The following is a 112,103-nucleotide window of genomic DNA, read 5'->3' as shown; positions in this document are numbered from 1 at the left end:
TCTGGGGTGAATAATAGAGACAATGTTGTAATATTCCAAGTATTGTCAGAATTCATGAGTTGAAAGACCCAGGTGTGTCTAGAGGTGGAAGAATTAAGACCAAGTTCTTTCATTCCTAGGATCCACCTATCCAATCAAATGTGAACCTTGGTACCATCTCCAATTTCCCATATGATATGATTATTAACTTTCTGTCGGTTTTTCTTAATAGACTTCCACAACCCAGAGAAATTTGAGGGATAACCTACAGAAGACAAGGAGTATTTATCTTCTATTCGTTGAACCCAAAGTAGAGTGTTTGTTTTGTATCTCCCAATTGAGCTTGCTTCTGAGAGCTAGGTTGTCTTTCTTAATCTTTCTGATGCCCAGTCGTCCTATAGATTTTGGAGTGCAAATTGAAGTAAATTTTCTTCTTGTTGTTGGTTGGTCCCCACCAAAATTTTCTTTGAAGAGAAGTTATGGAGTTCTTAATCTTACAAGGAAGGTCAAAAACTGCCATTTGGTATCTAGGGGCAGCAGCTAGAGAAGATTTGATTAGGTCTCCTCTACCCGCCTGAGATAGAAGGTTCTTTTTTCAGGAACTGAGCTTTTGATGTAGTCTATCAAGTATGCGCATGAAAGTTTTTATTCTGGATCTGCCAATGAAGATATTGATACCTAGATAAGGTTCTTCTTTGTTTATTGGTCTGACTTTGAGGATTCTAGCAACTATTCTGCAATGCTTATTATGAGCATTTGCACTAAAGAATATCCCACTCTTATTGAAGTTTATCATTTGCCCAAATGCCTGACTGAATTGATGTAAGATGGAAAGAAGATTGTGAACAGAAGAAATGTCCATTTTTAGGAACAGAAGGCGGTCATCAGCAAAGAATAGATGTGTAATAATGGAGGTTGAGTCTGGGAATTTGAAACCCTGTAAAAGTCCATCTGATTGAGATTTATCTAAAAGTCTCCTAAGAGCCTCCATACAGATGATGAAGATGTAAGGGGAGAGGAGATCACCCTGCATGAGTCCTCTAGATGGTGAGAAGTATTCTCCAAGAGATCCTTTGAGAAGAACAGAGGAGGTGGTAGTGGATATGCATTGGTGAACCATGTTGCAAAAAGTGTTGGAGAAGCCCAATTTATTTAAAATTTGAAGCAAGAAATCTCACTCAACTATGTCAAAGGCTTTAGCCATGTCTAGTTTAAGACCCAGGTACTTTTGATTACCTTTTTTAATTTTCATGGAGTGCAGAATTTCAGAGGCTAGAATAATGTTGTTTGTACCATGCCTACCAGGGACAAAAGAATTTTGGTAAGGACTAATGAAACTGTCAAGATGAGGTTTCAATCTATTAGCAATAATCTTAGAAATGATCTTATAGGTGGTGTTACAAAGACTGATTGGTCTAAAGTCAGAAGGAGTGGTAGGTGCTCTGGATTTAGGGATTAGGGCTATGTGTGTTTGGTTTATAGGAGGAGGGAGTAACTGGGTTTGAAAGAAGTGTTGGACCATGTTGACAATATCATCTGCCACCAGAGACCAATTTTGGTGCAAGAAAGATGGGGAGTATCCATCAGGTCCAGGAGATTTATCAGCCTTCAGATAGTGTACCACTTCGGTGATTTCATCTACTGAGGGTATAGAGGTAAGTCTGGAATTTGTTTCCTTAGTAATAATGGTGCGGAACAAGTCCTCTATGAGAGAGTGGTTGGTAGGGGAGTTTGAAGAGAGAAGTTTGTTGAAATGAGAGCTTAACAAAGTTTATATTTTTTTTATGATCTATGGTCCATATGCCTTCTGGGTTTTGCATTCATTTCATTCTGTTTGTTCTTTTTCTTGAGGAAGCAAGAGCACAAAAGAATTTTGTATTCTTGTGGCCTAGGGAGATGATGTTATCTTTATACTTCAGTTTCCAATAAGTTTCTTGTTCATTGAGTAAAGTATTTAAGTTTGTCAACAAGGTAGTATAATACTGTGGGTTCTTGGAGTTCTCTATGAGATATGAAGCTCTGTTAATTTTCTTGTCTAGGATGTTGTAGTGATTGAGGTTCCAATCAGATAAGAGTGGTTGCAAATCCATGAGTTTCCTGTGAAGAAAGGTGGAAGGGTGATCTGCTCTATATCTCTGTCATTTTTTCTCAATGATACGGGTGCATTCAGGGTCTTTAAACCAGGCAGGGTTGAATCTGAAAGGTTTTTTGGCATGCTCAGAGTAGGGAGAGGTGGTAACCAATATAGGATTGTGATCAGAACCCATTCTGGGAAGATGGGTGGTGATAGTATGGGGGAACTCCTCCATCCAAGAAAGAGAGACTAGAGCTCTGTCAAGGAGTTGTTGGACATTTTTTGGTTGAGCTTTATTGTTTGTCCAAGTAAATGGGGATCCCTGAAAGGGAACATCAATCAGTCCCAAGTTACTAAAGTTGTCTCTCCATCTTTGGAGTTGAGTCTTACTAGGTTGAGAGCCTCCCATTTTCTCAGAGGGATGAAGAATGATGTTTAGGTCCCCAATTAGCATGTAAGAGTCATGAGTTCCCAAGTTAAGAGTACAATAGGTGGCAAAATTATCCCAGAATTCAGTTCTTTTGCCTCCCTAAGGTTCTCCATACATGAAGATGATGGAAAAGGAAACTTCCCCATTAAAAGCTGAGAACCATACGTGAATCCAAGATGGACATTTGTGAACTTTTAGAACCTTGAAAGAAGTGTTATATCCGACTACTAAACCCCCACTAATACCAATTGGACTTTGGATGATGAAGGAGTTGAATTGAAGTTTATGCATGATGCTGTTAACTGTCATATCTTGTTGTTTAATTTCATCCAAGAAACAAATGTCTGGCTTTTGTGATCTAATTAGTTTTTGGAGATAGTATTTAGTGACCTTAGTTCCCAGGCCTTGACAATTCCAACTTAAAGTAGACAAGGGAAAGTTCGGAATCATTATATGAAGAGAGAGTAAAAAAAGAAACAGAAGAAAAGAAATAGAAACTTTAACTATAGAAAGGGTAGACGAGATTACCTTGGTGGTGGATGTAGGTGAGGTGCTAGCTTTCCCTTTGGTAGTTGGTACTTGATGAGTAACATTATGCATTCCCGTGTGTGTTATCTGTTGCCCATTAGAGTTTTGCATTTGAGGAGTAACCTGGGATATGTTGTGTATCATGGAACCAGTGGCATTGATATCCTGAATAGATGCTTTTGGCTTAGTAGACCTAAATTTCCTCTTTTTCTTTGATTCTTTGTTACCATCTCCAATTTTTCGATTGAGATCAAACATCTGGTCAAAGTTTAAATCTTCTGTGAAGGTAGTAGGAATATTTGGGTGAACCTTCAGTGTCTTGTTCAGTACTAAACCCTTGATCATTATCCTTATCCCATAAAGGGATATGGTCAATCTGTTTGTTTTCCTTATATCGTTTCCAAAAGTGTTCTAGTCCTATGACAAAGGAGTCAGTATCATCGAAATTTGTATCTTTAACTAGGCTCTCATCTGAGAACTGTTTCCTTTTTTCCCTGATAGAAGAAGAAGAATAGGTAGGGTTTGGAATCGAGATAAGGTTAGTAGGAGCTTGGATTTGGCTAGTTGCTGGGGTTTGGTCAAAAGGTGCTTTCCCTTTGTCCTTAGGGTCAATATTGGGCTTGACTAGAGATTGGTTCAAGAGTATTTGAATGCATGAAGTGGGTGACTGTAAGGTATCTTGACTGGAAGCTTTCTTCAGAAACTGTTTGGTCTAGCTAGGAGTTGAAACTTTTTCTTTCCTGAGTTGAGTATTGGCTCTGGTAGAATGAACAATGGGTGGATGAGAACTTCCAAGCACAGGTTTTAAAATTCCCTCTTTCGTAACTTCACTGATAGAGACAATAGCATGAGACAGGGATTTCCCTGGTTTGTCTACTACCATTCGGTTAGAACTAGGAGGTTGTAATCCCAGGATAGATTCAAGAGTGCAGGGTAATGGTGTTGGATGAGTTACTTGGAGAGTTGCTCTAGGAGTATGTTGCTGGTGTTCTTGATTTTGGCATGGATGAGGTGAGTGGTCTATGATTCTACAATACAGACAGGTGGATTTAGGGAAAGGGAAGAATCTGTATTCAATCCTGATAAGATCTCCTTCGAGTTGGACTGAAGTACCCGTAGGACAGGGTTTAGTGACATCCCAGACAACATCAATTTTGATTTTATTTTCAGAGAGAGTAGTCCATTGAGCAGGTATAAATCGAAGAACATGACCTAGGGGACTGGCTATGACTCGAAGATCCGATTCAAACTGAAGACAGGGGGGATGTGGGACATTACCACTTAGAAAACGTCAAAGTGAAGGGGTATGGAGGCGGGATTAGTGTCCACATCATAGTTGTGTAAGATTAGGAGGTAATCCAGGACAATGTATGGTTTATTAATGAGAACTCTGGTTTTATCCTTTTCCACTTGAAATTCAAAGATAAAGAAGTTTAACCTGTTTGGAATTGGCTTTATAGTGAATGGGAAAGAGACTTCCCACTTCCTTTTCCGTTGATTTTGGATCTTATACAGAGGAATGAAATGATGACTACAGATTCGTCCAATCAGCTTTCTGTGTAAGTTAAGAGTGTATACCGATTGATTGAGTTTCTTAGGTAGGAAAACTATGGGTTCTTTACTAACAGAGATGGTTAACTTGTTCTCCATTTGAGTTGCTAATTATGTTGCAGAGAGCAGGGAGATGTTTTCTTGAGATTTAGTGGAGTTAACCATTTTGTTTAACTGAGTTATTGTGATGGGAGATGAAACGGTAGAGTACTCAGGAGAGTTAGCGTGTGTAGTTATGAGAATTAGGGTTTTAGAGGAGTCATTATTGCATGCAATCCACACATTAGTGGATACGTGTTGGGTATTGAGAATGGAGCCCAAATAATCAGAGAATGTGGGTTTGAGTCTTGTTGTTCCAATAAAACCACTAAAAGTCCACCCTGGTTGCATGGCTAATGGAATCCCATTTTATTATAAAACCGGTTTTAGAAATCAGATTGTGGTGAATCCCAACACCCCACAAGTGATTATAAGCTGACGTCAAAGAATTATCAAAATGATCATTTCGAGAGAGATTATCAGGAAATGAAGGTTGCCATTTGGAGTGAATATTATGTTGCCACTTGTTGTTTTTGTACTTTGTCTTCCCAACTATCGCCGGAGCTTACACCTCACCTGAATAGATTAACAGAAGAAGATAGGCGTAGAAATAATTAGAGGAGTAGAGACACAAGAGAGATTTAAACAATATTATGGTAGATAGAAGATAAATAAAGCTAGTTTGGATGAGAAATAAGATTATTTAAAACTACTCCCTGCAGGATTGAGCTCAGGGGTTCCCTTGCCTCTGATTATCTGATAACCAGTAATCAAGGCCAGTTGATGCTCTGTCTCTATAACCAGTAATCAAGGCCAGTTGTTTATACCTTCCACTGGATTTAGACAGTGACAAGTTGAAGAGAGTAAAATAAAGAGGAGAGCAAATATTGCTTTGCCTCCCTCAATGTACATTTCTCTTTGTAATTTCCTACCACTAATCATAGTGGTTCCTTATAGGCTATAGCCCTCAGAAAGAACAACCATAGGGCTTTATGTTGGGCTTAGTAATTTTACTACTCTAGTGGATACCATATTTTTCTGCTGTGATCTTACACCAATACACCAAAGTTGGTTTTCCTTCACTTGGAACCTCCAAATCTAGTTAAGGGTTAACACTTGGTTGATATGTTTTATTTCCCTATTTCCAGCTTCCCTCTTTAATTTGATTGTATGTACAGTGTGCCTAAACACCCTATGGATTCTCTTTATGTTTTCATCATTAATCCGGAAGAAATTCATCAATTTTTTTTATCCCAAGCATGGAGAGATAGTGGACAGGTTAGGCGGCTAGGACTTATGCGTAACATTTGCCTTTCTAGGCCGCCAATTTTTGTCAATTCTTTTTAAGATAGGATTCCAAAATTCTTTGCACATGTAAAAAATATAATATGTAATATCATTTTTAAACGTAAAACACTAAAAGGAAAATTCCACTTTGATTACATATTTTTTTTTGGTTATATTTTGGATGAATGTGAATGAGCATAATAGTTATTTCGGTATTTGGTGCTTCAAAGTACTTATGAAAAAAATACTTATTAATCGAATTACATTCTTTCCCGAGAAAATATTAAAATCTAGTTTTATACAACCACATTTAAGAATCATCATCTAAAACAACAACAATTATTGAATTTCAAATTCGTAAATGGAATTTGAAATTCATTATCTATACAAACATATTTAAGGAGATAGCAATGAACTCGTGACCTCTTGCTTCTAAAACAAGGTGTCTACCTAATCAGCTAAAAACTATTTTTTGTCATTAGAGTGTGTCACGTAGGATTTTTTAGAGTTCCTTTAGAACATCTCCAATGCAACATTCAAACTCTAAAACTTAGAGTGCCACATAGGATTTTTAAGAGTTTCTTTTTTAAAATAAGCATGTTTTGGGGAAATAAAAAAAGTTTCCAGGGAAAAAGGTGAAAAACCCAAAAATCTTTCTCCAAACGCATCTTGCAAGCTGCCCCCTGAAAGTAGTCGATTAGAGTTGGCTGACGACCAGCGACTTCATCTTCTCTCTATCTCTTATGTCTTTCCTCTTTTCCTTTCCCTTCCTCTCCCCTTCTTTGAAGCTAATGGTCCCTTCTAATTCTCATTTCTCATTCACCTTCTATCCTCTTTCTCATTCTTCGTCGTCAAATCTCACTACCAAGCCTATCATCATCATTCCAAAATCTTAGTGATTGTTGTTGTTGTTACAAGTTAGTACATTCTTTGTACTTTGATTTGGTCTCAATTAGTTTGTTATCCATTATGTTATTGAACTAGTCTTTAGCCACTTATACTACTGTTATGTTAGTGGAGAAATAATAGGAGATAAGTATGAGTGGCAGTAATAAATTTTGGCTATAAATTACCTAGGTAGAAATCAATAATAGCATAACAACCAATTGTAATTGTGTCTATCTTCTTCTGAGCAATAAAAAAAAATTAATTTCAATTTCACTTGTTCTTGCATCTTCTTATTTGTTTCATGGTACCAGAGCTTGAGTTTTCTGCATAACAAGTGTTTGGTTTTATTACTCAGTGAAGAAGTATTATTGATTATCACTACTTTCAATCATGAATGGAAGTAATTCAGTTTCTCCTATGTCTACAGAGAAACTTGTTGGAACCAATTATCAATATTGACGGTTATGTATGGAGGCGTTTCTTCAAGGACAAGATCTATGAGATCTTGTTTCTGGTACCGATACACTTCCCGGTGATACTCCCGAAAACGTTAAGTTAAGGAGGAAATGGAAAGTAAGGTGCGGAAAGGCTTTATTCGCATTGAGAACTTCGATCGGTAAGGAATTTATTGATCATGTTCGTGCATTGGATTCTCCAAAGGACATCTAGGATACTCTTGAAAGCTTATTTAGCCAGAAAAATACTATGCGGCAACAATACCTTGAGAATGAGCTAGCTTCTTTAACTCAAGATAATATGTCAATTTCTGATTACTTTCTTAAAGTTAAGAATGTATGTTCAGAAATTTCAGGTTTGGATAGTGAAGAACTTATTAGTGATGCAAGGCTACGACGTTATTTGATTCGTGGATTACGACCTGACTTCATGATGTTCATTTCATCAATACAAGGATGGGTTTCGCAACCATCAATTGTTGAGTTAGATAACCTACTTTCTAATCAAGAAGCATTGGTTAAACAAATGCTCGGTAAGTCATCTGTTGATGTTGAAGATGCACTCTTCACTAAAGACAAGTCAAAATCGAAAAATGTAAAGAATCATTCTCCAAATGGTGGTAAGCAGAAAATGATTGAGGGAGAGTCAGCAAACCACACTAAGTTGATATGCTTCGGATGTGGGAGGAATGGACACATGTAGTCGGATTGCCGTGCAAAGCTTGTATGTAAAAAGTGTGGCAAACCAGGTCACATTAAGCCAAATTGTTATGCAAAAGTCGTCAAATCAGATGCAAATGTTGTACATGATGTTGAAGATAGCGATGAGCTACAGTGGGAAAATTGTTTCTCAATTGAGGTTATTAATCAACCGGACAACATGGCTTCGGTTACACATCGGAACGAAAAGAAATCAGAGGCTAATAACAATTGCATTGACTACAAGAATGATTGGATTATTGATTCGGGCTGCTCACATCATGCTACGGGTGATGCTGCAATACTTGTCGACGTACGTCCTCATTTAAACAAGAGAGTTATTGTAACAGCTGACAATTCATTACACCCGGCAGTGAAAGAAGGTGATTATAATGTGAAGGCTACTGATGGGTCATGAAAATGTCCCATCTAAGTCGTTTAATTTAGTCGAGTTAGTTCGTTTCGAGTCTTTATTATAATAAAATGGTTAGTTTTCTTGATTAGGTGTCTTTTGCAGAGTTAGGTGTGAAAAACGGTTAAAAACGAGGAAAAGATGCATGAAGGGTATTTTGGTCATTTGGAGTCAAGGAAATTCTGGTAATTTTTCCAAGGTCAGTGCGTGGTTGAAAAGTAGAGGTTGAGACGAGTCCGTAGGAGAAAACGGAAGTCAAATCGGAGTCCGGACGAAGGAGTAAATCAAGGTCAAAGTTGAGTCAAAGGATGTTGACTGGTGGGCCACTTTCGAGTATGGTTCTGGCACGCGGTATACAATACGACACGTGGCGCGCTCTGGAGGCCGGTGTATCCAGTTCCCGTGTTAACGCGAAGCATCGAAACTTCCCAAACTGCTTGATCCAGTGTATCCGAAGCAATTTAGTCTAATAGTCCCAGAAGCAACGTTTTAATCTTGTTCGTCCGTTGCCGCGTATCCAATATCTGACGGCTGCTGACCGTCCCGTCATTTATTAATTATTCCGTGTCGCCCGAAGCAGCATATTAGAGTAGTCCAGGACGCGTGTCGCTCTCCCGTACCTCCAAATCCGCGCGCCCCAAGATCTGACGGATGTTACTGCTGCCGGTCACTTCTTCATCCGCCGCGAAGCACTGGATCGCGTGTATTTGCAACCCCAACGGCCAGGTGCTTTTATCCTTCTCCAGCCGACACATGTCCCAGTTCCAAACCCTATTTTGTAATGTTAACCCTCATTTTTCCCAAATAGCCCTCCAATTTACCCTTTTTACCATTTTAACCATACCAAACCCTAACCCTAAATAAAAAAAACTCTTGATCCTCCATTAAAGCTAGACTTGAAAGCCCTCTCAACCTCCTCTTACCTATCCTCTCTTACCTATTTCTTTCTCCAACCTAATCCATCTTTTTCATTCTTTTTCTATCTTTCTCTACTATTACTACTACTACTTCTTCTCTACCACTATTATTCTTCCATTAATAGTCTTCTCCTTCTTCCTTCCATATTCTTCTATCATCTTTACCCCCTTTCATCTTTTCTTTCCAACTTCTTTCTACATCTAATTTCTTCTTTCTCTTTCTTTTTTTTTTATTTGGGTGGCAATAAAATAGCTATTACTTGGATTTCTTGGAGTAAAATTCTTGAACACAAATGGAGCAAATCTTGGATAAAATGGAGATACATGGGAATATGGATTTTGAACATTCTTGGTGATTTCTTTCCATTAATTTCTTAGTATTTTCATTTATTTTTACAATGTCAATGAATGTTACTCTAGATTCCATGTATAGTTAATTTAGCAATCTAAGGTTGTAGATGAAACCCATTTTGGATCTTTGTAATACTTGTTCTTGATTAATTCAATCCTTTGATGTGCTTTAATGTCTATTGATTGTGTATCTATATGGATTGGATTTTCTTTCCATTACTCATGCCTCATAATTAGATATTTCATACTTTCGTTAAGTTGTTAGATGGAGTATGCTTTTTAGATGATGAATAATAGTTAAGTGATCTGAATCTTTATAAGGAAGACAACTAAAATTAGTAATTATAAAATTGTTTTATCTAGAACATCATCCGGAATCCAAATAGTTCATTATATTGGATCCCGAGTAAATACAAAAGAGATTTAAGTAATTAAGTGCTCGTTTATAAAGTGAAATTATGCGGTGGATTTTATAACCTTAGATATCTTCTCACCTCTTTCTTAGATAGTTTAGTTAGTTTTATTTTTTTTCTTATTTCTTACCAATCAATCATCAAACTTATAAAGTGGGGTGTGTGTGTTTGTCTAAGTTAGCTATTGACATTTTGATTATTGAGCTAAACTCGCCGTCAATATCCGAAGTTACCTACCTATTCCTTGGGACGATTTCCTGATTTACAAATTATACTATAACTTGACCCCGTATACTTGCGGGAATAGACCTATTTTGGGCCTATCAGCTACAAATTCTGTTGTTGATAGTCTCACTCTTGAAGATGTGTACCAAGTTCCTGGTTTAAAGAAAAATCTTGTGTCCGTTTCTCAAATCACCGACTCGGGTAAGTATGTGTTATTTGGTCCGAATGATGTTCAAATACTTGATACTTTTAAGGGTGTTGATGCTAATGTCTTACTCACCGGAAGAAAGGCGAATTCGTTATATGTTTTATCTGCAAGTGAGGCATATGTTGAGAAGACAAGTCAAAATACAACTGCATCACTTTAGCATGCTCGACTCGGGCACGTTGGCAATCAGTTATTACAGCAAATATCAACTAATAGGTTACTGGAAGGTGTTCCTTTCTTTAAATCAACACATCTAGACGTTGTTTGTGATGGTTGTCAATATGGTAAGTCACATCGTCTTCTGTTTCAGAAATCAACAAATCGAGCATCTTTAATGTTTCAGTTGGTGCATTCTGATCTCATGGGACCAACTAGAACACCAAGTTTTAGTGGTTTCCGCTATGTGATGGTTATTGTTGATGATTTCTCTCGCTATAGTTGGGTGTATCTCTTGAAAAACAAAGGTGAAGCTTTCACACACTTTGTACAATTCAAAGAAATGGTAGAGAAGGAATTCGGGCCTGTTTTGAAGTGTTTACGCACTGATAATGGGGGTGAATTTCAGCCACATGAGTTTGCTGAATTTTGTCAAAAAATGGTATTCATCGACAACTAACATGCCCGGATACCCCGCAACAGAATGGAGTCGTTGAACGTAACTTAGCACATCTTACAACAATGACTTTGTCTTGGTTGCACGATAAGAACCTTCCTCGAGAGTTATGGGCAACAGCTATGCAGTGTGCATGTCACGTGATAAACCGACTGCCTCCATGGCCAGGTACATCAAAATCTCCTTTTGAGCTGCTATATACTGTCAAACCTAATGTGAGTTACTTTAAAGTTTTTGGGTCTCTTTGCTACGTTCATATACCTAAGCATAATCGAACTAAGCTTGATTCAAAAGCAAGGAAGTGCATTTTTGTTAGTTATGATGCAAACAGGAAAGGATGGAGATGTATGGATCCTATTACTAAGAAGACTGTGACTTCTCGTGATGTTGTTTTCGACGAGGTTTCTAATTTTTACCCAACTGCTGGCCCGGAAGAAACTTCTGTCTTTATGCTTTTCGTTGAAGCTGATCCTGAACCAATCTCTACGCAAGACGATCTCAGCGATAGGGGGAGTTCAGAATCTTCTTGTCATAATGATTCACCATATAGTGAAATTGTATTGCGAAGAAGTGCAAGACAAAAGAAGACACTACTCATTTAACAGATTATGAAGTTCGAGCTAACCAATGCACTATTACTTCTTGTTTTATGTTGGAAGACACTTTGGAAAATGAGCCTTCATCCTCTATTGAAGCTCAAGGGAGGCCAGAATAGGAGAATGCAATGAAAGATGAAATTGCAGCCTTGGACAGAAATTCTACTTGGGTTCTTCTACAGAGACCGAATGACGTTGAACTTGTAACATGTAAGTGGGTTTATAAGTTAAAGAAGGCAGCTGATGGAAGCGTTTATAGACACAAAGCTCGTCTGGTCGCTCGTGGGTTCTCTCAACAATATGGTTTTGATTATGAAGAAACTTTCAGTCCCGTTGCGAAAATGGTAACGATTCGTACTATTATTTCTTTGGCAGCAAGTAGAGGATGGACTCTTTGGCAATTCGATGTAAAGAATGCTTTCCTTTACGGCGAATTGGATCGTGACATTTATATGGAACAACCACTTGGTTTTATTTCAGAAGATTTTCCAGAATATGTTTGCTGAATACTTCCTATTTTGTGGTTATTATCCTTCTGATTCAGATCCAAGTCTTTTTGTGAAAGTTGATGAAACTTTATATACTATGATTCTTCTTTACGTTGATGATATGATTATTACGGATAACAATTCAGCTGAAACTAAACGTTTGAATGATGATTTATCTATTCGTTTTGAAATGAAAATCTTGGGTAAAGCTCATTGTTTTCTTGGTTTAGAAGTTGAAGAATCGAATGGTTACTTTCTGTCACAAAGAAGTTATGCTACTAAGCTTTTATCTCAGTTTGGTATGGAAAATGCAAACTATACAACTACTCCAATGAATCCAGGTCTTAAATTACACAATGTCGAAGGTGAGTTATTAGATGATGTGACTGAGTATCGCAAACTTGTAGGTTGTCTTTTATACTTAACTGTCACTCGTCCTGATATAACTTTTTCTGTGGGAATAGTATCTCAATTTATGAATCAACCATGTGTTGGTCATATGGCTGCTGCAAAATGAATCCTTCGATATGTGAAAGAAACTTTACAGTATGGATTGATGTATCAAAAGAATAAAAAAGTTCTTTTATGCGGTTTTGTAGATGCTGATTGGGCCGGCAATGTGAATGATCGACGATCTACTTCAAGCTATTGTTTGAATATTGGTTCAGCAGCTATCTCTTGGTGCAGCAAGAAGCAAGACACAGTAGCATTATCAACCGCTGAAGTTGAATATGTTGCAGCCACATTAGCTTCCCAGGAGTGTATTTGGCTTACAAGACTTCTTGGAGATGTTAATCAGGTGCTCCACTTTCCTATTTCCATCTTTTGTGACAATGAAAGTGCTATTAAAATTGTTGGAAACCCTGTTCTTCATGCTCGCACAAAGCACATTGATACTCGACATCATTTTGTTCGAGAGAAGGTACATAATCAAGAAATTACGTTGAAATCTATACGGACAAACGAGCAGGTCGCTGATGGTCATACTAAGGCACTTTCTAAATCAAAGTTTGAAGAATTTAGAACAGTTCTTGGTCTTGTTGATCGAGAGAATGCACTAAGGGGGAGTGTTACAAGTTAGTACATTCTTTGTACTTTGATTTGGTCTCAATTAGTTTGTTATCCATTATGTTATTGAACTAGTCTTTAGCCACTTATACTACTGTCATGTTAGTGGGGAAATAATAGGAGATAAGTATGAGTGGCAGTAATAAATTTTGGCTATAAATAAGCTCGGTAGAAATCAACAATAGCATAACAACCAATTGTAATTGTGTCTATCTTCTTTTGAGAAATAAAAAAAAAAATAGTTTCAATTTCACTTGTTCTTGCATCTTCTTTTTTGTTTCAGTTGTTGTTTAATATGAATCATGTCAAGTTTCATATATAATACAAGATCACATATTTGTGCCTTCCACTAAACTGAAGAAATATCATTTATTTCTAATTTCCCACTTCTCCTCCCTCTCTCTTGTTTACTTCTGTCTAGCGATTCCGTTTGTGGAGCAAACAATAGGTACAGTCTCCCTCTACTCTTTCCTCTCTCTAAGTTTGCTCAACAGTACAAGATCTTTTCTATTGATAACCAAATTATTCCTCTTAGATCCAATTTCGTGAAGTTCTCGTACTCAGATCTCGCTGGAGAAAAAAACGCTAGTCTTGTTATGCATTTCAACTCGATTTTCTAGATTTTGATTGTCATGGCTGATTGGTTGTAATGTGTTGTTTTCTCGATTTCGCTAGAATTGAAATTTACTTTGATAGGTTTTAAGTATATTCATGGAGTTCTTTGTTGCATTTAAATCTAGTGTTTAGTTTGTGCAGGATCCACGAGTGATTTGCTTTTGAGTTTTGAATATCCTACTCAACTTTATCATTTGTCTTTATGTAATTTTAACATCTATATTACAAAAGGTTATTTCCCAAATAGGCCCCAACTTTATGACTGGTTTCTTGCCTAGCCCCCTACTTTATCAAAATACTCAGATGGCCTCCTTTTTCAGTTACCATTATAACTTCGTTAATTAGTCATCATCTCTCTCTTCTCCATCTCTCTCTGCCACCTTATCTTCTCGCCACCTCATCGTCTTCACCGGCGAGGGTCGCCGGCCGGCGACCTTCAAACATTAAAAAAAAAAAAATTATTTCTCCTCTCTCTCTCTATAAAAAAATATTTTTTTTATTTCCTCTCTCCTCTCTCTATCTAAACTCCGGCGAAGGGGGTTTCTCTTCGCCGGAGGTCTGTCGAACAGACCATTCATTGTCTGTTCTACCAGCCTATGAAAGTCTGCGAACAAACCATTGAAGATCTGTTAGCAGACCTTCATAGGTTTGTCGAACGTACCTTCAATGGTCTGGTCGAAAGACCTCCGGCGAAGGGGAACTCCCTTCGCCGGAGTTTAGAGAGAGAGAGGAGAGATAAAAAAAAATTTAATGTTTGAAGGTCGTCGAACAAAAAATTTGTCGGTCGGCGACCTTCGCCAGTGAAGATGATGAGGTGGCGAAAAGATGAGGTGGCAGAGAGAGATGATGAGATGGACGAGAGAGAGATGATGACTAATTAAAGGAGTTATAATCGTAACTGAAAAAGGGGGGTCATCTGGGTATTTTTGATAAAGTAGGGGCTAGGCAGGAAACCGGTCATAAAGTTGGAGGCTATTTGGGAAATACCCCTATTACAAAACAACTTGGTTTTGACTAGGATAAGCTGGCTAGGACAAGAAAAAGAGAAAAATTGCCAACTAGATTGGAAGATGATACCATGTATATAACCCTCAAACTTCACTTTGTATTTAACCCTCCATAATTGCTTAGATGTAATGACACTTCATAACCCTCCCAACTAATGGCACTCCTTAACTCATTCCATATAATGGAATTCCAATCAACAACTTCTCCTCGATAAACCCCCATAAGTGCTCTCACAAAATTCTAATGGTTTTTCAAAACCTCCTCTAGGAATAAGTTATAAAGTGGCATTAAGTTTTCTTTTTTTGAAGCATATTACAAAGTGGGAAAATTCCACTTTGTGCACAAACAAAACAAACGTTTGAAGTTAATTCATGTTTGTATGTGTGATTTTATATTTAAATGAGTAATTTTATAGTCTTCCCTCCCTTAGATTTTTGTACTCCAGATAAATGTTCTTTTATTGTTTTGTTTAAATCAAACTAGATGCATTTCTATATTTATTTAATTTGTAATGATCAGACTGGTATTAAATTTAATTATTATTTTAATCTCTCTTACTTTAATCGTCCCCTAACCATGTCTCTTTCTAAGTTCTTCAATTTTGACAAATTTAATAAGACTAATTTGAGAAATTTATTAAGACTATACTTTTACTTTCTAAAAATAAGATTTTATTTGTTCAAAACAAATTAAGGTTTATTTGTGTAATTAAAATTCATGAAAAAATAACATCAAAATATATTCTACTGTCACGCAAATGAATTACATGTTTAATGGATTTCATCGTGCCGGAGGCACGGGCCATACCTTGTAAGTTTACATATACACATACGTAATTGTGAAAGTCGGGAAGTAGATAGAGGGATGAAGAGAGAGAGAGAGAGAGAGAGAGAGAGAGAGAGAGAAAGAGGAAGAGAGAAATGAGAGCTGGAATTATTAGTGTCGGAGTTCATAGTGGTCGTTGTTGATGGTGGTGTGAAAGAAGATGGAGGAAGAAGAATTAAAAAAAATTGGTAGTGTTTGGAGGAAACAAAAAGAATTTGTTTCTACCCAAAACATTCTTCCCCGAAAATTTTTCTTATTTCCCAAAGCATCGACCTTTGAAAACCATCTACAGTGCAAAACTCTACTTAAATCTCTAAAGTGATGTGGCAAGATTTACTTTAGAGATCCTTAAGAGGACACTCTAAATTTAAGTGTCCTCTTGAGGATCTCTAAGTGTCACATAAGATTTTTTAGAGTTTCTTTTCAAAAACCATCTCCAATGCAAGACTGTACTTGAATCTCTAAAGTGATGTGGCAAGATTTACTTTAGAGATCCTTAGAGCATCTCCAATGCAAAACTCAATCTTAGAATCTGAGTGCCACTTTTAGAGTTTTTTCTTAAAACTCATCTCCAATGCAACACTCTATTTGGATCTCTAAGATGATGTGTCAAGGGTGGAATAGAAATATTTCAAGATGACACTCTATTTCTAGAGTGTCCTGTTGAGATATCTCTAATTGTCCAACTCATCAATATTTGATTTTCAACCAATAGAAATTGAGTCTTCTATATTTTCTAAAATAACTAATTATTTATTTACAAAAATAACTAAGCCACATAAGTAAATAAGATAAGTTTAGAGTTTTGCATTGGAGACAAAAAAAAATTGAGAATCTCTACTAACGCCACCCAGGAGTGAGAATCTCAAATGGAAATTGACACATAAGATGAATAGAAATTTTTTTGAGTTTTGCATTGGAGATGCTCTTAAGAGGACACTCTTTAGAGCATCTCCAATGCCACACTCAAACTCTAAATCTTAGAGTGCTACATAGGATTTTTTTGAGTTTTTCTCTAAAATCCATCTCCAATGCAAAACTCAACATGAATCTCTAAAGTGATGTGTCAAGATTCATTTTAGAGATCCTTAAGAGGACACTCTAAGTTTAGAGGGTCCTCTTGAGTTTCTCTAAGTGCCACATAAGCAAATCAATTAGTTTTAAACTAAAATAAAGGTTTTTAGAGTTTCTCTTGAGTGTTGCATTGGAAATGGTTTTGAAATAGAGTGTCTCTAAATGGCCAAATAGGAAAGAGACCATTTAGAGATCAATTTTTCACACTTGACACATAGGATTTTTAGAGTTTTTCTTGAGTCTTGCATTGGAGATGCTCTTAGAGTGTCCTCTTGAAGATCTCTAAGTGTCAAATAAGCAAATCAATTAATTTTATACCAAAGATAGATTTTTAGAGTTTCTGAGTGTTGCATTGGAAAAGACTTTCCAATGAAGTATCTCTAAATGACCAAATAGGAAACAGACTATTTAGAGATCCACTTTTCACACTTATAGTCATAGCCATTCGTTTGTCTCTCTCATCTTCTATCATCTGTTTCATTTTCTACAATCTTGTTCTAGGGTATGACAATTCAAAGTAGTATTACGAGTCTTTTGATTGGATTTGTAATTGGGGTTTTTGTGAGAGTTTTGGTTGACTTTTTAGAAGAAATCTATTGTAAGTAATAGATTATCAAATGGAATTATTTGGATTTGTGATAGGGTTTCCAAATGGATTTGATTTTGATTGAAAACATTTTGGAATCTAAATGGAATTGATTATTTACTAGGAAATTAATTTTGCACGAACGATTTTGAAATTTGGGTGCAACTGAATTTGAGTGAATTTGATTTTAGGGTCCGTGGGTATAAGGTCCAAAATAATCTTCTAATAAGATTTATGATCCAATCTTCTCAAAATATGGATATTTAGTCCTTTTGCTTAATGGACGAAATTATCCATACTTTACAAAATACATACCGTCCATGTCCCTCGTTCAAAACACGCGGGTGTTAATGAAGTCGGGGGTTAAAGCGTATTTTCCATCTTTTTCCAGCGTGATTTATGGGATTTAAAACAAGCAACGAATCAATCCTTTCTCTCTCTTCTCAACCGTTTCGGAATCAAAATCCAGATTCAAATCTTTTCAAAACCGAAACCCTAAACAATCGTACGCACATCGAATTTGAATCAAAACGATGAAATACTATCCTTTGTCTCCATCTTTTATTGAATCTGTGTATATGAATCAATCATTTCTCTCTTTTCTCAACCGTTTCGGAATCAAAATCCAGATTCAAATCTTTTCAAAACCGAAACCCTAAATAATCGAATTTGAATAGATCAGAAAACAATGTATTTCATCGTTTTGGTAATTATTTCATCGTTTTGGTAATGATTACTCACAAAAAATATTAGGGTTTGATTCGAAAATCTTGATTTTGGTAATGGTTTATAATCGGTAAAAACCTATTTTTTATTTGAAAATCTTACTTTTGTTTGAGATTTAGACAAATTTCAGTAACAAAGTATGCATACTTTATTAAACATGTAATGTAATTTTTGGGGTTTAGGGTTTTATTTGAAAATCTTACTTTTTGTAATTTATGATAAAGTATGTATAATTTATGTATAATGTTATATATATTATATCTAAGTGTTTATGCTTTATGCAACATTTATATTTATTACAGGTCGGAGCAAGCTCAACCACCAAGAAAGGGAAAACAAAAGAAAACACTTGACTAATTTAGAATAAATTATGCAAACTTTACGAAACATAATGATACATTTATCAAAAATAATAAAATTTTATTCATTAGATTGTCAAAAATAGAACCGGAAGTACATAGTAGATGCGGTAACCGAAGAAATAAAATCAGTTATGAACATAGATTCGCATTTCAATGGTGCCCACATGCACGCTTCATTTGCTATCTTCAACATGACACACATCAGTAACACGGTTCAAATAATTTTTTAAGAATTTGAAATCATGCCCTGTGTTGATTCTATATTGCCTGAAACTCCATCTGTAAATATCTTATCCAACCCCTCTGATTTCAGTGTGATTTGCTTTTTTTGATTTGATGATTCTACTTGAAACTCCATCTGTGATAACAAATGGAGAGAGATTAATACATATAAATTTTATAGAAAAGCATATTTTTTACAATAAATGACATGAACGTTTATGTAAATTATATATAATTTATTTCAAAGTACACTAGATTTGCATAAATAAAGCGAAGTTGTTCTAATAATGAAACGAGTACTGTTTTGAGATTAAAACATACGTAATGTTCTATAAATTACGCATAATTTATGGACAATAATATAATTTTCATGATATTCCTGATAAAGTATATATAATTTGTTAGAAAATACATATATCATGTTCTCATTTTGAAAAACCTCGTACGGGAGATGTTTGCATAGTTTACTGTAAAGTATGATAATTTATGGTAAAGTACATGTAATGTTAATTCTGTTATGAGGAACCGTACGAAAAACGCACGTTTCATAAATCCGTACAGATTGAAAACCAGATCTGAAGAAAAAGTGTGAAAATCATTTGGCTTAAATTGCAAATCTAAAGTTATCTGATATGATGATTGATTGCAACAATAAGTATACTCGATTTGTAGGAATCAGTAATGAAGGATTATCTCATCAATATCAAAAACATTAATGAAACTTTAAGAGAGAAAGAAAGACAATAATAACATACTCGATTTGAAACAGAATCAGTAAAGAAGAATTTTGTTTACCTGATTAACAATTAAGAAGATGATTTTCAGAAGCTCCAATGAATATGAAACAAGTTTTCTGTTTTAATGGAAGATTTTCAGTCGATTAAGATGTAGAGAGAGAGAGAGAATCAACTATAATAAACTGAAACAGGATCAGAAAACTTTTAAATTGATTTTTGTTTTACCTGATTAACAATGATGAAGATGATTTCAGCAACTCAAATGAATATGAAACAAAGTTTCTGATTTAATGGAGGATTTTTCGATTAAGATGTAGAGAGAGAGAGAGAGAGAGAGAAAAAAAAAACAGAAGGTTTCGGTTAAGATGTAGAGAGAGAGACAAAACCAGAAGGTTTCGGTTATAGAAAGCTAATGAAGATCACGGTTTCTTAATATAAAAACGTGATTGGAGAGTGAAACAGGGAGATAAAAATAGAAAATATATTTGGTGATTTTGATCTTATAACTGTTTTTATATTTAAGAAAGGTTAGTCTAGGTATTAATATTTAATAGTTATTCTCGGGATTTGTGTTTTCTCTCTAGATTGAACCAAATGGACCAGATATCTATTTGTAATATTATTTCGGTTTTTATACCCTTTATGGGATTAGAGAGGACTAAAAGTCCTATTAGGGCCTATTTTTTGGGCCATACACCCAAAAATTCTTGATTTTATTGCCCAACTACAGGCTTTCTTTATTCCATTCTAATAGTCCTTCACCCCTTAGTACTCTACCTCTTTCTCATCTTCTGAAGCTTCACCCTGTTAAGCTTAATGTTTATCCCTATCTTTATGTCCGAAGTTATGGAAGTTTGAACATCACATCTTTTTGTTTGTAAAATCTCCAATAAGTTTCTTATGATGTATGTAACTATGGAAGTTTGAGCAGTTGACTAGAGTTTAGTAATACTTTGTCTTTCAGCTTTGGTTTTTTAGGTCTTCTTCATTATTTTTTGAACTTAGTCTATTGCTAGCCCAATTAATATCGAGTCATAATACATATTTAACATGAGCCACGTATGTCTGACTATGCATATCACGTTTGACATAGCTATTTGTGCCCACAACAATGTAAAACGCGTCAGACAGAATTTTCCGTACCTGGAGGGCGCGGGTCGTATTTATAAATGTGTACACGGTTTTAAAGTGTCCATTCCGATAAGAAAGTGTTACGTTTTAGGTCCAAAATTGAAGGATCAATGGGTTTAGAGCCCAAAGATAATATGAAACAGAAAATAAATCTATTAGGAGTAATTTACACGTCAAACCTCTCTTTTCTATACTACTTCCTAACCTATCCCAGGTTAAAAAAAAGTAACCCTAGTAAGAAGTTTCAATCCATTTAAAAACTTTTCATTTTCGTTTAAAGGAATGTTTCTATGTTCTAATCCAAAGAATATTGACTCAGTTTTCAATATATGTTATCATTGGTTTTAGACTTAGAGGTTTGAGTTCATCATGCCTTTGCTATTTTACGAAATAAACTGGAAAAATGTTGATAGCGTCGGAGAAATTTTGTCAACATCTTTATGGTATCTATAAACCAGTTGAACGCATTATAAAACATAATTTTGGTATTCTAGCAAATTTCAATACAATCCCATAACTTTTCTAGATGTTCTTAAGTTTAAAATGTCAACATGTCTGCTTTGTTTTATCACTTAGCCCGTTACAAAAACTAACAAATTATTAACTTCGCAATCTCTCTCTTTTCAGTTGGGTCTTCTATCAAAACACCCATGTTAAGCGTCCTCGACGAGTTGCTTTGCTACAAACACAACATATACAATATCAAAATTGTAAAAATCCTAAAAACTTAAAAGAAGGTTACAAAGTTATTGCAAAGCGATTGTAAAAAATTTCAAATGCTGAATTATATTACTAGGTTTTCTAATAAACTATTAAATGTATACCATACACCATCTTCTCTTATTTTCCTCTTATTTGATGGAGATTCTACCATAAGCAGTCGTGTGTTTTCTAAGACTTATTCGCACCATCGGTGTGTGCGAAGCACGATCCTTCGTTGCAATCGAAGATCGACCATCTACTTTCATTTAGGTGGAAAATTTTAATCTAACCATTTTTATCAGAATCTGAAAAATAATAGTGAAAACACTTACATAGAGTTTTAAATCTTCTATATTCTATAGCTAATAACCAAAGGGTATGCAAAAAGTTAGAAATCAGAGTTAACCAAAATAACATAAAAGCAGAATTGGATAGTAAACATTGAATAAGTTTTAGCAGAATTTTCAAAATGCTAGACAAAAAATTGAAAAAGTGTATTAAAGTCGATTTATTATGTAACTAAAATTCATATAAAAATAATTTGATTATTTGGATTTAAACAAAATAACACATATACGAGAGATGGTTTTTAACCAAATTGATGGTGATCCAATGAAAAAGAAGCCAGTTTTACAGCTGTAAACAACATTGAGTAATGAAAATTCAAATCACATACCTTTTGAACTACATTGCACTTATTGTAAAATCTAGGACATTGATGCCTATGAAATTGTATTCACAAATCAGTTTCAATGCTTTTCGTTTACATGCATAAACATAGCTAACATGTGTGGTGTTAAAACATAGCAAACATGTTGTTAGAATCGATTTAGAAGTATTTTTTAGTGTAAGTATATAACTGTGTTTTTAAAATCAATAAATTGCTAGAAAAATTTTGAAAATTCTTTTATATCTAAAAACGTTGTTAGAATCAATAAGATGCTACTTATATAATCAAACTTTTATTCACCGTATCTAAGTAATTCATAACATGTGCCACACATATTGTGCTAATAGAATCAAGAAAATGTTAGAAAAATACTGAAAAATGTCAGAAAAATAAATATCGATTTACATCATGTTTTTTTATGAAAACAATATTGTAGTGATGCAAAATTCAATAATTTATTACTATTTGGATAGGTTTTAGGTCCAAAATCCCAGAGTCAATGGGTTTAGAACCCATAGATAATATTAAGTAATAAATAAATCCATTAGGAGTAATTTACATGCCTAACCTCTCTTTTCTCTATTACTACCTAACATATCCCGGGTTAAATAAAATTACCCATATTAGAAGATATAAATAGTCTTTTCAGTTTCATGAAAATAGTTCCTGAATAAGAACTTTTTCATCCTTACAAAAAGTTGTTTTTTCCTTTTGAGGGAATGTTTCCCTAATCTTTTGAGTCAATGAAAATCGATCATAACTCTCTCTTCTTCAGTTCACCGAGAGAAAACCTAAAAAAATCATAGAGAAAATCCATCCACGATTTTTAGTCTTCACCTGGAGAAAATCTAGAAGAATGTGATGCTCAATAGATTAAATTTCTCCTTTTACCATATTTTCGTTTTTTTTCAATGATAGATTATTGCACCTTGCATGGTTTTGTTGTTCTTATTCTTAAAGCTACGATATCAATTTTTTTCTTTAAAAAAATGCTTCAGATCTTGTCCCATTATTTCTCTCTGTAATATTGTTTTTTGCAGAAAATTTGGATGAAAGTAATTATAAATTTTGCGAATTTTTGTATATTCTCATAGCATTTTCTTGATTCTAACAGCACATTTACGTTTTATAATTTTCTGGCTTACCCAAAAAGTCATTTACGTTTTGTAACTTCGAATGAGCGAGTTTGTTTTGCAGTAGGCAACTTCCACAAATTTCTTGTAGGACTTTATTGATTTTGCATAAATTGTGGAAATTTTACTAACATTTTCTAAACTGACTGAAAATAATATATTTTACAAACATAACAGCGTTACTCTCAAAATGACTTTATCGACAACTGTACAGATTTTCTTGTTAGCCAAAGATTTAATAGTACAAGCGCAAAGAAAATGGATTGCTTGGTTGTTACTGGATGAATTGAAGGATAAATGGGAAAAAAATCTTGAAGTTATCAGTTCATGTAATGTATTATATTGTAATTGATTATGTGTAATGAATTTCTCTTAATTTTAATACTCTAAGTTTTAGTACAGATATCGTGAATTAAAATTGTTAAGAGTTGATAGAAAATGCTAGAAGATATTACAGAAATGCTAGAAATACCACAACGATGTCGACAATATTTTTTAATTATCTTTGAGTATATCCATACAATGCTTGCCTACATGGGTGAAGATAAGATAACATGAGCATTTCTTAGTTATTTCCCACTTCATATGAGAGGCAGTAGAATTTTGTCCGCTTACATCTATTTCATGATCGGGCAACATATGCATTTACATAATAATTAAACATTGAATGATACAAAAGCGTCAATGTAAAACTTTGCGGAAAATCTATATACTTATATTGTAGTTAAATCCATCTTATTTATGTATGTAAAAATATGATGGATTTTTCAGTGTATAGAAGATGTTGGTAGAGTTGCCAAAATTTATACAAAAATTAAAGAAATGCTACACGAAAATTTTTGCGAAAATAATCATATAATGTTGTTCGAATCAATAAAATGCTACAAAAATAATGAAAATGTAAGCAAAATATGTATCAGTTTACATGCATATTTTAGATGAAAGCAAGATTGAATTTTTTTTTCTAAGATATAATTGTGTTGGAATCAATAAAATGCTAGAAAAAATTGAGAATTGTTTTAATTTAATTTAAGCAACTCAAAAAATATGTTATATATAAATATGTTGTTGAAATCAATTAAATATTAGTAGATAAATAATCAAACTTTTGTTCACATACTCTAACTAAAATCACAACAAATGTCACACATATAATGCTATTAAAATCAATAAAATGCTAGAAAAACATTGAAAATATCAGCAAAATACATATCAGTTTACAGACATAAACAAGATTGTAGTGATTAAAAATTCAACTTTGTTTTTACCAAGCTAGTGAGAAAACGTGTTACATTTAAATTTATTGTTAAAATTGAAAAAAAAAAAATGCTATAAGAAGTTTCCATATGTTATCAACATCTATAAAATTTCAAGATAAAATAGGTATAGAAACACTTGGAACATATTATTGGAGGACTTCTTTGATAGTAAACGAATTAATGAACATGTTATATTTTGTAGAAGAACAATAAAACAATTAAAATTTTTAAAGATCTATCTATAAAACATAAAACTTTGAAAGATTTTGAGATGAAAGTACCTTAATGGTGAATTTTGGCCATAAATTTACTCTCTTATGATTTATAGAAACAATATCTTAATTAACTCAACCTTAAGAAACCTTCGTTTACTAATAATTTAAATATATTTGTAGAAGGGCAATATTGAGATAAAAAAAGTTGTTTGAGGCTTAGGGCCTACCATAAAGTACACTTATGGACTTATTTTACATTTCATGTATTATTTTGGTCTTATAATCTTTATTTATTTAGGAACGGATATATGGTTAAATTACCCCCTTATTTTTGGAGTCAGACTCTAATTTTTTTTTTTTTTTGGTTTATCTGTTTTGATTTGTTTATTTAGATAATTGAACAGATAAATATAAATGTTTAGAGAAAGGACAATTTAGGAGACAAAAATATCAGGTGTTAAAGTTAACTGACGTTTTTTTTTTAAAAGATTACCATTTTTAATTTATGAAAATTAGAGAACCGAAAAGGAAGCTGGTCACACAAACTAGGGAGCTAAAAAAGAAATAACTCAATATTATTTTCCTATCAGGAAATTGGATTGAGGGCTCAATTTCATGTGTTTTTTTTGTTAAAAGAACATTTTATCTTTTTATCCTTCTGGGCACCAAATAAAGTTTGGAAATGCACTTGAAGAACAATTTTAATAGCACCCCTATTTTTAATACCGGAATTGCCCTTTCTTTAACCAATAATTTCCAAAAAAAATATGTTTTTGAATCTTAACGAGTTCAGAGAAAGCGAAAGGGAAGTGGGAACCGCAAGCTGAATCAAAGGGCAAGGTTTTCAATTAACTTTTTCCTACCAAATCATCAATTTATTTTAGGTTTAGTTGTTTGAATCTCTGTATTGGTTGTTTGTAGTTGATTTTGATGGTTTTCATTAATTTTTGAGAAAGAACTTTAGAGAGAGAAAGTACGAATTTCCCACTAATGGTGCAACTTTGCTAGGGTTTATATATAGCTTTTTTCATAATTAGACTCATAGACAATAATGGAAGGAGAATCTGTTAATTTTTCGAGGTATAATCTTACTTCTTAGTTACTTATTTTTCTAGGGTTTATGTTGAGTTTGCGAAGCTCTGCAAACTGGTTTGCACTGCTTTGCAATCTAGGTTGCCTTGCAAAGCTTTGCAATCTGGTTTGCAGAGTTTTGCGACCTAGTTTGTAGAGCTTTGCAATCTGGTTTGCAAAACTTTGCAATCCGATTTGCCTCGCAATGCAAAGCTTTGTACACACTTTGCAATCTGGTTTGCAGAGCTTTGCCAACTGGTTTGCACTACTTTGCAATCTGGTAATTTGCACTGCTTTGCAGAGTTTTGCAAATTGGTTTGCACTGCTTCGCAATTTGGTTTGCACTACTTTGCAATAACTTCGCAATCTGGTTTGCACTACTTTGCAATAAGGTCAAAATCGTCTTTTCTCTATATTAGATAATTTACAAAATGCTACAGGGAGATGAAGCCTATAAAAAATTGATAAATCTTTTTTGACGAAAGGTCAAATTTTTTAGGGAGTTTTTGCCAAATTTGCCTTTCCCTATGCTACGTATTAATGTTGATTAATTTGTGATTTGAAATGCAATAACATTGTCTAGATGGTTGTTGCATAAAACCATTGTATGTTATTGCAAGTCATGTGTAATCGTTTGACATAGAACTGATTGGTCACAAATGAAATGAGAGGAATATATAGGATTTTTTTCCCTTGGTGGGGTAAAGCTAAAGGTATATGCACCAAAGCGTGGTCATATATTTGCCTCCCAAAAAGTCAGGGAGGCTTAGGTATCCATCTCCCGGAGATAGATAATATTGCGCTGATAGCTAAAATGGCCTGGCGCCTCAGGACTGAGCCGGATTCGATTTGGGCAAAGCTTATCAAAGCGAAATACTTCCACAACAGGAGTACTCCAGGTCCAGCCAAGAGTCATCATTCGTGGAACTGGAAAACCATTAGGAAGTATTATGACATGGTTAAGGAGTTATCTACATGGGAAGTAAATTCGGGTAAAGATGTGAATATCTGGACTGACAGTTGGATCCCGGATCTTAATACTCCTATCACTAATGTCAACAACTCCCCCCTTACCACAGTTGCACAGCTGATAAACAATAATGAATGGAATGACGATATTCTTCGTCACACTTTTGACACCCATACGCTTAATCTGATCAAAACGTTACCCATCAATCAGGAAGGAAAAGATCAATTGAAATGGAATCTCACTAAGACTGGAAGATTTACAGTAGCCTCGATGTACAAATATCTTACCAGCAACAATACTATGAACCTCCCGATTACGCGCAACTGGAAATTCATTTGGAACCTCCCAATCATCCCTCGTATAAAAAATTTTATTTGGAAGGTCTGCAACGATGCTCTCCCAGTGAGAGGTAGAATTGGTAAGTATATAGGAAACATATATAACTGCCCCAATTGCAATTTTAATGAATCTATTGAACATGCTCTTTTACACTGTGCCCTAGCTAAAAACATCTGGTTCTATTTCGGCATAATCTCGGAGAATATCTCATCCATTTCGGACTGGATCTTCTCTTGGGAAGCGAATAGGAATCTTTGCTACACCAAAGGGAACATCCATCTAACTACAGTTCTCTGGGTTATTTGGAAAGTTAGGTGTGACCACTGCTTTCAGCATGAGATAAATGAACCGCATAAAATTATTAAAATGATTGAAAACTACCCGAACTTAAACAAAAATTATAGTAAAACGGATACGAAAATTATTTCTTCAACTGATGAAAAATGGCAACCGCCGCCAAGCAATATGATAAAAATTAACGTTGACGCCTCTTTCACTGATAGTTCTTCTATCATGGGCATTAGCATGGTTGCACATAATGATAAATCGAAATTCATCGGCGCTAAAGTTAAATCTAGCAGATCGAGAAACAGTGAAGAAAGTGAAGCTAAGGCTATACTGCTCGGAATTGAATGGGCCAAGGAGATGAATCTCAAGTCCATAATCATAGAAAGTGATAATATCAACCTTATAAATCATCTTTGTAATGATAAAAATGCAGTTCAATGGCAATCTATCCTTCATATAAAGAAAATCAAGTCTTACATGCACCAGTTCCAGGATATCAAATTTCAGTTTACGGTGAGAAAGCTGAATCACAATGCAGACATACTCGCAAAATGGGCAAGGAAGAACCAGAGAGATAAAGTGTGGAGGAATGTACCGTGTATTTTAGTTGATAAGTATTGTAATAACATTTTGACTTAATCTATGGTTACCTTCAACAAAAAAAAAAATAAATAAATAAAAAGGAAGCATTTGTCATTTTATCATCTTTGTGAGAATCATGGGTACCATTTCAACAACAACAAAAAAAGAGAGAGAATCATGTGTACCATGAAACTGACAAGAAATCAGCCATCAAAAAGAAATTGACAACAACTGATCAAGAAGACTATGGAAGATGGCCTCTTAATGATTCACACATGACCCACTTATATCAACCTCCTCTCCCTCTCACTCTATATCTCTCTCTCTCTCTCTCTCTCTCTCTCTTCCTTCCTAAAGGTGAATTGAAGCCTTAATATTAGCTCACACAAACAGTCAAATTTCCCTTTCAAACACATGAGTGAGCAAGTAGGAAAAAAAACTTTAGTTTTAGAGTAAATGCAATTTGATATCATAAATGAATGAAACTTTGATAAGTCAACATTACAACTTTATGTACATGATAACTTCATTTCTAGTAGTATTTAGTTTATATCATTACCAGCAATTGTACTTTGAACTTTCAAAATAATATCATTTTATATCATTAACACAATATTTTACAAACCATCTTCCTTGTAGGCTAGCATCTTAATTTGCAAACAGGAAGTTGGAAACAAATAAGTTACCGAATCAAGTGGATTACAAAAATAAAACAAATGCTTGATTATTTGTTAGGTAGTCTATGTATGCTCTGCTAGGAGCTAGTGCACGCATAGAAAATAAAAAATTATGTATTTAGGGATTAGATTATCACCGAATGTAATTGTTTTGTAATTTAGATATACTTCGCATTTACAGAAATGCTAGGTTCGCAAAAGTTACTACAAATTTTATGCCGGAATAATGTATCAAATTCCTTTGAAAGACTAGATTAAACGTCCGCATATTAACAAGTGTGTATAATTGGGATTAAAGCTAGTTGATTATTCGCTTTCTATCTTAACCTTTTTATGTGATATATATTAGTTTAGTTTGTTAACAACTATAGAATCAACATACTCAACTACAAAATCAAATAAAAAGTTTTAGACTTTTTTTTCTTTCCCATCATCAATCTTAAGTAAGGATGTGGTCTAACTTTTAATCTTTTCTTTTTCTATCGTATTAATTGTTCTATTATTTTCTCATATTTTGGATGGTCCAAAATGGGAATGGGCGACCACAAAACTATAGTTATGTAACGTCTAGCTAGCTCATAAAATATATGTATATACTTATTATTTTATGGATTGTTTTCAACAATTTGGGCAAGAATTTAGGAAGTTGACTAAAGATAATTTGATTAAAATATTCTTACAATTATAACCAACCTCATCCACCATAACTAAAATAAAATAAACAATCAACCAACTTTTTTTTTTTTGATGAGATAATCAACCAACTTGATAGCTTCTTAGTTTGCAAGTTGGATATTGAAAAATAAAAGGAAATTACACAAAAAAGAAGAAGAAATAAATAGAAAAAAATACCACCATTACCGCGCCCCACCTCCACCGTCATCTTTTACATTGAAGCCGTTGCAACAACAGCAAGCTTTTGAAGATTCAACTTCACGACGGTATCAGTGAACATCTTCGTATCTTCTTCGGTGTTCCCTTCGGGTATATCAACAATATAAGATTCTAAAACTATACTGTAAACTTCCCCTTCCTTCGATACGAACTCCTTAACAGACGTGACAGAACGATAATTGTTTAACCTATGTTCACCTCCTACAACCCTAAAACTCAAAATATGCTTCTCATCATCCAATATCTCAAGTCTTTCGGTGCTTGTTGAAGCGGGTAAACCCGATATGACAGTAACTTCTCGTATACTTCCTACACCTCCATTACCAGCTTTCATATTACAACTCTTAATGAAGTGTTTGTATTTTTGAGGGCTGTCAAAACTTCTAACAAGAGGCCATACAATACTAACCGGAGCATTGATATGTTGTGTTATTAAAGATGTACATGTATTTGGAGGGTGATCTTCAAGTTTATGGTATGCTTGAATGTGAGGGTTGAGCTCTTTGAGTTCTTCATCTGTGAGCCCATATGAAGGTGGGTTAGAGTCCATTGGTGTGTTTGTGATTTGAAAATATGGTTTATGAAGAGGTGGTTGTACTTTAGATGAAAGGAAGAGTTGGGGATAGAAGAACAAGAAAAGAGAAAGGAAGAGGGTATATTTATAAGAGAGAGAGAGAGATAGAGTACTACCCATCCTTTCTCATATGGGTATAAGAGGAATTTTTCAATGACCTAAAGTCAAAAACTTGTTCCATCCCTGTATAAAACTCCTTCCCATTTCTTTTTACCCTGCTAAAATTGTGTGAGTGGTCAAATTTAATTTTAGATCAATTAAAAGTCTTTTTTGTTCAACAAAAAAAAATTAAAAGTCTTTTTTTTCGACTATTTTTTTCTATTAAATGTTAGTATAACATGTATAACTATTAAAAATTTTCTAAGTGTGGCATCGGAGAAAGACTTGAATTAACACAATCAACTTAGTCGCACAGAAAAAAAAAAAATCTCAATTAAAACTTGACAAATAGATTAATCATAATTTTTTTTTGAGTTTTGCATTGGAGATATGGTAAGAATTATGGTTTTTAATATATCTTATTAAGTTTCCAATTTGAACCATTTGCTAAATTTGTTTGAATAGATATGCCCTTCTGATTTTGTTTTTTATAACAAACTAATAGGTGTCAAATTTGTCATTTTCCTAAAAGTAGTAGTTGGGCGATTAAGTAATCAATGAGGGAGAGTTGGATATGAACTAAAGAAGAAAGTGTTTTTTGCGTCATATGAGTAGGATGTCCTTATCATTATTGTAAATAACAAATACATCAACAATTTTATAAAAATATTAAAGTTGCAACTGTGATCTCACTTAGAAATAAGTAATACTTGTAATATTCTTAAAGTGACTTAATCAAATCAAGTGATTATTTTAATTAGTGGCTATTAGCTTAAGCTAGAGTGTTCCATAAGCTTATTTTAATTGGTGGTCCTTGAATGAGGTTCCTTTGAGGCTCCATCCTGCATTATTGAGAATAGATTAGGAGTCTAAGGTAAATTGTTTATTTTTAATATAGTTGGATCTTAATCTCATATTTATGGGTGTTTTTATCTATTTGACATAATTTGATATACATATTTTTTACACTCTAATATGTGTAAAAGTGTTCATGTAAAATTATTTCTTAAAAACAAATGATTTATAAAATAGGGATAATTATAATTACAATGTCGCTTCTCACTCTTTGAGTTAACGCGTTAAGCAAGAAATTTTTTGTACTCAGATGTTGACTAGTGACCTCTATCCCCAATATTAGAGCAGTTCCAAAGCAAAACTAAGAAGTAACTCCATTAGTCGTATGTGTAAAATCTCAATTAAGATTTTCATTCTTATATGGCAAAATAGAAATGTTCCATTTCTGTGTCCCCAACACAAATTTTTAAAATTTGTTTGTTTAGTTATTTGACATGATTATTTTGTAAAATATGTTGAGTTATTCACTTATTTTGAAGATATATGAAGACTTCATTTCTATTAGCTTAAATTTAAAAACAATGAGTTTCCTACTAGAGAAGTCTTTTCTTTTCACAAAAGCTCAAAATTTCAACAACAAAAAGCAAAAGCTCTAAATAATAAGTGACACTAGTTATAGAATTTGAGTGTCTCATTGGAAATGCTCTAAGAGCATCTCTTCAATGCAAAATTTAATTTGGATCTCCAAGACGAGACTCATTTTGGAAAGCTTTAAGTGCCACTACGATTTTTAAAGTTAAATAGATTTCTTCATTCTAAAATTAATTTAGATCTTAAAGATGATGTGACAACATATAATACTTAGATGTCTCAAGAAAATGAGACCTGACTACCTAAGGAACTTTTAAATGGTTAAAATGTTGCATTAGAAATATATTTTAAACTGAAAAAGCAATAGCTCTATATAGGAAAAAAATCTCGATTTAGACTAGATTAAAATTAGAACTTTTTTCGAATTTTGGATTGGAGATGATCTAAGTTCTATTTTGAGTTACATATTGGAAAGGATTTATTATTTGAGGTATTTGATTTTTATGGCATCACTCTATAGATTAGCAAGAATCTTTGTGGATCTTTTGGTATTATTCTCACCTAAAATGATTTTAATTTTGAAAAATGAGATTTATTTCAAATTATAGTTAATTTGGTCATCCACCACTAAATCCATTAGAAGTGTTTTTAGTCCAGAAAACAAGGGGATGGGAAACTATTATTCACTATATTATATAGGATGTCATTGGATACCACTTAGACCAGAGAATTTAATCAAGTATGGAAGAATTATATTTAGGACCACAATTCCATAGTTATGAAACTTCGAGATGAATTACTTCTTTAACTTGCTGGCGTTTTGTTCTTATTTCATTGTTTTAATAAATAATTTTGGAGATTCCAAAAAAATAAATAATTTTGGTATTTGTGCTTTAATATATATTAGTTCTGCAAATGTCTTATATAAATAGGTTATAAGATCTATTAGGACCACCTAATTTTCCAGTAAGTTCTAATTCAATCTAATCAAGTGGGTCTCCATACATTGTCTTGTGTCTGTGAGGAGGTGTAGCCGTGTAGTGGATGAGGATTCTTATTGACTCTAATGGAATTCAAGTTTATGGAAATTTTTCAAGATTTCTTTTGAAAGCAGAGAATCTTGGACATCTCATTGACTCTCATCGACTTCAAGTCTATGGAAATTTTTCAAGCTTTTTGTTGACATTAAAATCTTAGACATTTTTAGTTGATTTTGAATTCATATACATGCAAAATGTCCATTCCCAATTTGAGCGACATGATCAGTGACATTTAAGAAAACATTTTATACACTCTCATAGATTATATGTTTATTGAGATTTTAAACAAAATAATATATTCGTTTATGTTTAAGCAGATAAATAATAATAATAATAATAATATATATAACATTTATTATTATTGAATATTATGAAAATATACAATATGTGAATAATATATAGTATTATATGACGTTCGATTTTCTAGCAATAAAACAACTTGAACACCAAAAAATTATGTTGTTTCGCAAATTATATGACATGTTATAATTACATGTAAGCATAATGTACTATATATTGTGTATGTAATAGAATACGTACATATATATTATCGTAATACTTTGTAATTAGGATTACATATTTGGATTATATATGTATCTAAATTCAGGTGTGCCGTAACATAAATTTTAAAAATTATCGGAAATTTTCCACGAGCCTGACAAGTCTGCATATAGGCCTCTACATGCCCGAAGCCTTAGGACAGGTTAGGCCCAAATCAGGGTCGTGACTATTTTGGAGCCCTGTACCAAACTTTAATCGGGGCTCATTTATACAAATTCGAGGTAAAAAATAAATTACATGTGACGTAATGAGCACAAATTTGAAATAATTTAACTGTAAAACGTTATAATAAATCATTGATGAACCCAAATGAATGGTGTTAATCTGTGATTGTCCTAACCAAATAAAAATCTCCTAATTTGTATTTTACAAAAATTAGATTTTCGGTTTTTCTTTTCCACACAATCTGAAATGAAGGTTTGGGAAGATAGATTAAAAGAGAAAAACTGTAAAAAAAAAAATACATAGAGATTTGAAAGTGGAGAGTTCTGGAGAGAGTTGGTTGTTACAACTTACAAAATAATGAAATGATGAACAAAAAATGAAAAAATGTTTTACCTCGGAGTAGAACCCAAGACCTATTATGCACAAACCAAGCAACTTACCAAGTGAGCTAGTACCCATCTAATATACCGATATTACTCTTCTTTCACTAAAGCCTGAAATTAGATGAAAGCTAAAGAACCAAATGGGCCTCTTGTGGTGGAGGGCCCACTGTGGGGGCCTGTCCGCACTGGCCCATCCACGACCCTAGTCAAAACGGTCTAGCATGATGAAAATTTAGTCAAGCATAGAACTGTCACGGGTCATGGGTATGATTGACCCTTAAAATTATTAGTCGGTCTAGGTCCACTCGACCCGGAATACGCAATACTACATGCTTGTCATCTCTCCAAGTGGGAAGTGAGAAGTGTTTGTAGTCTCTTGTCACCTCTCACTGAAAGTTGTTAGTAGAATTCAGTCGAGTTTATGTGCGAGTACTTACCCATTTGTGAAATTCCAGAGGCCTCCACTATTTGGAAAACTTCCCTACACTCAAGATTTATATCCTCATACTATATTTATTCAACACTCGTGTACTTCATGTCAAAGTGCACCCACTTGCACCCTACATGCATGATTGTGAAGACCCTAGGGCCGGCCCTGGGGCCGAAGCGAGCAAAGCCTCGCTTCGGACCCCAGGGTCAAAGGGCTTCCCGAGAAGATAAAAGATGCAAGTAAAGGGATCTCCGATTTTATTTATACATTTAGATAAAAATTCAAGAAGTAATAAGTAGTTTACTTTAGCTCAATTGGTTAATGATTTGGTAAGGAGACCAAACATCTCAGGGTTAATCCCCATCCAATGCATCTTTTTATTTACATTATATTTTTTTATCTCACTTTGGTTGGTACAACTTAGGCGTCTTTTAGCAACAAAAATGAGTAAGTCTTTTACCTATTTAGTAACGCCAATACTATCAACTTCATTTAAACCAAAATATTAACTTTCTTTTAAAGTTTTAATTTTTTTCAACCTAAAGTTTTGTCTTTTTATTTGACTATTATCAAATCTCTCTTACCACCATCACCCATCCCCCTCCCTGTCACTATAACTAAAACCACCACTACCCCCACCGTCACGAAAACCAAACATACATCACCACTACCCCTATATCTTCAGTAACACAACCATAAACATTATCACTACACATCTACCTCCAGAACCATCATTGTCATACCGCAATTAGCATTATCAGCATCAGACTACTGCACCACCAAAACGAAATAAAGAAGGCTGAAAACTTTTGTCTCTCACTTCAATCTTCTTTATGAATCATTGTTTCTTAGTTCTTTTATTTTCTAATTTCTGATATTTTTTTTGTTTAAAAGAAAAAGGGAACCAACCAAGCTATTAACTTCCCCAAACTCACTGAGTAGCTCACTTGCTCGTGCAACCACTGAATTGGGAATTCGACTAAAGACCGACTAGTACTTGCTTCCAGTGGCGAAGCCAGAAAATTTCTCTTGTGGGGGCATCTTTTAATTATGAAAAACCAAAATATCATAAATAAATTAAACAATATCCATTTATTCACCATGTTGTGATTTAACATATTAAATGCCTTCGATCGACTCAACGGAAAAAAATGGTCCTATACAACAATATTATATTTGGAAAACGGCAATTTTAGACGCAATTTCATTCAAATATTATATTTTATTTCATATTATTTGAATGATCTTAAGAAATACATATGTAAATTTCATTATGTTCTGAATTACATTTTAAAGTAATTTGATTTTAAATTTCGAACAACAAAAGAAGAATTACACGATTCCAAATAGAAATATAAAAGAATACTTATTTTTTAGAGGACAAAATGTATCAATTTATGTAGAGTGGATCAATATTAAAGTCGATAGAATAAGATGGTTTGTCTTGTTTAATTGTTAAGGTAACTGACTATCTAATACTTAGTTTTAAGTCTAAGAAGTTCCACAGTTTATTTTTTATATTATTTTGGTTGCGTTGATAAATGATTAAGCAAAAGAATTAAGTTAATAAACTCAATATATTACAAAAAGAAATTGCAATTGTTATGTAAAGAAAAAGACAAGAACCATACTTCAAAGAATAGTCGATCGAAAAAATATAATCACTCAACAAATTAGGTTTACAAAGAAATTAGACTATAACACGTGTTATAATTTCACTCATGAAGAAGAGTAATACGATGTAAATTATGTTTGATTGTTTAAGATTGATAATTGGTTCTCTCAACAAAAAAAAAAAAGATTGATAATTGGGACCTTTGGAAAGAAAAAAATCCCTTTAATAAGTGTGTGGGTGGGCTTCAACTAGGAGTGGGAAACGGGCCGGGCTCGGGTACCCGTGGATACCCCTGTCTCGGGTTCGGGCGTTCCGGGTACCCACACTAATTGGCTACATGGTTTAACGGGCGGGCTCGGGCCGGGTAGATTCAAAAGATCTCTGCACAAAGCCCGCCATGGGCACTAGCCCGTTAGTTCCCTGACGGGCTTCGGGCGGATCGGGCTCGGGCACCATCACTAACAAAAAATCATAAACAGAGAAAAGATCTCTAAAACCCTAACCCATAATTTCAAATAATAGCTTCAATTCATAAAACAGGAAAGATATCTAAAATCATAACCAAGAAAGATCAAAATCATAATTAATGCACAGATTTTCTTTAACATTTTTCTTGATCATCATCAACTTTTATACATAGATATAGGGTGAGAGAGATTCAAACAGAAAAATACTGAAAACTATACAAACAATTACAAAGATAGATAGAGTGAAAGATGTTTCAGATCCTAAACTAAACAAAAAAAAAATTATATTATCATCTTCATCATATGAAATGAGAAGTTACATATCTGAAAAAATATAGATATTATTAACCTTTCAGAAAGAAGAAATACAAGAAGAATATACAAGGTAAAAAGATCGTTACAGATCTGAAAAAAAAAACTACCTTCACTTAAAGATCTAAAACGAAACTAAAAACCCCACCATCATTTCTTCATCGTGATTTCTTGACCCTTGTTTCTTCATCTCTGTCCCTCTCTGTCCCTCTCTCTCTCTCTCTCGGCTCTCTCTTAGATGGTAGAAGAGATTTCTGACTGGAGGCAAAAGAATGACTATGTTAAAAACTAAGACCGTTATAAAGTAAAACCCTAAAATAGTGGTGCCTATAGTCGGGTAGTTATAGCGGGCCTAATGCTCGGGTGATAAGATCGGGTAAGGGATTCTTGCATGATGCCCAAGCCCGCCCATTATTTAGAGGCGGGCCGGGCGGGCGCTACCCACTTCGGGCTTCGGGCGGGCTTTTTTCCCATCAGACTCGGGCGTTCCGGGCCGGGTTTCGGGCTCTCGGGTCAAATTCCCAGCCTTAGCTTCAACAATAAAAAAGGGAAGTGGGCCTCTCGGGAAAAAATATCCCAAATAGGTATATAAGGAGTAGTACTAAGGGGAAGTCACTTGGAGCTTGTGGGGGCATGCGCCCCCACATGTCCCTTACTGGCCACGCCCCTGCTTGCTTCGAATCTGAGCCAATTGTCGAGTCACTCAATCAGATTGTCCGAGCATAAATGCATAGTTATGAACAGAAGTTCACGATTAAACCCCACAATAGGTGTAAGAAAATGTAGAGTATTCTGATATAAGAAAAGAATGGGCCACATTCTAAAACACTCGCTTCGGGCCTCTGAAATCTCAGAACAGCCCCTGGAAGTCCCAATACTAGTCTCTCATGTTAGAAGTGTGGAAGTTTTGTGTTTAAAGAACGAAAAAAAGATAGAATCATCAAATATTAGTTATACAAACGCACTACCCACGTACCTCGATGTTTCATATTTTATATGCACTGTGTTTCTCATAATTCAATAGAATAGATCTGTCAATAGGCCCTCCTAAATCCTTAAGACCCATTGTTGTTGCAGTGGATGTGCCACTCGTAGCTATCTATGAATCCCACACTTCACATGTCGCGGAATCATGCCTCATTTTCTTCCTTCCTCCCTCACCTTGCTTTCTCTCACTCTCTGTAGAAAGAACACGGTCAGTCATAAATTCGATCCATTTTTGTGCACAAATTTCGGCTCGACCCTACCGAATTAAGTTCTAGTAGCTTGACCAAATTTGTTGGAGTCGAATTTGGTTGGGAATAACTAAATATCTGAATTAAAAGTGGCATGACTCCGCTGATTGCAGCTCCAGTAACTGAAGACAAGCTATTGAAGCTGAACTCCGTGGGAGCAAGGCGAATTTGTGAACAACAAACGACACGACCCGACCGTTTTAAACTTCATTGAGTTAAGTGAAGTTTCTTATGACGAAAATGGGAAACTCAAAACGAATATGATTCAATAGTTCAAACTCTCTTTTGAGTTACTGAAGTTTAAATCAATATGTTACTGAAGTTTCTTTTCAGTTACTGGAGTTTAAATCAATCTGGTTCAAACATTCTACATTACGAAATTTTTACCCTAAATGCATCCAAATCTTTGCAAAATTCCATCATAAAGGGTAAGAAAACATTCTTAACATAAATCGAAATTTAAAAACACCACATTCAAGATAATAGAAGCATAAATAAGATCTCAATTTTTCAGGGAAAATTAATTATTCAGAAATATTTTCATATTTCGTACTTTGGTTCGCCATAAAAAATTGTTAGCTTTATCAAATTTTCTGTTTTTCAAGTTTTAGTGTTAAAATCATTTTCCTAGTAATTTTATATCATAATTGAAGTATTTCTTGCATGTTCGTCTTTTAATAAGCTTCTGGTACATTTTTCAAATTCCAAGATTACAACCACGAAATTAACAACTATCTTGATCCAACAAACTTATAATATAAAAAATAATATATCTCTTATTCAACTTATCATATATAAAAATAACAAACTTTTTACATTAGATGTGGTGGAGAAAGACATGAAGAACAGAAGATAAACAAGCATAAAGGAATAGCTAATAGCCGAATAGTAGTGAACGAGAAAAAGATGGAAGAAACAAAGGTTTTATTTTAAGAAGCATCACAATTTTTTCCCTGTTTTTAGTGAATTAGGAAAACCTGGAAAATGTTTTTTTTTCTTTTATTTTTTATTTTTTATTTTTTATTTTTTCCGGATAAATGACAATCAAACACAATCGTAGTCTCTGAGGAAAAAGAAAAGAAATTCACATCTAAATATTTCCACAAGACCCAAACACAAATCACTCAAAAACAAATTAAACCATTATTTGAAAATTCAAATAATGAAATTGTAATAAACCAATATAAAAAGTTGTTACAGAAGGGCAATAATTTAAAACAAAATCCCATACAAACAAATTTCCTATCATCCCTGTAGTATACCTATAAATGGGTAGTTCGTCGGTACATACACACCTTACACATGAGAAATGGGCTCCAAGCTCGCCCGTAAACCAGCACGCTCATGTGAGACGTAATTGTACAGACGTAATTGGACAGATGAGTCACAACTCCCAAGTATCAATTACATTTTTTGAATCCAAATACAAAGAGAACCTTTCACTTATCTTTCTCACTTTTAGTCTTATCCCATATTAATCAAGGGTTAAGAGCACTTTACTTAGTACTAATCAACTCAGTAAGTCACTGCAATCACCCTTTTCCCTTTATGTAATTCACATCTCTTCCTTCTATGAGCAGGAAGTTCCATACAAACAGAGCCATCTCCTAAATCCACCCCACAAATTAATGTCCCTTCTGATTTTGACTTCAATTTCAACTCATTTACCCTCTGACCTTTATGTTCATCACATCTTTTCCTTCCTTGAACAGGACTCTTTTTACAAACAAACCCATCTTTTAAAACAACCCCACATATTTTGATTTCTTCTTCAAACTGTGATTTTCTTTCAGGCATAAAATTTGACTTCTTTACCCTCATTCCTGTGTGTTTTTCACATCTCTTCCTTCCTAGAATTGGAATTTCCTTACAAATATTTCCATCTTCCATACCCACCCCACAAACAGTTGAAGTTTCTTGTTTAATCGATGTTGATATGAACCCATTAATTCTCTTTCCTTTATGTTCTTCACATCTTTTCCTTCCTTGAACTGGCTTCTTTTCACAGAAAGAACCATCGCCTAATGAAACTCCACAAACCATGATGTTTTCTTCCTGTAAACCGCATTTTTCTGAGACTAATTTTGGCTGAGCTCTGCCGAACTTGAAAATTCGAAAAGGAAAATCATTTTTCTCTTGATCATTACTTGCATCGGATTTGATCGGATAAATTGTTTTGATAGGAATCCCAGACTGCTTTTGAGCAAATGCTTGTTCAGACAGCCATCGTTGGAGCTTTCTCGCAATATTGCTCGAAGTGAGTTTATCGAGCTTAAGGAGAATGTCATTGGGACGACGAACACCATTTCCGCCTTTATTCCAGGCATAATCGAAGACACTGAGTAATTGGGCTTCTGTTTTTTCAGCTTCTTTCTTGTTTTCCATCTGTACAATATTCAAGAATGACAGTCAAACAGAAAAATAGTTCTCAGAGCATAACTAATCCTACGGTTGGTAGATGTCAAGTGAACTACAAATGGTGATTTTCGAGTATACAAGTTCGTTTAACTATCTATCTACCAGCTAAAAATAAATCAAATAAGAGCATGAATTATAGTCTTCAAGTGGATATCCAAATTACCCTTGTTTTCTAACATTTGGTTATGATCAACTCAATAAGAAACTTAATGAGATCTGAAAATTTCTTAAATACCAATCAAGTTTAACTCAATCAACCCCTAGTTTATAAGCTACATAAGTACATATTAGTCGCTACAATTATTCAGTTATAAAAATAAAAACCAAGGCGAAGAGAAGGAGAAACTTACCGCTGCCCATCGAAACACAATAGGAAATCCCCTGGAAAAGATCTCCTTGAATAATCCAGGACCTCTTTGGGAAGCAAAGCTGCCGTCCACATTTAGATGAATAACCGATTTTCCAAGTTCCAAATGAGAGCCTGCTCGACCATAATGCTGAAGTCTTGTCCTAACATTATCAGCTTGTCCAAGGTAAACTACAACAATACGATCTTGATCAAGCTTACGAATATCCCGGCCTGAGTTGGTCACGGATGCAGCTACTCCAAGCTCATATAACCCAGGACATGAACACTTAAGTGGGAGGTTATGGATTTTGTATCTTTCTATACCTTCCTTTCCCAATAAATAGTTATCCCAATCAGAAGCTCCAATCAAAACCTGAATAATGTAAGTAGTAAAAGTTAAAGTAGAGAACCTTATTTTAGACTGAAATGTAACACTAGAATTCCAATTCTTGAACTTTTACCATGCATCCATGCCTAGTTAACATGGAAAACTGTACATCATTAAGGGCAAGAACAACTATAGGAGGTGGTAAGTTAATGCCCTCAGGGTTCGGGAACTCAGTTTATCCATCTCTGCCTTTTTCATCTCTTTGTCTGTTTCTTACAAATGGAGCATCGGAAAGTAAAAGAGTCATGGACACGAGCTCATAGATCAACATGTTAGCCTGAGCCAATCTGCTGTAGATTTTCAACAATATGGTAGAAAGCTACAACTTCTAACTGTATCACAGGAAGATCTATGGTCACTAATTCAACATCAAATATCACAGTTCGATGTCGAGCTCATTATATCTTTTTCTCAATGCAGAAAAGTTTACTTATCATTCTTTCTTATAAGAAATATTACATTTATGTTTATTACTTAATTTATGTATGTTAAAGGAACGAAAATCAAATTGCTCTTGTGGTAAAGGAAAGATATTGTTAAATTCACGATTATATGATAATCGGAGAGACAAATTGAAATACTTGACAAGATCATGGTTCAGTCGAAGATCTTCCTCCATAATTTCGACCTCCATCCACGGAGAAACCAATACTGGATTTATTAATAATCACCACGATTGTGGGTTTGATTCATTACACTGGCCAGACATAACTGAATGAATAATCTCTAAGACCGAACTCATATTTATAGAGTAAATTAAGGTTTCCTAGTTTCCTAACTAGTCTATGAAACTAAATAATATCTATCTTAGGGTTTCTCGTGGTGGTGAAGGGTTTGAATGGAAGCGATGGCGGTATGATTAGCGTCGTATGGTGGTTGCGGGGGTTTTGTACAGAAGTGCTGGTGGTGGGTTGTGTTGTTGTATTTGGTGGTGGTGGTGGTGGCATTGAAAAGAAGATATGGTGGTGGCTAGAGGTAGTGTTTTTGGTGGTTTTCAGTGGTTTTAATGGGGATGGTGGGAGTCTGTTTTGTGTTACGAAATGGTGGTGGTTTTGTGGATTGGGTCATGGTGGTTTCCTGATAGTGATGGTGGTTTTCCTCGTAATGGCGGCGACTTTCAGTGGTGACGGCGATTTACCTTCATCGGCGACGGTAGTTATCTTAGTTGGTGGCAATTTTAGTACTAGTTCTTTTATTTTGTCGACCTTTAGGGTCTTTTCATTCTCGATTTTAAGGATCCTTTTCTCTTTGTCGACCTTTAGGGTCTTTTGTTTTAAGTCTGTGTCTTGTCAATTCCTTTCCCTTCATGAGGCACTTTGCATTCGAAGTTCTGTGTAGAACTACTTATGTAACTCTCATGTAGTTCTCAGAGGAATAAAATCTCTCATGTAATGTTGTGGTTCAATTAATGAATGTATTTATGAGTTTCCTCAAAAAAAAAAATTAAATTATTACAAGAGATTTTTAAATATATGAATCTCGATCTTCTGAATCTTCAAATATCTTGGAATATCTTCAACGCTTCTTGATCGCCGGATCCCGTCATCTCGATCCGTCACGTACATACACGTGTTACACACGTATCTCAATAGATATTGATTTTCTCTTCTCACAATTCAAAAAATTATTTATGTGTATTTGTTATTTATGTATGTAAATGCGACAAGGGAAAAGCATAGAGTTTCCCCAAAAAAACTGTCAATATTTCCATACCTGGAAAGATAGTTGTATATTTATATCATATTTTGCCTAATGAATCTTGCACTATATTACCCTTTCAAAAGTATTAAGTAATCATTACTTACAATATAAGTATACTAAACAAAGTGAAACCCGTTCTTGTTGGGTGGTAACATGTGTCTCTCGACTATCTCCAATGTTGAGAGCTTTTATTCTGGCAGTTTATGGGGTTCTAATCAACTATGTTGTTTCAAATGAACTTATATAATAGAAGGAAAAAGAAACATAATTAAGTTAGAAGGTGTTTGATTTTCGCACTTATTAAGTGATTTTCACTTATTAAGTGCGGGTCGGTGATGTTTGGTCGTTTGTTTTTTCACTTAATAAGTGAAACTCACTTGTAAGTGGTGCCAAGGTAAGTGCAAAAAAGTAAGCTCCAACTTGAAGCTTAGTTTTGGCCTAAACTCATAGAAAGCTTCCCTTTTAACTAATAACACAAGCGAGTGTTGGAACTCTGCACTAAGGTCATGTTTGGTGCGCGGAAAGGGAATGCAATTACCAAGAAAGCGACCCTATAATAAGATTCTTAGTAATACATCACTTTCATTTTTGGCTTGGTCAGGCTTACAATTTATAGAGATCTTTGATTGGCAATTAGAGCATCTCCAGTGCAAAACTCAAAAAAAACTTTAATTGGCTGATGTGTTGAGTCTCAATTGAAATTCTCTTTCCTATGTGGCTAACTTGAGTGTCTCTAATTCAAGTCCTTCTCAAATGCAACACTCTAAAAAACTCTAATAGAGACACATGTCACACATACATTTAATAGGAAAAAGTGGTTGAGAAAGAAAAACTTTTTATTGGTCCAAAAATTAAATTTGATGACTAGGACACTTAAGACTCTCAAAAGAGATTTCAAAAACTGAGTTTCTAGTTGAAACATCTTAAAACTTAATGCTTCCACATCATTTTAAGATCTCAATTGGGTTTTGCATTGGAGAGGTTTTTTCTCAAAAAAAAACTCTAAAGTCCTAGGTGGTACTTAAGATTTTAAGATTGACTCTTGCATTGCAGATGCTCTTACAAGGAAAGGGAATCACATACCCACTCACTCTCTGGGTTAGAATTCCCCCTACAATAAAGAAACTTATTTCGTGGGAGGCATTCCCACGCACCAAACACCACTACATAATGTGATTCCTAGTAAGCCCAGTCTATTCCATAGTACACCAAACATGGCCTAATTATTTATACTAATTGAGACATAAACACTGTGTGGCTGCCTTAATTGAAATTGTGTAGGCAATAATTAGAGGTTATAAAAAGGGTATATAATTAGATCTCATGAATTAAAACAGATCCAACAATTTCTTCATCTTGTGACAGTAACTTAGTTTGTTCTCGGGTTATGATACACAATCCGGAGCTACAATTTAGAGAGAGAGAGAGAGAGAGATGAGAACCTTCCAATCAGAAAAAGCAGAATCGTGTTTAGTGCGCTTGCAATCTTCCCTCTTCAACCTGATGGTGGTGGTGGACAAATCGCCCGCTCCCATATTCCAGTTAACCTAGAAATTGAATTCTTGAACGTTGAACTTGTTTCAAACTTCCACTCATTTGAACAAGATAATACCCCTCCTAAAAGTCACAAATGACTCATATAGTGGGCCTTCAAGTATTAGAGCCCATGGACAAAATTTGGGTTTTTATTGTGGACACCCCATTTGTTTCTTATAATCCCCCGCCATTAAAAACTCTATATACCTATCTAGTGAGAAATAGGTATTGATAGCATATGTTAACATTTGGTAGCCCAAGTGGTCAATAATGTTGACATAAACTCGTAAATTGTGGAGGTCCCAAGTTCAATTCCCGAACAGTGGATAGAGTCATTGAATTTCTACCCGTGTGTTATTTGTTAAGGAGATCTGAAATGTACTCCAAATATATATAGTTTGATCTACATCAATATCCATTTTGTATAAAACTAACTAAATAATTTGATATCTATTTGTAAATGAATATTTAATTGATATTATCTATTTGTAAATGAATATTTAATTGATATGGTCATTGTTGTATTTTCAAAGGAAGACTTCATAATACTTTATTCAACTCGAATACCCTAGAGATTCTTCAACAAAAAAAAAAAGAATACCCTAGAGATTGTTGGATTTGGTATGATCATAAATTTATGCCCCCAAAATACAAAGACAACTTGATCCCATAGCTCAAAAAAAACTCTTCCTTGTAAAATTCATAGGGAAGAATTAGCGGCCAAAAAATTGATGATTTGTCCACTATTTGTCTATTTCAAACAAAAAAAAGACTCATAATTAACGTGAGTTCCTTTCACACACATGTACCCTTCATAAACTTATTTATATTTTTTTTTGATGAAAATAAGCTCAGCCTAACTTTATTTAATCTCAAATCATAGAAATGTTGGATTTATCTGTCTCCAACTGACTTACAATACTCTCAGGAACCGTAATCAATACACTTGGTGTGTCAGAATTGTTCCTAGTATAGGAATTAGCTAGCAAATGTGCGACTTTATTCGCATTTCTCGGACAATAAGCAAAATTACACTTATTGAGAAGTGTTGTATTATTTTTAATATCAAGCACAATAGATCGAATCTTCCATGGTATATCGTCTTCTAGGTTTGAGGAAGCCGTTATCACATTCAAGGCGTCCCCTTCGATAATAAAATCATATTGAGGTAAGTCTGCAGCTAACATTGAGGCTAAAAATGTTGCTTTAGCTTCAGCTTCAAGTGCCGATGTAGCGCTTGTTTCGTGAGCCAAGGCCATCACAAAGTCACCGGTTGAGGTTCTGCAAACAGCTGCAAGCTTTGCTTGCCCTTCCTTGTAACCCGCATCAAAGTTTACTTTAAGTTCCTCCGTCAAAGGGGGCTTCCAAACCTCTGAATTAATTAACTTATTCTCCTCACTTGAAAACCTAATAGGTGCCCTGAATTCATAAACTCATCATTCAATTTCATTGCTGCATTTATAATTTGTCTCCCTCCTTGCAAGGATTTATCGAAAACCAATTTATTTCTCGCTTTCCATAGATACCAAGCAACACAAAACCGTAATGTTACTATCTTCTCTTAAACTTACTTATATGAATGTTAAGAATGTATTTTGAACGATCATAATGCATTGTGACAAAAGCATTTCTTATTCTTTAACTTCAAATGCAAATTGTTTTTCTTCCTAAACTAATTTTTTTTTTCTCTCAAGAAAGATATTATCTTTATTGTACGTGAATAGGGGGGGATCAATATGCATTTTGACAAAAGACTTTCTTATTCTTTAATTTCGAATGCAAAATCGTTTTTCTTCCTTCACTAAAATTTTTTTCTCTCAAGAAAGAGTGTATCTTTTATAATACGTTATGAATAGGAATACGCTATGAACAAGCATGATATAATATGGTTGTTCGTTATGCGTTACGCTCAGAAAATAAATTCAAAATTGTCAATACGAATTTTAATCAAGCTGATTAGAGAGAAGATTAATAAAGTTTCGTGATTAATCGAGACGTATAATTAGTGAGAGACTATGAAAACGAAAACAATCTTTGAGACTTGAGAGCAAGGGAGAAGACATGCATGTCAACTGAAAAAGTAAGAGGGCAGAAACATCATTCACGGCTTTGGGACCTCCAGCCTATTTTTGAGGTCATGCCTGGATAATGCTCTCCTTTTTGTGTCCCAGATGGCTTAGGCCCTTGCTCTTCCCCGAAGTAGTAGTAATTGGATCTCGGATAATATCGAACCTAATATTGTCATACCCGTATTGGGTTCGGACTCTTCAAAAGTTCATTTACTTTTATGCTTATTGAATTCGGATACGGATCAAATTTTAAATATTCAATGACGATGTACCTTATAAAACAAAAGAATCACTTACATTTTTCATATGATATCTTATAGATTGGGTTGACAGAATTAAACAGTGTTCATTTTGTTTCTTTTAACGTGTGGACTCTGGACACACACTCGCAAGGTAGCAAAGTTGGATAATGGACCAGACATATAGTGAATAGTTTTCTTGTTTTCAGACTCACTACTTGTTAGTTTTACATGTGGAAATAATTTGGGAGACCCCACTTAATAAGATCAGAGACTTCAGAGGGCAAGACTTTCAGCATTGTCCTAAGGTTGGTGCATTATTGAGTTTTGGAAGATTTTTGTCTTTAGGGTTTCTACAACTTTAGTACTGTACATCATTTGTTGCAACAAAAAAAAGTTGCAACAAAAAAAAATAGTACACTACATCATTTTATTTATTGAATTTGAGAGGTACATTGTGGAGAAATATTTGTAAATGAGAATGAATTCGAAAAACAATCTTAACTACTTAAAATTGTGACATGTACTACTATTTGTGAAGTGGGAAATACCTCTTGAATAATAATAGCTTGAACACAGAGAGAGAAGACAAGAAAGAGAGAGAGATATGTGAGAAGATTTCTCTGTGTGTTTTATTCATTGATTTACACAAGTATTTATAGGTTTACAAGGGATTTACATATAGAAGTAATTTAGGAATAATGGGAAACTTCCCTATTCATGAATATTGGGAAACTTGGGAAACTTCCATATTCATGAATATTACAATAATTAACAACTTTACATAATAGCAAAACTGCTATATTCTAACACTCCCCCTCAAGTTGGAGCCGAAAGGGACGTGAGGCCCAACTTGCCAATAATCGTCTTGAATGCATCAGCTCCTAGTGGTTTGGTAAAGATATCCGCTAGTTGTTCAGAAGTTGGTGTGAAACGAGGAGCGATGACATTTGCTTTGATCTTTTCCCGAACGAAGTGACAATCAATCTCAATATGCTTTGTTCGTTCATGGAAGACTGGGTAATGGCGATATGGAGAGCAGCTTTGTTATCACAGTGAACCGTCATGGGTGAAGAATGTGTGATGCCAAGATCTTTGAGAAGGTACTTCAGCCATTGAAGCTCACTAGTGAGATGTGCTAGCGCACGATACTCTGCTTCAGCAGAAGATTTAGCAATCGTTGGTTGTTTCTTGGATTTCCAAGAGAGAGGGCTAGAACCCAACATAGTGAAGTAACCCGTGGTAGAACGAAAAGTGGAGGGGCATCCAGCCCAGTCAGAGTCACAGTATCCAGTGATGTGCAGAGAACTGGAAGAAGAGAGAAGAAGGCCATGGCCAATGGATCCTTTGACATAACGAAGGACCCGATGAGCAGCATCAAGGTGAGTAGTGTTGGGTTTTTGTAGAAATTGACTAAGATTATTGACCGCATAACAGATATCAGGACGTGTTACGGTGAGATAGAGAAGACGACCAATCAGCCGTCTGTAAACGATGGGATCCGGAAGAGGATCACCATCAGAAGGACTGAGGCGAAGTTTCTGTTCTATTGGGAAAGGAGAAGGACGACATGCCGAAAGACCAGAGTCTTTAATGATGTCAAGGGCATATTTGCGTTGACAAAGGAATATGCCTTTGGAGGATCGGGAGACCTCGATCCCTAAAAAATATTTAAGAGGATCCAAATCCTTGAGAGAGAAAGTGGCGTGGAGAAAGGATTTAAGTTTGGAAATGGCGGATTCATCATTTCCAGTGATGACAATATCATCTACGTAAACTAGAACGTATAGATGTACGGAAGATGTGCAGAGAGAAAATAATGAATAGTCAGAGAGGGATTGAGTGAAACCTTTCTTGATAAGGACGGATGAAAATTTTGAGAACCATTGACGAGATGCCTGTTTAAGGCCATAGAGAGATTTCTGAAGGCGACAGACTTTGGACTCCCCTTGTTTGGAGAAACCGGGAGGCAATTTCATGAAGACCTCTTCATCGAGGTCGCCTTGGAGAAAGGCATTATTTACATCTAGTTGGTGGAGAGACCAACCTTTAATAGACGCGATTGATAGAAGAACGCGTACAGTAACTAACTTTGCGACGGGGGCAAAGGTGTCATGAAAATCGAGACCCTCGATTTGTGTGTATCCTTTTGCTACAAGACGGGCTTTGTAGAGTTCAATGGAACCATCGGCTTTGAATTTGATTTTGTAGACCCATTTACATCCGATGGCCCTTTTTCCAGAAGGGAGGTCTGTAATGGTCCATGTGTTATTTGATTCTAAAGCGGCAATTTCTTTAGACATTGCCTCACGCCAATGAGGTGATTTGACGGCTTGAGAAAAAGAAGTGGGTTCAACGGTTGTGATTACCGAATTGAGAAAGACTTGATGAGAACCCGAGAATTGTTCAAAATTTAGATATTGAGTAAGAGGGTAGACCACATCAGAATCCGGGTAAGAGTGACAGATGTAGTCATTGAGATGAGTGGGTGGTCGGCGGTTGCGGGATGGCCGTGAAGGATGAATTGGACCATCGGGAGGAGGCGTCCCTAGAGATGTGGGTGCGTGATCGATGGATAAGGGAGTCGGGCTCTGGCTTTGGTCCGTGAGGAGCCCAGGAGTGCCCGAAGAGGAGTCACTGTCGGGCTGACTCGAAGCGGAAGGGACAGAGCCGAAAAGCTGTGAGGGAGTGCCTATAGGCACATCAGACGCTTGATGAGATGCTTGACGAGGAGTCGATGGTGATGTCCTCGGAAAATTAAAGGAACCATCATCGTGGATGGAGACCATCGGTCGGTAAGGAGGACGAGAAGAGATCGGATGTTTAGACAACACCGGAAATTTGTCTTCGTAAAAAAGGACATCACGAGAGGTGATTATTTTACGAGAATTCAAGTCGAAAACGCGATATCCTTTTTTATTGTGGGGATAGCCAACGAAAATACGTGGAGATGCTCGGGAATCTAACTTTGTTTTTACCAAAGGACGTCTAGTAAAGCACAGACATCCAAAGACCCGAAGATGGTCAAATTTGGGAGGAGAACCCAAGAGTTTTTCATGAGGAGAAATGTCTTGTAATGTTGGTGTTGGCAATTTGTTGATGAGATATACTGCCGTTAGAACACATTCACCCCAAAAGGAAATTGGGAGATGGGCTTGAAGACGTAAGGAGCGTGCTACTTCCAGAATGTGTCGATGTTTTCTTTCGACGATGCCATTCTGTTGAGGAGTATGAGGGCAACTAGTTTGATGAATAATGCCCTTCTTACGGAACCATGATTGAAGTTTATGATTCATAAATTCCATACCATTATCAGATCGGATTGATTGAACTTTCGGAATAGGAAACGTTCCTTGTCCGGATTGTAAATTGGAGATGGAAGAATCAAATTGAGTTGATATATAATTAGAAAAATTCTTGAGAAATTGAGTAGTGTCGGATTTATTTAACATTAAAAAAATCCAAGTGCAACGAGTAAAATCGTCCACTAAAGTTAAGAAATAACGACAACCAGAGTTTGAGGGGACGGAGAAAGGTCCCCATAAATCCGCATGAATTAATTCAAAGGGACGAGAAGAAGTAGAATTGCTTAACGGAAAAGATAAACGTGTAAATTTGGACAAGGGACAAATTTCGCACGGATTTTTATTGAATGAAACTGATTTCATACATTGAGTTCTTGAAATTAAAGACTTAAAAATAGAAGAAGAAGGATGTCCGAGGCGCCAATGCCAAATATCGGAAACATCTTTATTATATAGACTATTACTAGAAATTGAAAAGGAACAAATCCTAATATCCGTGCGGAGAAAGTATAGTCCTTCATGGAGATCACCAAGTTCAATTCTCGTTTTCGTCATTGGGTCCTGAAAGACACATGAAGAAAAATCGAATGTTACTAAACATCGAAGAGAATTGGTGAGTTGGGAGACAGAAATTAAATTGATTTTAAATTCCGGAACATATAAAACGTTTTTGAGAATTAAATTTGAATTGAAAACAATCGTTCCAATGTGACGTACTTGAATACGTTTACCGTCCGGTAAACGGACAAAACATTGAGGTGGAGCATCAACATAATGTGAGAAACGAGATAAAGAACTACATATATGTTTGGCGGCACCGGAATCAATAACCCAAGGAGAAGAGAGGAATTGAATACCTGTAAAGTTAATACCTGCGTCGGTAGATCCTTGAGTAGGATTGGAAGTGCCGTTAGAATGGCTTTGGTGATCGAGAAGTGAAAGAAGACCTTGATATTCCTCTTGAGTTAATGAGGTGGCTAGAGGTGCTCCCGTTGGAGGATCAACCGTCTCGGTTACGGTGGCGGCAAGTGGACCGGTCAGTCGTGGTGGGCGATTTGGCCGAGCACCCGAGTTGGAACGGTTTGGATAACCGTTTAATTGATAACATGTAGCCCGGACGTGGCCATGTTGTTGACAATAGTCACAAAAGGGACGAGCTCGTTTAGGACGTTGAGCGTTTAGGATTTCTTCTTGTTTGACAAGAGAATGAATCTTTAGGATTGAAGGAAAAGGATCCATTAACAAAATTTGACTTCGAATTGCCAAAAAACGGTCATGAAGCCCTTGAAGAAATTCCATAGCACGTTCTTGATTAGTACGATCAAGTAATGATTTCCCTTGACCACAAATACATGGATCGATTACCATGAGGGATTGTAACTCATCTTGTAGAGTTTTGAGTTGAGTAAAATAGGAGGAGACATCATGTCCTTCTTGTTTGAAGGATGAAATTGCCCGTTTCAATTGATAAATTTTGGGGGCATTGGTTTGAAAAAACCTTTCATAAAGATTACGTCAAATATCGGCGGCACTTTCATCGTATAAAACGGAAGACCGAATATCCGGAGCAATGGAATTGATAATCCAACTACTAACAAGATCATTACACCTTCCCCATGAGTGTAATTGATTTGGAGAAGTGGGTTTGGGAATAGAACCATCTACAAACCCGAATTTATCTTTTGCCCGAAGAGTCATCTTCATGGCTCTTGACCAAGAGGCATAGTTATCTCCGGTTAATAATGGATTGATGAGAATAGTAGTTGGTGAGTCAGAGTGATGAACATCAAACACCGGTGTAGGTGGAGAATGAGGAGTATAGTCTCCAGAATCGACTTCAGTAGTAGTCATGATAGAAGAAATTGATTATTAAAAAAAAACTGAATTGGCTCTTATACCATGTGAAGAGGGGAATACCTCTTGAATAATAATAGCTTGAACACAGAGAGAGAAGACAAGAAAGAGAGAGAGATATGTGAGAAGATTTCTCTGTGTGTTTTATTCATTGATTTACACAAGTATTTATAGGTTTACAAGGGATTTACATATAGAAGTAATTTAGGAATAATGGGAAACTTCCCTGTTCATGAATATTGGGAAACTTGGGAAACTTCCCTATTCATGAATATTACAATAATTAACAACTTTACATAATAGCAAAACTGCTATATTCTAACACTATTTGCTATTGTACTAAGCTTATATTCGTTAATAGATTATGAAGATAGAGTGGGTCCTAAAACTCTTTTCCAATCTGACTTAATAAGATTGTTGGATGCATAGATGTAATTAAATTTTAGATGGGTATATGTAATTAAAAGTGATTTGGTAGATGTAATAAAAAATTGAATTGAGATTAAAATCCAACTTTTTAAAAAAAAACTATGAATGTCAAAGTTCACAAACGTGTTTCACATATGCACAAGATAACACACGTTTTCCATACACCAACAAAATACCACAATGTGTCTTGCGCATACAGAAATATTTTAAGCCTAAAACTCTCATGTTTGGAGTTGATTTTTGAGGTAGAACCCCTTTATAGTTAAACTTGCTCTACGGAAGAAAAAGTTTTAAACCATGCTTTAAGTCTGAAAATATGAGCGCCTTTAATTTGAATAGACCTCATAAGAAGATAATTTTAGGGCTTCTACCTATTTGAATCAAAATAACATTCAAAATAGGTAAAAGAGAATGCGAAAATTTCATAACGATTATTCAGGTCAAAATATTTTTAAAGACTAAAATGTCCTTTGTAACTATTCTGTAATTTTTTTTCTTTAGACTTCCAATACATATAACTTTTGCGTCAAACCTCGGAATTTGGGAAAAAAATATATATCTAGTAAGGATTTTAAATCATCTTTCTAACAAGATGCACTTTCAATATTTTATCTATTGGACCTCATATACAAGTACAACAGTGTGTATAAGGTCTAATGTGAAGTGAAATTGGCTTGTGAAGAGGAAGACATTTGTGTTTGCCTAGTTGACAAAAGACTTTCTCAAACTCGGAGAGCTAAGATGGATCTTATCTTCAGATCACTTCAACTGCAAGATTGTTGATTTAACTAGATGGCCCAACCTTTGGTGCCATAAAAATGGATCTTGAATTTTAAATGTTAACTTCATTCGTTCCATCTTACTTGATCAGATGGAAAATGTGCCCAAAGTAATGATTTTCTGGCTGTTAATTGTTCGACTCAGTGCTTTGAATCTTCTTGTTCGCAGAACTTGGAGTAGCGATCTGAGTCCATCAAAGATTGTAACTTGCTTTCTCCTGAATTACCCATTTCTACCTTCATGATCTATCCCTTCTCGTATGGATTTTCATTAACCTGAATCAATTATATTACATGAATAACTAGTTAAAACATTTGTTCAAATTCCTGAAATATAACAGCGAAACTACAAAAATAGCACAATGTTATTCGATTTCCAAGAGCTCAAGTACCCCAACCAACCATTGTCCCAACCCTAGATAAGCAGATGGGGAAGCAAATACTGGACTCTTAATTCAAAAAAAATGTTTATCTTCTTCTAGTTTTAAGAATTTGTGGTTACTTACAGAAATTAGAATTGTAGCACTGTTCATGTAGAAACATAAATTAAAGGCAGTAAAAATCTCTCACCAGAAATTACTGATTAGAGAGAAAAAAATGAGAGATAGGGAAAAAAGATCTACAGGAAAAGAAGGATTTGAGGGAGCGAGAGAGAGAGAAATTAATCCCAGAAAGATTAGAGAGAGCAAAAAAACGGTTGTTTCATATATTTGAGGTGTCGCCAGTAAGTCTTGGCGTCGGGGATTGAAAATGTTTTGGAAAGGAAGGTTGTATACGGAGGTCAACTTTATAGAGAGCTTGGGTCAGTGACCAATGACCTAAGTCAAGAAAATGTTTTACCCGCTTGTAGCATTTTGGATGGGTGCTTTTAGCAGAACCCTCTAAGCAGTTAACATCTAAATAATTTAAAATAAATTTAAGAATAATTTATAAGAATTTGTAACGTTTTTTTTCTTCTTTATTATGTACTGTATTTAATAAAATCCATCTATACTTTTGTACTGTATTTGCACATTATTTCGTTAGTTTGCAAATTTGAGCCGAAAAAACTCATTCTTTTACCTTGTGTATAAGAAAATAAAAATAAATTTAAGAATCCTCGTACAAAAAGATTACTCTATTAAATTAACTTGTATTGTATCTTGGTAGTTAATGTACGTTAAACAATTGTTTACTTTTAAGTCGCTTTGAGCTAACTTCTCTATAACATGTAATCCTGGTCGTGCCTATGCATCCACCGAAGGACTTGAGTCATTTGGTGGAATATTTTTTCTCGGAAGCAAAAATTTTATGTGCAAGCTACTTTTTTTTGTTGAATATGTGCAAGCTACTTGTTTCTACATTTATTAGGAAAAACTTCAAGAGTTGAGTTTTACCGGTAAACCTTACACCACACATCGATTAAGTTTTTAGGTGGACGTTTTATGAGAATTATGTCACTTCATTTAAAGTATTGTTTCACTAAATTAGTTCTCGACATGACTTTTCTTCTTATAACAAGTACCGAGGTCTAGATAATCAAATTTTATAACACTGTTTCATACATATTGAAATGCTAGCATCTGATCTAAGGTTTATGATGTAGAAACGCAGCGGAATTAAAGAAGATGAATAAACTAAATAAGAACGATAAAATAAAGGCTAAATAACTCTAAAATACTCAACTTTATTAAAACTTCAAAGGGGTTTCTCTTCAATCTTGAGCATAATGGACAAACTAGACATCCTGTTATAGGATTTTGGACTTTCCTAGATAGACTTGAATTAGACTTTCCTAAATAATTAAAAGACTGCAACTTCCTAAATAACTAGACTCAAATCTGGACCTTTCCAATTATTGGAAATACTAAAATAACATAAATTCCTAAACCTAAATTCTCTAATAATCATACTAAAATTGGGACTTCCTAAAAACTACTCTTCATGGCCAGATGGCCTAGGGTCCGGTTTGGCCATTGAAAAAGTCTCCACGCCGGGTGCCCCTGCATCAGCATCCCCTTCTCCCAAGAGGTTCGTCTTGAACCGTTGTTGAAGAGAATGTAGTTCCTCCGATCCATTTTCAATTGGTAACAATGTCACAATCTTCTTTTTCCACGGAAATTCATAAACATTCAAACGACCACGGTAAGTAGCATCGACATCAGATTTCCATGGTCGTCCCAATATGATGTGGCATAAATCCATATCTGTGACATCACAAGTAACTGTAGACAAATAAGAAGAACCAATAGAAAGATTAATAGAACACATTCGATCAACCCGTGTAGTAGTACCCGACTGACTCCAAGCTGTTTTATACGGATTTGATTTAATCATTGTCGAAATACCCAAGAAATTGACAAGCTTAGTAGAAATTAAATTCTTTACACAACCATTGTTAATCACAATAGTACATACTTTATTCAGTACTGTTCCCCGTGTAACGAACAAGTTCTTTCGTTGAGATAAAGTCTTCTCTAAAGGTGTAAAAATAACTCTCCGAGTTAGTAACATAACTCGATCACCGTTGTCTGGAATAATGTGAATACGTTCCAATTGATCTTCATCTGAATCGGAATCTGATTTCTTTTCTACAATATTTGCTTTACCGCGAGAGGGGCAAGCATTAGAATAGTGTCCCGTTTCATAACAACGATAACACTTTACTGGTGGAGGTTTTTTATAAGGATTATCGGTTACCTTTTTAGTACCCTCCTCCGATTGTTTTGTCTGATCTAATTCATCCGGTAAAGTTCTAACTGCTTGACTTCTAGTACTGTGTCCCCGGAAGATGGAACGTGAATCTGATTCAAAAGACCGAGCTACACTGATACATTCAGAGACTGAATTGAAAGACCTTAAATTAACCAAATCTTTAATATCATTCCGAAGTCCGTCTTTGAATTTTTCCACTTTCATTGATTCTGAATCTGGGAGATTAAGCCTTGTAATTAGTCGTTGGAATTCTGAAGCATATTCCTCAACTGAACGTCTTCCTTGACGGCAACGTAAATAATCAACACACAATTGGTTCTCATAATCGGGAGGGAGGAATCGTGAGAACATTAATGGTTTCAACTCTAACCAAGAAGAAATAGGAGGCAGGTGTAATAAACGACGATTTTTGGATTCCTGTTTCCACCAAGTAAGAGCAGTTTTAGATAAGTAACCAGTAACACAACGTACCTGTTCAGGACCTTCCACTTGCATAACATCAAAGAAGATCTCGAGTCGTGAGACGTAATCCAAGAAATCTTCAATATTTATCGAACCATTATATGATGGTACTTCCATTCGAATACGGTAAGAGGAATTGGGGTTGTGACACTCGGTTTCAGTTGGTTGAGTGTTATGTTCGAGGTTGGTTTGAGGGTTTCGGGAAACTAATGGTGGACGTTGGGGTAGGGTGATTGGATGGTCGGTAGGTGTATTGGGTTCTCGGGTTTGGATAATGGTGAGGTTGGGTTCTCGGTTTCGGGTTATTGGTTGGAATGGTTCTCGGTTACGTGGGAGTGGTATGTGGTCGGATTGTTGATGAAAGGTAAGGGTCGTCTCGGTGTCATGGTTGCCTAACTGGTGTAGGGTTTCATGTGGACGGCGGTGGTGGATAGGTGGTGTAACCGGGTCACGAACGGAGGTGGTGTATCTTGGTTCGGTTTGGAGGTGGTGGTGGGTGTGATGAGGTTGATATTGTGATTGGTTCTCGGTTTGGTTGATAGGGTTTGGTGTGTATCAGGTGTAAGGGTAAAGAAGACGAGGGTCTTGGTAGGTTGGGGTGGTTCCCAAAGGGACGATCGGTTGGTGGTGGTTTGCATTGTTTCGGTTGTTGGTTTGGGCGTTGGTGAGGAGAAGGTGTTCGGCTGAGAAGGGGGATTCGTGTTGTGGTCGATGTGGTGTTGTAGTTGGCTCGGAGAAGGAGAACGATGGTGGTGTTGGTGTGTGGGTATAGGAGGGGTACGTAGGTGGTTGTAAAGGAGTGTTTTGTGAGTAAGATGTGATGAAGGGTGGAGTAATAACCGGAGGGGGGTTGCTAATGGTGTGACCGAAGAGTGGTGTAGTGGGTTCGGGAGGAAAACCGAGAGGTGGAAGTCGGGTGGTGTTGGTGGTAGTCGGTAGTTGTGAGGGTTGTTGAGTTGTGATAGTGGTGGGAGGTGGAGTTTGGTTTTTACAATACCTTCGAGTTGTTTGGAGATGATGTTGATGGAGTCGTTGAGTTGATCGAAACGTTGATCGATTTTATCGAATTTTTCTGTTGTTTCCTTTTTGTACTCATTGAAACCTTCTTCCAACTTTTTACCTGCAGATAGTCGTTCTTTAATGTTGTCCCATTCTGATGAAAAGGTTGGTGTTTTCTCCCTAGCTGGTGTAGCGGTGGTAGTAGTATTAACCATGGTGATAAAAGTGAAAAAAAAATTTATGGCTCTGAATACCACTTGATGTAGAAACGCAGCGGAATTAAAGAAGATGAATAAACTAAATAAGAACGATAAAATAAAGGCTAAATAACTCTAAAATACTCAACTTTATTAAAACTTCAAAGAGGTTTCTCTTCAATCTGAGCATAATGGACAAACTAGACATCTTTTTATAAGATTTTGGACTTTCCTAGATAGACTTGAATTAGACTTTCCTAAATAATTAAAAGACTGCAACTTCCTAAATAACTAGACTCAAATCTGGACCCTTCCAATTATTGGAAATACTAAAATAACATAAATTCCTAAACCTAAATTCTCTAATAATCATACTAAAATTGGGACTTCCTAAAAACTATTCTTCATGGCCAGATGGCCTACGGCCCGATTTGGCCATGGAAAAAGTCTCCACGCCGGATGCCCCTGCATCAGTTTAGCTTGAGTCTTTAGACTTTGTAGTTCTCTGTAAATTTTGAATTGGATAGACCTAGCAGGAAGGACTGTCGATAATCGTCATGATTGAATTGGTAGTAATAATTTTATTATAAAAAGTTCTTACTATATCTTATTGGTACAATAATCAATCCCTAACTTTACTTACACCTTTTGATTAGGATTAATCAAATAATTATATGAATGTACATTCTTGCAATCACATGCAATCTATCTTGATCTTGTAGTTAATCTGCAATTTTGAATTAAATTACAATACTTTACTCCATCTTCAAATCTTAATATCACTTTCTCTAATAAATTAGTTTCTTCATTAACATATTAAACTTTTTTAGGGTTATGGAATTCAGGGTCTTTGGCTCTTCTGATCTTTAATATTTTTTAACCACAACAAAACAAACACCTCTTTATAAACGTGCATAAATTATTACAATTATGAACTTACTACTTTAACATCAATAAACTATCATAAATTTGAATCATAACTATATACATTTGAATGTCTTGGTTGACATAAACAAATAGAGTCCAACCAAAATTTGAAAAGAGACAACTTTGTAGTCTTCTGTTAAAAATTGGTTGGAGTTATCACCATTAGATTTGAGATGTTGATAGAGTAACCAGAAAGTAGTAAATAGAGAAAGAAATAAGAAGAAAAATCATAAAAGATACAAAAACTTAATTAGTAAAAAACAATATTTAATTACCAAACTTGTATTTAGTTACCCAAGATACAAAACTTAATTCCTACATTCATAACGGTAGAAAGTGAAGTAGTATATTTCTTAGAATTTTTGCAAGGGCTAGTCCGCTTGAGCTCCAAAGATGTGACAAACTTATTGGTTTGGCCTAACATATAGCAACTTCAGTTTTGATTTCTTTTTAACTGTGTTTGTTAAATAAATATTCATTTTTGATTTAGCATTTTTATTTTATTGTCTTCTTTTATCTCTATTTTCGTTCGGACAGAAAATTAGTTCAATGTCAATCTTTTGTTATTTTAGTTTTGCTTCAAATGGAATCACATACAGTATATGTGAAAAAACAATGCTTATATAGTTACGAGTAAAATACATAAAGCCACGTTTCATGTCGTTCCTGAAGTCATCGAAAAACTAACATAAACAAACTTTGTTAAATGCATAATCGAAAGTTCATCAACAGAGGAACAAGTAGAATGTTCAATTGCATCACTCACTCGACATTTGTACGAACTAGACAAGGTACTCAAATGTAAGTGTAGTTAAAAGTAAAATTGGATTAAATTCTTATAAAACACGAAGATTAACTTTCATATTATTGATGCTTCTAAAAAAAAAACATGAATAAGATTACAAAATTAATCTTCAAATATCAAATAATGGGTTAATTTTACTTTGACCGCCCGTATATGACGAACAAACCAATTTGGCCCCTAGATTGTCCAACACATGATTTTCGCCTTTAGCTAACTATTACGTTAAGGGAAAGTTAAGTAAAAACAATTATGTTCCAATTTTACCCTTCTTTATGATAAATTTTTCACTCATTCTTTTAATCTCCTTTTTTTGTTGATCACCTATCTGATTTTTCAAATGAAGACCAAAGAAGTCTCCCCGTTTTTACAAGATTTTTGATTGATGAAGTTTCACTTGTTAACTAAAAAAAGAGAGAGAGAGAGAGAATAGATTTTTGATTGATGAAGTTTCACTTGTTAACTAAAAAAAGCGAGAGAGAGAGAGAGAGAAGATTTTTTATTGATGAAGTTTCACTTGTTAACTAAAAAAAACGAGAGAGAGAGAGAAAGAGAGTGAGTGGGAGTGAGAGGGGAGGGGGAAGGGGGTTTGCAAATCCTACTTGAATAATTGAGGATTGGGGGAAACTCTTGTCTCATTTCGGCTGGTTTATAGGCGAAGGAAGAGGGGTGCCCCTCTATCCTTCATTTAGTTTAAATTCAAAGGAAAGATAAGGGTTTTCTTTTGCCCACTTCTGTGCGGGTTTATGAAAAGAGACAAACAAAGTACTTCCCCTTTGTTTTCATTGTGATAGCAGATGAGAAGAGCAGGGAATAAATGTTTTATAAAAGAAGGAAAATTTTGGAACAAAAATCTAAACTCGTACTTTCGTTATTAAAACATGCTTGTTAGGAGAAGAATAATCGTATAATGATTTAGGGAATCAAAACGGTCAGTTTGTCACATCTGAGGGGCTAAAATGGAACAAAATGCTTCAATAATTCTAAGGTTTTTTATCGTTTACTCTAAAGTTCATGTTAAGCCGTAACTTTTTGATCAAAATTAAAATTATAGACATGGTGGAACCTGTTCAAAGTATCTTGAATATGAGTTGATATCTAACTCGGTGTGCGACCCACTAAACCGCTTTCAGGACGGCCTCGGCATGAAATTTTGGACCTGTTTTGCATGATTGATCTCTGAAGCAGTGTTGATCTTCGAGGCAGGGTTTTTTAAGGCGGTGGAGGGTACCCATGTGTATTTCGAGAATCAGAAATAGAGAGTCAGTGAGTCAGTGGGATTAGGGTTTCTTGTGGCTATATAAACATAAATCCTAGAAATATCTTATTCATACTCACGAATCTCATATATAACTTGTTATTCCTACCATAGTAGAAATCATCGCGTCATTGTTTGTCGTGGAGTAGGTACAACTGAAGTATGTAAATCTCTTTGTGTTCAGTTTGATTGTTTACTTTTCTATTGTTTTTCTTGATTACTTGTTCTTCATCATAATAAAACCAATTAGTGAATTCAAACTGTCTTCATAAAAAAAAAAAATCACACTGTGACTCGTTAAAGTAAAAATAATTTATGCTTACCACGTGTCTTTAAAATACTTGCTAGAATGAGCGTGACATTGAAAACAACTGAAAATATCAAATGTCTATGAAAGATTGATTGCAAAAGGTGAAATAATTTGACAAAATTTTAAAAGACCAAGAAGGACACCACCATCTAATTAGAAATGTGGCGCAACTCCCAAAGTCAAATTTAAAAGTAAAAAAACTTAACTCAAGAGGTTAAAATTTAAAAATGTTAGTTTAGTTATGTTTATTTTTTTTTTGTTGAAAGTTAGTTTATTTTAGTTGAACTCCAATATATATAATGCCACGGGTACAATGTCATTCTGCATTGTATTTTGCTAAATATAGTACTCTACAAATTGCACTTCGTAATATACAAATTGCAATTTGTGTATTACATTTACCAAAATCCAACATGTCATGTAATCTTTTATTTTGTTATACAAATGCGTCTGTATAAAAATAGAAAAGTTGGCGATGAAGTAATTATATACACTGATATTTTTACTTTTCAACCACTCTAAAGCTCCGATTCTCTTTAGATTGACAACGATAGTCATTATAAGACAATGATACATCATGAAGAGATAACACATAAGTATATCATGATTCATGAATTAAATAAGTACTATGACTGCCTGAATTAAGCCTCTTATAGACCATCCTAAAAAGGTTAAAGTCCATCCTAGAGAGTTTAAAGCACAACTAAATTACATATTTATATCAAAGTTCAATAAATCTTAAATCTGGGATTTCTATATTACGAAGTGAGTATCTAATCACTACACCAACAGGGTGGACTCTCCGACATTATTTTTTAGATTACACTAATTTCATATTTTTTTTGAGTTATTTCCTATTTAGCCCTTACTTTGTGACTAGTTTTTTTGCCCCCTATTTTTCATAAATTCAAATTTGCCCCTCTATTTTCATGTAAATGGCGTAACTACCCTTCCTAATTTCAAATAAAAATATTAAAAAAATTTAATTTCAAAATCGAAACAAGCTAAATAAACAACCCAAAAAGAGATAGAGAGGTGAGGTGGAGAGAGACAACCCAAAAAGAGAGAGAGAGGTGAGGTGGAAATATTTTATTTTTAATATTTTTATTTTGGAATTAGGAAGGATAGTTACGTCATTTACATGAAAATAGAGGGGGCAAATTTAAATTTATAAAAAATAGGGGGTCAGAAAAGAAGCTGGTCACAAAGTAGGGGACCAAATAGAAAATAACTCTTTTTAAAAAAAAAAATTTAATTTTGTAACCCCTCTTTATTGGCATTAGATTTTTAGATTTTAAACAATTTGACTTTAAAAATAACTATTGAAGAGAAAAAAACAGTTTGAGGAATTGGAGGAAGAAGAGGGTGTTGGAATAAGGTTGAGGAGAGGGATGGGGCCAAGCCAACTAGCTAGCTAGGTGTTCTTCTCGAAAAGAAAATGTTGCCCACTGTTTTTATAATCAGATTTCGAATCACGTAAACAATTATTTCGATGGTTCCAACCCTGCGACACCGATCCGAAGATACCGCCAAAACTGACCTTGTCAGCCGTCAACTTAAACTTTTCTCCGTTAAGTCATCGTCAAATCCCATTCTCAGGTGTAATTAATCAGTAACGTTAATATGGGTAAACCCAACGCCGTTAAATTTGGATCTCATATATTGGTCTTTGCGTACGTCGGGAGTTGGGTAAAATAACATTTGAGTTATTCATCTGAAGATATTTAATTGGGGTATTGAGATGAGGTGGCACTTGATAGTTGGAGTTGAATAGGGGGGGAGAGAGAGATGAATGCTAACCTAACTATACGATTAATGTCACAGATTTCATACATTTCAAATTTTGAGTAAGGGCTTCTTGAAATTTGCCCACTTTTGGGCTTATATTTACAAGGTTAGTGTTTCTGCCATACAAAAGAAAATCGAGAAGAAGTGGGAAAATAAAATACGAATTACCAAACACACCTTAAAGTAGTTGGTGGGAGATGGTCGGCGACGCCATCTCTATCTCTCTTCTCTCTCTCTTTTCTTTCTTCTCATTTTCTCTCTTATCTCTCTAAGTTCTGAAAAAATTAGAAAGAGAGGAAGAGGGAGTGATCAAGAGAGACAGATGAAAAGACGGAGAGAGATGATCCAAGTTGTTGTCGTCAAAATTAATGGTCGTCGGAGTTGATGGAGGTGAGAATGAAGACGGAGGAAGAAAAAAATAAAACATAAAAAGTGGGTAGTGTTTGGAGGAAACAAAAAAATTGTTTTCACCCAAAATTTTCTTACCTGGAACATATTTTTATTTCCCCAAAAAGGCACCTATTTACAATTGATATTATTTCTTTGATGTATTTTTTTTAATACAGAGAGTGAATTTAATCATCCCCAAAGAGGATTGTATAACGTAGTCGCAAAATTTTTTAACACTCCTATGTTCAAAAGGAGACAAGTGTGTGAGTTGCCATATTATACACGCGATTACATTACACAAATTTAACACTATTTTTCTCATGCTTGATGAAAGATGTCCTCAACACATTCACAAGTTTAGGCCCAAACCCTCTTGGGTTGGAGTTGATTTTTGAGGCTGAACCCTTTGATCTTTTTTTGGGTAGGAGTTGATTTTTCAGACTGAACCCGTTGATCTTTTTTTTTTTGGATTGAAAAAGTGGTTTTTTAGGCCTAAGCCCCTCTAGGGTTGAAGTTGCTCTTAGTCTAAGCTGAGGCTCAGCCCCAAGGGGAAGGTGGGGTGCGGTGCTCAGTCGACTCTACATTAACACCATCCCACACATGACCGTTGGGCTCCAAACGGTCATGTAGGGGATGCTCCCCGTCGTTGGATTGCCCCCGCCAAGCAATAATTGGATGGGAATAAGGTACCAACCCATCCTCCATTCTCACACTCAAATTCTCTCTATACTTTCCCTCATAGCTGCTAGAGATGCTTATATAGCTGGTCTTCCACGAGACCCAAGAAACTCCTTTTAGTTATCTTCGGGGCATTTGTGTTCGGTTGAACAAATTTGAACCAAATTCTATAGGGTTTCTTTACTTCCCCCTCAACCCTAATTGGTAATTAAGCTTACCCCTTAATAATTGACAATTGAATTTATCCTTTTAGATTTACTATATTTAGCAAAATACTATAATTATGTTTGGCGTAAGAATTAAAATCATAATTTAAATAATCTACAGATAAAATAAGTCATTACGAATCACATTCTTGACCAAACCCAACAATAAAGTAAAGTATTAAAATTACTAAAATCACGTTACCGGTCATTTTTCTTGTCATATTCTTTTTCAACAAGTCAAACATTGCTTTAGAGTTCTTAACAAAAAACAATAAACCTAGGAGCGTAAACTCAACTACCCATTATCGAAGGAGTAAACTCAATTAAGAATTAGTATCGAGGGGCTAAACTCTAAAAACCCCATATTGCAATATAGTTTCAGACAAAGGGTATTTTCGTCACATAGTATTTCCAGCGGCCATTTGCAGAAAATCTGCCAGTGCAATAGAACAGCCAAAGAGATTGAGTAGTGCAGACTGTTTTGAATGAGATTACGAGAGAGAGAGAGAGAGGACAGAAGAGAGAGAAAGTGTTTTAGAGAGAGAAAGTGTTTTAGAGAGAGAAAGAGAGAGTTTGATAATTCACTGCTACCGGTTTGTTTGAGTTTTATTTTGTTTCTCTTGCAGTAAGTAGGTGAAGAAGTAGTTGAAGACCAGGGGAAGTTAAAAAACCCTAGATTTATGCATTTTATCTTTTCTTCCAAACTCATCTATACCATCCCACTTTTTCTTTTTTTCTCTATCTGTCTGTTTTCGTGATTTCGCTGGTTTGATGTTGAAATGAGATGAAATAGTAACTGCTAAGAAAACGACTTGATTTCAAATCAAGCTGGTTATCATGATTTTCTGAATCCTTTTATCTTTACCTGAACAACCTTTATTTCATGATCATCAAACTCCATTGAAACTCTCTTCTCTTAACAACTTCAGGCGAAATTTGTTCTGAATCAAACTGATAATCTTTTTACCAGCTAGAACTTGTTCTTTTCCTGGTTGATTTTGAGGTCAGGAGGTGTGGTTTTTATCATAGAATTGAGTTATTCAGTTGTTCTGGTTTTGATTTTGAGATAAACAGAAGCAGATACTTGTACGAAGTTTTAGGTTATTTCAATTGGATCTTGTTGATGATTTGATTTGGTGTTTCCGGACTGGAATATAGAGTTTTGTTTGAAGAATAGATTCCAAAAGTTGAATCAAAAGAGAAAGAAGAACAATAATCTCTGTCATTTCTGTGGTTTCATCACAATCTCAATACAAAATTAGTTCGTTTTAACTGTGAAGAGGAAGGTTGAAGATCTGTTCCGTTTTCTGAAAATTATTACTATCTTTAGAATATACATCCAAGATTTTTCTGCAAAAGTTGGATCTACAAAGAAAGGGGGAAAGAAAACAGAGGGGTTTTTAAAAGTACAGTTAGGAACGATTTGAAAAATCTTACCGCTCAGTGTTTGAAAGGTTTATCTTTGGAATTAGGTTTTTCTTTCTCTTCTAGTGTAGGTTAATTTTTTAAGCTGTTCATTTAGGACAGACAGGCTAAAAAGTGTCTTGTCTTCCTTGATTGCTATTTTATTCTATAAATAAGCCAGCAAGTCTAGAGGGGGGTTATATCACATTTGGTAGGGACTGAGAATTATTAAAGCAGTTCATCTTCGTCTCTTTCTTCTTCATCTTCATTGTATATCTATCTATCTTTGTGGATGGGGATTTGAGAGACTTGGGTTTCAGTAAATCCTGAAAATTTCTTTGGGGTTGATCCAATGAGTCTTCAGCAGAAACGTGGAAAACTTAAAGGTTCAGATGTTGCTGAAAAAGTTGTTGTTGCAGTTAAGGAGTCTAAAGAAATTCCGAGAACTGCTCTTGTTTGGGCTTTGACTCATGTTGTTCAACCTGGGGATTGTATAACTTTGCTTGTTGTAGTCCCTGCTCACAGTTCAGGTAACCCCTTTCTTTTCTTTGCTAGATTGAGATCATCTACCTTGTAATTTTGATTCTTGTGAATTAGAACATAATGGGTTTGATTTCAGTGCTTTGTTGTTTTTTTGAGCCCCTTCCACCTTTTAAATTGGGGTTCTGAATTTCCAGCCAATATCTGTCTGGATTTCTTTTCGGCTGATTAGTGTTCTTGTTAGAGTATTTTCTGTATACATGTCAGGTTGCAACATAGTGATTGACTTGTAAAGTTGCTAATATTAGTAGTAAGAAGAGAAGAAACCAATAGCAACAGAAGCCATACCAAGAACTGTCAAGACCTTAGAACTGTCTAAATTGGGGGCTAGATTCCCCCAATTAAAAATCACTTGCTGAATGAAACCCTTTTCGTGCACAGAATGCTCCCTAATTTCATTTTGGGTGTATTGTTGATAGATTGATATAAGTATATAGTAACTCCCGAATTTGATTTAAGTACAAAGAAAATAACCTAGAGCATCACACATTCTTTCCAGTTGCTCTCTTCGATATCTGGCTTGTCAACTTTGAAATCAGAGAATTACTAGGTTGGCCAGTTTGGACATTCGAGCCGTCGAAATTGTAAGGGGTTTCCCCTTTTTTTACACATTGTGCAACTTTTCTAGTTGTTGGACTTGGATAACAAGGACCAATGATAAATTCTTGTTTCATGTTTAGGGAGAAAATGGGGTTTCCCACGATTTGCTGGTGACTGTGCCAGTGGACACCGGAGATCTTATGCAGGGACCAGTACAGAGCAGAAGTGCGACATTTCTGATTCATGCTCCCAGATGATGCTTCAGCTCCATGACGTTTATGATCCGAACAAAGTTAGTACCTCATCTGTTTATCACATCTATGCTTTAGTCCTCTTGATTGCTTCTTAGTGTTTCCAGTGCTTAAATCTTGTTTTAGATAAATGTCAAGATAAAGATTGTTACTGGATCACCAAGTGGAGCAGTGGCTGCGGAAGCTAAGAGAATTCAAGCTAACTGGGTTGTATTGGATAGGTAATGATAGTAATGTCTCAGAACCTGTCTGTTTTAAATTTAAAACTTGGCAGTGTGTAGTAAAGTGGCACAGATTCTGGATGCTGAGTTTGTTAGCTCTTGTGAAGTTATCGCGTTTTCAGGAATTAAGTCATTGTTAATCGCATCTTTATTTACTTTACTGGTTTATGTCTACAGACAGCTCAAAAATGAAGAGAAACGCTGCATGGAAGAATTGCAATGTAATATTGTAGTTATGAAACGTTCCCAAGCCAAAGTTCTTCGTTTAAATTTGGTTGGATCACCTAAAACGGAGCCTGAAGTAGCTGGAGTGTTGCCCACTGAACTAGACGAGTTACTTGACGGGCATCCAGAAAACAAAAGCGATAAATTGAACTCCATTCGAGGGCCAGTGGTGACACCATCTAGTAGTCCAGAGCTTGAGACTTCATTTACTGCAACTGAAGCTGGAACATCATCAGTATCAAGCTCGGATCCTGGAACTTCACCATTTTTCATTTCTGAAACAAATTGTGACCTGAAGAAAGAGGGTTTATCAGTCTCAAAAGAAAATTGTAATGTGGACGATACTAACTCAGACACCGATAGCGAGAATCTAAGTCCTCCCTCAACAAGTTTGGGCTTCCAGCCATGGATGACAGAAGTTCTTAGTTGTGGACGTCAATCATCAAAACATCTGGAGGAGAGTTCACGAAAAATGAAAGATAAGCCCCAAACTTCCACAGCCCAAGCCTTCGTGGAGAAGTTCTCCAAGCTTGACCGTGAAGCTGGGATTGGAACGCTGAACTTTAGGTCAGATATCGATTTCACTGGGAATGTCAGAGAAGCTGTTTCACTCTCAAGAAATGCACCTTTAGGCCCGCCTCCTCTTTGTTCAATATGTCAACACAAGGGACCTGTATTTGGGAAACCGCCAAGGTGGTTCAGCTATTCTGAGCTGGAACTTGCTACAGGTGGATTTTCACAAGCAAACTTCTTGGCTGAAGGTGGGTTTGGATCTGTTCACAGGGGAGTTTTGCCAGATGGCCAGGTTGTTGCTGTCAAGCAGCACAAACTAGCTAGCTCCCAAGGTGATCATGAGTTTTGCTCGGAAGTGGAGGTTCTTAGCTGTGCTCAGCACCGAAATGTCGTGATGCTGATTGGATTTTGCGTAGAGGACAAGAGGAGGTTGCTAGTTTATGAATTTATCTGCAATGGCTCATTGGATACTCATCTTTACGGTAATTATCACGGGACAAACTTCTTTTGATCAATTTGTAGTGAACTTATTCAGGGTAGAATTGTGTATTCTTTGGATGGTCTCAGCAATATTAGAAGATCTTCTTTAGGTTTTTCTATTTTGAATTGGATTGCATTGAGTAGACCGATTGGCGAAAAGTATTTCTTGTTATTATTTATTTATTCTTATAGTTTTTTGTTGAGAAATAAGATTATCAGTGACGGGGTTCCACTTTTTAGTTTTTACCTAGAGACATATTTGGTGCTTAACAAAAACTACGTCAACCTGTAGGACGTAATCGAGTACCATTAGAATGGTCTCCCCGGCAAAAGATTGCAGTTGGAGCTGCTCGAGGATTACGGTACCTTCACGAAGAGTGTAGAGTGGGTTGCATTGTTCATCGTGATATGAGACCGAATAATATACTCATTACCCATGATTTTGAACCGATGGTATGATTTCTTCCCCTTTTCTTTTTACCAGAATTTGAAGGTCTTATTATATGTGGATGGGTGTTCTTTTCTTCATCACATCTCTGGAGTACTTCTACATGATGCCATATCTTTTGGCAAACGTCATGAACATAATTTAATAATGGTTTATGTATACTCTCTACTTCGACGAGATATAGGGAAATAGTAATTTACTTAGCAGTTAGCACCTCAGCTATCAAGAGAAACTTCAGAAGGAGGATTTTTTGCTGAAAATAGTGAAATGACTAGTAGAGAGGACATACTATTTTTGGACTTGTTAAAATAGCTGGATATCTAATCTCAAGTTCGTTTTTTCTGACTAAGATGTGGGCATAGTGTAAGACAACTGAAGGTTCAAAAGCTAAAGTCAGCTGGTGCCTGATCTTTGTCAAGTGAAAAATACTATTTACCACTAAAATCATTGTCATATTAGACAGCAGATATTGATCCATGTTAAACTAATTATATACTGAAGAGTATTGATATATTGATTTACTACTCGAAAAACAAAAAAGATATCTATTTACTGGATATAGGAAGGACAATGAAACTTGTAGAATACAATGAACCATTGAACGCTATACAAGTGGACATGAAGAATGATTGGGAGCTGACATCTTTTCCTGATTTGTACAGGTAGGAGATTTTGGTCTTGCAAGATGGCAGCCAGATGGAGACTTGGGTGTAGAAACCAGAGTCATCGGTACATTCGGGTAAAACATTGAAATGTGATACTCATTTTGAAGTTGTTAATTCCGACCTCTCGAAAGTTTTAATACTTTCTTCTGCGTCTGTGTAGGTACTTGGCACCAGAATATGCACAAAGTGGTCAAATTACAGAAAAAGCTGACGTCTATTCTTTTGGGGTGGTTTTAGTCGAGCTTGTTACAGGAAGAAAAGCTGTAGACATTAACCGACCCAAGGGTCAGCAGTGCCTTACTGAATGGGTATGTAATAAAAATCCCTATTTCCCCCCAAAGTGATATCTATTTGCTCACTTCTGATGTGGGTGAATGACACCCCACCACCATCTTGAGGACTCTAACAGTCCATAACTGTCAACCATTCTGCAATAAGAGAAATGCTTCTTTGCCTTAGATTTTTTTACTTTGTTTGACTCAGAAGTTGATGTGGTGTCTTCCTGACAACATACTTCTTTTTATAAACTATAATTGTTTCTTGAAAATCACAATGATTCAAATTAGAAGGTACAGACTGTCATCAATGCATTCTGTAAGACTAAGTAAAAGAAAATAAAATGTTTCATTCCTCCGAAGTGATATTCTGTAAGTAACTATAGCACTGCCGGTCGGGCTTCCTTCTCAAATTGTTGTAAAAGGAAAATAAGCATCGAATGACTCAGATTAGTTTCTTGCTCTCTTAAGTAAGCTCATTTGTGTTGTTATTATCTTCGACATCTTATGTTACAACATCTGGTACAGGCACGCCCTTTATTAGAAGAATATGCTATCGACGAATTGATAGATCCACGTTTGGCTAATCGTTATTCAGAACAAGAGGTCTATTGCATGCTACATGCTGCATCTCTGTGCATTCGTCGAGATCCCCATGCAAGACCTCGTATGTCTCAGGTAAGAAACTACATTTAGTATATAACATATATATGAAGTATGTATTTTAAACATTTTTAGATTTATTGGGTTAACTATTCTCAATTTTCTTAACATGTAATATGATTTTTTGCCTAAAAGGTGCTAAGAATTTTGGAGGGTGACATGTTGATGGAGTCCAGTTTTATGTCAACACCTGGACACGAGGCTGGGAACAGGAGCGGAAGGCTTCTATGGCAAGAGCAACAACAACATCAGCAACATTATAGTGGTCCAATCATGAATGAGGTAACAGAGAGTTTAAGTGGAAAATTCTCTTACGATGCATTAAGATCGGCTTATCTAGAGAGAGAAAAAGCGAGAAGAACCTCTTACGACGACGATCTTTGAATAGTTCCACGTAATATAAATACATTTCCAGGTTCTTTTTTCTATATCAATTGCCTTGATCTTGGTTTTCTTTTGTGTAAAGGAATAGGAAGTATGAGGTCTATGTAGAGTGAAGAAGGAATCTTCTATAAATGGCAATGCAAAATAGACTTGGTTTAAATTTTTGGGTATTACAGGTTGACAGATTCTAGCTCAAGCTCTCTACTTATAAATAAAATTCTTATAACGATTTAATGCTAGTTGTTTCAGAATGTTCGAAACTTAAAAAGCTCTCCCATCTATGAACTATATGCCTTTCCAATATATTAAGCTAGTAAGTTTCTGCACTTCTCGTTTTGAGTGATCAAAGAAATCCGGCATCTACTTATCTTCAGCAGTAACCACTCGTTCAAAGCATCGTGGGATGGTATCTAGATTTCTGAAAGTTCATCCACCTAATAGGTCTGATACATATGACATATATAGGCACAAATATTTTCATTGGTAAATCCAATATATGTAATTTCAAGCCAATCTTCCCTAACCCATAGGGTTTCTCAAAACTTAAGTCACAGGAAAAGCAAACTACTCTTGCAGGCATGGAACGGTGCCGCATAGGGATTTTTGGTGGGAAAAGCATAGAAAATGATATTTAGAAGCAAGAAGGTCATTTAGGAGGCTTGAGCATTATCCATGATAATACTCTTTTTAGAAGCAAACTCAATTGGATCTTTAGAACTCAACCTGATTTTGGATGGGTAAGGTGCTCTTAGGAGCAACCGAAACAAACTTCTCATGGCTATGGAAAGGTCTTGTAAAGAAGCCGATAGATACACAATACACTCAATAGAAGATAGTCATGGAACTAAAGTGGAACATTTGGAAACACTCTTGAATATCGGACACCTCCTAGCTCTTGCGGATTTATATAAGAAAAATGTTATTTACTGTAGCATACGATCATAATTAACACGCAAGTCACCACAATCCAACTTCAACTTCACAATCGGACAGGAGCACCTACGTGGAAGCATATATGTGGGGGTGTGTTTGAGGGGTGCAACTGGTGCGGTCGCACTGGACACCCTCAAACCACCCAAGTTTCTCAAAGAGCTAGGGGCTCCTAAAATACCAAATTAAATCTAATTTAACAGTCTAAAATGAATTAGAAAAAGAAAGAGAGCTTAGTTGGTAAACATCTTGTACAACAAGCATGAAGTCACAATTTCACTACCCTCCCTCGTCAACTTTTTGTTTATTTTCTCGACTCGTTGTTATCTGAAATGTTTCCACCTAATATTTTGTATCTCGAAATATTTTCTTGTTTCCACATAATGGTGGCCTACCAAAATGAAAGTTTTAAAGGGCGTTCTGATAGTGATTCTTTGACTGCATATAGTGAGAGACTGGCCTCTGAATCGATGGGACTCAAACCGAAATTTGTTACTATATTTGACTCAAGGTCCACCTAATTGAACTCCAATGTTCTGAGTTGAAATTGATGGACTAGGGGCAAATTTTTATCAACTTGGCTCAAGGTCCGCCGAATGAACTCTAATGTTAGGAGTTGAATCGGTGGACTTGATCTAACGTTTTAACAAAATTGGGTCCAAGTCCACCTATTTGAGTTGTATTCAGTAGCGGCGGTAGGGTTTAGAGAGGGACGCTTTTAGCCGTTGTCTATAATACGTCGGGAGGCGCCAATAGGACTATCTGCAATTAAAATGATCACACGGAATACTCCAGTCAAATTTATTCTCGAAGTATTTTTTTCAACCTTCCTTTCTTTTGAGTTTTGAAACCCTCCGCCATGGTTTGGTTCCTCAAGAAACCCTTATTCACATCTCTACAACGCCATAAGCTTATCCTTCAACTACCCACCCGTACCTTTAGTTGTAACAATCACTCTCTCTCTACTTCATCTCAATCTTCTCATTCCAATTATGAAGATTTTTCAGACGCTAGGAAGATTGAATCTTCATCTCAACCAAAATCTACTTTCATCCACCCCACTTCCATAGTTCATCCAAATGCTGTGATCGGCCAGGTAACCTAATCCATTCTTGAGTAAATGTGTAATATTGTTCATTTATTTTTTGAATTATGTTCTTCTTCAAGTACTGAATTTGAAGTGTGAAAATTGCTCATGAACTCACTGTAATAGTGTAATTGTTCACTCTTTCACTAATTTTGGGCGATCATTTCTTATCGATATTTTTTTTAGTAATTAAGAATTCTGTTGAGATTCTAAGATCATTAGTTAGAAACCCCTTAAGTTTGCGTACTTCTGCACGCGTATTGATTGAAGTTAGTCCCACATTGGTTGTGGGAGGGGGTGGTGGTCAGTTCATAAGTGTAAGATAAAGCCTCGCCTCTTGAACTAGTCAACTAGCTTTTGGGATGAGAGATCCCGGGGATCACTTGGGAGCAAGCCCTTCCCACAAATGGTAATAGAGTCCATCCAGGTTTACGAAATGTTTTCTGTCCCATTGTGGCGGGGAGAGTAGTCTTCCAGCTCTCTCTATGTGTGAATGGAAAACTGTTAAGTTGTTTGAATTAGTCCCACATTGGTTGTGAGAGGGGTGGTGGTCATTAGATAATTGCGAGGGACAATCTTACCGCTTGAGCTAGCAAGGAGGGCCCGCGACCACACCGGCACATATTACATGTGCTCCTTACCCAAGTTTGTTCCAAGAAATTCACACAGCATATATGTCGCGATCCAAATTTTCTTAATTATTACTATCCTCCATTTAAACGAGATATAGGCTGATTTGACTCTTTCCCGAGGAAGCTTTCCGCACAAGACATAAGCTCTTGCATCACCTACATGTTTAGCTGCATGCAGGTGTAGTCCGAGTATAAGGCGGACAAAACATTTAAGTTGGGGCTTTTCTAGGTTGTGCAAGAGTCACATAGACATTTATTCACTCGGGGCTCGGGTTTAAACTTTAAAGCCTCTGCTTTTCACTTTCTTCTCGAGTTTTTGAATAGGAGGGAACGTAGAACGTCAGTGTCATAGTAGAGATTTAAAGCAACATTGTGTTTTTGTACTAGGGATCTCTTTAGAAAGTCTTCCTGTGGTAAATTTAACGTATATCAACATATGAACTCTTTCTCATGTTCAAAAGAGAAATAATGTTAGTCTAGTACAGATGTGCACAGTTAGTGCCCGTGCAAGTCACGGGGTTATTGTCTAATGCTGCCCCTTCACTTGCAGTAAACTTTTACTCTACCCAGCGATGGAAATGGATTAGTTGTGTTTCACCTTCTGATTTTCATCATCCTCCATCCAACTCATACATAATGATGTCTGGTTTCCTCTTAATACCTTTATTAGCTTAGAAATGTAAGGTGCTAAACTATTGCGGGGAAGACTGATTTTTTTTTGGCGTATTTTAATATTCTGGCCTTACTTGCAGGGTGTTTTTGTTGGTCCTTTCTGTACAGTGGGCTCTTCGGCAAAAATTGGTCATTCTTGTCGTTTATATCCTGGAAGCCATATTTTTGGAAATACAGAGATAGGGGAACATTGCACTGTTATGACGTGAGCAATCTTTCTAACATACATTGTTACTCTAGCAAATGTTTTTCGATTTGATTGACTTTTTCCTTATATTAGCATTGACCTTACGTATGCTTCTCTTACTATTGTCGTACTCGTTTCACTTCTTTCTTTGTTCTTGAAGTAGTATTTGCTCATGCGAAAACTCTGTCAGGCAGTGGTGCCATTGTCGGCGAAGATATTCCCGGGCGTACAACCATTGGATGCAATAATGTTATAGGACATCATGCTGTGGTTGGGGTGAAGTGCCAAGATATGAAATACAAGGTCAGTGCGCACAAGCACACACACACACACGCAGACACACGCACACACACACACACACACACATGCGCGCACACACACACCCACACTCACACACTTTTGGACTCAAAAACATGTAAGCTTGTCACACACACACACATACACAGACTTTTGGACTCAAAACCAAGTAAGCTTGTCATAAACTACAAAACCATTTTTTTCACACACACTTTTCGACTCAAAACCATTTAAGCTTGTCATAAACTACAAACCATTTTTTTTCTTAACATTGCATGATTGGCTTCCTTTACAAGTCCATTCAAAATAAAGTTCATCGGGGGAATAAACCCCAAGACAAGTACTACCATAAACATCGTCATTTTCCCTGTGGAAATTTGTGTCATTTTAAGTGCTAATTATGTGTCTCCTAAATCCTAATAAATAGTCAATACTCTACATTTTGGGGTTTATTCCATCGGGGGAATAAACCCCAAGACAAGTACTACCTAAAAGGAAGATTTTAAGTGCTAATTATGTGTCTCCTAAATCCTAATAAATAGTAAATACTCTACATTAACTTTGTTGTGTTTCTATTTCTGGTTTGATTTTTTGGTAATTTCTTTCTTCTTTTAGTCAGGAGATGACTGTTTTCTTGATGTTGGTGACAACAATGAGATCAGAGAATATACTTCAATTCATCGATCTTCAAAATCAAGTGATAGAACGGTATGGGGATGACAGGTTGAATTAAGTATAACAATTGAATTATTTTCGTGCAAGACTTTTCTTTTTCTAATTTCTGTAAAATTTTAGGTTATTGGTGACAACAATCTTATTATGGGGTCTTGTCATATTGCCCATGACTGCAAACTCGGAAACAACATTATTCTCGCAAATAATACACTTTTAGCAGGGCATGTTGTGGTCGAAGTAAGGTTATTAACTTAGTGTATTCAATTACTTTACTTGATCAACTCGAAAACTACATGAGAAAATAAATTGAATCAAAATTCTTTTGCACAGAACTATGCTCACACTGCAGGCGGCATTGTTGTTCATCAATTTTGTCACATTGGTGCCTTTTCTTTTGTTGGTGGTGGTTCCGTGGTAAGCATTGTTGTTAATTGTAACCATAATATATTAACCAAGAGTTATATTTTATGGCTCTGACATGATGGTTTGATGTATACAAGAATTACATACAGATCTCAAATTTTTGTGACAGAGTATCTGATGCATCAAAATGTACCAAAAAGTAAAAAAAACAGTATCTATGTTAGATAAACTGAAATATTTACAATTTTTTAATAGCGCATTTGGGTCTTGACCAGTTTGTTTATTTGGAAACCGTGACTTTCAAACTCTGGTCTCTCTAGTGGAGACACATACATGTTATCACTCGACCAGAGTGAGCTTCGCAGTCTTGATAAGTTATATTTCTCGAGATTTCTTTGTTCTTAGGTTGCACAAGATGTTCCAAACTATATGATGGTTACTGGCGATAGAGCAGAGCTCCGTGGATTAAATTTGGAGGGTCTTCGACGCTGTGGATTCTCGAGTGAAGAGGTTAGCATTATTTATTTTCTTACAAATATTAAGGCAGCAAGAATGACAGCTTTCCTATTTCTTTTGCTATATATCTTGCTTATCCTTCTTATATCTATTGTGTATCTATTATTGGGAGATTGTTCTTGTCTGTTGCTTCACTTAAATGTTACAAACTGCTGATACATATTTTCATGGCAAGAATTCAAGATCAAAGGCATGAGGAAGGCTTATCAAAAGATATTCATGGCCACAGATTCAAAGTCAGGGGGAATCGAAGATCGCCTCACCGAAGTGGTAATATAGATAATTAAATGTCTTTTATTGCTCAAAGATTAAAAATTTATCTTTTTTCGTAATAACTAATGGACTTTGTAGGGGCAGAGTGAGGAGTTAGCGAACTTGGATGTGGTATGCTCAATGGTGCAATCTATTCGGGATTCTTTTGAGCAAAATCGTCGTGGAATTTGCAAGTACAGACATTGGAACAGTTCTTGAAGCCCCATTTCCTGTAAGGTCCTCCAACTTCCCTCTATGAATTACTCTGAAAATACTACTGTCGTTAGTGATAAGACCAAAATATTTTGACTAAAAATGTGTAAAATCTAAAATGAGATATTACAACTACTGAGATAGAAGTGCAAAAGGATACACCAAGAAAGCAACGGAAAAAATGGAAGTCGTATAAAATCTATAGTTTCCGTCATTATGGTCCTGAAACTAACTGCTTATAGTTTTTTGCTTACAAAAGATCACAAGGATTCCGAAAATTCATAATTTCGATACAAAACTTGGAAGCTTCCTTGTAAATTTCTCATGAACTTAATGCCTCGCGGTTCATTTTTTTTAAAAAAATTCAGATATATTTTATAGCTTAGAATCTATGCATCTGAGATAGAGACTTGTTCTTAAGACCTAATTCAATTAGACAGATAAAACACATTACATGGTTTTTCATACAAAACCAGTTAAGATTTCAGTTTTCGAAATTTAGAAAGATAAACACTATATATCATTTCGATCAAATTAAAATCAGTACTGTGTTTTCAGTTCTGTGCAGGATATAACTCTCAGAAAAAAACTTCAACAGATACAGGAACCAAGCATATCCGTGACAACTTACACCCAAAGTGATACTGAAGGTTGGGTTATTGCCCCATAATTTCGGCTAATTATTCCATCCTTCAATATTGTTGATTGTTCTGGTTATACTGTGCTTGGGATTATTTGATAGATTATGTCAATGCGCACATTTTTGACAATCATAGTACTAAAGAAAATAACTTCAAAATAAATATTGTATCGAGTTAATCAATTGAAAATAATTTTATTATTTTATAATTTGTGAATGTGGGATTTGTTACTTATTACCTAATTTTATAGTCAAATTTTTTAAAGAACAACAACTGGACGGGAGCTTCTCTCTCTAAAAGTAGATCTAGCCTTCTTCCATCAAAACATAGCAAATCTTGGTCGATTTTCTCGTTTTCTTTGAAGATTGTTAGAGATCTCTACCTATTATTCCATCTTTTGAACTCAAGAACACCAGATCTTCGTTTTCTTCTTGGATTCCTTCAACGAGCTTCGTTATGTCGGGAGCAATGGCTAGTCATGCCTTTGAATGACTTTACATCTCAAGAACATCAGATCTATTGTTTACTTTTCATTTTCTATCATTTAGATCTAATAAAATCTGCTTATTTTGTTTTTAGTTTAACTTAGCTTCATGTATTAGGGTTTTATTTGTTACTTTGTTTGTTTAGCTCCTTAGTTGTAGATCTGTTTTCTTTTCTTTTGATTTAGGTTGCCTGTTTAAAGTGTTGTAACCCTAGGGAGATCTGGGTTTAAACACTTAAATTTTTTCTTGATTTCTCAGGAGACTTCAAACTCTAATATGGATCAAACATATTATCTTCACCTGTTTGATTTTGTCTTCCATGGCTTGATGGTGGCCGAACTCAGTTCCGGCTCCGGAACCAATAGTTGCTTGGTAGATGAAGATAGTGCACGTGGCACTTGCAACGCAATTACTAACATAGAGGGTTACACGTGTGATGTCTGTGCACAACCGAGTACAGTTGTTGGGTTAAAAAATTTTGTGGGCCTTGTGATAGTTAGGTGGCCCAAAATCATCTTTTATAGCTGGACTTGTTTCTATCACTATTTGGGCCAGTCGTTTGATCCAAGAATATTCCGTCGGGTCCGGGTTGCTTATATGTTTGGAAAGCCATTTGACCCGGGTAAATGGTCAAGGTTTAGTTCTGATCTACTGCTTGGACTATCAGATGTCTCGGACACCACTATCTATATAGGTCTATCATCGGTCTTGTTATGGTTCCGAGCCTCTCCTACCTTGATTAACAATACAACGGTGGACTCAATTATGATCATATTTCTCATCAGTTATGGTTCCCTACTTCACCTTTCACCCATTGCAGCTCCTCTGCATGATTTTGCTGGCTTTGTTGAGTCTTTCGACTCATACTTAGTAAGCGACCCTTGTTTCCAGGTGTTCGATCGCGATCTTTCCGGATTGGGGTGGGACATGACTTCTCTATCGAGAGAATACTGGAGGGTAATCATGGAATCGTTTGATTCCGCCTTTAAGAAATTGTGTAGCTTTTTTGAAGCTATGAATTTCTTTCTCCATTTAGTTCTTCGGGTGTGGTATGAGCTATATCTAGCTTTGAAGTGGCGGTCATGGTTCGCAGGGGCCCCTATTTGGCATTTTAGTTGGGAGATGGTTGAACGTCGTTGGCTATGGTCCTACACAATAGTCTTTGGAGTACCTCGCTTTTCCACTTTTATCGCGGAGAAGGATGCTAGCTTTCGAAGACACGGAATGAAGAAAACTGTTCTCTTACAGAATGTAATTCTTATTTTCTTCATGTCCGTATCTCTCTTTTCTGTGTTGTAACGTTCTAGTTGAATAAATAAGACAACGTTACCATTCTCTTAACAAAAAAAAAATTTAACTTTACTTGATGATTGTATGCCATCGTAGCCTCATTAGATGGGGTATGCTAATGGGATATGTGAAGTACTTGAAACAACACAACTAATCCATAATTCTATATGAGGTTATTAGAATATACCATCTCTTCAATGGCTGGGATTACATCTCCGAAACTTCTCTTGGTTGAAATTATCTCTCAAATTTATCTTGAAACTCTTTTAATGGTTAAGATCACAATTTCCAACTTATCATTCTCAAATAAAAATTTCCAACTCATAGAGTTAAAATTATGCCTCCCAAACTAATCTGAAATCCTCTTTAATGGGTAAAATGATAGCCAACGCATCGACGTCTGCCCTCTTTCCTCTCTTAGACACTACTTCTACTAGATCTCCATCTACGGACATGGTGACGATGGACTCGAGTGCTTCTGAATATTTTTGAAGATTGTTTCATTCGTGGCAACGAATGTCTAGGGTTGTTGAAGGGAGTCAGGGACAACCCCATTTTGTAGCCCCAAAATGATGATGCCGGAAAGTGGCTTCTCAGAATCTTCCAGAAAAGTCGCTTTATAGTCTTTCGTGCAACCTTCATTCCTCTTAGTCGGAGTAGAGTTCAGGTGACAAGCTTATTTATGCAAACCTCCCGGTCTTGGGCTCAGTAGCAGAGCTGACTCCGATCCACCGATTTGCTAGCCTTTAAGTTGTGACGAAGTTTAAGGTGCGCTTACGAGACTTGTCCCGACCTCCCGTTCCAGGGTTCGAGTGGCAGAGTTCTTTAGGGTCTTTAATCTGTTGGCCCAATCAAAAGTCCATTCGTATGTCATCCGAGAATCCAACACGTGCCGCCTAAGTCAATCTCTAGACTTCTCGACTGGTCAAGGCTGACCAATGTTTGACTCAACAATGGTGTGGCGGATTGGAGGTGGCGTTTGTGGTGTTGATGCTGGTAAAGTTCTGGTGGTGGTGGAATGATATTAGTAGAGATGAAGTGACTGAGACAAGGCAGTGGAGTTGTGGTCGGAACGATGGTGGTGGAATGGTGGAGTTGATGGTTTTGATGGTAGAGTTGTGGCGGTGGCGGCGGACGGGTGATAGTGGTGTGGTTATAGTGATATAGGTGATGATCGTGTGGGATAGAATTGTTGAGGAGGTGGTGGGGAGGTTGTGGATGTGGTGGAGTTGCTACAACAGTGTTGAGGTGATTGTCAAGGTGATGAATGTTCAGTGATGGTGACAAAAGAAGCAAAATTGTTTTTCTATTTTCTTAATCAAAATTTTAAAACACTAATTATGCAAAACTATGAAATTGTGGCACCTTCTTTTTAAAAAATTAGTTTCTTCTTTTAGTTTTAAGGGTAGTTTTCGGAACGAAAGGCTTTAACTATTCAATAAGCATTTAAAATAAGCTGGCTGTTAGTTTATTTTAAGGGCAACCAAATGGGTCTCATAATTTTCATTAACAATTAATTATGAGTAGTATTTATAAGGTTAATTTTCAATTCAAAATAATTAAATTTGGTCAATATTGGAGTAGGATCTACTGAGGAAGTGATGAATCAAAGGTCAAGGCTAAGTGGCAAACAATTAGAACCGAACTTCCTAAACAATCCCCAATTTGTCTTTCTAAAATTGTTTATTTTTGGGATTCAAAAGAAGATTCCCCTCCCTCCATGATTACTTATGCCAAGTGGGTGTGATTGGGTGAAGAATGTTAATTATAGGGTTAATTCTATTTTGGCCCCTTAAAGATGACCAACTGACCAAAATGGCCCCCTAAAGATGACCAGCTTCCAATATGGCCCCCTTTTTCATCTTTCCGTCATTTTCACCGTTAGGCGTTAATGAGTTGGCAATTTACTGCCACAAAAGCCCCTACCCGTATCTACCCCAAATCTTGGCTGACGCGCGCGAATATTTAGGCTCCCTAGGTTGTCCCATCAATTCAACCCACCATTAATACCCCTTCAACTCACCATAAATTATCAATTTAAATCCAACATAAACCCCCATACTCTTGTCATTCTTCATCTCCATGAAACCTGCTATGGGTCGTTCTTCATCTCCACCACTTCACCGTGTCAAATATGTGAAGACTCGGATCCAAACCACCTAAGGGAAGCTGGTCATCTTTCTCTAAATTAAGAAGTAAGAAGTGAAGAATAAGAAATTGGGGAAAGTGGATAAGAATGAAGATAAAAGAAGGGGAAATAGTGCTACTCAGAGGTACCTACCTGCTAATGGGTAGTAGTGAACAAGAACCCTAGATAGTGAATATTTTAGGTCATCTATTGATACAGCTTTTTTAAACACATAAAGATATTTAATGGAGAATCTAAGAAATTTTTGGTCATCAAGGTTAGAGAGATAAAGTGAGTGTTTTGGGGTTGGCGTGGTTGGGTTGATTAAGATTGGTGAGTTTGTATAAAAACAATCTGGAAGTTCATAAGACCTAAACATCTTCTTTTCGCTTAAAGAGAGAAAGAGAGCTGGAGAGAGAAAGAGAAGGAGAGTGTAGTAGAGAGTTGTTATTGATATAGTTATCCAAATTAATAAAGGAAGGAATATGTCATAAATCAAGAGTTTGTTTTAGCTCTAATTGGTCAGATCGAATAGTATTTCTTGATTTTACTTTGGACTGTATTTTCTAGTTTGTGTTTTTTCCTTCATTTATCTATTTCGGCCTATTTCAAGTTTAGAACATTTATCTAGAGGACAAGATTATAGCTTGATTATCAATTTATCACTTTCAACGTGGAGGAAGAATTCGATGCCCTGAAACATCGCCCAATTGATTCCAATCTGCTGTAGCCATAATTTCACCTTCTTCCCCACTTCTCGGAGACGATGAGTGAGGTGTGGCCATGTAAAAATTCTACCATATTGTTATGAAATTTGGTGCTAATAAATAAATGATCCCAATCATCAATCCATTGGAAAACAAATGCACATCTCATCAATTAAGAAACTCTTCTCTCATTTTCAGACCAGGATCTTCACGCATCTTCCCCTACAAAGCAATGTGTTGGCTGATTCTTCACCGGCAACAACAATTATCATCAATTCATCATCACCGTCAATCACCATTAATCTCATCAGGTCAGTTCTACTTATAATTCCAATTCAGTTGAAATTTGAATCAAATTCTTGGTAGGTACCTCTGAGTAGCACTATTTCCCCTTCTTTTATCTTCATTCTTATCCACTTTCCCCAATTTCTTATTCTTCACTTCTTACTTCTTAATTTAGAGAAAGATGACCAGCTTCCCTTAGGTGGTTTAGATCCGAGTCTTCACATATTTGACACGGTGAAGTGGTGGAGGTGAAGAATGACCCATAGCAGGTTTCATGGAGATGAAGAATGACAAGAGTATGGGGGTTTCTGTTGGATTTAAATTGATAATTTATGGTGAGTTGAAGGTGTATTAATGGTGGGTTGAATTGATGGGACAACCTAGGGAGCCTAAATATTCTCGCGCGTCAGCCAAGATTTGGGGTAGATACGGGCTGGGGCTTTTGTGGCAGTAAATTGCCAGCTCATTAACGCCTAACGGTGAAAATGACGGAAAGATGAAAAAGGGGGTCATATTGGAAGCTGGTCATCTTTAGGGGGCCATTTTGGTCAGTTGGTCATCTTTAGGGGGCCAAAATAGAATTAACCCTTAATTATAAGCAAATTGATAATTCTATAATCTAATCTTCACCACGTCAATTAATTAATCTCAACTTGTCATCATCAAGATATATTAAAATATCACTAAAACTCTATGAATCAAACACTTACTAATCAAGCTGGTCCAACTATAATACTTCCTCTAGTTAAAAAGACAAGAAAGTTGGAAAGTGGTACTGGTGGAAGATATCTATCTTCCAAGAAATAATTTTGGAATAAATATACTATTTTTGAATTAACATCTATATATTAGTTTATATTATAAGCTTCTAAATAGGGTTAATTCCGTTTTGGCCCCCAATTGTTGACCAACTCACCGTTTTGGCCCCCAATTGTGTCCGGCAGTTCGTTTTGGCCCCAAAAAATTCCTAAATGGCCCCAAATTTTTTCAACCTCCCAATTCTACCCCCATGGCATTTCTGTAATTATTTTTTTTTTCCTTTTCTTTGTCCACCTCATCTAACAATTGACACATCACTCTGTCCACCTCACCCTTCTTCTCCGGCGAAAGGTTGCCGGCCGGAATAAAAAATTCCGGCCGGCCACCTTTACCAAAATAATTTTTTTTTTTTTTTATTTCTCTCTCTCTTCTTCATCTCCTTCTTTCTCTCTCTTCTTCATCTCCTTCTTTCTCTCTCTTCTTCATCTCTTTCTTTCTCTCTTCTTCTTTCTTTACCTCTCTCTCTCTAACCCCTCTCTTTCTCTTTCTCCAACCCCTCTCTCTCTCTATCTTTAAAACTCCGGCGAAGGGGCGGAGCCCCTTCGCCGGAGAACCAGACCTTGAAGGTCTGGTGCGAAACCAGATCCGGTCTGGTTTCAAACCAGACCGAGATCTGGTTTCTACAACCAGATCCCGGTCTGGTTTGAAACCAGATCGGAATCTGGTTTGAAACCAGACCGGATCTGGTTTCGCACCAGACCTTGAAGGTCTGGTTTCCAACCAGACCTTCAAGGTCTGGTTCTCCGGCGAAGGGGCTCCGCCCCTTCGCCGGAGTTTTAAAGATAGAGAGAGAGAGGGGTTGGAGAAAGAGAAAGAGAGGGGTTAGAGAGAGAGAGAGGTAAAGAAAGAAGAAGAGAGAAAGAAAGAGATGAAGAAGAGAGAGAAAGAAGGAGATGAAGAAGAGAGAGAAAGAAGGAGATGAAGAAGAGAGAGAGAAATAAAAAAAAAAAAAAATTATTTTGGTAAAGGTGGCCGGCCGGAATTTTTTATTCCGGCCGGCAACCTTTCGCCGGAGAAGAAGGGTGAGGTGGACAGAGTGATGTGTCAATTGTTAGATGAGGTGGACAAAGAAAAGGAAAAAAAAAATAATTACAGAAATGCCATGGGGGTAGAATTGGGAGGTTGAAAAAATTTGGGGCCATTTAGGAATTTTTTGGGGCCAAAACGAACTGCCGGACACAATTGGGGGCTAAAACGGTGAGTTGGTCAACAATTGGGGGCCAAAACGGAATTAACCCCTTCTAAATAGGAATAAGAATATCCGTATCGCTTTTCATTAATCAAGTCATGTATTTATGTATATTAAGGTCTTACCGCGTCTTACGGGTACAGTAGATCATCTTTATTGACCAACGCCTTACAATTATGAACATGTGGATCGTTAACATAACTGTGTCGATGAACAAAATTAATGCTACTCATTGAATCAAGATCAAGGTAAGTAAATATTCTTATGAGTAAGATCAAAATAACTAAATAATAGTGGAAAAGAAAGCAATATATATATCTTTTTGGCTTCCGCTGCATCTTGCGGACGAGACAAATCCCTCTTGGTTAACGCCGGTAGATAGATAAAACTTGCAATTCCAAAAAAATCTAAACTGCATTTGTTTTTTTTTTCTTTTGGGTGAAGAAAAATAGAAAACTATATAGAAAGGTCTTTAGTATAGGGACCCAACTAAATGGCATCGAGAAATAGTCAAAATGTTATCATTTTAGGTTCCAAAATGTTATGGGATCCCTTTTCTGACATGATGAAGACCACATGACGTGATTGTTATGGAATCTTTCTGATTATGATCACATCTTCTTACATAAAAAACGAATATTCGGTGCTATATAACCTTCTGCATGATCGTCATTTCTTTCGACATTACTTTTGCAAACCTTCCGTCCGGGGTTCCGGTAGCAAAGCTTAATCGAATCCACCTTTTTGCTTGCCTTTAAGTTGTGATAGAGTTCTCAGTGCCTAGAAGATCACTTGTTCTGACCTCATGTTTCAGGACTCAGGTGGCTGAGCTCTTTTGGATCCACCCCTCTATTGACCCTATCAAAGGTTTGTTCGTAAGACCCATGGGAATCAGACACGTGCGGTCCGAGTCAGTCTATAGACTTCTTGACTGGCCAATATGTGGCTAAACAATCACTAAAAGAGCTTACATGCCTAACAAGCCTGCTACACTTTTAGTAAATTGAGTGGAGGAAATAAATAAGTTTATTTCATTCATAACATCTAAAGTCTTACATAGTAGTAACATGTCTACCTTGTTTCAACAAAAAAAAAAAAAACATGTGTACCTGCTCATGTATGTGGATGATATATACCTTATTAATTCTAAGAGTATTATTATAGTAAACCAAGTGGGAAAATATCCAACCAATATAACAGACTATATCCAATCAAAATGAATCTCACATTCTTCACAATGTATAAGACCAAATCATATTTATATATCTTAAACAAGTGAAAACATCTCTGGCTCTCTCTCTCTCTCTCTCTCTCTCTCTCTCTCTCTCTCTCTCTCTCTCTCTCTCTCTCTCTCTCTCTCTCTCTCTCTCTCTCTCTCTCTCTCTCTCTATCTCACACTTGTGTCTAGTGAAGTTTGAATTGTGGGTGAAGTTTGGGGTTTTGTCTATTTGAAGAAGATGGGGAGGAAATGTTCACATTGTGGAAACATGGGTCATAATTCAAGGACTTGTAACAATTTCAAAGGGAGTGTTAGTATTGGACTTAAACTATTTGGAGTTCAACTCGATATACCTTCATCTTCTACTGCTTCTTCTCCTTCACTTTTCATGAAGAAGAGTTTTAGTGTGGATTGCTTATCATCTTCCTCATTAGCACCAGCCTCTTCTTCATCACCATCTCCATCATCATCTAGCTTTGATAAACTCTCTCATGGGTATCTCTCTGATGGTCTCCTTGCTAGAACTCAAGAAAGAAAGAAAGGTATTTTTGGTACTTACCTAACTATAGTTTTTGTTATATTCATTTTTGGTAGAAACCCATGTTCTGTTTTCATCTCTGTCTCTCCAATTTACCCCTGAATTAGTATTTTGGTTTGGGTATTCAAAAGTTTTAATAAATTTTGGTGGATGATTGATTAGGAGTACCATGGACAGAAGAGGAACATAGAACATTTTTAGCTGGTCTAGAAAAGCTTGGTAAAGGTGATTGGAGAGGAATTTCAAGAAACTTCGTAACTACAAGAACTCCAACCCAAGTTGCAAGTCATGCTCAAAAATATTTCCTTAGGCAAACTAGCCTTAACACAAGAAAACGTAGGTCGAGCCTTTTCGATGTGGTAAGTAACAACACATTCTCCATTAGTTTCTTGATTTACTAATTCTTATTTGCATCACCTTGACCAATTGATGAACTCTCAAATTGAATTTGAACTTGAATATTTTGTGTTTGTTATTATACTCTATGTCTAAGGTTGGAAGCTTGAAGAAGTCTCATGATCTTAATTCGGACACACCTAAATCCACTTTATGTTTCAATATGAAAACTAATCAAGATGAAGTTCAACAAGGAACATCGACTCTGTCTCTGGTAGAACAAGAAGCTACTAAAATAAATGATCAAGAAACTCATTTGCCTCCAATAATTTCATCATCGCCTTTTCGGGTGAATTTATTATTTGAGTTTGAGACTAAATCATCATCCATTTTGAAGATGCCCGGCAATGTTGGAACTTCGGCAACACCAAGTCTAGACCTTACACTTGCTGCACCAATGTTATTGCCTTATTGGATCCAAGTAAAGAATCCACAGGGTCTCTCTTAATTGAAGCAATAAGTGTTCTCTAGAAATATTTTGCAAAATCTATATATCTTTTTTTAGGCAAAGAGGGGGTAATGAAATGGGTCGTTTAATCAAATACTAAGTTCTTTTTGTACCCATGGATGTCTTTGCTCAAAATAAGGCTGTCTTGTTATATATAAACTTAGATTAGTGCTAATTTTGAGTTTCAATATTATAGAACAATTGGTAGTTTGGTTACCTTTTTGGTATTTTGATTATTTGCTTACTTTTCTTTCTCATGTAATTATGTGCGAGTCCTAGGGGTACCCAAGTAATTTACCGGAAGATATTTTATTTCACCAAACTTCCTAAAATCGCACAACAATCGATTATCTACTTTTTTCGATTGCAGAATATATGATATTTAAAGAGTAATTCCACATCTAGACCACCATCTAGAGGGCGAAAGATGTCCAAAGATTCTGGAAGCTTTTATTCCTAAAACCCCTTTCCTAATTTCTATTTGCATTTTTGAAACGAATAATACTTTTCCTCAATAACTTAATCCATTAGAAGTCTTGTGAATACAATTGTTATGTTCAATTAAAAATGTATGTGAATTTAAGATTAGAAAAACTTGATTAAAAATTCAATTTTATTACAAGGAAAAAAAACATTAAACAACACAAGTAAAATATGTAACTATTTGCAGATGAGAACAAATATATGTAAGTTAGATTCCAACACCAAAATAAAGAGACAACCCTTAGTAACTAGGACCAAGTGGGAGAGTGTACTTGTGCTTGTGACAAAAATAGTTATGTTTGTGCTTAATTGAAAGAGGATAAGAGACTAAAAAAATATCAAAGCTTGTCTACATGTGGGGAAGCAACAATAAGTTTCTTTATATTTGACACCTTCCATTTTTTCCATCCAACTAGATTCATGCAATTAGTTCAACAAAAAAAAAAAAAAATAGATTCATGCAATAAGATTTTGCAAAAGGTAAATTTACTCTAGCTAGTAGCTACCAATATGTTTTATATGGGGACACCTTAATTTATTACTACACTTAGTTTACACTAGAAATACTATACCTATAGCAAAACCTTCTGTGCCAGTGGCAACATATCAATCCAACTACCTTGTCTTTGTAGTTATCCACATTTCCACAAAGAGCAATCCACTATATTAGGTTATTGAGGTAAAAGGTACAATAATGGTGAATAAAGATAAGAGTTTTAGTATCTAAATCCATTTGATATGGATTATGAACCATATATTCCTAGTTTCTAGGCTCTTCCTATTTAATGCACAAAAAACTATTGAGAGGGAAAGGTTTTGTCATATAGTATAATCACTTTTTAGCTGCAAGGACATTTCAACTAAATATCAATTTTTTTCTGAGGGGTTGGGCAAAACGCCCAAAATTGGGCCAACAATAAGCCCCAGGCCCAAGGCAGATGGGTTATAAGAAGCAGGTCCAAACGCGTCAGACCAAGTCAGAAGGGAGAGGGAAATTACCAATTTGGATATTGCTTTTTCTGAAATTACGAAAAATGCCCCTCCCACAAAATTCTTTCTCTCTCACGTTCTCTCCTTTATTACGTGACATGTGTACTTTCTCTCTCTAATTTTTCTCTGTTTCTAACTACTTCACGTCTTTTCACCTTATTTCTCTCTCCCTTATTTATCTCTCATAAATTCTTTCTCTAACTACTTTTATCTCTCTATCTCTCTCCATTATTTTGTTTTTTCAAATCTTAACTACTTTATTTTGTTTTTTCAAATTCGTGAATTAATTTTTTTATCCGACCAAACCTCCAAATCTTAACACTCTATAAGAAATTTTAACAGTTCATAAGAAATTTGTGAATCAATTTTGTTATCCGATCAAACCTTAACACTCCATAAGAAATTTGTGAGTTAACTATTTCCTTTTTGGAGTTAACTATTACTAAAACTGAAAATTCGTGAATTAATTTGTTTTTTCTCATAAATTCCTTCTCTCTCTATTATTTTGTTATCCGATTAAACCTCCAAAAAGGTAAAAGTTTTAAGAAATTTCTCATTTTTGTCATTTTTCTCTCTAACTTTCCAGATTTATTTATTTAACCGATTCCTAATTTCTCTCAAATTTTTAACCAATTTCTAACCAATTTCGAATTTTTCTTTTCAACTTTTCACTTAAAATTCACAAAACATTTTGTTATGTACTGGACATTTTTTATGTGCTGGGCATTTTGTTGTGTACTAGACATTTGATCAGAGACCATCGGGTTTCCCTTCAGCCTGCTGATTAATGCAAAAAAAAAAAAAAAAAAAAAAAAAGACATTTGATCAGAGACCATCGGGGTAATGTTAGAGGTGCAGTTGCGGGAGTGGTAACTCCGGGGACGATCACGTTGCATGAGCTGCAAGGCATTGAAGCAGGGCTAAAATTAGCATGCTCGATGAATGAACGACGAATTCAGGTGAGATCGGACTCAAAGACGATAGTTTCGTACTTCAACTCTACTAATTCTCACCCTCCATGGCACTGTTGGAGAATATGGAGAAGTATTTCTCAACTCAAGGAGTCTTTTGAATACTTTAACATCGAACATACTTATAGAGAGGCGAATAGGGCGGCTGATTATCTAGCTAGTTGGCAGACTGATCTACCTTTGCTAGAAATTTCTTTATCGGAGTTTCCATCAGAACTAATGAATATCATTGAAGATGATAGATCGGGTAGATCATATTTAAGAAGTTAGAGTTTTTGTATTCTTTCTCTTTGTGTTTCGAGTCTGAGCTCCCTCTCAGTGTACCGTTTCAAAAAAAAAAAAAAACATTTTCTTATGTACCGGGAATTTTTTATGTACTGACCATTTGGTTATGTACTAGATACTTTTGTACTGAGAATTTTCTTGTGTACCAGGAATTGTTTTATGTACTAGCCATTTGGTTATGTACTAGCCATTTGGTTATGTACTGGACACTTTTATACTAGTTATTTTCTTATGTATCGGGAATTGTTTTACGTACTAGCCGCATTTGGCATATACTAGACACTTTTGTACTGAGAATTTTCTTGTGTACAGTGACTTTTCTTGTGTATCGGGGATTGTTTTATGTACTGAATACTTTTGTACTGAGAATTTTCTTATGTACCAGGAATTGTTTTATGTACTAGCCATTTGGTTATGAACTAGACAGTTTTGTACTGGAAATATTCTTGTGTACCGGCAATTGTTTTATGTACTAGTCAGTACTAGTCATTTGGTTATGTACTTGACACTTTTGTACTGGGAATTTTCTTGTGTACCGGAAATTGTTTTATACTAGCCATTTGGTTATGGACTAGACAGTTTTGTACTGAGAATTTTCTTGTGTACCGGGATTTGTTTTATGTTCTAGCCATTTAGTTATGTACTGGACACTTTTGTACTAGGAATTTTCTTGTGTATCGGGAATTGTTTTATGTACTAGCCATTTGGTTATATAATAGACACTTTTGTGCTGTGAATTTTCTTGTGTACCGGAAATTATTTTATGTACTACCTATTTGGTTATGTAATAGACACTTTTGACCTAGGAATTTTCTTGTGTACCGGGAATGGTTTTATGTACTGCCCATTTGGTTATGTACTGTATATTTTTCAATGTTGAATTTTCCTCATTTTGGTTGTATTTCATTGATTTGTTTCCATAAATTTTTTTGGTAGTTTGCAATTGATTTGATCCTCTCTGGCCATTTGGTTATGTACTAGACACTTTTGTACCGGAAATTGTTTTATGTGTTGGCCATTTGGTTATGTACTAGACACTTTTGTACTGGGAATTTTCTTGTGTACCGGGAATTATTCTATATACTAGCCATTTAGTTATGTACGAGACACTTGTGTACCCGAAATTGTTTTATGTACCAATCATTTAGTTGTGTACTAGATACTTTTTGTACTGGGAATTTTCTTATATACCGAGAATTGTTTTACGTACTGTACATTATGTTATGTACAATATATAATAAAATGTGGTATACGTTTCTTCTCTCAAATATTATTCTTTCTTTTCCAATTTGAAATTTCTCTCCGGATTTTTCCTACTTTAGCTCTATCTAAAAATTTATTCCTTTTTCATATTTCCTCTCCAAATTTTTCTCTTTCCATATTTTTCGTTTTATAAGCATATCTTCTCTCTCTAATATTAACTACTTTCCTTCTCTCAAACATTCTTGCCTTATATGTTGGAAGATTTTCCTAAAGATTTTTAATGAAGTTTCGGTAAACAAAAATCTAAAAACGCACGTAAATCTGGTTGTTATAATGTATCAAATTTAGACGCCACCAAAGACTTTTATGCGTTCTCTTTCTAAACTTTCCTTCCGTAGAACAGATCAAGATATTTTTTTCTCTATAAAAGTATTAGATACTTCCGATTTTCGTACTAGATTTTTCATTCAACAATCTTTCGGACTAGATTTTTCATTCAACAATATTCAAAGGAAACTTTCACGTTGCAACATTCACTGAATAAGAAAAAAGATAGAAATATAAGAAGAAAGAAACTAAAACATGTACAGTAGACTTCCACATAACAAGGAAACGTGGGAACTGATTGGGAACGATAAAATGTAGTGGGAACTGAGGAATGTACAATACATTTCCTCGAAAACTTAACATTTATCATCATCATCTTCAACAAAAAAACACAAATTTGTACGTAAAAAAACATTCTCAATATCATAATCAAATGTAACAGAAAAATTCAGAAAACTTCATTTACATATATGAAACAATTTTGATTCACACATGTAAAGAATTTCAATCCTACAAATGAATTAATAAGAATGAAATTAGGGTCTTGAATTTAGATCTAAACCTCTTTGGTCTTCACCCAAAAGAAAAATATCAGATCTAAACTTGGTAATGAATCTCCTCTAAAACTAATGAATTCCTCTCCATGATCATAATCTAAATTGGTTGGTGATCAATCTTTATAAAAAAATGAAACGAATCTCTCTTCAATGTAGCGCTGTTTCTGAATCCAAATCTGATATTTCTCCAAAACCCATGAATCTATGTTGAATAAAAAAGTTTTCTTCCCCATTAAACTTTCACTAAATCATCATTCTTCACCATATTCACTATATCACAATCATTGTTAAAGAAAAAAATTGGCACCAGAAAGATAAAGAAGAAGATCTTAACAAAAAATTTAGAGAGAGAAAGTAAGATTTCTGCAAAAAAATTACAGAGAGAGAAATAAGAAATTACTAATAAAGATGGTGATGAAAATATAGTGAGAGATATAAGAAATGAAATTTAAAATAAGAAAGAAAATATCTCCATAGATTTTCTTTTCAGAAAATCTCTCCATAGATTTTCTTTTCAGAAGAAAAAGGAAGGAAAATTGTATTATGTACGGTACAAGGGTATTCCAGGAAGGAAAAAAGAAAAAGAAAAAAGGAAGTTGACACTGACCGTCCTTTTTCTGGCTTGAGGACCTGCGGCTAATTGACATGCTGCAGTGGGTCTGGGTCTTATTGGGAGGACTTTTTTTGGTCCGGAAGCTAAAAAATCCTTTTTTTCTTTACTACCTGTTGCCATCAATGGGTTGTCAAACTGTTTTTTCCTTGTCACAAATTTGATGCCATTCATCAACAAGTTCTCTCACATAGTCACATTGATATCTTTAGGATCACATGTTTTCTAAGGGAACAACTCTATGGAAAATACCCCTTTACTGGTCCTGTTCAGTCTTTTTTTTATTCTTATAGATGTACCGTTACAGAGTAATATATATATATATATATATGATCCTTAAATCTAAAGTTGCGAAGATGAAAAATGAAATAAGTCATCATAAGAAGTGTTCAACCGATTTCGCCGATGATTTAACCAATTTTTGGGACATTTATAGTCCCAACTAGATGAAAGATAAACCACAAAAAGTATTGGGACATTCTTAGAAAGTGGTGCACACTACTCGCCATCGCCATAATCGGTAATCAGGTTGAGGGCTAATAGGTTGCGGGCTTTTTGTGGATTTCTATTGCAACAATAAAAAAAAAATTAATTTGAACATTCATCTATAACTTTTGTATGTATGCAATAAGATTATCCATTTAACAAATGTATTAGACAGATTTGCGGTTCAATAATCATGTTGTCAAAGAAAAACAAAAGAAATGAATACAAAAAAAAAGAGGATGATAGAAATAAGAGACTGCAGATCTACTTCCCCATTGCTCTGTCTGCTCTCCCCACTGTCTGCTCATCTCTAATCTCTTCCTTTCCCCCTCCTTTGCACATATCTCTAATTCTCGTTCACTCATTTCGAAAGGAATAACAACTGATGGTAATTAGGATGAAAGATTATATAAACCAACCGTCATTTCAAACCTACTTTAATCTAATGGATGTACATGAAACCTCATGGGTAGTTTCGGTTGGGCTTTAACTAATATTGGGCCAGGGACTCGGGTGAGACTTGCTGTATCTGCCTGTCTTCAAGCCCGGGTATGCCCAATCCGGGGTATCAGGCGCCGATAGACCACTTTTGTGATGGGCAGGCCTGCGCAGGCCACGGCTTGTGGGCCGCTTTCCCACCCCTACAGACTGCTAGACTCCATATACACATTTGCAATGGACAAAGGAGCATGGCTGAAGAGTAAGATAGACAAGAAGCTCAAAGTGTTTGTATTCCCACAACTTGTATAGATGAACCAGAAGAATACACAACAATGTTGAATAATTAAGGGTTAGAAAATAGAAAAGACGGATGAACATCCTCTGCTACTCCTGATACGATGTAATTTGAATAAGATTCAAGATCTTTAAGATGTTCCATAAACTTCAAGATCCAAAATAGAAGCTGCTTACAGCTTACTAACCTGTCAAAGATCTGCCATTTTATACAACTCCGTTACTGTCCTCTAAGGTTTCCTCATTTTGGACCTTGCAAACCTGAAAAGCCCAGTCAAGGATTTAAAACATGTGCATTCAAACAAAGGTATTTGAGCTCAAGGATATCTCGCAAGTTGCTTTTGAGCCTGCTCGGGCTCCGATTCGGCTTCGGGCTCAGGGTAGAATTTTGAGAACTCCAGGGAGTTCCCAACCCCACTACTTGGAATCAAACACATAATCGACTGAATATTTTTCGAAGACTAATTATAGAAAAGGATACTCTAAGTGCAAGCCACCGCGGTCAGAAGACGGCAACATGCTCCCTTGGAGATTCTTCATTGCTTCATTGGCATGTTCAACACTCTACAAACAAGAAAAGTTAGTGGTAATTGTAGGATCACTGAAATTTTTGTTTGTCAATTAGCCGTAGTCTCAAGTTTTGACGAGATAACATTCTAGTGTTAAACTTTTGTACCTCAAAATCAGCAAAAGCAACAGGCATTCCACGTTTTGCACGTATTTTGACTAGATGGAATCCGGTATATCTGTACAATTATAAAAATTAAGATATGCTACAATAGTGAGCAAAAAGGGGAATAGCGAAACCACTACATAATCAAGGTGTGTAAATAGTACAAAAGGACTATGTAACATGGACATGGTTACAAGTATATCAAACACCAGATCGAGGTACAAAATACGACGAGTTGAAGAAAAGCGCGTACTGGGATATTGTCTTGTAATTGGATTCTTTATTTTTAATTACAAATTTTATGTTTGAGTCGACCATTAATACATCATAGACAAAGATGTTCACTTAGAATGATATTTTATAGACTACTGGTATCTACATAATTGAGTGTGTGCAAGTCCACAAAAAATGTACAGGTAAAGGAATTGACAACTTGACATGGCAAAAAGTATTGGTTAAACAGAAATATTCACACACAAGAAATTAAAGAAACATAACCCAGAAACATAGGTTAGCAACTTACTGAGACAGAGCTTCCTTTAGTTCTTCTTCGGTGCAATTTGGACCCAGGTTTGCAATAAACAAAGTTGAACATGGTTGGAGTTCCCCTGCTAAGACATTTTCCTGTTCTCCAATAAATTTTTTGCTTAAGAAGTTACCATTACGAAGTTGGAGAGAGAACTATAAAAACTTAAAAAACATTTAAACATGGATCACAAAATCCCTCATATAACAAGAATCAATGATTAAACCTCGGTTGAGGTGCACGCCTTGAGGTGTTAGCCTGTTAGGTTGTTTTTCGCCTCAAGGCATGGACATCTGAAGACTCCAAGAATGCGTACCAATGTACCATTTAAGTTGTTTCATTTCCTTAGCTATTGGAATTTTCCCCCACCCTTCCAAAAGACATTTGATATCTTTTGTACTAACTCGAGATACTCACTTTGCTTCGAGTAATGTGTTCCATATTCTCCATGTGATATGACAATTTATAAAATAATACATTTTCAGAAAATATTTGTGTTTTTTGTAAGAGCACAATATGAATGTCGTAGAACCTACAAGCATACCATGTTTGGTTGAGAGGCTAAATGGATATCAAGGAATATCCAACATGTTCCAAACCCAAGCCAAACCGCAGTTACTTGCTTACCATAAATTACAACAATAATTATAATAATAATGATTTGTACTTACACCAGCTGGATCTCCAGTATTGTCAGGACGATTAGTTGTATCAGCACTGAACAATCAAAAAGATAAAGGTTAGAGTTATGCAGATGGTATATACCAAGATCTGCAAATTATCAGCGTCCTAATAAGATATTAAGTTGACCAAACGATTTAACAGTCTTAAGTGCTTAGAGTGCATTAAACCTCTGTGCAGTAGGTAAACCACTCCTGTTGCTGGAATCAGGATTATCAGTGCCGGATGGTTCATCAGATCCATCATCTCCTGAACGTGCAAAATGTGCGAAAAAATGTGCAAGTGAGTCATATAATCAAGTTCTTGTGGAAGTGTCTATCTCTATGTGAAATCTAAACTGAACATTCTCCGTTTAAAGACATGTAGGTTGTATAAACTATAAAGGTAAAAACAAAAAAACCACAACCACCACAATGAAACACTACCCACAGACCCATAATCTATAATAAATAAAAAGCTAATAAACATATGAGATTGCTTTTCATTACCGTCAATACTTGAAGTTTCTTGCCCATCTCTTGAAACTTTCGTTCTTTTGTCAATAACAAAATAGGCTTCAGTTCCTGCAAGAAAGAGCTTCATTTTGACTACTTTTAAAGATGTTAATATGTTGTAAGCCGAACATAAGCTTTCTTAACATATGACTTCTAAAACTAACTTCTGTAATGCATATTTTTGTCGATAAGAATTTTGCATATTTGATTTAGATGGAGAAATGGTACAAAAAAAGAAAGAAATCGTTGAAGAGTTCAGAAATAAGATTGAGATGCATCACAGTACCACGTAAACGTTTTGGGCGTGAATTTGTCCTAGCCAGCTCAATATGTAGGGTAGCTCCTGTCTCAGGGTCAAAGGTTGTGCCCTAAAAGTTTCATATAAAGGACGAAAATTAGGATAAAATAGCAAACTATAAATGAATTAGACTGCTTTCATGATCATTAGATACAAATATACAAATCACACTGATGATAATATCTTTATCAACTTTTGTTATTGTATTTGGGAAAAGATGCAAAGGAGAGCATGATGGGAAAAAGTCTTACGTTTAATGAAATTAGAGCTGACATTGCCGCATGATGGTTAAAAAAGGTAGCAAATGCTACAACCTGCAAAAATAACATCACAAATAAAAGCAAATAAGTAAGGAAGCAATATTTTCTTGCCGAAATAAATAAAAGAAAAGGAATGCTTTTGGATAAACAAAATTTACAATATAAAGCAAAATTGAAGACATCAAAGCCATGACTCCTTCAATTAATTCTTTTGAAATTCTAAATGAAAGACTAAAACACAGATCTGTACAAATTCTAGGCTTCTTAAAATCTTGAGTCGAGCTTCGCCGAGGCCGGTGACCATGCGTACCAGCCTCACCCCCAGAAAACAGATTACGTTGTAATAATCAATCCCATCTACGTACGGAATTGGTGTACTTTTTCCTGGCACACCCCTGGTCCCTACTCCAATGGTAGATTTCGATTTTACTGCTTATAATGTCGTCTGACACCGTTTTTCCTTGAAAATCACGTAATTTCTATTTTCCAGTGTGCATCAAATGTTTTCCACGACAAATAATTGGTCAATAGCATGCTCCAAGTTTCTCTGAGTACACCAGCAGCACGTAAACTAGTTCAAGACATAATCACAGACCCTTCCAGACACACAACAGTGAATTATAAGATGGTCGACTTACTCCAAGCTTTCCTTGCACATGCAGCACATATTGGCCCAAACAATTCCCCTTCCACTTATTACGAAAACTTCATTTTATATGAAACGCCAATTGAGCGGACCACTAACATTTGCGGTGAGTACTAAATAGTATGGGTCTTGGGGTCCGTCATATTGGCAGCAGCACAACACATTAATGGTTCAAAAAACTTGGTAAGTTCTACAATCTTAACTTATTTAATGTATTTACTTTTCCATGATCTTAAGAGAAGTGATGCAGGACAAGAAAGGAAAAGGGAATTGAAGAAGAAAATAACTTGATTATAAGATAAATAACCACTAGCATCGTACTAGTAAGAGCTAGGAATCACTCCAAGAGCCCTTAGGCATCACAGCTAGGGATATATTTGCATCACACAAATACAGATAGCTTGAATAGCTGCTGAAAAAAACTGTCTCCCCCAAACAGCAGGAATGATCTGGCCCATAACATCCCATACTACCTTTACTTCTGACTTCTAAACTTCTAGACTTTGAAACTTCTAAACTGCTAGGGCACTAAAAAGACATCGTAAAAGACATTAAACACATTCAATACACTTGACCATCAGAATTAATACTTAGAAACTAGTAGCATTTATACAAAGGCCCATGTGGATCAGGCCCACATCATTCATGGTTCTAAGTGGGTCATTCATGTAAGACATCCAAATCAGAATTTGGGCCTTGGAATCTTTTTTTTTTTTGACGCCTCCTATATGCATTTAACAGTTTCTCCCATTCATTTCTATCAATTCTCTTGGGATTGAGAAAACTCGACCCGGGCGTTAAATGCATAAGGTCTTGGTCAAGTATCGAACTCATCATCTCTAATCCATGTATAATCTGTAAGTGCACGTCAACCTCCATTTAATCCAATATCTTTGATGGCGACCCCTGTCGATAGAAACACTTTGATGCTCAACAATGTCTTCAGTCTCTTCTTTTTCCCCTTTTAGAGATGTGTTAATGAGTCTAACAACAGATAAATGAGAACTACTTTCTTCATTATCTTCTACGTCAGAGTCATAGACTCCATAATCAAATAAATACCGATTTTCTTGAGCTTTCTCTTCATTATTTTCAGCTTGCTTATCTCTTCTCGCAGGTTCAGAACATTTAGCAAGATGGTGTGTTCGAGTTTTCCATCTCAGCTAGTCTAGTTTGTATGTGATTGAGTTGTTCTATAATTCCGAAAATGATATGGCCACGTTCATTGTCAGTTAATCTTCTTCTAAAACTTATTCTGGATCTAGCTGTCATTACGTAACCTCGCCTGAGACCAAACTGATTCAGGACAAGAAAGGAAAAGGGAATTGGAGAAGAAAATAACTTGATTAAAAGATAAATAACCACTAGTATCACACTAGTAAAGCTAGGAATCACTCCTAGAGCCTTTAAGCATCACACCTAGGGAAATATTTGCATCAGACAAATATAGATAGCTCGAATAGCTGCTGGAAAAAGCTATGTCTCCCCCACACAATACGAATACAACCCTTATATAGGCGTAAAACTGACCCATAACACCCCATACTCCCTTTACTTCTCGACTTTTAACTTCTAAACTGCTAGGACACAAAACAAACATCATAAAAAACATAAAACGCATTACAGACATTAAAGACACTTGACCATCCTAATTACTACTTTGAAACTAGTAGAGTTTCCACAAAGACCCATGTGGGACAGGCCCACATTATTCAAGGTTCTAAGAGGGCCATTCAACATGCCAAATCAGAATTTGGGGATTGAAATATTTCTTTTGACGTCTCCCATATGCCTTTAAAAGTTGTTGGCATTCATCTCTATCAAGAAACATTCCTTTTTAGTGAGATACGATGTGCTCAAACCTAGCAGCAAAATTTACTTTAAAACTTCCTATAGTGCCTAAAAATTGCAAAAAATGCCCTCAACAACTAGGATAGGAACTAGAAGTTACATGAAAAGACTCCACGATAACATACTAGGGTTTTTGTAGTGATCAATCACAATCCCGGAGACTCCTAACGACAATTCATCAGAAATTTACGAAGACAACTTTTAAGGGTCAATAGTATTTTAGGATTTGGGTGGGGGTTGGTATATTGAAATATTGAATCATACTCGATTATGTCACCTCTCTTACTAATTCTTCCAATCCAACCATCCTTTCCTTGGGGATAAAATTTGTACAAACTTATATTAGCGTTTTAGTTCTTTTAGAATGAATGGTTGTGTTCTAATACTAATTTTACCGCTTCCCTAGTATCGTAGCCTGATTAGTTAGTTCACACACCCGATCACCCAACTACAATTTATAACTATGTTAGACAAGGGGGCTATCATCGAGACCAAATTCATTACATACTTCAAAATATTCAAAGGCAGATAGTATGCCCCTAGCAGGCTATGGAATCATAACTCAGGCATGTCCAAAAAAAAAAAAAATCGAACAGATCGAATAACGATCATAAGTCACATAACAACAGCTAGTTTCTCTGATTCAATCACTAAACTAACCAAATTTCCAAGAAACATAGATTCCAATCAATGCCATGAATTAAAGATTATTACAACAAGAAAATAATAGTTCCTTTTATCATGAGTTAAACAAGAATCCAATATACTTATTTAGTATCTTCAGAATTAATATGGTATACCTATATGATACTGATTGAAAAACACACAGAACAACAAAACCCTAGAAAAAAGAAAGAAAGAAGCAAACCATGATTTAAAAGAATGAATCAAATTCAAAAACAAAATGAAGTCTTGAATCAAATAAGAAACCTGATTTCCGCGGCCGGTGTACTTAAGCTGACAAAAATCAAAACCCTGACGTCTAGAAAAGAGGTTATGAATTTCCCTTGGTTTGACATCATCAGGAAGGCCAGAAACAAAGATAGTATTGATATTAGTCTTGTCGTTGTCATACCCATAATTCTGATGTTGATGAAGATGACTGGGATCGTAAGGTTGGTGGTGATGATGATGATGAATGGGTGCAGGGGGGATTACTGAATCAGCCATGGGTGGTGGAGGATAAGAGGGAAATGAGGAGTGAGGTTGAGGAGGAGGTGGATGAAGGGGGTGGTTTTGGTAGTTAGGTCGGATTAAGGGATTGATGTCGTGATGATGAATAGGAGGAGGAGGAGGAGGAGGTGGAGTAAGAGCTGCCATTGGCATGGGGTGAGCATTGTTGGTCTCCATATATCTGAGATTGCTCAGAGAAACCTAGAGACAAGTTAAACGTTTCTCTTCACTGGGGCGTCCAACTCGATGGCACTCATACAGTGTTGCTTACCAGGGCGGCCCGGGCTGGTCGACCTCGATGGCGGTATGGCACTCAGATAGTGTAGCTTATCAGTCCCGCCTAGGGGTGGGATTTTAGCCCGGAACCGCCCACGACCCTCCAAGTCCGAAGGGTCGCCGATGCCCGAATTGATCCGTACCCGCCCGACTAAAAGAGCTTAAGCGGACGGACGCGAGCATAGGTCCTTACTCGGTGATCGAACCGAGTCTGTCCGACCGAACCCGTCCATACCCGTCCGTTTATCCTACCCGTTATACTAGCTCGCCTATATGATTGATTTTAAGTCTTTAGATTTGTAGGGTTAGCTACAACCGTTAGATTTCAAGAGTAAAAATATATAACCTTAGAAATCATTTTTCTTAGGGGGGGGTAGTGGAGCGGGACTTTCACAGACTTTCATAGACAAAATGTCCCGTAGACATTTCAAGACATTTCGGATGAGTTATTATAGACAACATGTGTTCATAGACATTTTCAAGACATTGAGAGTTTGTAGACAAAATGTCTTTATAGACATTTCAAGACATTTGATCCATAGACAAAATGTCCTGGGGACATTTTAAGATCTTGAGTCCATTGACAAAAATATATTTTTCGACTTTTGTAGACATCTGTGAATATTTGTGGACATTGATGGACATTTGGTAGACATTTATTATTTTAATATTATTATTATTATTTAATCACATGAAATAATATATTAATACTAACATTTCAAAAATATATTTTTCGACTTTCGTAAACATCTGTGAATATTTGTGGACATTGATGGACATTTGGTAGATATTTATTATTTTAATATTATTATTATTTTTTAATTACATGAAATAATATATTTATACTAACATTTCAAAAATATATTTTTCGACTTTTGTAGACATCTGTAAATATTGTGGACATTGATGGACATTTGGTAGACATTTACTATTTTAATATTATTATTATTGTTTAATCACATGAAATAATATGTTTATTTCAAAAATATATTTTTCGACTTTCGTAAACATCTGTGAATATTTGTGGGCATTGATGGACATTTGGTAGATATTTATTATTTTAATATTATTATTATTTTTTAATTACATGAAATAATATATTTATACTAACATTTCAAAAATATATTTTTCGACTTTCGTAGACATCTGTAAATATTGTGGACATTGATGGACATTTGGTAGACATTTACTATTTTAATATTATTATTATTGTTTAATCACATGAAATAATATGTTTATTTCAAAAATATATTTTTCGACTTTCGTAGACATCTGTGAATATTTGTGGACATTGATGGACATTTGGTAGACATTTATTATTTTAATATTATTATTATTGTTTAATCACATGAAATAATATATTTATACTAACATTTCAAAAATATATTTTTCGACTTTCGTAAACATCTGTGAATATTTGTGGACATTGATGGACATTTGGTAGACATTTATTATTTTAATATTATTATTGTTGTTTGATCACATGATGGACTTCAAATGTCTCTTGTTTTTTGAAAGACATTTTGGCTTCCAAATTTGTCCCAAATCCTTCACAAATTCATCAAACTATGAAGTCCACCAAAGTCTGGGACATATTTTGTCTACAATCGAATGCCTCGGACTTTCATAGACTCTCAAATGTCTGGATTTGAATGCCTCAGACTTTCGTGGACTCTCAAATGTCTGGATTCGAATGCCTCAGACTTTCGTGGACTCTCAAATGTCTGGATTTGAATGCCTCAGACTTTCGCGGACTCTCAAGAGTCCGCGAAAGTCTTGCTCCACTACCCCCCCCCCCTTAATCTTGTCATCGCCTCTCTACTTCTCTAGTCTCTCTCTCCTCCAAAATCTCAATATCTCATAAGTAACTCTAGAATTCACAATACACCGATCGTAATCCATGAGAAGAAGAATGAAACCGATTGTAATCCATGAGAGATCTCAATGATTATTTTTTAATTTTATATTTATTTACTTTTTGGAATTGTAAAGTGGGAGTTTAGAAAGTTGTATTTAGCTACTAAATAGTTTTAATTTCGAATAAAAATTTCTTTATTTGTTCATTAGTGACCGGTGCCCGACCGACCGATACCCGATTTGTCTGACTATCAAAACGGTCATGGACGGACACTTTGTTGGAGAAAAATTCGAAATGTCCTCCCATTTTGTCCGGATGTCGAGTGGAGACTTAAGACTTGTATCCGTTCCGCACAGACCGGTTGAGTTAGTGTCTGTTTCCCGCCCGTCTGAACCAATTCCCGCCCCTCGTTTTAGGGTGGTCCCGACCCGACCACATTCAGATACTGTTGATTATCAGTCCTGGAACCTGTTTTAGGGCGGCTCAACTCGTATAATAGTCGGGTTGGGGCCAAGCCAACCGGTTAGTCCCCCTAGTCGTCTATTTTTTTTTTCTTTTCTCAGACATTTATAAGTATCTATATTTTTTTGTTTTTCATGGACATAGATGATTTACGCACTTATAAATATTTCATGTCTCTTTGTTTTTCCCAGAAACTGATGATTTACGCACAAGTATTCAGGTCTATTTGTTTTTCACGGACCGATCAGATAAGCATCATTATAAGTATTCATGTCTTTTTCTATTTTACTCAATTTGAATGAGATGTTTTTGACGAGTTTTAGTGGTTTCTGGAAACAAACTTTTCTTGTGAATAATTGTACTCTTTTCAGGAACACACTTTTTGATCATATTTATTACTATCACAAAATTGAGAGAAGAAATTTAAAGTTTTAAAGAAGAAATTAAAAATTCCTAATTTTTCTGTTTTAAAATGTTACTGACTGACTACCCAATGCCCCGACTCGAATAGGTCAGGCCTGATCTGGGGCCAGTCTGAGATTTAAGGTTGAACGCGTCCCTAAACCAGATTAGATATATATGGGAATGCGGGTAACGAGCCACACGTTTAGGTGAAAGCGAAGTTAGTGTTAGAGGCACAATAGTCATATTTTCCACTTCTATTTGATTCGATCTGATTGCACCAAAAAAAAGGGGCCATGGGTTGGAAGACCAAAAGTTTGAGAAAATTCGGTTCAAGATCCACCCATAAAGATCTATAGGTTTTTAAATCTTTGTCTAAAATGTCCAAAATACACTCAGTCAACAGATTTGATAGATCTCGTAGTCTATTGATTTAGGTTCTTAGCATCTGAAAAATGAGGTTACGAACTATGCATAAATGACTTTGTATGAATCTTAGATGTAATGCATTTCTAATTCAATGTTTGTACGTATATTGTATCTGGTAGTTTGTACAATGCGTTTTTAAGTGTGTAATTGTATCTGGTATATTGTATGAAGTTTAAAGAACATACATTGTATGTAATGTAGGGTACAACTTATACAATGCAACAATAATGGTTAAAAAATAAAAGAAGCTTGAGAAACATACATTGTATTATTGATCATTAGAAATTCTGAAAAATGTATAAACTTTATATCATTAGACAATTGGACTGTACATCCTGAAAAATGTAGAAACTATGTGAATGATATACAATAATTCTGAAAAATGCATGGAGAATTATAAGTAATGCTTGAAACACATGGTAAGTAATGTAAGGTACAACTTATAGAATGTAACAGTAATGGTTAAATTATAAAATACAAATGAAATAAACATTGTATGTAATGTATGGTACAACTAATACAATGCGACAATAATGGTTAAAATATAATAGATGCTTGAAGAGAATACATTTTATTATCATTCCTTAGACATTCTCAAAAATGTACATGTTGTAAATCATTAGACAATTAGAACATACATTTTGAAAAATGTACAAATTATTTGAATAATGTACCATAATTCTGAAAAATGTATGTAGAATTATATATATAGAGGGGTAAAGTTGGAAGAAGCATTTTTTTCTTAAAGATGGGATTTGATGCATTGGGATCCGTTTTTGGACTACATGCAGGTTTAAAATTCGTTTTTAGACTTTTAATTCATTTTGGGAGATGGGTGGACTATTAGTACTATTAAGGCCTTGTTTTTGGACCTCTGACCCATTTTTCTTTTCAAATCATACAAAAGAAAATGAATGGCTGCCGGGAGGGAATTTTTCTATGGTATTACTTATCTCTCTACATATATAGCAATGCCTATTGTTATTTTGTTATATTCCTATGTCTTAAATCCTAATTAATTTCCATCTTTATTTCTCAATGCTCATAACCAAATATTTATCAAGAAGATTTTTTATCTTTAGTGGTTGTTTATAAATCCGACCTCTCCTAACTAGCAGTACGGGCATGTGGCTAGTTTCGGGTCCCCACTGTTTATTATTGTCTTTAACCTTTTTCTTATCGTGATTTTTTTTTAATTTCATTTTATTTATTTACTTGTTTAAAATCTTTTTAAAATTTCCTTCCTTGAAAATCAAATCAAACTTTAAATTGGACATACAATTTATAGTTGAAATATGAAATTAACATTCCACACACTTACATCACACACGTATGAAACAAATTAAATCTGGATTGAGATGCCCTCGTTTGGGAGAATATTTTGGAATTGAAAATTCAGGAGGCTCCCAAAAATTTAGATGCTACTAAAATGAGATGTGAGCCTCTATTGGGTTTGCTCTAAAGTAAATCGATTGAGAGAGATGGTGTAGGTGCTCATCGACAAGATTTTGGGAAGAAGATGGTCTGCATGTACACGTAGTGTGTGTGTTGTAAACATGATCTTTCATGTTGTGCCTTTAGCCGAGTTGGCCAGTCAATCTTAATTTCCGGTGTACCTCTTGCACTTTCCATATTGCAAATGGTTAGTTGTTCACTAGCTCACATACCTCTTAAGGTCTTCAGGTTTTTGGTTTGAGTCGTGCTTGTCAAGCAAAATATTGGTCAACCTTGACTATATATTTAAGAAGTTTAGAGATAGACTTGGACGACATATGCCAAATTCCACACAATTTACGAACGAACCTTTAGTAAGGCCAACAAAGGAATGGACCTGAAAGAGCTCTGCTACCTAATTCCTGGAAAAGGATGTCGTTACAAGTCTCTTAGGCACCTAGAATTCTGTCATTATTTAAAGACAAGCAGAAGGAAAGATTGGAGTAAGCTCGACCACATGAGCCCTGGAATGGAAAATCTGCACAAATGAGCTCGACACCTTGAGCTATGCTATACTTGAAAAAACGACGATTGCACGAAAGGACAGATAACACCAAATATTCATCTTCCAAATCAGAAGCTATGATCATACAATCATGATCAGAAAGACTCCATCAATGAGCCTGCCAAGTGATTGACTACCATCATGTAAACCTATATAAGCGAACAAATTTGCTATGGAAATGGATGTTTTACTTTTGAGATTTCAAAACTCTTAACCTATCCAATGAACTGATTTTAGTGTCGGAGTGTCTTTGTTGATACCCCATCAACAACACGAATGAGGTAATTGTATTGAAGGTAACAATGACAACTTATCCTCACAATTTATCATAAGAAATTAAAGACACTAGATAATAAAGTAAGAGTATTGTCATATATAGGACTTTAGAACCCCTTAGGGTGAACTTGAAGGGTTTTTATATGACCTTTAAATTTGAAATTATCAATTAAAGCATCTCCAATGCAAGACTCAGTGTGAGAAACTCCTAGTGCCGTCTAAAAATTTTAAAATTAAAAAAATCTCTTCTAAAACGCAATTTAGAACTTAAAGTGATGTGGCGATATTTAATTTTAAGATGTCCCAAAAGAAATTCACTGTTCGAGGTTCTTCTAGAGGATGTCAATTGTCCATGTCGACATTTTCTACATGAAAAAGAAAACTACCCATCTAGGAAGCCGCACATAAATAATTTTTAACTTTTTAGAGAATTACATGGAGATGGCTTTTGAATAGAAGATCTCAATAGTGATATCTAGGAAAAAATCTCAATTGAGGTCCGACACACAGGAGAATTGGAATATTATTAATTGAAGATGCTCTCATGGCAATGTACGTACTTATCCAGTCCTGAATTTCTATTATCATATCTTCATAATGGAATCAGTACCATTTATAATGTGATGTCTCTTAATGTATTGGCCCCTTAGTTCTTTTAGAATGAGCACCCATACATGAGCATTGAAAGATCAAAATTACAACAAAAATATTAAATCAACATTTTAAATAAATGGTATATTAAAAATTATGGAAAAACTTATTTTAACCGATTGAACCAACAATCAACTCGAATAAGAGAATCATAAGCGTGTAATGTGACGGTGGAACAGAGACACAAGTTGAATTCGCTTTCCTAAAGAATGAGAACATGATGCTTAGCAGTGTTGGACGTAATATCCTACCATTCAACTGTTTTTAACACGAACAAAAGAAGCAATCCTCAATTAGAACTTGACACATTGGATGAATAGAGATTTTTTTGAGTTTTGCGTTGGAAATGCTCAGATACCCGAGTTGAAGTTTACAATAAGTTCTCCTTGTGGATAGCGAAATACCCTAACAGCAAATGACTTGTGACCCCCTAATCATATCCCAATTCCATCACAGTCCATTGCTTCTCACTAGACAATTTGCAAAGAATGGAAAGTGACCCTCTCTCTCTCCCTTCAATAGAGTAAACAACAAACAACCAGCAACACTTTCACATTTCTCAAATTTACCACCAATCAATTCATCATCAAAATCACAAACCCCTCAAACCTTAGATCCCCAATTCTCTCTCTAAATTCCCACCCCTTCTCTCTCTAAAATCCACCCACCCTCTCAATAGTTCATCAAAAGATGGGAGTAAGCAACAACTTAACATCACTCCTCAACTTCATAGCCTTACTTTGTTCAATTCCAATAATTGGTTCTGGAATTTGGCTAGCCTCAAAACCAGACAACCAATGTATTCATCTTTTCCGATGGCCAATTGTTTTCATAGGAATTCTAATTCTTCTTGTTTCTTTAGTTGGATTTGTTGGTTCATACTGGAACCGACCAGGTCTTCTAGCAATTTATCTTTTCTGCATGGCTGTATTAATTACAATCCTGCTCTTTGTTCTGGTTTTCTCATTCATTGTTACAAAACCAGATGGACATAATTATCAAATTACAGGAAGAGGGTATAAAGAATATAGACTTGATGCTAGGTTTTCGAATTGGCTTCGAAAATATGTGAATAATGAAGGACATTGGAAGAAAATTAAGACTTGTCTTGCTTCTACTGATTTTTGTGCTAAGATGAGTCTAAATTATATCACTCCTGATCAGTTTTTCTTGGCTCGTATTTCTCCTATTCAGGTTTGTTGTAACTTTTAACTATTTACTTTACTTTCTAAATCTTGTCCATCCACTTAAACTATTAGAATTCAGATTAAAATGAAACAAAATATCATCGTTGCCAGTCTTTTTACGATTTGGATTTATCTCAATTACTGAAAATGTTAAAATAAGAGAACTTTCTTTTAAACAGAAAAAGAAATTCTTATGTACAAAAATCATTCAAAAGTGTGAGTTCTTTTATTCCTTTTTGTTCTTTCTCTACTTTTAAAATTTGACTAAGCACTGTCATGGGTCAATGAGTTAGGTCCACTTGTTTGTGTTTAGTTTGTTTCTTTAGATTTTTCAATCTTTGCCATGGACTAGACTGAAAATTAGAATGATGAAAAAGTAGAGGACAAGCCATTCATCTTGTGGATAGATGGGGTAATTCTTTTCTACTATGTTGGATCTTAGTAGAACTTTCCATCCATAGTTTCTCAATGTAATCTAATTTTACGAATTCTAAGGGAAAAAGAGCACCACATGGATAGGGAGGATTCAAGATTTTAGAAAGTAAATGCCCTAATTTAGTTTTAATTCACATTAAATATTGAATAATGTTAGGGAATGAGTAAAATTAGGCAGATTTTGTATAGAAATCCGATGTGGCTTGTTGTGATTTGGAATTCAGTAAATCTCAATCATCAAAAATACAAATCACAACAAATCACATAAAATTTCGATCTATAATCTGTCTGATTTTTCTTGTGCTCCAGACATTTTTCTTAAATGTTACTAGTGAACTCCCTCAACACCAGGACACTGGAACCCGCTTATAAAATTCACATAACCATAATACTCCTCCATGTGACATTTGGTTAAATTTTTAATAATATAAAAACAGTGACGCGGCAAAGTCCACTAAGTCATTATAATATCATTAAAAAATGGAAATGAATTTTGAATCATACATTTCAGGCAAAGATATGTTACCCATGCTTAAAAAGGTTTTAATATAATAAGTTGGAAAAAATGTCTCTATCAAAATTGCCCATGCTTAATAATCTAAGTTTCCATCAATTTGTTTCAAGTTCTTTAACATATATATACTTTTTGAAAGAGGTACGCGAGTTGAACGGAGTCACGCTTGACTAATACAATCAATTCTATGCGAGTATCGGAGGTAATTCATGTCGTAGATGATCTCTGATTTTAGATAGCCGATGAATATTCCAACTACTCCATAAAAGAAAAAAAGATATAGATAATAAGAACATGTATAAAAAAATAGAAATAAGACAAAAAAAAAGGAGTAGAAGGAGGCTAAAAGGACACTAGAGAATGGGTCTCAATTATAGGACCCATTATTAAGTTAAAAGAATGTAAAACAAAACTATACCAATAATGCTTGCCAACTTGCATTATATATTTGTTCAACAAAAAAAAAAAAACTTGCATTATATATATTTTTTTGTTGAAATGCATTATATATATTTCAACAAAAAAAACTTGCATTATATATATTATATAATTATTATTGCCTTCAATAATAATTTTTTGTGTTTTTTTTTCAAACAAAATGGGTAATCAGGCAGGATGTTGTAAGCCACCATCAATTTGCGGGTATGGATATGTAAATCCAACTTTATGGGTCAACCCGACAAACCCAACATCAGATTTAGATTGCTATAAATGGAGTAATGACCAGTCAGAATTGTGTTATGGTTGTAATTCTTGCAAGGCTGGGATTTTGGGGAACTTGAGGATGGAGTGGAGGAAAGTCAATGTAATTTTACTTGTTTGTTTGGTTGTATTAATATGGATTTATGTAATTGGATGTTGTGCTTTTAAGAATGCACAAACTGAAGACCTATTCAACAGATATAAACAGGGTTGGGTTTAATGTAATTAATACATACTTTGTTGATTAATTACCATCTTTATAACATGTTTTTTTAGCTTATTGATCATTTTTTATAGCCATAATGTTTTTTTTGTTGAAAGAGTTCATTACATTAAAACTTTAAAGTGTTATTACAATACAAGTCTACTAAAAGATAAGGAACACTTTTCCATGTATTGGATCTGTTCTTCTTTCGAGCCCATTTCGCTAACTTGTCCGCTGGTGAATTTAGCTCTCTTTTTGTATGCTTGAATTGGACGCTATCAAGTCTGCTTGTAATTTCTCAGATGCTTCGGATGTGTATCAAGGATTGTCATTGAACTGAATGTCTTTTGTTTTGAATATGCTTGATGATGTTAACATTGTCACTTTCTATGATTATAGTCCTATAATTATGTTCATCTACCCACGAGAGGCCTTTGAGAATGGCCATTGCTTCGCTTTCTTCACTATTTCGTGCCTTGGTGGAAAAGACTTGTGCTTCTAGGAATTTAGATTCTGCATTATGTACAATTAGACTTAAAGCAGAAGTAGATTCAACCGAGGTAAAAGACGCATCTACATTAATTTTGAGGTAAGGTTCCACCGGCAGTTGTCATTTGTCCTTTGTGATTTGTTTGTTTTTCACTTTCTGTTTACTATTTTTCGGAAAGGCGTGAATCATATCCATCACAGTGCTGACTTTATTAATGGAATGACAGTGATCACATCTCGTTCTCCAGATGTTCCATAATATGGTAGCATAGTGAATGTCATTAGTAGAGTAACAATGTTGTGTGGGGTCTTGCCCATGAAAAAATCCATTCCTCTAAAGAGGTGATGTTCTCCGAGATAATATTGATGTAAAACCGCACGTTTTTCGCAATAGGGCAGTGTAACAGTGCATGTTCGATGGATTCTATGTTGTTACAATTCGGACAAATGATGTTATTATCAATATACCTACCAATTCGGTCTCTCACCGGTAGAGCTTTAGTGCAGATCTTCCATATGAATAGTTGAATTCTGGGGACGGTAGGGAGGGGCCAGATAAAATTCTAGTTAGGCTGAGCTGGGTCTGGAGTAAAGTTGTTCATGCAGAGATGTTGATACATCGAGTTAACCGTAAACTCGCCCGTATCAGTGAGATTCCACTTAAGTTGATCCTTGCCTTCGTTGGTTAGCGGAATAGCTTTGATAAGGTTTTTTGCCGAGGCGTTGAAGGTGGCATTGAGGATATCCTCGTTCCAATTATTATTCGTGAGGAGCTGAGCGACTGTAACCAGGTTAGAATTGGTGTGGTTCTTCAGAGGGTTGTTCAGAGTGGGAATCCAACTATCCTGCCAAATGTTGATATCCTCTCCTGTATGAACCTCGCAGGTAGTGAGACCGTCGATCTGAGTGAAATGCAGAAGAATATAGAATAGTAGAGGATCCAGCATGCGGAACACGGCGATCATTAGAAATTCACGAATTAGAGATGCTGTAATATACTCTTTCCCATAACTTCTCATACCAGACCAACCCACTGAAATGCAAATAGGGATCAGAAATGTGGTCAATATCACGAAGAATAAAGAGATACCGTCTATACCCATATACAAATTGATGTTTTCATAAGGAAGCCATCGAAGGCTTTCCACAAATTAAGATTTGGCCGTAGAAGGATCGAATTGTATCCGAGGAACAGGGGGATACAAAAAAGTAATAAGCGAAGCGCACAGACCAATCAATCGTATCGGTCTTGAGGGTTTTCCAGTTCCAAGAATGGTGGGATTTGGCTGGACCAGGATGCTCAGAGTGAGGATAGTACTTAGCTTTAAGGAATTGGACCCATATAGCATTCGGCTCAGTTTTAAGCCTCCAGGCTAGCTTGTTAAGAAGGGTAGTGTTGTCCAGTTCCGGTAAATGAATCCCCAAACCTCCTAGTTTTTTTGGGAGACAGATATATGACCATGCTTTGGTGGATATACCTTTAGACTTACCCCACCAAAACGACCTTTGTAAAGTCGTAATGCTTTTGCTTACACCTTTAGGGATGGCGAAACATTGCATTTGGTATCGGGGTACGGCTGCAGCAATTGCCGAGATGACAACTGTGCGGCCCGCTTGGGAAAGGAAAAAGTGGTTCCATTTATTAAGTTTGGTTCTGATCTGATCGAGAATATCGTTGAAAACTTTAATTTTCTGAGCTCATATGAAAAGATGAGCCCCTAGGTATTTCTCTGAGGTTGAAGCGTTTTTAACTTTGAGGGCTTGCATAATGAGGCACTTAAATTTAGGGTGAGAGTTTTTGGAGTAGAAAATGTTTGACTTGGTGTAGTTTATCATTTGACAGAAGCATCACAGAAGGACTGCAAAATGTTCTTGAGATTATGGATGTTGTCAATCGAGTTACGACCGAAAATAATACAATCATCAGCAAAAAGAAGGTGAGAGATCTCCAGATTTTGGTTGGTAGTTGGGAGACCCATGAACTTACCAGGATTGGTATTAGAGACAAGAAGGCGGCTAAGTCCCTCCATAGCTAGAGTGAAAAGGAAAGGAGATAGAGGGTCTCCCTGTCTGATGCCCCTGGAGGGGTGGAATTTGGGTCCGGGACGACCATTAACTAGAACCGACATGGAAGAGGTAGAGATACAGGTGCATATCATCTTGAGCCAGAGATTGGAGTATCCCAGCTTCCTCATTATGTCAATAAGAAAGTTCCATTCTATCCCATCGAAAGCTTTCGAAATATCCAGTTTGAGGCCGAAATAACCCGTGGCACCTTTCATTTTCTTGTAAGAGTGAATAATCTCTTGCCCCATAATGATGTTACCGGTAATCTGCCTGTCTGGGACATAAGCCGCTTGGAACGGGGAGATGATGGGGTCCAGGGAGTGTTTTAATCTATCAGCCATAATTTTAGTAATGATTTTGTACGTGGCTTTGATAAGGCTGATAGAGCGGTTGTCTTCCGGGGTTTGGGGAATGAGAGATTTTGGAATAAGGCAAATATGAGTACGATTAGTATCCGGGGAATGTCATGGACCCAAGTCGTTACAGAATGAGATATGAGTAGATCTATTAGCTAGTTTATGACCTTTCTCATTGTATTTCCTATTACGGTAAGAAAACTTAATGAAAATAAAGTTTTTAGATCTTTAATTTTATTCAAAATAGCTTGAGAGATCCAACTGAGTGTTAGCTTGTTTGCCTTGCAGATGGTATATGAATGTTTGCTTGTCTCTATCTATGATTTTGTGATGCATGTTTAAGGTTTAGCCCATTGTATTTCTTCTAAAATTGTCTTGGCTTCGCCTTCTTCACTGTTTCAAGCTCTGGTGTTTGTCATTTTCGTCCAAATGACTTGAGAATTGGGGTCCTAGGATGACTAAGCTAATTCACAGTTTTTTTTTTTTTTTGTTTGTTTTGAAAGCTTAATATATTGATTTTAAGAAAATGAGTTGGAGGTGGATTTCATGTCACTTGATGTGAATGTTGGTTATGAGATAGATCCTTTTGACATATATTTATGTTGTTGTGGTATTT

At 35.5% G+C, this 112,103-nt stretch overlaps 7 protein-coding genes across 15 annotated transcripts; 4 read left to right on the top strand and 3 right to left on the bottom strand.

The window, feature by feature from the left end:
* Positions 1–29,050: 29,050 nt before the first annotated feature.
* LOC147539110 (abscisic acid receptor PYL2-like) lies at positions 29,051–29,933 on the bottom strand. Its single transcript, XM_086642148.1, has one exon. The coding sequence runs from the start codon at positions 29,855–29,857 to the stop codon at positions 29,300–29,302; it is 558 nt and encodes a 185-aa protein (XP_086498274.1). The 5' UTR covers positions 29,858–29,933; the 3' UTR covers positions 29,051–29,299.
* An 8,779-nt stretch (positions 29,934–38,712) lies between these two features.
* ET2 (effector of transcription2) lies at positions 38,713–44,045 on the bottom strand. The gene is made up of 3 exons (XM_086643901.1): positions 43,873–44,045; positions 40,343–40,714; positions 38,713–39,959 (listed from the first exon to the last, which is right to left on the bottom strand). Exons 1-3 carry the CDS (start codon positions 43,963–43,965, stop codon positions 39,090–39,092), a joined length of 1,335 nt encoding a protein of 444 aa, XP_086500027.1. The 5' UTR covers positions 43,966–44,045; the 3' UTR covers positions 38,713–39,089.
* Positions 44,046–63,603: 19,558 nt separating this feature from the next.
* Positions 63,604–70,121, top strand: LOC147539108 (kinase with adenine nucleotide alpha hydrolases-like domain-containing protein). The gene is made up of 9 exons (XM_086642147.1): positions 63,604–65,286; positions 65,977–66,128; positions 66,214–66,308; positions 66,486–67,528; positions 67,819–67,979; positions 68,637–68,713; positions 68,800–68,947; positions 69,443–69,592; positions 69,713–70,121. The coding sequence occupies exons 1-9, from the start codon at positions 65,109–65,111 to the stop codon at positions 69,959–69,961; spliced, it is 2,253 nt and encodes a 750-aa protein (XP_086498273.1). The 5' UTR covers positions 63,604–65,108; the 3' UTR covers positions 69,962–70,121.
* A 1,518-nt stretch (positions 70,122–71,639) lies between these two features.
* Positions 71,640–76,660, top strand: LPXA (bacterial transferase hexapeptide repeat-containing protein). Of its 7 annotated transcripts, none has more exons than XM_086642143.1 (10): positions 71,640–71,987; positions 73,363–73,487; positions 73,664–73,772; positions 74,382–74,474; positions 74,562–74,678; positions 74,772–74,855; positions 75,210–75,314; positions 75,504–75,590; positions 75,672–75,809; positions 76,344–76,660. In XM_086642143.1, the coding sequence occupies exons 1-9, from the start codon at positions 71,751–71,753 to the stop codon at positions 75,789–75,791; spliced, it is 1,077 nt and encodes a 358-aa protein (XP_086498269.1). In that variant the 5' UTR covers positions 71,640–71,750; the 3' UTR covers positions 75,792–75,809; positions 76,344–76,660. The 7 variants fall into 7 exon arrangements, 4 of the variants coding, with proteins under 4 accessions (XP_086498269.1, XP_086498268.1, XP_086498270.1 ...); XM_086642142.1 differs by having other exon boundaries at positions 71,656–71,987; positions 75,672–75,804; XR_015225712.1 differs by having other exon boundaries at positions 71,680–71,987; positions 75,496–75,590; positions 75,678–75,804.
* An 8,025-nt stretch (positions 76,661–84,685) lies between these two features.
* LOC147539106 (transcription factor MYBS3-like) lies at positions 84,686–86,157 on the top strand. The gene is made up of 3 exons (XM_086644489.1): positions 84,686–85,090; positions 85,249–85,445; positions 85,580–86,157. The coding sequence occupies exons 1-3, from the start codon at positions 84,787–84,789 to the stop codon at positions 85,928–85,930; spliced, it is 852 nt and encodes a 283-aa protein (XP_086500615.1). The 5' UTR covers positions 84,686–84,786; the 3' UTR covers positions 85,931–86,157.
* A 6,409-nt stretch (positions 86,158–92,566) lies between these two features.
* LOC147539105 (RNA-binding (RRM/RBD/RNP motifs) family protein) lies at positions 92,567–99,470 on the bottom strand. Of its 3 annotated transcripts, XM_086642034.1 has the most exons (11): positions 98,937–99,457; positions 95,501–95,563; positions 95,238–95,319; positions 94,946–95,020; positions 94,628–94,706; positions 94,448–94,493; positions 93,774–93,874; positions 93,254–93,323; positions 93,059–93,141; positions 92,766–92,838; positions 92,567–92,673 (listed from the first exon to the last, which is right to left on the bottom strand). In XM_086642034.1, exons 1-10 carry the CDS (start codon positions 99,354–99,356, stop codon positions 92,808–92,810), a joined length of 1,050 nt encoding a protein of 349 aa, XP_086498160.1. In that variant the 5' UTR covers positions 99,357–99,457; the 3' UTR covers positions 92,567–92,673; positions 92,766–92,807. The 3 variants fall into 3 exon arrangements, with proteins under 3 accessions (XP_086498160.1, XP_086498159.1, XP_086498161.1); XM_086642033.1 differs by having other exon boundaries at positions 92,567–92,838; positions 98,937–99,470; XM_086642035.1 differs by lacking the exon at positions 98,937–99,457 and adding an exon at positions 98,683–98,847 and having other exon boundaries at positions 92,567–92,838; positions 95,501–96,624.
* A 6,240-nt stretch (positions 99,471–105,710) lies between these two features.
* Positions 105,711–108,650, top strand: LOC147539104 (tetraspanin-2-like). The gene is made up of 2 exons (XM_086644538.1): positions 105,711–106,726; positions 108,279–108,650. Exons 1-2 carry the CDS (start codon positions 106,223–106,225, stop codon positions 108,588–108,590), a joined length of 816 nt encoding a protein of 271 aa, XP_086500664.1. The 5' UTR covers positions 105,711–106,222; the 3' UTR covers positions 108,591–108,650.
* The last annotated feature ends 3,453 nt before the right edge of the window (positions 108,651–112,103 follow it).

The sequence above is a fragment of the Eschscholzia californica genome, unplaced genomic scaffold (genome assembly GCF_041429995.1).
Source record: "Eschscholzia californica isolate CP2 unplaced genomic scaffold, dmEscCali1.0.p SCAF_5, whole genome shotgun sequence".
In the NCBI taxonomy this organism is placed as follows: domain Eukaryota; kingdom Viridiplantae; phylum Streptophyta; class Magnoliopsida; order Ranunculales; family Papaveraceae; genus Eschscholzia; species Eschscholzia californica.
The sequence above is the reverse complement of the archived record's forward strand: the minus strand, read 5'-3'. Positions and strand labels throughout refer to the sequence as shown.

Excerpts from the sequence above, each read along its gene's own strand:
- LOC147539110 (XM_086642148.1), bottom strand. The coding sequence starts at position 29,857 with ATGGACTCTAACCCACCTTCATATGGGCTCACAGATGAAGAACTCAAA.
- ET2 (XM_086643901.1), bottom strand. The coding sequence starts at position 43,965 with ATGGGAGCGGGCGATTTGTCCACCACCACCATCAGGTTGAAGAGGGAA. Across the intron at positions 40,715-43,872 it reads CTGCTTTTTCTGATTGGAAG|GTTTTGATTGGAGCTTCTGA; the intron begins GTTCTCATCTCT and ends TACATTATTCAG. Across the intron at positions 39,960-40,342 it reads TTGTGTTTCGATGGGCAGCG|ATGGAAAACAAGAAAGAAGC; the intron begins GTAAGTTTCTCC and ends AATATTGTACAG.
- LOC147539108 (XM_086642147.1), top strand. The coding sequence starts at position 65,109 with ATGAGTCTTCAGCAGAAACGTGGAAAACTTAAAGGTTCAGATGTTGCT. Across the intron at positions 68,714-68,799 it reads AGAGTCATCGGTACATTCGG|GTACTTGGCACCAGAATATG; the intron begins GTAAAACATTGA and ends GCGTCTGTGTAG. Across the intron at positions 68,948-69,442 it reads AGCAGTGCCTTACTGAATGG|GCACGCCCTTTATTAGAAGA; the intron begins GTATGTAATAAA and ends CATCTGGTACAG.
- LPXA (XM_086642143.1), top strand. The coding sequence starts at position 71,751 with ATGGTTTGGTTCCTCAAGAAACCCTTATTCACATCTCTACAACGCCAT. Across the intron at positions 74,679-74,771 it reads CAGGGCATGTTGTGGTCGAA|AACTATGCTCACACTGCAGG; the intron begins GTAAGGTTATTA and ends TCTTTTGCACAG. Across the intron at positions 75,591-75,671 it reads AAGATCGCCTCACCGAAGTG|GGGCAGAGTGAGGAGTTAGC; the intron begins GTAATATAGATA and ends TGGACTTTGTAG.
- LOC147539106 (XM_086644489.1), top strand. The coding sequence starts at position 84,787 with ATGGGGAGGAAATGTTCACATTGTGGAAACATGGGTCATAATTCAAGG. Across the intron at positions 85,091-85,248 it reads AACTCAAGAAAGAAAGAAAG|GAGTACCATGGACAGAAGAG; the intron begins GTATTTTTGGTA and ends ATGATTGATTAG. Across the intron at positions 85,446-85,579 it reads GGTCGAGCCTTTTCGATGTG|GTTGGAAGCTTGAAGAAGTC; the intron begins GTAAGTAACAAC and ends TCTATGTCTAAG.
- LOC147539105 (XM_086642033.1), bottom strand. The coding sequence starts at position 99,356 with ATGGAGACCAACAATGCTCACCCCATGCCAATGGCAGCTCTTACTCCA. Across the intron at positions 93,875-94,447 it reads ATACTGGAGATCCAGCTGGT|GAAAATGTCTTAGCAGGGGA; the intron begins GTAAGTACAAAT and ends ATTGGAGAACAG. Across the intron at positions 93,324-93,773 it reads CTAAAGGAAGCTCTGTCTCA|ATATACCGGATTCCATCTAG; the intron begins GTAAGTTGCTAA and ends ATAATTGTACAG.
- LOC147539104 (XM_086644538.1), top strand. The coding sequence starts at position 106,223 with ATGGGAGTAAGCAACAACTTAACATCACTCCTCAACTTCATAGCCTTA. Across the intron at positions 106,727-108,278 it reads CTCGTATTTCTCCTATTCAG|GCAGGATGTTGTAAGCCACC; the intron begins GTTTGTTGTAAC and ends ATGGGTAATCAG.